Source organism: Athene noctua, chromosome 3 (genome assembly GCF_965140245.1).
Source record: "Athene noctua chromosome 3, bAthNoc1.hap1.1, whole genome shotgun sequence".
Taxonomy (NCBI): domain Eukaryota; kingdom Metazoa; phylum Chordata; class Aves; order Strigiformes; family Strigidae; genus Athene; species Athene noctua.
The window spans coordinates 36965958-37110136 of record NC_134039.1 but is presented as its reverse complement, the minus strand read 5'-3'; the positions used below and the strand labels follow the sequence as shown (position 1 = coordinate 37110136).

Here is a 144179-nt window from a genome sequence, read left to right as displayed (position 1 = left end):
TGGGTGGGTTCTATCTGTCCTGTTGAGTCTGTCTAGCCAGGTGGAAATTAGGTGTCCATTCTGACCAGCTGTGTAGGCACTGTACTACAGGAAGAAATTCTGAGACTTCAATGGGATAATTCTTCCTATCCCTAAATAGGCATCTAAGAGGAATGACACCTCTGGAGGGCAATTCAGCCCACCTAATTTACACTATTTCCTATAAAGGGAGCACTGACTTTTATCCTCTAAATGGCTAAAATTATTTGAGAAGTATCTCATCCTAAGCCTTTATGTTTAGAGCATAGATGATTCAGGGTCTCTTTCCTTAAACTTATTTTTGAAAATATTTGCTAAGCAAATATTGCTGTAACTAATCTCATTAACTCTTGGATTCAAGTAACTCATGGACCCAAATAAGGCCATGAAAATGAGTGCATTATTACCATGTCTAAGAAAAACAGTTAAGATGCAACTAGTTTCCTTTGCAAAAGCAACTTATAAATGTTCTGGCTCATAAACTCATGGCACATGATTGCTTTTGCATCTTATGCCTCATCAGGACACATGGATATTTCTAGTTCATTGTACCTTTAAGTATTCAATGTGAAAACTTCAACAGCCCATGGGGGTATTCTCAGAAATTCCTGTTATCTGATAAAACTCAATTCAGAAAACATGTTTAAGTGTAGAAGTGAGCAAGAGACTTTTCAATTTCATAAGATTACCTTAGCCAGTCAGTTTAAGCTATTAGTCATGTGCCTTCAACAGCTATTAAGTTTTTGGTTGACAGTTTTCAAAACTGTCCATTTAGCGCTTCCTTCCTGAACACAAGCATTTTCACTATTCCAAGGCAACAAATATTACAGCCAGATCTCTTTACAAAGTACATTGCTAGTGGCAAAAAATTCAATGAGTGCCACAGTCTTACAGTTAATAGCTTATTTTGCAGCAGTCACTGGTTCTATACAGGTACCTCAAAATTTCATTCCAATCTGCTGTTTCTAATCATTAATGTTAGTGATATTGCTTTGCTGATACATTCAAAACTTAGTTTCAGTCTTCACCTATTTTTATGCCATTGGAACTTGGACTTCCTTCCATAAAATTTCAGACATAAATAATCACATCAGCTATATTATTTCAAAATTATAGTAAAAGACTGTAACCACGGGAGAAGTCCATTCTGCTTGGTGCTATTATATATAGTCTAATAGGGCATGCCAACACTCCCAGCAAGGCATGACTGTATTGTATGAAGGTATACTTAAACAGGTAGACTGCAAGCAGTGTAGCACTGAAGCTACAGAACTTGGCACAGACTGCAAAGCCTGCCTAAAAAGCAAATTCAGAAAGTTAATTTGTGCTGAATTCTTTGCTGCTGAATCTATAGTGATAGCAGTATTTGACTGTTAATCAACTCAAGGCTAATTTAAGTATTTCTGTGTAAGATGGAGTCATAATGTGATTGATATGTAAATATATTTGTAGTAAGATATGGTACTTTCTTGTGGTTGCCAGAATTAAAGAAAGGTAATGTCATGAAGAATGGGGACACAGTGAAGCCAGGTGGCTTCCTTAATTTCCTGCTAAAAATGGCATCCACCTACTGATACAAACTGCCTGGCATGAACTACAATGAATGGGTACAGAAACAGATAATTTCTAAACTTCAGTCTCTACATATTTCAGAAGCAGCATCTGTGGTTAACACAGCACAACACACCTTAAGTTCCTTTATCAGCACAGTGTCAACTTCCTATCAAATTCTTGTCAACTTCACTTCCCTCGCATTTTCTCAATCTGAAAAACAATAATAGCAACTCAAAAGTTAGCAGACGCAAGGGTGACAACAGTATTAATGATGGATATTTACCATCTTATTGACTATATTCAAGAGCTACAAAAGCAAAGCAGTACACAGAAGAGTTATTTCTCTAAAAGTTCCACATTAATCTTTTCTGTCTACTGCCAATTACATATCTGCACTGCTGTTTGCATAACTCACTTGGAAGATGACATCAGACCTTCAGCATCAGAGAGCAGTGGCATTAAGCAATAGCTGACCACTAGGTTCAAACATATACAAGAAGTCTCTGTTATACAGCTGCTGTTACAGTCTTCTAAATTTCCTATTCCAAACACAGTCTTCTGATATAGTTAACATCAATATATAGTGGTTAGTTACTCATCTCGGTCTGGGGACTGAAAAAGAAAACAAAGATGACGAACTTGTGAATACACAGTCACTTAAAGAATGCAACTTTTGAGGCTCTTTTGCTTCTTGATTTTTTTGCCAAGTCTTTCAACTGACTCAAAAAGTAACAAGCACCAACGCTGTCATCAGGCTCTATAGCTGAAATACTAACACCCCATATTTGAAAAGAGAACCATGGAAAAGTAAAACTGAAAACATTTTTAAAGGACAGATTAAAAAGAACTATTTCGACATGAATTTCACAAACAGAACACAAAAGGAAAAGCAAGTAAAATACAACAGACAGGAAAAGACCAGAAAGTCATGTTATACAATGTTTTAACAGTAGGTTGGCTAAATCTAGCACATACAAATCTGAATCTTCCAAACTTTAAGATTTTAAAAAGCCACACTCTTTCCTTTTTGTCCTTTCCAATTAGTCCCTTCCTCACAGAAATAAATTGAAAATATGTTCTCATATGTATATCCCATGCTATTCTGTTAATGGAGGAACCCAGAAAAAGCAAGCAGAAGTATATAAAATTCATTTATTAGCCAGAATAGAGGAGTTCAAACAAGTATGTAGCAAACCCAGTATCCTAGTACTAGTGAGACTTTGTGCTGGTTCCTTGGTTCTCAAGGGTATGACAAACTCTTGGGCAAGTCCGATACAGTGAAACTTGATATTTAATGTCTAAATGTACAATTCTAATGTTTAGAACTAGAAACTAGATGTAAAGTTTCCATACACGGGAGATCAAATCTAGGAGTTCATACTTGGCTACTGTTTTCAAAATGCACATAGCAAAGTCCTTAAAAGTCTGTTATACAATCATATTGTAGAGACTACCCTGTACTGCCACAGTAACTCAGTAGGGTGGGTATTGGGAAGGAAAAAGCCTTATTTGGTCATTAAAGTTTCAAACTTGCTCCTACTGCCATAGCCCTAATTCCCACTGACTTCTGCCTGGAACTGGAACAGATTCAAAGCCTGTAAAACTCAGCTGTAATAAGGCTCAGCCATGAATGAAGTGGCTGTGTTCAACTCCCTCTCTGAAACTGCTGAAATAATCTAATACCACATGACCAAGTTATATAATTTCAAAATAAATATTGGGTGCTTTTAAGTTATTTTGTCATTTGAAGTTCTCAGTGGCAATGGAAAGGAAAAGAAGTGGGACAGAAGATAGTGATACTGTTAAGACTAACATTCCAAAACAATGAACTCACTCCAAAATCCCAAGTCTGTAGAGAAGTTAAGAGTTTTTCAAAATATTTTTATGGCTTTGTTGTCTTTTGGTTCAATCTTTCAGATTTGCACTTCATGTGCTTTAAACTTTCCATCTTAAATATTGGATCTAAGTCCAGGAGCCACAGCTTTAGAAATATACATAAGAGTCTGAGATCTGGCATAATGGACATTATTACAATTGTCATCACTGCATCTTCTTCCTGTGGGGAATTTCTGTGCCTCTACTGCTATCCAACAGTGGGTTTCTTCCCAAGTATATCCAGTCACTCCAGTGGAAACAAGTAGGTAGAATGACCACAAAAATGCATTCCACAGTATTTCAATTAATTTTGACACACGAGTCTTACAATGTCTGTTCTGCAATTGTAACAAAACTGCTAAGGACTTCTAGAGTTCAAGTGTGCAATATCCTGCAGAGTACCACAGAGCCTGATACCTTTCCACCAGCAGCTTGAAGAGATCCCTTCCTCTTCTAAGCTCCGTGAGACCAAGTTTCTACCTGACCCACATATCTTCTGCAGGAGTACTCACTGATGCTCTTTGAATCCACTGAAGAACTGACTATCGAGGTAAATGAAAAAGTATCAAAGTTATCCTACACTTGGTACTTCATCTAAAGAGTTGAAAGCTTGCTCAGGTGTAGACACAAGGAAATATATATACATATAACAATCTTACAGACATCATGGGTCCAACCAAAAACATTGATCCACTTTTCTGGGTACTGGTCAAACTTTATCAAAGGGTTTATCTTCACCACTGAGGCCACAAAACAATTCTGGTTTGGACACAATACCACAGTTTATCATTTGTTTTTATACTGCGTGCAGATGAGACCCACTTCACAGTAGCTAACAGCAGCCTAAAGGCTAAGCAGAATTTCCTGTGATGTGGAGGAATACAGGACTTTAAAATCTTAGACAACTTCCATAGCCACTACTCTATAATTGAAATGCCATCCCATACATGAAAATACTGAATCAGACACCTTCTGATTCAGTGGAAAACAGGCTTTTACAGGGTGGTCTTTGCAAGAGCATTATCAAAGATATGTGTTCTGTATCCTTGCCTGGAGATGACTGTTTTATGTATTACATAATAAAATTGATATGGGGAGACAAGGTATTTTGCAGCAGGACAATTAACAAGTATGCTACTGAAGTGAAAAGACACCTTTTCTTGACAGTCAAGACAAGGTTCTATTACAAGGTACTACTTGTACAAACGCACAACTAAACTGTTTTAAGAACGAGCACAGGGTAAATTTGTGACATGAAGTTATGCTTGTGATATAGTTCTTTGGTTTGTTTCACTGTGTTGCTCCAAAGAACATTTGGAAGTAGTCTTTATCACTGTTGACTGAGTTTGCTTGCACCCCTGTGCACCTTACAATGCCATTCTACTGTGCACCTGAAAGAACAAAGAAGAAATGTTTTTACCCAGTGTAAACAACCCAGATGGCTTGTTCTGGTTTCTGGTTTGTTCTTCTCCTTTCACCTCCCTCTATACATTGGAACTTTGGCTACAATAGAGCTAGGCAGTAGGCTTGGTCTTGCCAAAAGTTGAAACCAGGACAAAAGCTTCTCAAGCCCAATCTAGCAAATATTTTTGAGTTTCTGTGGAAGAGAACAATCTCATAACATGGAATCAGTTCATATTTTAAAGCTATCTGGGAATTTTATCTTAAAAGCTATACTTTGTTGAAAGGACACAGGACACTAATGATGTCCTTAATCTCTCCTACTTGCTCAGCGGTATATTGTAGTTGAGGAATTTTTTCTCTATTTTCAAAACTACGATCACAGATGGCACTGACATATTGTGCTTAATGATTACTGCAGAGTGTGCAATTGTAATCTCAGTACCAATGGGATATGTAACCAGTCATCATTGTATGGCAGTACTGTACCCTATGTATTTATTGACCAGGCCTCACTTGGGTCCTATTCCCAGCTATTCCTTGGCCAGTGACTTTAAACTTACGTGACACTCTTCAACTCAGTGCCTCAACTTCTGCATTTCACAGTTAATGCTCACTTCATGTAAAATGCTGATATTCACAAACTCCACAGAGTACAGACTCAAAGAAAATAAATTCAGCAGGTATATCTCGTAAGGAACAATAAGCAGGATTTGTTCCTTCCTTTTATGATGATATCCTTCTTCATAACTACATTTTTTCTCCTCCTGCATCCTGTCCATCTCATTTATCTGGTTTCACATATCCCCACCCTGTACAATAAAGTGAGTAGACCCCAAGAGTTTGACTCTCAGAAGACTACTTTCACCCATTCACCTGACTGTTTCCAAAACAGAAGTGAAGAGCTATCAGCACTTCTCTAAGAAAACACACAAGATGTATTCAAGAAGTGAAACCCAATGCTTCAGAAACTAAACAGGTCACAGTTTCGTTGTTCAAATCCTGGAAAGAGTGATAATCAGACAGTAGCATCTTCTCAAAAAATACCCACTGTGCATCTGACAGTGTGAAGTCTACTTTCCTAATAAGCTCAAAAAACTCTACCCAGGAAGACATGTTGAAACACAGAAAACTTTAGGCATGGACAAATTCAACACTTCATTCTGGAACAGTCATTAGACAATAAAGAACTCTTAACCAGGAAAAACAGCTTTCAGCCAGCACCAGTCTGTGTGCATTCCTGCTCCACTTCCAGTCCCCTGAAAACACCAGGAGCAAAAAGCTGGGAATGTTAAAACAGTTCCCCGAAGCAATGTAAATTTTCTCTTGGCCTGCTGCCATTACAAGCCAACCTTTTACAACCAGCTTTATTCAGCTACAGCACAGGCTTTTAGAGCTCAAAAAGTCATCTCAGGCCTCTTTTAAAATCAATAGAGAAAACAGGCATTTAACAAGTGATTCATTTGGTTTATTTTAGACAGTGACACTGGGAGAGATAAATTGTGCTGCAAAATTAAAAAATCAAGCCCTAGAAATGCCTATTTCCCTCCATACACAATAAATGAAGTCCAGATGAGGAATCATCTGTATTTGGTAAAATTAATCCCACCCAGTAAGCCTGTGGCATACATTCACTTCTCTTAGAGACCTTCTGTTATAGCTGTTACAGTTTCCATCATTTCCAGACTACTGGGTAAACTGGGTCCCTTCACAATGAGCTCTAGCTGAATAGTGGAATCACAGATATTCAAAGTTGTTCTAGGATTTCTAAGCTATTAGATTCTACTGTGTGTACTAACATGAACCTGGAGGGTACACCTTACCAAGTAGAATACATGTAGAATAATCTACATGGTAAATGGGAAAGAAATAGATCAGAGAAGCTCTCTCTTCTAAATTGGTAACAAACTCCCTCCTATTGCAGAGTCTTATAACAAAAACTGGAAGCCTGAAAACTGCATGAATACATGCTACAATTTTCAAAGAAAAGAATACTAAGCTGCATTCTTGATCAGAAAATCAAAATGCTAGCAACCTAGAATCCACAACACAGCATGAAAAATAATCCCCTTCCATTGAAGACCTACATCATCTTTCTCACTCTGTTTTATAGCAGTATTGAACATCAGTAGAGAGATCTGCTATGAATCTTCCTACTCAGAAACAGCTATAGATGCCAAGGCCAGTGCTTTGCACTGCCCATATTGTAAGTTAAGCTTGATAAAGGTCTATTTTCTGAAAATCCAGCTTTATGTTATTTTGTATTAGATGGAAAATCCCCCAAATAAATTGCTGAAAAAACTTCTGCGTGTGTGATAACACAAACAATCACTGTCTGGTTTAGTGCATACCATCACAATGCTCTCTTTTATGCTCACTCAAGCAACTGGTATATACAGCAGACAGAACTGGCATCTCTGACTTCAACAGTTAGTACAAACATCTTATTTCTCCACCTGAACAAGCCCACAAGGGACATGACAGTTGTAGTATACAACAGCTGGCATTCACCATCAGAACTTTTTCATCTGTAGAAAAACAGACTTCTCATTAGACGTTATTCCTTGGTGTTCACTCATTCTGGGCATCTTGGCTCTGCTTATAGAACTAAGTCTTGCCCATCCTACAACAGACAGGATCACTCCACCTATCAGTACAGCTTTGCTATTTTATAGATGGCCAAGTATCACGTTCAGTTTTGGGCTCCCCATCACAAGAAAAACATTGATGTGCCTCTGAATGAGTCCAACAGAAGGCTATCAAGTTGATTGAGAGCTGAAGCACACGATGTACATAGAGAGGATGGAATAACTGGGTTTGTCCTTTTCTTAGAAGACTCAGAGGAGACCTTATTGCTGTCTACAACTACCTCATCAGATGATACAAGGAAGATGGAGCCAGACTGCACAGCAACAGAACAAGAGGCAATAGACACAAGCCGAACAGGGGAAATTCCAAGTAGATATAAGTAGCCCAAAAAATGGTTACCCAGAGAGGCTGTAGAACTCATGTCCTTGGAGGTGGTCAAGACTCAAGCAGACAGGGCCCTGAGAAACCTGATCTTCTTGAACCTGCTTTGTGCAAGGGATTGAATTAGGTGACCTTCCAGAGGTCCCTTCCAATCTAAATAATTTTATGATTCTATGATGGGAATGGGAAAAGGTGTGGAGAATACCAAATACAGCCTTGAGAAATACATTTCTGTGGCTTTATTGCACAGTTGCCTCAGTTCTTAAAGGATACTCTCTCAGTATTCAACATCCAAAACCAGCCTAACCTAGTTGCATGCCAAATAACAGCACATTAATATAGTTGACTCTACACACAGACACCTCAGACTGCTCACAAATCCCATCACTCTTCACAGTAAGTGATGACACAGCTGTCCTAAGGACAAGGAACTATCTTATCTGCACAGACAACTGTATTAGCCAGGCACATAGCCTATCCACACAGCAACAAGGACACTCCTGAATGAGCTTTAAAACTCCAGCACTACCCAATATTTTTCCTACTGGACAATCAGCTGTTTTCATGTGTCCCCAGATTCAGTAATAATGACACCCTAACAAGTTCAGAATGAATAATTAGCACATTGGGTTCAAGATGAGTACTGTACAGCACTACAGACACAGTTATCAAGACCCTCTTACAAGCCACGTATATTTAGCCAATACCATCTGAAGCCATGAAGAAATAAACTGCCAACAGAAGCAGCCAAATGTGAACGTATTCTGCCAACAGAACTTGCTGGCTGCACTATGCCAACACACTGTTTGCCAGCTAGATCTCATGCAGAAAAGGCCACGGATTTCCGCTGTCTTTCAAAACTTCTGTCAGATTCCAGTATTAATGGATGGATTAACATTTTGCAACCAACAAAGTGAAACTGGTTATCTTCAAACCTGTTTTCAGTCACTAGACAATACTAGTCAACAGGTCAATTTACACCAACATCTGTACTGAACCATGTAAATACAAGGCTGCAAATATCTAGGACTGGCTAGTGAGATGATGCTAAACTCCATAAATGCAGATTTACTTGAGAAGTCTGTGAGGTTTTGTATGCTGCTACAGACATTACAGGCTTACTACTCCAGCACGTACACGCATCAAACACCATCCAGAAGTAGCTTTATAGGCTGTGCATTATTACAAATCAAAAGGAAAAATATAATGAACTACCAAAAATGGTAAGTCATTGTTTATGTTTTACACTAGGATTTTGCCTTTTGCAGTCCCAACAATAAAACTACCTTGCTGGAAAACTAAGTGGTGAATCAGGGAATCTGAAAGATCTCTGAAAAGACAGGTTTTGTTGCTGTTTACTAATCCAATGAAAAAGAAACTTTGTGGGAATGTACTGATTATGATTTAACTTTTTTGGAGGGTTCAGAAGTCTACCCAAAGAAAATTAAAAAGAATAGCCTAAACAAAATCTGGTGCTGAACCACATAAAAGATTCAGATGAGGCATCTGATTTCCCATTTCCTACTTTTAATATTCAACATTTAATTTATTGGAAATGTTTTGTCTTCAGCTTCTTCTATCTTAAAGAGAAAAGCTAAACACTAGAAAGTGCTTTAAATTTATAGTTTATTAAGAGAGACTTTATTAATGAAAAAGTATGGGAGAAAAGAAAATGTAACTGCTGTCAAAACAAGTTAGCACAAGGAAGCTACTGTTACCCTGGAATCCTCCCTATAGAAACTATAGTACTTTGATGAACCTGTAACAATTTTGGCCATGCCTTCTTTAATATATTCATAGCAAACCAAACCAACCAAACAAATGAAACACTTAGGCAGATCATCTTCACCTCCTCAGGACAAGATAAGAAAGATCAAGTAGAGGACAGATGTGTAGGCAGATTACCCAAAGGAATACAGGACAGCACTCAAATACAGTGATGATATACATAAACTAAAATGTGGACTCTGTTGAAATAACAGAAGAGCCAGTGCCTGCCTTAAGGTAGCAATGGGGTTTGTATGCAAAGAGAAATAAGAAACCAATCAATTATAGATCCCATTTCTTATGCCTATACTAGGATACAAGCAAAAATGCAAAAACTTCCACGATGTCCACTAGAAACATTCTAACAATCATAGAATGATAGATCACAGAATGGTTTGGGTTGGAAGGGACCTTAAAGATCATCTGGTTCCAACCCCCTGCCATGGGCAGGGACACCTTCCACTAGACCAGGTTGCTCAAAGCCCCGTCCAACCTGGCCTTGAACACTGCCAGGGAGGGGTCAGGCACAATTTCTATGGGCAACCTGTTCCAGTGTCACACTACCCTCACAGGAAAGAATTTCTTCCTTATACCTAATCTAAATCTACCCTCTTTCAGTTCAAAACCATTACCGCTCATCCTATCACTACACTCCCTGATAGAGTCCCTCCCCATCTTTCCTGTAGGCCCCCTTTAGGTACTGGAAGGCCTCTATAAGGTCTCCCCAAAGCCTTCTCATCTCCAGGCTTAACAACCCCAACTCTATCAACCTGTCCTCACAAGGGAGGTGCCCAGCCCTCTGATCATCTTTATAGACCTTCTCTGGAACTGCTCAAGCAGGTCCATGTCCTTCTTATGTTGGAGGCCCAGAGCTGGACACAGCACTGCAAAATAGGGTCTCACAAGAGTGGAGTAGAGGAGGAAAATCACCTCCCTCAATCTACTGGCCACACTTCTCTTGATGTAGCTCAGGATGCAATTGGCTTTCTGGGCTGCGAGTGCACGTTGCTGGCTCATATTCAGTTTTACATATGCCAATACCCCCAAGTCCTTCTCTGCAGGGCTGCTCTCAATCCACTCATCTTACAGCCTGTACTTGTGCTTGGGATTGCCTTGACCCATGTGCAGGACCCTGCACTTGGCCTTGTTGAACTTCATGAGGTTTGCACGGTCCCACCTCTCAAGCCTGTCCAGGTCCCTCTGGATGGCCCATCCCTTCCCTCCAGCGTGTCCGCTGCACCACACAGTTTGGTGTTGTCAGTGAACTTGCTGAGGGTGCACACCACAATGTCATAGAAAAGTTGACCTTGCAAGCCACATGAGCAAAACTAATCATTTGTTCTCTGTGGTAAACACCACAGTATTTACAATTAGCACTAATGCAGATTTATAATAATTACTGTTATCCTGTAATTTATACTGGACAGACATATTCAACGGTGAAATGGTTCCATCCAGCTGAGTTACAGTTTATGATCCCCACTGCAATGAACTCCCACAGAGATGTTCTCTGTTCAGGATTCTAAAGCTAGGAAAGCTCTCACCTTCCCAAATTAGTTCTGATTTAGATCCCATCAGTAACTGAATCAATTTGATCAAGATCATTAGGAGAAAAAAAGAGACATGAAAACAACTGCTGACTTAGAGAAACTAGTCTACCACCTATAAGGCAGCAAGATGTTTCAGGAATCCATTTTCATAAAGTGACAAAAAAAATTCTGCTCATTTTAGGAGAAAATCTGAAAGAACATATTTCCAAGATGCACTGGCTGAGGCTAAAAATGAGATGGATTTTCTACGGTAGCAAGATTGTCAAAAACTAGGGTAAGCTTCATGATTGCCTTGAAGCCATTCACTAACTGGTGAGGAAACATGAGGTGTCTATGATCAAACTGCCTAGAGAGACCCTTTACACATATTAAATTTTGAAAGGTAACAATATACTCTGCAGCCCTTAAAGATGAAGTGATTCCTGGAAAATCTATTCTAATTTTTAAAGGAATAAATCAAACTTAATAAGAAAATTTACCAAATACTGTTTGCCTTCTGCAGGTCTTAGTTCTCTGAGATGCATCAGAATAAGAAATCAAACTTTAAGTTTCTCTCCAAGTTTCAACTTGTAACAAGCTAGCATTTTGAAGAAAGCTTTCTATTTCTATTATTCAATATCCTTTAAAATTGTACAGATTTTTACACAAACACTTGCAAAGGTTCTAGGTAATTAGCAAACATGTTTATGAAAATATTATACTTAAAATGTAAATTGAATCATGTTTATCATTTAAAGCCTTCCAGAAATCCTCTTTAACCACCTAATTTTACAAGTTAGTGAGAGTTTTGGTTTCTAATTTAATGGTTACAGGATTGGCTAATTCTGACATGAGTTAAGACATCCATTTTTAAGGGATGTTAGAGATGCACACAAACTCAGTAATACTTGCACCTTCACTGAAATAATTTTCATTTAAAAAGCAGTTACCACACAGTTATATGGAGCACATAGAAATACCATCAAAATAAGTACAATGTAAGCTAGCCCTCTGACTCTTCAAATCTTTGAGCTTTGGTGTAGCTCTGGTAGGAAAATGTAGCTATTCAACTTTTTTGTTGTTTAGATCAATAGAGATGGATATTCTTCCCACCTATTTATTCTTCCCACATTAACACTGTTCTGAGGAGGTATTTCTGATATCCACCTACACTGGAGAGAATCTTGTCTACAGCCCTTTTAAATCTCAGCACTCCAAAAGACATTTTCAGGTTAATTGTTATAACCAAACCTTTTTTGCAGTACCTGCTGTTCATGGTTTTACCTATGTCCCACCAACAGGTCAGTACTGAAAATCACCACTCTCATCAGTATTTCTACGACACCTCAGATTTTAGGATAAATGCTAAGACCATGGTCCAGTCAGGTGTAGCTGTAGGCTAGCTGGGTAAAACATGAGTTCAGCTATGAATTCAGATGGTTTTGTTTATTGAGCTTACTGCTTTAAAACAGGTCATTCAAACTAAAGATTTAACAAAATGACTCAGTAGAGTAGAATTACATCAGATCAATTAAAAAATAGTATTCCTGTGGTACATAACACACACAAAATAAACATTTTATCACTTAAATGTTAGCAATGACTAGTATATTAAATTTAAGGTAACCTATAACTGTTCTTTTGTCTGCAGGAAGTAGTTTTCCCATTATGGCTTTATTAAACTCCAAATAGGAAATGCAGGATGGGTGGGAGAAGGATATTTTGAAGACTCCTTGGGGTTAGTTACTTTCAAGCTCCACCACCTCTGAAACATTATTTAGAGCATGTGTGTTTTCTGGCCTGGAGGGTGGGAGTATAGTGATGGCTTGAGCAAATATTGGTGGATCTTTCCTTGCTGAATAGTACATGCAGAAACTGTAAGTCCTATTAGCATTGCTTTGAGTAGACAGCTCTTGTTAGATAAACTCTGATAATCAACCTAAGCTTACCTTTTGGGTTTCTTTTTTTTTTTTTTTTTTCATCTCCCTTAATTAGAGGCATTTCCAGAATAGTGATGGCATGCTATCACCTCTCATTTGTGCATCTGGTGGCTTAGACAGGCTAAGGGCTAACTGTGGCCTAATGAATGTTTTACGTGCTGTTTTGTGAGCATAGCCTGCAAACCTTCCCAGAGTCTACAGTCTTCCCCTCTTGTTTTAAGTTTTGCAGGGAACAGGCATGTCATAATACATATCTGCACTGCTACTGCTGTCAGTTAAAAGCCTGTTTAGGCCTCAAGACATCAAGCTCAGGATGATATAATTTGAGCATCTGAACTAAATTTGTAAGCATTTTTTTCCTCTTCTTGGAAGGAGTATCTGAGACTGGCTTTTCTTCCAGCATTAAGTACCTCAGCTGGAAGGGACTATTTTTACTAAAGAATAGTCTGTAGGTCTGAGAATTAATAAAATTGTTTTCTAGCTTTAATAAGAGTTTTTATACAAATTTCACCAAAACTGCATGTGTTAAACACTTATAAAGCCATTTGAGAAGCTGTTCCTCTCAAAATATAATGCAGTAATCTTGAAACATTGTTCAAACTATACAGAAAACCTGTTTTAAAATGGCATACTGCATACAGCTGTGCTTCTTTTAATTTTGCTTTGGAAAGATGAACACCTGTTCATGCCTTGTAGTATGGCATTTGAAACTGGCAGCACTAGGTTCTCTAAAAAGCTAAGATCTATTCTGCTTTTTAATTAAAGTGCTTTGGTAAAACTTAAAGAAGTTTGCATCATCTACTAACTTTGATCCACATCATTTCTGATAGAAAAGGATGAAATATGTTTATTGCAGAATAACTACATTCTCTTTAATTAAGATACTGCTTTACTTGGTGTTCTCTTAGAATACTGTTATTATTGCTTCTTCACACAGGCATAAATGTATGCCTAAAGACTTAAACCTGGAAATCTGTCTTTAGGGTCATCAGTAGATCACAGGGCACTCATAATCCTAAGGTGTTTTTGAACTGCCTGCAGAATCAAATGTAACTCTGCATTATTATTCTACTCCCTTTGACCTCCCTACAATCATTCCCTCTTATCATGTGATTTCTTTTCCTGTAATTTAAATATCCAGGAATCCTGTTTCCAAAAGTCACCTTTATCCACTGGACAGACAGAGCATTCATTTAGGGTGCAAATGGCAGCATCGCCAGAATATAAAAAATAGCTATTAAAAGGGCACTGATTTTATATTTTTCACCATACTCAACTGCTGGAAACAGCCTAATACCGGTAACAGCAACCAACTTTTTGTATATACTAAAAGTAATTTGTTGTAACGGTAATACATAATTTTATTAATCAATTCTATTCTATATATTTCTATAGAAACAACTTTAGAGGCAACACCTGTTGGTGTACAAGCTGTTGTGCAAAGTACACTAGATCATTTGTGGAATCAGTCTGTTCAGTTCTTGCTCTGAAAAAAACATAAGGATCTTTACTTTTATCTTTACCAGGGTTTTATTTCTGGTCGCCACATCTCTCCTACCCTCACTACTTTCCTTATGTTACTCCAATTTGTCTAAGTGCTATTAACAGTCATTTCTTGGCAACTTATTGAAACCCTTTGCAATCTTTAGTAAGACCTTTGATACTGTGTCTGTTTAACATGCTCATAGACAAGCTGACAATGTACAGGTTAGATCAGTGGACAGTGAGGTGGATTGAAAACAAGAGTGGCCAGGCTGAGAGGGTTGTGAACAGTGGCACAAAGTCCAGCTGGAGGCAAGTCACTGATGGTGTACCCCAGGGGTCAATACCAGGGCCACTACTGTCTACCACTCTCATTAATGACTTATATGAAGGGACAGAGTACACCCTCAGCAAGTTCACGGATTAATACAAAGCTGGATGGAATGGCTAATACACTAGATGGGTGCCAGGGGGACCTCAGCAGGAAGGAGAAACAGGCCAAGAAAAACCTCATGAAGTTCAACAAAGGGAAATGCAAAGTCTTGCACCTGGGTATGAATAATCCCAGACTTCAGTACAGGCTGGGGGCCGTCCACCTGGAAAGCAGCTCTGCAGAGGACCTTGGTGTCTTTCCAACCAACCTGTCAACCATGAGCCAGCAATGTGCCCTTGCAGTAGGGAAGACAAAGAGCCTCCTGGGCTGCATTAGGAACAGCACTGCCAGCAGGTCAAGGCAGAAGATCCTTCCCCTCTATTCAGTCCTGATGATACATAGCTGGAGTTCTGAGTCCAGTGCTGGGCTTCCCAACACAAGGCAGAGACTTACTGGAGTAAGTCCAGCAAAGGGCAACTTAAATGATCAAGGGGCTGGAGCATCTGACATGAGAGGCTGAGAGAGCTGCAAGTGTTCAGCCTGGAGAAGAAAAGGCTCAGAGGGATCCTATTCATGTGTATAAATACCAGATAAGAAGCAACAAAGAAGAGGGAGCCCGACTCTTCTCAGCAGTGCCTAGTGACAGGTAAGAAGCAATGGACACAAATTAAAACACATAAAATTCCATCTGAAGACAAAACCATTTTTTACACTGTGAGGGTGAACAAACCACAGACCAGGTTACCAAGAGAGGTTATAAAGTCTCCATACTTGGATATATTCAAAACACAGCTGGATATGGCCCTAAGAAACCTGCTCTAGATGACCTTGTTTGAGCAAGAGTTGGGCTGGACGATCCCCAGAAGCTCCTTCCAACCTCAAGCATTCTGTGAATTCTAGAATAGAGTTACTGTTAACATTCGAGTTACCGTTTCTCCTTGTAAAAGCTACATGAGAAGAGGATGGAAAAGAATCAACCCAATCTTGTCATCTTCTCAGTGCTGAAGTGCTTTCTTAAAGTAATCGGTCCTAAACAACGTTAGGGCTCCCATTCTCACACCTCCTACTTGAAGGTTAGGTGGTTTTGAAAACCTTAGCCTAATTTATTTTAGCCTAGTTCACACCTACATGTTCTTATCCCCGCATTGTTTTTCAGCCTAAGCATATTTTCCCCTCACATGTATTTATAGAGATGTGGGCTTATTTAGTGCATGAAAACAAAGCTTTTATGGGCTCTTATAATATGTGGTACATTCCTGTAATCAACCTTATAGCACCTGTTCCGTTTTAATTCATCCTTCATGAACATGGAAGGGCAGAATGGTACACATTATTCCTCGAAAAAAATTTATATTAATGCCTTCCTCTCAGTTCTGTCTATTGTAAACATTTTCCTCACTCTTTGTAGGTAACAGATAATTTGATTACTCCTGTCAGACTAAATGGCAGAAATTAATACTACAGAAATCTAAGTGCTTACCTGCACTGTGCTTACAGTCAATACTGCTGTGGGTAACAGATGTGAGGCATCCTCATCACAATCATAGGACTATGTCATGCTGGCTGCAGTCATTTCATTAAGATCTTGCTTCCAGGCAAAAATCAGTTGAAGCCTTTCTATTATGGCTGTATTTCCACCCATGCACAATCTCTGATGCTGTGGACTGCTTTTCTCAGTAAATCTTCAGCAGCCTCTGTAAGGTGTCCTAAGAAGCAGAAAGATCTTAGCAACCACAGCATCTGATTCAGGTTAGTCCAGCACATACCAAACTACTCAGCAAAGTGTAGGTGAGTTTGGCTTTCTTTAAACAAACAGTAAATCTACATTTTAAATCATGCTTATGAGGAAAATTTTCAAACTTGTTCTCTGCTTCTACCTAGTTCTCTGTAAATACAAAAAAAAAGGTATGGGTTAAAATTTTCAAAAGTAGCAGAAGTGACTTAGGTTCATCAGTCACTTATGAAAATGGAACTGTGGGGTTTTGAAATGTCCATTCTAAGTTTCTAAATTAGAGAAGACACTGAAACAGAGCTTCAGCAGTAGAGTGGGCCATTTGATAAGCCAAAAATAGCCATTAGCAAAGCAAATATAACTCTAAAGAGATGTAATCTATTTAGAACTTTGGAAGGTAGAAGGTGATGGAAGGAGTGGAAAAGCTAATGCAGAGATCACTTATAACTTATGATGTAAATGAAATATGATCCCCTGGCATCTTGAAGCTTGGGATATATTTGTTCATGAGATACAAGCTCATCATCTTCTATGTAGAGTTAGAGCAGCCTTGTAATATTACATTTTTCTGCCCATACTCCCTAAAATTTTGAAGGAGAGTGAGGTAAGAGAGTTATAAAACAAAGTGGGAGAAATTACTCTCTTATACTGAGCAATCCACTGGCATTTTCGTGCTCTTTATTCCTATTTGCAGGTACACTGCTACAATAAGACTTCACTTCTGTCCTGACATTTATCGTGCCATTACAGCCATTAATATGTGAAAGCCTATTTTCAAACCCCTATCACCATCATTCCTCCTGTCTTCCATCTATTGAGCAAATACACGATGTGAAGAGTGGTGGGAGGTGATATGTTTTGTTTGCAAGTAATAAAGTCTACAGAACTAAAATAACCTGAAAAAATAATTCCTGTTTTCTGTTTTGTAACCACAATTCTACCCTCAAATAGTTTGCCACTTAAGAGTGATTACGTATGTTTATAGGAAGGAAGCAAATGGCAATCCAATATTAGGTAGACTTATTCTAGCTAAAACTACAGAGTAAATATCAGTTCACTGGGAACTTACCCTCAATTCATTAGTAAATCTTATTCTCGGTATCTTTATATATATACACTGCTACACATTCTGCTAGTTCTCAGCAAAATAGGTGTAAGTCCTTTCTCATGTATAATTTTTCATTGACACTCCATACAAATACAGTTACTCTAAAGAAAGGGACGCTTACCCTTTGCTTGAGTTTATATTTTTAGTGTGTCAGTTATAAAGATATACAAAAGCAGTAGCTCCCTTTTACTTGATAATAAACATAGTCCAACAGCTGAAAAGATATATTTACAATCTTCCACCAGAATCCTCTCAACCCCTTACTGCTAAGAAAAACAAGTAGGCCACTGCAGCATGTCCCAGAACTATTTTGGTACTGGGGGAAGTGCAAGTTCCAAAGCAGTGTGGAAAAATTCCCTGCCAGCTGCTCCCCTCTCGTACAAATGTAAGCTTGTCTTCTCTGATCAACAAGTAGATGAAATAACTTTCAGATAAGTTTCTTCTACATCATTAGTGTTACATCCACAGACATTTTTAGGTGTCTGAAAGCTCAAAGGTTCAAACAAATTGCTGGAAGCTAATCAAGTATCACACCTCAGCTGACCTACAGTAACTGGCTGTGCAAGTCAACAAAAAAATGCAGAGTAACTCACAGCAACTCAGCTCCCTTCACTATGGAGTACACTCACTCAAATTAGTTGTGCCTACCACATACTAAAAGCAGAGCATACAGACCTACTGAGGCACAGTAACTTGTTACTTCATACCAACTGGCCCTGCACTGAGTAACATTTGTATTTATAAATATAAACCTGCTTTCAGAACTCTGGCACCTGAAAAATCACTGGTGCTTTAACACCAGTGAAGTTAGCTGAGTGCTGGACATCCTGCTACTCCACATGCCAAGATCTTGGTTTAGCTGAGCATTTCAAGGGCCTGTCTCATGCCTACTGATCACAAGCTATGAGGTCTGCACTTTGTCTGCTGATCAGCCCAATGGACAGGCTTGTAGTACACAAGACCAGATTAAAACACTGGGTATAACATACACTTTCACTTAGAAGCACTATCAAAGAGAAGGTGGCATCCCCCACCTTTTATATGGTTGTCTAGAGGCTGGCATACTCAGGGAGGAAGTACTACTCAGCTGAGGAGGTTCAAAGAGTTTAAAAATGTGAATCTCAAGTGAGTCAAAACGTTGGGAAGCAAACAGAAGTCAGGTGCATGCGGATTTTTTCTAAATCTCATGAGCTCCTGGAACCCGATTCATATATGTGGCATTAATGACAATGAGTGCAATAATGACTGTAACAATAGCTGACACAAAGCATGCTGAAACTAGTTTAGTCTGGAGATGAAAAAGACAAAGAAAATAGTTGGATAGTCTATATGAACTGCATATAAACACAGCTTCTTTGTCAAGCTGAGACCAAAAGCCAGACAGACATGATCCGGCTGCTGACGCTGCTTCCCTGTCAAGAAAGCGGTTGTAAGATCAAGCAAGGAGTCACAAGATACAACATCACCTCTTTCATCTTGAATGGTTTGTTTCTTCAGATTAATCCTTCTCATTAGTATTAGCATCTCCTCTTTCTTCAGAATGAGTTTCAGGCTACTCAGAAGTTGCAGTCAAAAGTAGGACTGAAGCTGAATGCCAAAACCCATTAGCTATAAGCAAAGTAGCACCACAGAGGCTTCAGTTACCACACACTACAAGGATACTGCCCAGATCTGTACAGCTGAAGCCAAATTCAATCTTGTATTTCAGTGCTGTTGCCTAGACTACCTAGATCGGTATTTGCAGAGCAGTATCTATACATGTTGATGTCACAACTGCCTGTTCACTGTAATGTAGATACATTCACAGGTAGTTATTAATCCTCTTAACTCACATAAACACCTAAATTGGCAATCTGCCTTCTCAACTATTTGAGACACTAAATTCTTGTGTTGTGAGTAGGGTAGGTTTTATCAGAAAATACAGCTCACAGTTGGAAGAACACTGTAAATGAGTAAATGCCATGAAAAAGCAGAGAAACATCTTGGGAACTACATCTATCTCAGCATAAACTGTGCCAAACTTCCAAGACACCCTGAAGCCTGCTATTTCAAAATGAAGAGATGCTAGACATTCACTATACCACATTTTGATTGGCTAACCTAATGATCTTATGAAGTCAAATTATACTGATATTTGAGGGGAAGCAGTTCAGCCATGAGAAACTTCTATTAGTCTGCCAAGGTAAATTTTCCCTTTTGACCTTTTTCTGAAAGCAATATATTACGTCATAGCAATGTGTAATTTTTCTTTGCAGTGCAGGTATATATTTAAGGTAAACTATACCATGTTAGACACATAAGCAGCCCCACTGAGAAACTGTTTCCAAAAAAAAATACTTTGGTGACCCAAGCATCGAGAGAACCAAGGGTAACAAAATGCTAAAACTTTAAAATGTCTTAGAATTTCTGGGATTTTCATCCTCTACTCAGTTTCAGTTCTAATGCTTTTAGAAGCAATAATCAAGAGGCCATCCTGTAGATGGAGAGGGAAAAAGCTACAAAATAGCACAGCCACCTTCCTATCACCTAACACTGAGCGCACATCCCATGCAGAATGGCACTGTTGGAAGAGCTACTGCCTCTAATATCACTTTTCATACATCAATATCCATTACAATACAAATTTGGTTTAAATATATCCAGGCTGTTCTCAATGGTTTTGATTTTTTATCTGCCAATAAGCAAATTCTGTCTTCAGTTTCTACCTTAAGTTTGAAGGAAAAGGCTGGGAGCTTCTGCTACAACTTCCACCTGCAGAAACTCTTGCGTGGGCAGCACCACAAGAAACTCTTCAAGGCTCAGAAGACATTGATGGCTGTTTGCACAATGTAGTGACAGTAGATATAAATAATGAGTATGTTTTACATTAAATTTCACCTCACCTTTGCAACAACTATAGCTACAAAACATGCTACCACACAAATTCAGGATTAACTTTTTTTTAATAGGGAAGAGGGGACATTTAGATTTAATTGCACACAAACATAAAATAAACAAAACAACCCCCAAAAATAAGCAGCTTTCCAAAGTATGAAATCTTTCCCTTTCTTAAATACAAATGCAAAATGCATGCTACTGGTTGCAGAAAGGACTATCTTAAGTTAAAAAGTGAGAAACAACATATATCATCACAGAGACATCTGTGGCTGATGCAGGAATCAAAAGGACACATAGAAACTAAGGAGTCTGCTGTGGGCTACTGTCAATGGAAAACTCAAACTTGTCACAAAGAACAAGCTGTCAACAAACTCATCACTGATGGTGGTCCAAGGGCTGACTAGCACTGTTCAAACAATGGGTAGGACCAACATGAAGATGGAAGTGGAACCCAAAACGTGCTGGTTGATCCCATCCCATCCATGGCTCCTCCCAATAACATTGTTATGCAGCCTAGCCAGAAGTCAGACTCAAGTGCAAGTGCCCTTAAGCACCCAATTCCTATTGATTTCAATGGGAATCAGGCTCCTAAATTCATATGTCATTCTCAGTTTTACTGCCTTTGCCCTCCAACAGCAGTGAAAAGCTTTTGTACTACACTGTGTCTGCCTCAATACCTTTTCAGGAGAAAGGGGGGAAAATACATGCGTGTCTCAGGCATGACTCATGTTCATTTTGCAAGGACTAACCACATAGTCAGCACAAAAAGATATATCAAGAAGTATATCATTATGTATGGCTTTTAATAGCAAGTGACCACACTGGCTGGTTACCACTATATTATCATAACTCTTCAGAAATTCTGACAGCATAGCCCAATACTAAGGAAATCCCTATTCTCCCTCTCTTTCTTTCAGACATCTTTGAAAACTAGCTTTAAGACTCTACATTTGTGTTATGTTTAACACCTATTTTATATGCAAAATGTATTTGGATATAATTACCTTAGCTGTCAAGCAGTTTGATTGCATCAGTTTATAACAACGTAGTGGAATGTATTCAAGGTGACTCTCTTTAGAGTTATGTTCTGTTAGTATTCAACCCTTCTCATGAGAGGAGATGACTGAAGAAAGAAGAAAAATAGCATATGGCAGCTATTACCAAAATAAACACATACCACATCTTGTTCTGAAACCCTGCATGCTACTCAAGTTACTTTAAGAGTAAAAAGAGTTTAAAAAAAAAAATCCAACATCAATTCCATTTATTGCTTCCTAGGAATTTTTTTTTTTTTTTGCTTGGCAATGGGACATCCTTGCTGGCATTATGAAGATCTGATAGTCATTAAAAAAAAAAAAAAAAAGGAAAGAAAAGAAAAAAGCAACTGTGCTAGAAATCACGAATGTCAAAGAAAATTGAGAATGCTAGCACATGCTGAGTCTTGTTCTCAGCATATTAGCAGAAATACATTCCAAAACTAGGTTTTATACTAAGAAACCCTGATTCAGAGTAGAAATTCTTCTTGTATGGAGAGAAATGTGCAAAATGACAACCAGTACTTATATTATTCTTAATGCTTAAAGTCTTAAATGGTTTATGGACATAACACCATAGACACCATTTTTTTTTGCATGCCACAGTGTCATCACAGATCGTCAGCAGTGACAGCTGACGGACAATTTATCTCCTTTTGTATAAATGACACAGCTACTGGTCAGACTACCATGATGCCAAGGGCAAAGAATCAGGAAAAAAAAAAATCTTTCTTTCTATGACAAGGACTTGAAAAAGTAGAAATTAAAATGTCATCTGATCCATTCCTCTACTACAAGGCAGGACTGTTACGATATAAACTATATTTTAGCATTTTTGAGCCTGTATCTAGAATAGCCTATATCTGATAACTAGAAGATAGAAGTGATACCAAACCTCCCCCATCCTAGAAGAGGTTTCCACCCTGCAAACTAATTATGGAAAAAAAATATGAGGAGTGATACGCTAGGAGATGCACTTGAATTACATGGTTTGATCTGTGAGTGGTTATTGTAAGCTGTAGTGTTGTGCCTTGAAAGTGATGCTTCAGTATGAAAATTGCTGAACACAGGAATGCATAAGTCTACAAGCCTTGCCACTGGCTTATAACAACTTTGTATAGTGCAAGCACATCAGAACAGTTAACAATTGTTTGATAAAACAATACAGAAAAATACCTGCTTTATTTTCTGCATCTATTAGAAATGTTGTACCAAAGTACAGGTATCATTAGACACAAACTGACATGTCCAGCTTGCAGATAAGCAAATATTCCTTTCTCACCAATGAATAATGGGAATTAATGTTGTTTAATCTACCAGGTCATAGAAGTGTCATGTAAGTAACTGGATGCTTTGTGTTCCTCTTGAAGACAACATGATTTTAAATCTGTTTATGTACAGCATATGAAATGAACTTTTTTCCCCTTCTGAAAAGATTTATATTTTCTTACTGCAACTCTACAGGTTACTTCTCTGTAACAAAAATCCAAGGGCATAAAAAAACTAAAGCACATTTTCAGAGGTGTTCTGTTTAGTCATCACTATGAACAAAATGTCAGCTCTTTGTTAAGGAGGAAATATCACAATACCATATGCAATGAGGTTCCCAAAATGGTAGCTGGCAGCAGTAGCAAACATGCTTTCATTGATCTAAAGACCAAAATCTTAACTCAGATGGGCAAAGTTTTACTAGCTGCAGCTAGTATGCACCATAAAAGCATCTTTGTTTTGGGCTGGTTTTTTTGCCATTCATACCCACCTTTCCCTTTCATCATACCTGCCTTTTCTATCTGTTTCATTCTTTTTCTTGATACTCACTCTTGTTACTTTAGTTTTCAGGAATTCTTTCTACAGTTCCACTTCACCTTACTTTCAGATCAGCCTAGAACTCACTGCCTACCTGTTCCCCAATGACAATTTTATTCTAGAAAACAGCTGAGGAGCAACAGCGAGGGTCAGGGAGGGAGGTTAACTTCCAACTACTTCAGTCCTCTTCTGCACAGTAGCAGGCAATTTGAGATGTTTCCACTGCTGGAAGAGCTGAGGGTATACTATTTCAAAACAAAGTAAAAATGGTTAGTTTTACTTTACGATTGCAAAATAACTGTTTAGGATTTACACAGGCCAGTCTGGGCTGGGTTACTGTTTGAAAATATTCCTTATCAGTAAAATCAGTATCATGGCTCAGGTGAGTCTACATGATCTACTTAAGTCATTTTGTAGCTCATTTGTGCACAAGATTACCATTAAAGTTATAGAAATTATGCTACTAGATAAACTAGTGATCCTGTTGTTTCCATAAGCACTTGTAAAAAAAAAAAAAAAAAATCCTTCAAAGGAGGTTATAAGAAGTCCTGAAGTGACATGTTCTAAAACTGCTTGCCCATATGGGAATTTTATTTTTAATTACAGAATTTTTTTTTTTTTACATCAAATTCTCAGACTTCAGTTATTCCAGACCTCATCTACATCCATGAAGCAAGACATATTATCAAAGACAGATGTGAGAATGTTGAGAATGGAAAACTTAATTTTGCTTGAGCTTTTATATGATACCCACATTTATTTTACTAAGTAAAAGCTCTTCAAAAATACAGATATAAAAACAATTTGGGTAATATAAAACAGTACAAAAATGTGAGAAAACCACCATGGGCCTAATACTCCAGGTTTTCAATGATGACAATGAAAAATACAGAAATAGGACTGATTTATTTTGTAGTAGGAGGTGGGGAGGGGAAAAGTGCTACCAAATGTTAAACACTTTTAGGTGCAGAATGACACAAATTATGCTTACACAACATTTCTATCTACATACATTTAATTTTGTACTTCAAAGTCTTCTATTCCTTTAAAAATGCATTCAGAAAATACTACTGCACATATTAGCACAATACTATAAAAAAATATTTCATCCAGCAACAATAAAGGGTAAGTACAGCATGGTCATCAAATTATAAAGGTCATCAGTACATATAATAAGAGATGAAGGCAGAAAGTAGATCCTACTTCCAATCTCTAGACTGTACACAGTCAATAATTAGCCTTGCTCAAATTTTTAGTAGGAACAATTAAGAGCACAGACATATACTAAGCTATACAGCTCATCAAAATGAGCCACAGAAGGAAGAAAACAATCATCAGACCACTTCTGCCTTTTTCCATCTAAAATTCAACCTCCAGTTTTCCCTGCCAAGCTCTGCAACATACTTACACCATCCACTAAAAACTTGTATCTTGAAAGATCTCCTAAAGGGGAATGGACAGCATTTACACTGATCACCCACCCCTGGAGATGAGCTGTAGTTATTAGCATGCAATTGATGTGGCTTTCATAGATGACACTGTGCCATTCTGTATGCTCTTCTACAGTGGAGTAACTGAGACATAATATCATATTTCAAGAGAGCCGCTTAATGTTTGAAGACTGAGAACCTGTGTGAAGGAAAACAACTTGTATATCTTTTCCAAGCTGTGCATTTTTATAGGAATTGTTCAAAGATGCATGTGTGATGTATACCATAAGGATGAACACTCATTCAGGCTATTCAGAGAAGCTGTCTGGAACTGGAGGAAGAACAATGAAACATTAAATAAAATGTAAATAAAATGCAAATGAAACATTAAAATATAAATCAATTAGCAGCTTCCTGGGTTTTTTTTTTGTTGTTGTTACTGTTGTCCGTTGGAGCACAACCAACTATAATAAAAGTTAAAGTAATCTTTGAACAGACCAGCCCTTCTACACAGTAAAACAGAGATAACTGTCCTTATATTAGCAATGGTTACGCCTCATATAACTTCCTTACTGCCAGGATAACCTGATCACTGTAGAAAGAAGCAGGCATGAAGGAAAGAAAGGAAAAGCAGAAGGGAAAATGAGAAACACGAAATTTTTTAAAAGCAAGGTGACTCCATGTATATTCTATGTTTTCCCCCAGTCCCAAACTTTTTATATATTTATGTCCTGTACGAAGTAGCATTATTTTATTCCTTTTAAGAAATAAAGTTCCAAACTTCAACAGGTGTCAGGCCCCAACCAATGCTCAACACCCCAGGAGTCCTTCCTTGCCTGCAGACCTTGCTACAGGCCTGCTCTGTTCTCCAGCAGAGAACTCTCTTCTGTCCAGCTGTTGTGTCCCATTTTAGCTTTTGGGTGGTTAACTGTCTAGCTCAGCAGACATTGCCTTCATTGCACTCTTTGCTTTGATTCTGACCCTTGGATGAGTCTTTACCAGCTGCAGTTACCTCTCATTCTTAGCACCCCAGTGAGGACTCGCTCTTTGTTAGCACTATGTAGGGTAATTCAGCTACCCACTACTCCTCAAATTAAGTCTTTAACTTATTTTTCTGCTCTTACACAGTGACATTCATTCACAAAAATGCTAGTTACTCCTATGATGTAACATTCAACTTTGTCTCCCTCTGCCTTTAACAAATATGTATTACCCCTTCTGCATACTCAGTAAGACTCACTCAGTCCCTGACATAACCCTATGTACTTGTACACCCAGGCTGACTCTACACATTGCCTTACACACGCTGTTTGTGAGCACATTCTTCTCTCCACATTCACTCAATCGCATCCTCTTCTTCCCCTAGTACTGTTCAGCCTTTAAAAGCACAAGCATTTTACTCTCAAGGCTGGAGTTTCAAAGTTTTGTTAAATGTGAATGTTACCAAGTAAAAATGTGGAAGTTCAACGTGTTAAGAAGCTATCTTGTGGCTGCAGAAAGAAAAGGTAAAGTGGAGTGTGCATTAGTGAGCTGCCTATGAAGTAGAAGCAAGTTCACCTGAAAAGGGAAACATGAAAGAACATCCTGTTTGAGTTTATATTATATCCACATTTAACAGGTGCTCCACAGTGTTCTTACAATAAAATAACATTATCTAAGTAGCTGAATTCCCATCCAGCTTGAATCTTCAAGTGAAACACGCTTAGGAATTTATTTACTAGTTCATGTAAAAGATAATTTAAAGATGTGTCAGCCTTTTTTTTTTTTTTTTTTAGCCACACTATAAATTCAGTTTGCAGCACACTGGCTGTACAGTAGGGGAAGACTGCTGACCATGACACAAATTTTGCTCGTAGCTTAAAGAGTTGTCTTGATGTAGATCAAAATCTTATTTCTGTTGTCAGCTTATGCTGAACTTTGGCTGTTGAGTCATATCCTTCCATTCACTTTTCTCCTAAACATTTATTTCATAAAGCATTACTCAAAAAGAAAATACCAGAAAGGACAGTTTCTTTACATCATTTTACATTTGAAATTGCCTTTAGCATTTTAAGTCTATTCACTCAAATACAAGGAGGTAAGATACTGTACATCACATTAAAGCTCATGAGGTGGCAAATGCACAATAGCTATAGACATGAAAGATCTCTTCAAATATCTACCAGGAGAGTAATATTATGATTTCATCTGTAGATGCATACATTCCCTAACATAAGCATGAATTTTACAGTCCCTTTAGAAATGAGTCTACTGAAGCAGTTTCTCTGCATGAATCAAAATCATTGTAACAGGGAAGTTGGTAAAATAACGAATTCTACCTTAAAATAAACCGACATCTCTATAGTGTATGCACATCATATTTAAAACCTGTTTAGGATGGGTAGTGTCAGCATAAATTTTAAAATTGTATTGTAAAGTACCTGTCCTACATGTTCATTCTTTGTATTTTGGACTTTATTATGTAAAAGGCCTGTACATTGAGTTCAGCTGAGGACAAGTCGAGTGGCAGACATTAATTCATAGTTAAATAGGACTGCTACACTTGTTGAACCAGGACAGTGTACAACTGGAGTCCACGTAATACAATTAGTAGGCCATCCAGCAGTGTTCCAGAATGAAATGGCCTTATGATCTTAAATGCTGAGTCAATGCTTACAGATCAAACTCACCACACTCTTACCAAGCATGATCCCAATTCTACAATTGGATCTATTCAGGACAATTTTTGGACCTGAAGGTCCAAAAGACTTTAGCAGACCTTTGTGGAAGTCCATCTGGTAGCAGCCTAGACATAAATATGACACAAAATTTATACAAAGGGGATAACATTTCCTGAGAAAAAAAGATACAAGATGAAAGGAAACATCACTGGGATAATTGGAGAAAATCAGAAAAGGAAGGGGAAGTAAAAGCTAAAAAGCACACACAACATTATATATTTCAGAATTTTAATTCATGTGTTCAGTTTTCATTTATTTTACTGGACTCTGGTGTCATTTACAATGCATCTCCAGAAATAATCCTACTATCAGGAAAAACTAGTACCCTATTGCAAAATCCAAGTATCCAATTGCAAAAATCTGGTTCTAGCCACATTCCAAGGCAAGTATCTCGACTCTAACAGATCATTTCAAAAGACATTACCACCTTGAATAGCAACACATTTGCAGTTGGAAATACACCTGATCTTTTAGCATTTCCATGATCAGGATATGAATTGTGAAGTCTATGCCTTCTAACCATCTAAACATGAACCATCCTTAGTCAAATTCTAAATCCTGTTCCAAACTTAATTCAGTCCGTATCATCTTCATTTCTTTTATAACTCAAAATGACAAGATCTACAGCAAAGCACTGCCCTTGGTGGGTCATTCTTACAAGTTTCCTGCTAATAGTAGCAATTCACAGGATATGTTTAATCCATGGGTTCTGTAGTCTCTCCCCAGGATGAGTCTTCATTACTGAGGCAGAAGGGAGGTGTGACAAACAATGAACCACAGAAATCAGGTCCATAATTTCCATTAAAAAAAAAAAAAGGTTGTTTGTGACACGTTTTGTTTCCAGTAATGCATTGCTATTGTCAGAAATTTCTTTATTATATGCATATAAGAATGTTTTATCTAAACTCCAAAACCAGTAACAGTAAGGCTCAGGAAATAATATAAAAATCAAAAGACTCATCCTTTTAAAATTTTGGCCTTTTACATCCTGTGAGAAATGTTAAAACTGGCTACAGAAATAAAAGAAGAAATAAATGCAGATTACAGACCAAAATACATTGTTTTTTAAGAAATTTTATAGTTTTTTTTCACTTACCCACTGCCCAGAGCGAAAATATTAAAACCTCATTCAGAAGAATCAATTTTAATTTATTCAGAAACGTTACTAATTTATTGCTCAATTATCCTAGTAAAAGCAATATGAAAATATACATTAAATGAAAAATGAAACTTTTAAGACCACATTTTAGTACTGATAATATGCACAACAATGTTGAAACTTTGTAATTTCTCTACACTCCCACTTGATCTGTTGAATGAGATGGATTCAGCACCATCCCTGAAAAATCACACGCACGCTCACACAAATAAGGAAGCCTTAAGATAAAGCTGAAAACAGTATTTTAGGAAATCTTATGATAAATATAGAGCTACAATGCCATAAGGTAAGTCAACTAAGATTACATGACTAGTTGTATCTAATTTGGCCAGTGAGATAAAGTTATAAAGCTTGGACAAGCACAGTGGACATTTGGAATTTGTGTATTAATTATTTAATTTAATAAAACAACAAACGAAGTAATATAGCAAAAGAAAAAAAAAAAGCAGCCTTCAGGTGACTGAAGAGACAAGCTGAAGAGACATTTTAGTCTATCAATACTAGCAAGAGATAGACCAGAAAAAAAAACCTAAAATGATAACAAGACTTTCCTCTTCTTCCACTGAAAGGTTTAATCATTGCAGCACAGAACATTCTTTTCTGTGGAGGAGTGTGAAAGAGCTGGTTTTGTTCCCAAATTCAGGAAACAGTGAACTTTAATAAAACAATGGACAAACTAACTCCTACCGTGGTTCTACTTTACAAGCAGTAACAATGCAAAAGCTATTAATTTACAGCATATTTACACTAAACACCACTCCCATCAACATTTTAACAGTTGTCATCAATAGTAAAACCAGAGCCTCATTACACTGAAAGATGTGATGCTGTTAACACACATCTCAATAAGAAGTTGCATTTCAGAATCAAACACCCTCAGGCTCTGATTTGAAATAGCCCATATTTGTTGTCTCTCCCCACATAGTTCAGTAACCATTTAGGCAGCTTCTACTGGGAACGAGCAGTAGTTATGATAATGTAGTAACTAACGCCTAATTTACTAACTTTGGGAGGAACTCCAGGAGGCAAACTTGGTTTTATTCTGCATAACTGCATTGTTTCATCTTCCTAAAATCAGGGAGAGGTGTTTTAAATTACTATTTTAAAAACCTAATTAATGCATTCTCAAGACTACCTACACACATATACTGGACTCCTCTCATACTAATTGTATGAGGGAAAAACCCCCCAAATCTTTACCAAAAAGATAAACAGACAAGTTTCAATAGATATTTATCAAAACATGCAATTGAAATAATTTAAATTTAAATATTAAATAATAAATATGGATTGTGCCATAAAGAAAAACACGCACTCAGAGCACTGGTCAGAAAAACAACTAGAAGTTCCCTTCTTGGCTGTTCCTAACTTGGAGCTTACTGGGTCTCAATGCTCCAACCATCTGTCCATTCTGATGATTTTTCTCAAGTGCAAATTCTGTCTTGCAGGACCTGGAAAGTTTTCCAGAGACACTTTGTCAAAATAAATAAAATTCCTCAGTAAAACTTTCTTTTCTAAGGAAAAAAGAACTTGAAGGAGTCCTAGCTAGCTCTAATAACATATTTTTGTTTGACTCCATCCCCATTTCAAAGCCATTTTATTGTAACTATACACACAAAACATACTCCACCTGCTCAGAAGCTGAGCAACAGAACCCCAAGCATATGGAAAACACTAGACTAAAATCCAGAGCCACCATAGTGATTTCCTACTACTATCAACATGTAAGTTTACATGCAGATCTCATTTCCCACAAACTGTCCTTGCACAATTTGCTATGTGCAAAAACAAAACAGGCACACATCTGTGCCTCTGACCCCAGAGCCCTTATGCACAGCTTAAATGCTACCTTCTGCTGGCCCTCTTAGCACTAGGAGGTTCAACTGTTAAATTGCAAACAGCTTCGATGAATATAATTAGTAACAGTTGCTAAACCACAGTCTGAAACAAAAGCACTGAAATAAAAGTGATAATACCAGGCCCCACCGTAATTTGGCTCCAAAGCTGGTAACACATGCAGTCATCATATACCCTCCTTAAAAAACAGAGCAATGACGAGCTTTCGAGCTTGCATATCTAGGTGTTTTCAAGTAGCCCATAATCAATCTTACACTCTTGTAATGGGTCATAAAGATGATAATGACTACCTATGATTAAAACTGGTGGGGTACCCATGGTACCTACAAGGTCAATATGGGTGAGTCTACTCCACCCATATCGACCTGTAGATCTGATCTTTCTTAAAGGTTGCTTCATATAAGAAAGGTTAAGCCTGACTAAACACATCAGGGTCAAAAGCCAACATTTTGGAATGAAGCCTTCAGCTGAAAACAGTGAAGAGGAACATTCAGGGTTTTTTATTGCTTTCTCTGCCACCACACCTTTGCAGTAATCACTTTTTCCAGTAAGTTGGTTGAAGCTTGCAATGTAACAGCACTCAAAATATTGTTCAGATATTTAAGAAAGCACTATGCTCTACTACCAACATTTATCTTTTAAATTCAACCAGATACAAGAATAAAATTTAATCACTGTTTACTTCTCACCCGGCATTACCTTTAGTAATTATCTCAAGTATTTCCTGAACTAGCAGCCTCACAAAATAGCTTCCATTCCTATCTAGCACAGTTCCTCATAAAGCATAGTTTGGCCAAGCCTCCAATGTTTTTCTGCCACAGATTACTGTTTTTCTATGCAGTCAAAAAAGATGTGCATTATCAGACAAGCTCTTCTACTAGATTTATATAGTGTCATATCAGAAATAGACAGGCTCAAATAGTCAGTAACCTGGCTACACAAGCATACCAAAATAAACAAATTACCTATTCTGTGGGTTTTGAGTGCCAAGTCTAGCCAAGCAGACCTCTGTTAGATTAGGAAAGAAGATTACTTAAAGAGCAGTCTATCCTTCCATTTTTGATGCATCTGTTAATAACACAATGCAACTACCATTTTGTTACTAACCTGGCTTCTGAGAGATAGGCTCTGCCACAAAGAAGTGCATGGGTTTGAGGTAATCCCACTATCAACTCTTTCCTTCACCCCATTGCTGGAAAACACATTCCACAGTAGATTTAGCCAAACAGAACATGTGCCCATCTCTTGGCAACCCAGTTCACAGACCCATTTTATATGTACTTTAAACTAGGACTCTGGAGCAGTTGATATTTTGTATAGGCTTGCTGCTGCTGCTATGGAAGTGATAAAACTTAACCACAGGTAGATTTCCAAAACATTTCAAGTATTTTCTCAGCTTTGTGTCAGTGAAGTCCTATTTTCCCAAGAAGCCCAACTCCTCAAAAGCTAGACATATTTTACCCTATTTTATGCAGGAAACTGAACGTGAGGACCAATGAAAAGCCTACTCATACTACTACAATCTTCATGGAGCCACACTTACAATTTTAAATGTTTGCAAGTTAAAGCAGGATTTCACTGGAATCACTGCAAGGCATAACTTTATCACTGAACAAGCCTAGTAACTAAGTCACCAAAAATTGTCTACTACCAGAATTAAAACTTGAATAACAAGAGTATTATGGCAATGAATTCATAACTAAGGAGGAGAAAGCACTAAGGACCCAATTGTGAAATGCACTGTTCACGGGAAGAATATTTATGAACATAAAACTAAACAATAAGACATCTCACTAACAAAGCCCTACAGGCTAAAGAGTTTAAACCCAAGTTTAAGATTACATAATCTCACAGAGAATCTGAAATACACAACAATGATCTTAATTCATACTTATTTATTTAATGAAGTCTGACCAAATCCTCAGGGTTTTAGGTTGTCCCTGTGATAAAACTAAAAGAATTTTGCATCAGTTAAAAAAATTTTCTTCAGGTACTTTTACCAGTTAAGTATCATCAATCTAGCTTTATTGTAGAAGACCAATAAAATATGCTAAACAGTTCTGTAAAATACTACTTCTCCTATTTTGTTAAAAGAAGTTCAATTTTAAGCAAATCCAAACCAATCACAATTCACTAAACCCATAAAAGCACACAAAAGCATACAACACTCAATACATAAAAATAAACATGCTCAGATGAATACATTCAAATAAACATAGCTGTATTTAATTGATCTCCTCCTTTTCATTCACTGGTGACTATTATTAATCCCCATTTGTAAGCATTTAATGCAAAACCCTATCTTTACTGCGAAGGCCACTCTTACCAGGCATCAAAGCAATGCTAACTGGACTTTTTCATAAAATGCAAGATCATAAAGCTGGATTGGCACTCAGTGATAGCGTAATTGAATACAGTTCATACAGATTTTTCAACAATAACAAACCAAAGGAAAATATATTTGTTAGCAGATGTACCGGTGCTTTAGTTTCACATGAAAATAAGGGAGCCCTGTGGATGGGAATGCAACCCTAACCACTGTGAGCATGGACACGTATTATTCTCTTTAAAGTGCATTTTACAACGGATTCAGGGGAAGATCTAGCTCTAAGGGAAAAGACAATGTGGTACTTACTATATAAAAGCTGCTTTATGCAGAAGCATGATTTAGAAATAAGTAAGTGTCCCATGTCTCAAAGTTCTCTCTGTTCAGTGTTTACCAGAAGAGAGTCTGCATATGCACTGACAGGATTTTTGCATATTTTTGGGCACTTAAAAGTATTTTGACTAATGCTGGCATTTTTGTAACTGCTAAATCATTAGAAAGATGGCATTTTTGCAAGGAAGTTAGCTTGGCATTGCTCTCATTTCCTTCCTTGTAGCTAACCACAGAGTAGTATAAGATCTTAGAAGAATCACTGGCCCCTCCTATTGTATCTTGGGTGAGTAAATCACCTTAAATAAGAACTAACCTGGTGAATACTTACCCTTTCCGCATACCAAACCCTCTTATATTCAAATACATTTAAGAATTTTCTTTCTAGATTTGGGAAAGGTGCTAACCAGTCTGGTTGTCTGGTTAACCTCGCCAACCTCAACGCTACAGTTACTGTAATTTCTGCTGAAATGATGACTGGGCCTAGAGCTGCAGGCAGCCTTTCACCAGACAACAATGCAGCTGAATGAGGATTTACTGTTCCAAAAGCCTACACAATGCAGCACTAGAGGGATGCATTCTCAATACACTGTTTGCTCCTCAACTTTTGGATTTTAATGCTGGTTTAACTGTTGAATACCAAAGAAATATTACAACCATGACAGCAGAAATGATCATCTAGAATGATGATAACTAAAGACACTGGTTTCCCTAATATAAAGTAACTAATTTGATGTGCTATTTGCAGAGGTGAGGAAAAAAAAATATCTATCAATTTCTCTTCTGTGCAAACCTCGAGGAGACTGAAAGTACCTCCAAAGCAAAGATTTCATTTTTATTAACTATAATAAACTAAGAGCAGAAAAGAAAGTTACATAAAACTCACCAGAACATAGTTATTGAACACCACAGTTTCTAATCTTGGCAATAAATGTAGGTCAAGGGAACTGGAAAATCTAATTTACTCTGTAAATTTTTAAACCTGTTTCTTTCTTCCCAAGGAAAATAAAATTGTTCCCTTGCATTTAAGCAGACTTCACTCAAAGTGTAACTACAGCTAGGTGGAAAGTTACTTGTGTCTGAATGTAGAGGTTTTAGAACTTCCTTGAAAGTATCTTCGCATCCCACATTGTACACTCAGCTCTGGTTCACAATTGTAATCAAGGTATTATCAGTTACCTCACAATTACTATAGCTATAGTGCAAAATCCTGAGGCTCTCCACAAAAAAACAAACAAAAAACCCCACCTCACAATAAAATAGACCTCTGGTACCACACTATAGCAGTTTCTTTCAGTAACATATCGCATGTAATTATAATTTGATACCCTGTATTCATACACTGCATTAACAAAATACGAAGCAATGCATCGCTACAGAACTACTGCAAATATGAACGTGATAGCATTGTAAATCTTATTTACTGATGATTTGATTGTTTCACATACAGCTGTTGCTGACTTCTGTGTATAGACAGACCACATAATTTACTTACAAGAAGACTGAATACTTAAAATACAAAAAACCCTTGAAGATTCAGGCTTCTTGATGATTCTAAAAAGCAAGGTCCATTTAAGAATTACATTTCCAAACAAACAAACAATCTCAGGTATTTAATTCCTAGCACAATGAATCTCAGAAAAAAAGAGGCACAACCTCTCAAAACAAAATCCCTCAAGGTCCAAAAACCAAAATGTCCTACCACTTCACTTTTAAGGATTCATCTGTCATTATTTTTTAACATTTTTCCATATTCACAAAGTTGGGTTTCTTCTATTTTGTAAAATAAAGGCCTAATCACATATAGGCATAAATTGGGGTTTGTCACAAAAACAGAGAGCCCCAATGAATTGTTGTTATCATGTTTGAGGATATGTGGACTAGAAAACGTAGAAAGCCTACTGCCTGGCCAAACTCACAGAGATCTTTTTTCCGGCTCTTACCTCTATGATATGTGAAGAAGAAACCATTGAGTTTCACAACAGAGATAGGATTTGTGTGCTGTGTTCTGATTTGACAGTCAAATGTTTTGTTTGTTTTTTGGGGGTGGAAAGGGTGGGTTGTACAAAAGTGGAAAACCTGGCCTAAGCTCATCTGATCTTTGGACACTGCACTCGTTAAGTATAAATCCTACTTTTGAACCTCCTCCAATTGCGTGAGAGGTGAAGCCTCCCACACAACAACAAAAAAAGATAATTCAGAAAGAGCCATACTGAAGACCCTGAAACAGCAGCTCAAGGAACAACCCAAAACAAAATGAGTTCTCTAGTAACAGTCAATTGTAAAAAGCAGATTAATGGCAAGATTTTTTTCACTATATGCATCACATGAATGCACATCTATGCTGTTTGTAATGATGTATCTTTACACAGGAATACAGCAAAGGTAGCAAGGTCAAACAAGTAAAATCTAAGAAATGCTGATGGAACAACTAACTAAAAATCTTAAATTGCAGCCCTTGAGTTTCATTACAGCATACCACACTCTTTCCTGTATCATGGACAAGTTAATGAATACAAGCATCAGAAACATGTTTTTATTCCTCAGCATTCTCAAAAGTTTCAGATCTCAACCCTTTAAACTGTGAACTAAAAATTTCAGATACTAATTGGATAGTGGCCCCTCACAAAAAAGAATTTATTCTGACTGGGGAGCCACTAACTAACTACTAAAATTGTATGTAGCCTGAGGCCAGACTGGTGTCAGGTAGTAATAAGTGAGACCTGGATCTGTACTGAATGAGGAAAAAGAAGAAATCTAATCTGCCATTCCATCTGCTATGTGGCAAAAGCAGCAGAGGCCTTCTTAAGAAAAACATGTTTACACGAGTAATCAACGTGTAAAAGCAAATTAAATTTGGAGTCTCTTAATATCTGGGTACTTGACTTTACAGCTTATTATAACTTTACCAAAACAATACACTTCAATACAATTGTGCTTTCCTTCCTTCAGCTTCAATGGCTTTCAAACTCACTCACTGCCAATCTGAAGCTGACTCACTGCACTTAGTTCATTTTCTGAAGAACAGGAGGCCTAAATTTCACTAAGAACTAGAATGACCAGTGACAACGAACCAAACTCCATTCAATCCATGCCAGAAAAAGCAGATAAAATGCCTGACTTGTTATAGATCAACAAAATTGTTAAAAAAATAATCTTAGGATGAAAAAAAATAGGTGTTCTGGAACAAGAAAACAACCAGTAGGACAGAAGCACATTAGTCCACTCTAAAAGTAAAAAAGGAACATACTGAATCTCAGTAAGATTCAAATGAAGGAAAAAGTTTATGAAACAGTTTGGATGGGTGATTTCTCCAAGTACTTAGATAAGTGCACACTACTTTCCATCTGCAGACACGACTAATCAGTCTTTCATGCACAAACAGCAAGTGCTTTGCCGACTACGTGCAATCGACTGCAACCCAGGGGCAATGAAGAGCATTTCCTTGCTTTGCATCTGGGTTGGGTTTTGCAGGATTTTTTGATAATGAAAGCACCAAGGCTTTTGCCCTACCAGTGATAATAAAAATATGTGGGTAACAGACATTTTCCTGGCCCATCGGCAGCATTGCAAAGGCCTTTTGTTGTCCATCTTCAGCTCCAAAATGATGTTGTTATATAAAAACAAAAAAATCGCACGGGCTGCCGGCTTTCCCATCCCACATATATCAGTACCTTCTAAAAATAAGTTATGTGAAAGCTAGCTTAACTTAGATGGGCAAAGCTACGCTCTTACTACGGTACTTGGGCCACGGGAAGCCTCCACCCAGCCAGCCCCGCAGCATGGAAACCCGCCCGGCCTCGCACACCTCCGCCGGGCTCCCTGCCACGGCGCCTGCCAGCAGAGACCGCGTCCCTGCCGCGCTCCGAGGGCCGCCCTGGATAAAGGCCCAGCACCGCCGGCGGGACGGACGGACGGCGGGCCCGCTCCCGCCCCGCGGGGCCGCCGGGTGGCACAAGCCCGCGGCGCAGCCCTACCTCCACCACGCCCGCCCCACCCCCGGCTCAGCAGGGTAACCGCGGCCGGCGGGACACCGGGCGGGCCCCGAGCCGCCAGACAGCAGCGGCCCAGACCGGTTCCGGTCAGCCTGCGGCGCTGCGAAAGCAGGCGGGGAGGGACCAGCCTCACCCCAGCGCCCTCTCGGCCGCCTGCTACCCTCAGGGGCACGGACAGGGCCCGCCAGTGACTAAGCTCACCCCGGAGGAGCCGCCGCTGCCCCGTGACCGGCCCTTTACCTCCCCGGCCCCGCCCGCCGCCGCGGCCCCGCCTCCCCCCGCGCCCGCTGCCGCGCCCGGCGCCTGCGCGGTGCGGCGCGGCGCGCGCGGCGCAGGAATGTGCGTTACAGTTAAATAGTGGGCGCAGGGGCGGCCGCCGCGGCGCTTGGGGCCGGCGGCTCAGGGGCGAGCCGACTGGACCGGACCGAGCCCAGCGCAGCGCAGCGCAGCGCAGGCGGCAAGGGAGCCTCCATGGCGTGGCACGGCTTCTGGGGAGGCGGCAGCAGCGGCGGCGCGGCGCTGCTGTGACACGGGCTTGGCAGCTGGGACCGGTCTTCCTCCTGCCCTACTCCCGAGCGGGGGGCCCGCGCCGGCGTCCCGGGGACGCGGCGGCGCTCGGAGAACGGAGCCGTGGCGGCGGCGGCGGCCGGGGGCAGCCGGCGTGTCACCGCCTCTATGATGAAATTTAAGCCGAACCAGACGCGGACGTACGACCGGGAGGGCTACAAGAAGCGGGCGGCGTGTCTCTGCTTCCGCAGCGAGCGCGAGGATGAGGTGAGCCCGCCGAGCCGCCGCGCACGTGGGGCGGGGAGCGCCGGGCCCGGGCGGGGCTCCCGCTCCGCCGTCGCTCGCTGGGCCCGCCGGTGCCGCGTCCCTTTGTCAGGCTGCGGGAGGCGGCGCGGGCTCGAGTCGCGGCGGCGGCGGGCGCCCCCCTGCCGGGCCGGGCTGGGCCGAGGGCGGGCCGGGCGCGGCGGCTCCGCGCGCCTCTCGCCCACCATCTTGGGGCGGCGGGGCGCGGACCCACGTGCGCGGCGCCCTCCTTTGTGCGCGGCCGCGGCCCGGGCCCCGGGCGGTGCCGGGGTGGGGGCAGCTGCCGGGGCGGAACCGGGCACCGACCGAAACTCCCAGGTCGTCCTTTGTGTGCCCGTAACGCGCAGAAAATGGGTTAATGTGCAATGGCGCGTTGAGGGTAGGGCTGGTGCTGCTCTTAAGACAAGTCCCCTGCCATACTTAGGTGAGATAAAAAATCTTCTATTTGAAGAACCTGTTTTTTTTACCAAGAGAGCAAAATGGTGCTTACAAATATTTTGTGAAGGAGCTCGGGGGCGGGGGTGTGTTGCGGTTTTGGTTGGAGAGAATAGCGCTCAGCTGGGGTTTTATGTTGCAGCAGAGTCGGGAGGTGGCAACAAACTTGTCCTGTATTCGCAGCCAAGGTCAATTGCACTGGCCGTTATCTGAAAACTTTGCTGATGCTTTCATTGCACAATGCATTTATAGACTGTCTCGGGCTGGAAGCATACCCTTTCCTGATTTTCGTTTTCATTTTGTTGTTTAATAACTACAAAGTAACTACAAAGGGTAGGGCCTGGGAGCTTTATCTGTGTGCTGCAAGAAGCTAGCGTCCTATCCAAGTTGCCAATGTGGCAAATTTCTTGCTTAAATATATACAAAGCAGTATAACGCAGCAGGGAGAGGCTTGATCTCGATACGGACCCTTGGGTTTAGGCAAAAGATTCATACGGTCTTCTGGTATATGCCATTCCTTACGTGGTGTAAATACAGCCTTGGGATTGCACTGATCAGCTTTTCCTGGTATTATGAACGAGAAAGGTGCCCAGCAGAAGTCTTGCTAGTTCTTGCTATTGGTCTAGCTTTCCTTTGGTTTCAGCAGCACCTCTCATGCCAGGGTGCTTCTCCATCTGTGTGGCTTTGATATTTATTTTTGGATGCTACTTGTTCAAACACCTGAGCTACTGTTACAGCTTTCTTGCACCAACTGTAGTTGGAAGTTCATGGTTGGAGTTCTTTTTGTCAGTAATTTCCATTCATTCTTCACTTCCTGCTGTAACTTCTGATATTCTCTTGCATCCAAGTGAGACCACTGGCAGCTTCACAAAATCATTGGTGTGTAAGAACACCCTGTGAGGCCAAGAATGGTGCAGCTTTGCTGGGCTGTGTAACAAGAGTAGATGCTGACACTTGTTACGCTGGAGCGCTTCATGGTATTGTGGATAGGGCACCTGTATGACTGGTATGAGGTTGGGCCTTGTGCAAGCGAACAACACTTGAGGGTGAAATGAATGAGGTATCACCAAGTCAGATTTGGTATACAGATGAAGCATGTCAAAACAGTTAAAATCATTTTCTGGTAAGTTGTTTCCAGAAAAGCAATTTCTCTAACTTGCTTAGCTTTCTCCAGTGCCAGCTCCATCTGTATCAATACAGAACCTATTCCTTGGAAGTTTGATGCCTGCCTACAGTTTGTGATTAACTTGTATCACCAGCCATGTTCACCAAATTGGCTGTCTGAGGCTTGCTTCTGTTCTTGAACACTGTTGCCTTAGTAAGTTTCTGTGTAGGTCTACTTCAGACTCCATGGAAGTGTCTTAACTGTTTCTTTTCCAATTCTCTAGAGATTGTACCATTGATTTTTTTCAGACAATCTATGTGTCCAGGGATCTTTTAGTCCAGGGCAACTTCTGCTGTGAAGGAGCACAAAGGCAGTACCTGGGTGACTGGAGGGAGAACAGCAGACTCCTATAAAAGCTGTTGGGAGGGGAGAAATAATTTTCATAGTTATTTTAACCTACGGAGTTACTACCCCATAAGCAAAGAATTGCTAGACATGGGAGGAGAGATAATAGAGCAGGCAGCTGAAACCAGTCTTTAGCACTAAATTTCTTTGAAGGAGTCTTAAAGCAAGAAATCAGAATCTTAGCTTTTGTTTTTACTGGGGATTCTGTCTGCAAGACTCCCTCAATAGATCATGTTCTACTTTTCAGCTGGTTTGTTTCTGTCTGAAGGAATGAGTATCTGCAGCAATCTTCCGATACAAATCTTAAATTAACCTGTCTTCCTACTTCCATTCTGACTTTCTGAAAGGCCTACCCATATCCAGTTGTACCTGTGCTTTAGCTTTTTTGCTCCTTTCTTACACTTAGCTTCCTGACTTATCTGTAGACAGCAGTCATTCCTTAGCACTTTTTGATGGACTTGAAGTCTTAAAGCCTGGTCTCCTAAAACCATTTTTTTCTGTTTCTGATCATCATGGTAGCTCTTTCATCTCCTTCAGTTTGACAGGAATATTTTTTGAATGTGGGCAACAGTTGTGGTTGCTTTAGATGGAATCTCACTCTGTTGTGTAAAAGGTTACTAATACTTCCTGAGCTATACCAGAAAAAAGCACTGTGATAGGACTAATCTTTATCATGATTGTAAATCTTTTGTGTAGCCATCTTGTGATTAGTGGTGGTATCCAAAGTCTCTAACTTGTTCCCACCTTGTGAACTCTCAACTGGTACCAGAAATTCTTAAGTGTCCTGCACATTAGATTCACAGTATGTTGTTCTTAACCAAATGTGATCCTTATTCTGCAGCTTCAGCATGAGATCCCCTGTTAATATCATGACTTATGGACACTGCTTCTCACTTCGGAGACTTTAAAATTGTGCTCATCACCAATGAAAATTGGGCAAGTCACTAAAACATTTAATATCTCTGTTGTTAATCATCATCTAGCAAAATCTGCTTGTTATGATTTCTTGGTCTTTTTCTTACGTGTATTGCTACCTTTGTAGTCTTGCTGAAGTCTATGTTACAGCTGAGTTTTACAGACAGTGAAGCAACACAAACTGAAAAAGGCTGTGGCAACAAAACATGTTTTTGGTAAAACCATTTTGCATTTCCATTCGTGTTCACTTCTTTATTTCTTAATTCAAAACATGGGTGGGCTCCAGAATGCCACTGGGGCAAAATTCAGTCTTGTGGTCCCTGCAAACAATTTGAAATACAGCTGCTGACCTCCTACTCTCCAGCTACAGCACCATATCTGGTTAGATTTAGTGATAGTCTTTGCTGCCAGACTTAAAATTGTTGAGTCAGTTTTCTTGGGTGTTATGGGTGGAAAACTGGGCTTGCCGGCAGTCTTGCAACATGTCAAAAGTTTCTGCTTTGTCTTAAGAGCTGGTACTGCAGCTGAAAGTAGCTACTTGAGATGACTGATGATTGTCCAGATACCCCACTGCAAAAATCCTCCACTTACTGTGGCTGGTTCCTTCAAGTGACTCCATATATGCCAACTTAGTGCTGTGTAGCCCATTTTTAGATTTTGTGGCCTTCATGCAGTGATATTGTGTGCTTTAAAAAAAAAAAAAAAAATCCTGGGGGAAGCCCAGATAGCTAAGTAATGTGACCAGTGGCTTTGGGGCTTTTTTGAGTGTTTCAGAAGATCTCTTAGACTGCCGTCATTAGTGTTGCTTGTTTCCGTGTCTCAATGCTGTCGTTTGGGCTGAAGAGAGAGCAGGATGGTTGGATATGAGCTTAAGTGCTGTGGTGGAAATAAAGCAGTAATTGCAGGCACTGTCTGCCCTTTGAATGAAAAGTTGCTGGAAATGAAGCAAGAGAGATCTCATGAAAAATGAAAAAAGGCTATGTGGGCATGAAATGCGTGGGGGCTTCAGACTTTGCTTTGAACAAGCAAGAAGCTGTTAGGTGTGTGCAAAAAGCTGATGGTATTCAGTAGGCTAGAATGGGCTGGCAGATTTGTATATGAGAAAATGCAAGTCTCTTGAGCAACTAGGAAATACAGATAGCAACTTTAGGATAAGCCCACAGGAGAACCTCTCTCAGTACTGTGAGAACTGACTGCTTCCACGGGTTGGAATTGCTTATGCATTCATTATTCTGCAAACACTGGTTTTACATAAAATGCTGCTGTCTTAGGGTCTGTGTGAAGAGTAGACAAGGAAATGCTTACCTCTCAAAGCAGAGAACGTAGCAGGCCTTTAAAGCAGCAAGAGAAGTAGTAATTTTTTACTATTTTTTTCTGGTCATTTGGATAACTAAAACAATTTTAAAGCTAATTTCATTTTTATTCCATCACCTACATATTATACAAATAATGAGCAGTTATTTTTAAATATCATGAATATAAAACTTGAGTGTGTTCTAATTATTTGGTATCTGTAACACTGCTTTATGTAATTGAATATAGTATTAAAAGCCCTACTTTAGTCTTGAGCCAGCAGTTGCTAGTGGCAGATCTAAAAAAGTTTTGTATGCAAAAAAAGTGTTCAAGCTTTTAAATTTTTAATTTGGCCATTTTTGTTCAGCCTTGCACAAGAGATGAAAACAGATGGGAAGGGTTTTCTCTAATTATTGAGACAGCAGTGAGGATAACTGTATTGTCACATGCTTATGGGAAATGCAGATTATTTTTTTTTCCTGTAGCGGGGCATATTGCATGACAATAATTGCTTTTAACTTTGAGTTAAAAATGATAGGCTCCTAGTATTGTATCTCCTTTTTCATGTCATTTAGAGAATTTTATTTCTTGGTTTGTAGAATGTAAAGATTTGAGAAACCCTTGTTTATCTTGTTACGGTGGTCACTGTTTATTTTAAATAGTGTTCTTCAGTTTCATACAGCTGTTGCTTTGTATTAGCAGTTGTTTATAAAATCATAATAAAGGAAAAAGTAAAACATTATTTTTATTTGCATTGGTCTAAATCATCTGAAAACCAGAAAGACCTGTTGTAATGTAGCCTGATCTATAAAACCAGGCCCAGAAGTGTCCCCTGGCTACCCTGGCAAAATGGGGTGTTCTAGGAATTACTGTAAATCAACTTGAACAGTGGTGAAAGGTCTTCCACACTTGACTCAGAATTTGTCATTTAGGGTTTTTTTTCTTCAGTGTAAGCTCTCAGGTGTAAACATACAGATAGTGTGCTTTAAAATGTAACTTGGAGTATGACCATGGCACCATATTTAAGACTGGCATGCTTTCTAAAGCAATATATGGACTGATACAGGTTACCTAGCTTGCTCTATGATTGCCTAATATAGAATATAGGTGTATTTTTAAAGTGCCGGAGAATGCACATTGCAATATGCACTTCAGGCACACTCTATTTTACTTGTGCTGTCTCCTTTCCCTGCCCTGCTAATATACTGGAGGAATACTTGACATAGGGTAATTGCTGTCTTAGTTTTTCCTCAGCATTTTCTTCATATTTGGATGTCATCTGTGTGGTATTAAGAGGGGGTATAGCTCAAAAAAAATTAAGATCTATAAACAGCTTCCAGAATGGCTCTTTATGATGTGTCTACAGAGACGACGTCTGCTTATGGTGTATTACTGCAGGCTTGTATGGGGTTCTGCGGTGGCTTAAGCTTGTGTTAATGTTAAGAAAAGTAATTGAATGTTAGGTTGCTGTGGCAGGATTTATTATTGGGTAACCAACTTAGAAAACACGTGCCTTGTTATCCCTACATGTACAGAAAAACAGCTTTCTGCAGGTGTTGCACATGTACCTTGCTTTCAGTTGGGATGTCTTTTGACAAACTGCAACTGCTTGCCAGCAGTGGAAGTCTTAAGAGTTCAGTGAAGCTGTAGGAATTCAGCTGTCCACCACAGCAGGAAGCTTCAGTATTCACTTATGCCTCTTCAGATACTGAAATCAGTCAACCATGAGCTATTTTTTATTGTGAAACCTTGATTATCTTTTTCCAGTACCTCTGGTATACTGGCTTGTCTATGCCATATGAATGCCTTTAATGGGGTGGATAGTTGCTGAAAGGGGAAGGAAGTATGGCTGTACCTATCTAACATCAGGCTGAGGTGTCCTGCAACAAAATAGGCTGTGTGTTTTGCCCTGTTTAGAAGATGCTGTCTTTTTCAACTAGTAATATTTGTGTTTAGATACTTGAGAAAATATCCTTTATTGCTTACTTGCACCATCTTAAGTTTACTTTGAGGATTTAAACTGGTGGCTTAAGTTTCTGTTTGAATTGCCCCAGTTTGCTCAGTGAACTCCCCAGTGTTACCACTGTCACCAGCTTTTGTGAAATAAGAGTGGCAGACTTCTTCAGAAATATATACAAATCCTAGCTAGGGGGATATATATGCATATATAAACACATTTATGCATATATATCTCTAGCTAGGATTTGTAGCCATGTTTTCTTAAACATCTTTTGTAGATATGAGTTCAGACCACAGGTTGATGTTTATTTTTTTTCCAGCTGTTTGTAGAACAGTTAAAGCTTATTTTAATTAGGTGGCTTTCTGACTTGGTGCTTAAGCACTTGTATGGAACTAGTCCTATAAATATAAATAATTTTAAACAAGTTTTGTCTTCAAAAATGTATGCTTGTTTTTTTTCCCAAGTGTTTCGAAGACAAAAAAGGCTATCTTGACTGGTGTTTGTCAAGAAGTAACCTTGTCATGTGTTTACCTGCAGCTGAACATTCTCAGAAGACTTGGAGCTCTTGTTTCTGACAAGTGCTTGGAAGCTGATCCCATAGTCAAACAGATTATGTTGCTGAGTAACCAGTAAAGCCCAGTTCTACTCAAGATTAGGCTGTGGTTTCAAGTTAAAAAGGAACAGACAGCAATATGAGTTTTAGCTCTTCCCCCTACTACCTTATGTGTTTTCTCCCTTGGTTTGTATTGGCAAGCATAAGGGAAGAAGGATGCACTGTAAAGTGGATTGGGGAACTGACCCAGTGTGAGAAGTAAAACCTCTTTAATAGTTACTTGTGGGGAGTTTCTTGTTTTGCAGTCAGGAATTTCCTTTTGCTGTATGACTGAGTGCAAGATCTGCCCATGAGACCTGTCACATCTGATTCTCCAAAACATACTGAAGCTTAGGGGGTGATCTAATGTTACAGGTGACTTGAGCACTTGTTGATGTGAGGAAGTGTGTTCTGACTGGCAGTGCTGTAGTAGTATAGTGCTGTCTGTTCCTGATAGGAACACTTCAGCTGAAGAACAAAACAAAGTACTTTAGCCAGAAGAAGGTACTCAAATTCTGCATCACTATAACATGTTAGACAAATATGTAAATTTGATGTGAAATAAAATGTATAGAATAGTATAATTTTAATGGCAAGTTAAAGCAAAGCTTCTTCTGAAAAAGGCTGATGTTTTTCTACATGTTGCCACAGAGCCTTCAAATCGGAAGACGTCAACAGAAAAATAATTTAAAGATCTGATTTTGAAGTTTTATAAAAATATATGCATATATTTCTTTTATCATTCATCTTCAGAATGACAGTAAAGTTGCACTGGTTGATGTCCAAGCATTGTGCTGCTGCTTTGAAAATTTATCTTTACTTAAAGTTGGGAGGATATTTCAAACTTTATTTAATATATTGTATAGACAGAACCCAGTTTTCTAGGTTGCTTTCAGGATGCTGTGCTCAAGTTAATGAACGTTAGAATTAATGTACTGTCAGTTGTTATGCCATTTCTCTGCTGCTCTGCCAGTTCCTATTCATTGAGACTAAATTTCTAAGCTCTCTCATAACTGGGGACTGCTTTTCCATCTATTGTCTGTAAAGTACTTTGTTAGAGGCTCTTGAATTGGCTTAGGCTGATCTGAAATTGGGTAGCTGCAGACATGCCTTTCTGCCCCAGTTTGTGTGGTGCTGACCCTTGTGTGGCTCTGTACTGGTCAGTGTTAAGTGCGTGCAGACTGAAAACTAAGCTTTAATGGTACAAGCTAGTTTTCAGCCAGATGAGCTTCCTGAACTCATTGTGCTAGTATAAGAGAGAAAGTAAAGATCTTGCAGCTTTGACTTTAGCTAGCTTTTAAAATGCCATCAAGTCTGATCCCAAGGCTTTTCACTACTCTAACTTTGTGCACGTTACATCTCCAGGTTAAAAAAAGACATCTTGAGAATGGTTACAGTAAAGAATGAGGGGACCATAAGCAATTACTCTGCTGAGAATATTTTCAGAAATGCAAAAGTATGTTCCTTACTAACTACTACCAGTGTGGTATTGCTATGGCAAGTTGTAAAGCTCTATTAAAGTTTTCAACTTTCTGGAGTCCGAAAAGAGACAATGCCATTCTAGGACAAGGATAGCATGGTAACCTACAGGGGAACTGAGAAATTTTTTCAGAACTAGTGAAATGAGGCAATGATTCTTAAAATAGCAAACAGTGTTAGATAAAGGAAATCTCTAATTACAGTAGCAGGTTGACCTGTGCTCTCTAATTTGAGATGTATGCTTTTTGCCTAAAAATTCATACAGTGAATCCTGAAAATATGATCTGGGGTTTCCAAGAGGTGCTTTTCCTTGTTCCTCAATAATGTCTCTGTCTTGTGGCATTCAGAGTAGTTTCCCAGTACTTTTAAAGAAGCTCCTGAGCTGAAAACAATTGGAGGTTGGAAATATTAGGGAACAATAAAATATTTCCTGCTTGTATTCCTCCCTGAGCATCTGCTTACAGCCATTTCTAAACACATTGTAGGGCTTGACTGACACTTTCGGCTGTATCTTGATTAAACCATCTTTATGACTCTTTCAGGTGCTTGTAACTTTGGCAGATCAACCATGTAGGCTGAAATTTCCATAGTGAGTGTGCTAGGTTAGATTATATTAACCTCTGTCAAAGTGGGTCCTGGAGTTTTTTTCTCAGAACAGGGTTGGATTTTTTTTGCCCCCCTCTTAATGTTTCTGATGCCTGTGAGAACATGCAGTACATCTCCCTAACAGAATTTTGATACTTTGTTTTCTACCTGAGAGGTGCTTCTTGTAGCCTCTAGGATCTTTTCTGTACTCTGAGGAGTTTAAAGCTTCTGAAACAGTTCACATGTGCTCATCTTCATAGAGCTTGGGAGCTAAATCCTTCGTCTTCCATGCACTTGCCCTCTCCTTTTGTTCTCTGCGCAGTGTGTAGTCATGTACTTGAGCAATGTGATGTTCTTTGCAACTGAGCCACATGTACTCAGTGGTCTTTTGGAGGTGAGGGCTTGATTCCCTTCCTTCTGAAAGTTGTTACTTTTAACTGCCAGTTTTACTATTAAAAAGGCAAACTTCACTCTCTCCATAAAGTAATTCAAACAGCAGGTTGGATATAGCTAGTGAATTAGTGGGGGTGATGAGAGGGGAGAAAACAGGGTGTGTAGTGGGGAAGACAGGACTAGATGCAGTGAGGCTGGGAGGAGAGAGCTTACAAAGACATCTAATGACAAGGAAATAATTTATGTGGAATTGGAGTGGTACCTTTTCACCTGGAAAATCATTTTTCCTTGCAAGTGATACATCCGCTATAGAAGAATTATCATCTTGCAGTTGGTTTATAGTGCTTCTGCTGATATTACTTCAGTACTTCAAGTTGTGGATGACTCTGAAGTCAAGAGATTCCAGCTCTGGGAGCTTGTTCTATCTAGCAAGTTTCAGTCTTACCCTTGTCTTTTTTTTAATGTGAGCTGATTTTTATTATAATTATTTTTGTAAGCAATAGTGCCCTACAGTTAAGGAAGATAGCAATGATATTTTGTATAACCTTAGGTAATTTTCCACCTCTTTGTGTTCAATATGAAAAAAAAAAAGAGGAATAGCTTTTGGTTGTAATTTGTATTAGTCTGAGCTGTTGCCATTTTAGTCTTCAGGAATATATGGCTGCTAACTGTTTCACAAGTTCCCTTTGACTTGAGAGCACTAAACAGGCCAAAGCTTTGGCATCTTTCTTTAGAAATTTTCAGTTGTTTGTCTGCAGGCTTAGCATTTATAGTGAGCAAGTCCCATGATTCCACATGCTCTGTAATTACCTTTGGGTTTTTGGTTAACCATATCTTTGTTAAGCATATTGATGGGTGCTTATTACAAGCAGGCTGGCTAGCAGTTTCTCCTCCTCGCTGCACTCAAAAGGTCATTGCTATTCTTGGACTTGAAAACAAGGTAAAAACTTGGCTAGTAAGACTTAGTGGAAGAGGTTTTCTCCTCTTAACTGAATTTTGCAGCTTTACTTTCTCTCTTGACAGTATTATGGAAAAGAATAGCTTTCCCGTAGTCTTTGGAGTAAGATAAACTTAGCAGTATAGCTAGGCAAGCAGATTTGATGCCATTACTGTGTACTTCGGAAATCTTTTGAACGAGTCATCCAACAGGCTTTTTCAGAGGCATGGGAAAGGCAGTCATCACTAGCAAGTAATACAACACAATAAATCTCATTCCTTTCTCTGCATTCAAACGTATGGGATACAGATAGATTTCTCTGCATAGGAAGTAATTCTGAGGTTATGATGTAAAACTTGGTGTGCATAGGCCATAAAAAATGTAGCTCTGAGATTCTGCAGTCTTGTTTTTCAGTAGACCGCTGTAATCTGCATGAACATGAACCTCCTCAGAAAAGGCTGGATGTCTAGATGACCTAGATCTCTGTTCTCCTGGTTTGCTTATCTTAAGGGAAGGTGAATTGCTGGCTTTTTGCTGCTGGTTTTGCACCTCTTTTGGCATACGAGTTCATTGCCAACCAGCCACAGCTTTTTGGTTTCTTCACGTTTAAGTGATCTTTATATTTACAGCCTAGTCATTCATGTACTATGGTATGTGTGTTCTGACCACTTACAGATGGAAACAGCTGAAAACTACATTCTCTACATAAAGTAAAAACCAGCACACCGAAAACAATTATGTGGAAGTGAGTGCAAGATTGGTTGCTACTGTAACTGAAAGAATCAGTGTGGAGTGCTTATCACACGATCTTGTAATTGCTAGCTATTGGCTCTTGGTTGTTGTGAAAATTGATTACCACCAAGTACATTTTTGCTAGCAAAGCCTCATACCCTAGTGGCTTCAAATGTTACTGTTACTGGGTGGAAAAAACACTGCATCTGAAGGTCTCGGGAATATACTTTAGTGTGGTCCCTTGGATTCAGTTTGTAAAAGCAGTGGAGTCACAGGAGAATAAAGTATAGAGGGGAAAATGCTTCAGTTCCAGGGTTAGTGGAGACTTGGACAGTTGCCAAAATGAACTCCTGGTCTCTAACACTTGGTAGTTTATGTATGTATAGCTATAAAGTCTGTCTACCAGAGTTGTATTTTAATGTTGATTCCTTGCTAAATGTGTTTGTTTCTGATTTTTAAAAGGGTAATTTAAAGATAATAGACACAAACTCAGCTCAATGGACTATTGGTCAGGTTAGTGATAGTCAGCTACTATATATAAAGGCATAAAAAATTCCTGGCTTTAGGGTACACTGGCAGAACCAGCAACCTGATTTATCCCTTAGTAGTAATCAAGAATTTTATGTTTAGCCTTAACTAAACAATGAGTGCTGATTAAAACCATTCTACCAAGCTGGGAATGACAGAATGTGATATAATCATCCTTTTGTTGCTAGCTTCCACGTGACTGCAGTGAGTGCTAGTTTCATCAGCAGAAAATGATGTGTAATGCTTATGTCTGGGATCCCACAAGTGAATTCATAACTTGATTTTTACAACTGCTCTTTAAGCATTGCTGACATGGTTCTTTCTAGTGATAAAGATGCTCCACCTACATGATAAACTTTTACATTTAGTAGAGCTGTGCACCCTCTGGGAATCTTTTGTTAATATCAAAGGATCCTAGAAAACTAAAACCTTTGGTTGTAAAGATCAAATTGAGATGCATTTGTGTCTTAACCTTGCTGCCATTGCTGACTACTTCTAGGTTTTTAGATAGCTGAATAAAATATCTGAGTTGACTGAAAATGTGAACATTTAAATCGGATGCTAAGAATGATTCTGTACTAAATGAGGTCTCTGTGTTCCTTATTTAGCGTAGGAAAAATTGGGGGGGAAATTAGTACAGCGGAGAATCCTTCAGAGTAGGACAAATCTTGACTGCAAATGAAACAAGCAAACAACAAGAAATTATCTGTCACTTAAAGCCCTTCTAGGTGTACCTCATGGCACCTTGAATGCATTGTTGCATTCAGAGGTGTGCAGTCGCTTTAATTACACTCACCGGTTCCTGTAGGTGTATCTATACTGGATTTCCATGAGTGCCAAAGGGACATAATATAAGTGATAATAATTTCCCTGTTGCCCTTATCAGGGAATTGTTTTCCTGCTTAAATCCAACAGGAGATGAGTTTAATGACCATAAAGACAGTTGGTGAGGACTGGACTATCACTTCAGACATCTGGCACTAGTCAATACTTTAACCTTTAGACTGAGGTTATTGTTGCAAGTCTTTTAATTGCTTTTAAAGATTTGAGCACGGACCCTGTCCCTACAGTTGTCCTTTGACTTCAGGGTAGGGCTTATCTAAGTATTGCTTAGATCATGAAGCATGTTACTACACAGATGATTGTCTCATGTCTCAAATACAAGTTAAACTGTTTATTTCCATGTGGTCCTGAATCAAGGTCTTATTTTCATTAACTTTTACTGCAAATTACTCCAAATAAGAGGCATCCTAGTTTGTGGGACAGGTGGCTAAAATCTTATCAGATCTGAATATTGTGAAGGGCAGGCCCTATAGACAGTGAGGTTTAAATTGATATATACCAATGATATGACTAGGTAACAGGATCAATTTCAGTGAAATTAAAGTGTCTTGAAAAAAATTATTTAAAATTCAACATGTTGCAGTTTTTCCTCTTACAGACATGTTAGAAGAAACCAAATTGGACAAGGGCCAGTAAAGTACTACTTGTAATTTATTGTGCCATGCAAACGTAACATTTAAGTAACTGAAAAGAAACGTGTCCAAAACTGAGCAAAATTTTCAGAAGTCCAGTTTTTAGTCAAAAGATGCTATTCCAGAAGAATTAGTTTAACTTCTGTGTGATGAAAATGTCTTTAATTTTCATGCTTTACCATCTTATATGACCCTAAGCTTAGGCAGTCTTGGCAAATATCATTATATTTTTGTTGTACGTCTTCATTCCTGTGCGTATTGTATTGCGTATTTTTCACATTGTGTCTAAGCATCTGATGAAAGTGTGCAAGGAGATTACTGTGACGTTGTCTTGAATTAGTTGTATTAAAAAGACTGGATGTTAATAATTTCCCTTTTTTTTTACTTCTTACAACTCCTGGTTGCCTATTATGTATCATTTCTAAAGCCTATAATCCATTTGGCTAGGTGAATAAGTGCATTGCTGAAAAAGTAGATAGTGTCAAGATTCCCAACTTGAGCTATATTTAACAGTCATTTGCAATTATTTATAGGTGCTGTTGGTAAGCAGTAGCCGATACCCAGATCAGTGGATTGTACCAGGTGGAGGCATGGAACCAGAAGAAGAACCAGGGGGAGCAGCTGTCAGAGAGGTGTATGAAGAGGTAACAAAACAAAAAAATCCAGCTTTCCTCTACTGCTATCTTCAGATGAGAATCAAGACAAAAGGGAACTCTATTTCCTTTACCCAGGATTTGACTTCCGTGGTTGTGGAATTCAAAAGAACTGCAATTCTGTGTGTTAGAATTTTGAGTATAGTTTGGTGAACTAATAAGCTTGCTTCCCAGCACGCTTTCATTTCATAGCTAAATTTCTGTCTGCCTTTATAAACACTTCCAGTAAGTGCAACTGTGACTTTATGCCAAATGACATTATAGTAGTGTAGCATTTCTGTGTTTGTGCAGATAATGTTTTACTTGCAGCTCTTCTAGAACAAACTGAAGATGAACTAACCATTAATGTGTAGCTACATAAGAAAACTAAATAAACAGACCTTTGAGGAGATTCCAAACTAAACGTATTAGAAACTGATGGATCTGAGCAGTTGAGAATTCAACAATAAAAAGGCTTTATTAAGTACTTTTAAGGCTGTTTATCTATAAAGTAAGTACTGTAGGTATAGTCCATCCACCTTTCTATTTCTGCCCCTACCACTAGGCAAAACAGAGCTTGAAGTCTTGATGAATTAATGCCGTTTCCTACTCTTGCATGGGACTTAAATATCAAATTTAAAATTCTGATTTTAAACTTGTTATTTATTTTTCCTAGGCAAACTGTTCAAAATGTTACGTTACTTGAATATCTTAACAGCCAGGACTGTAAGCCAAATAAAACTTCAAGAAAAAAATCAGTCACTCTTTTATGCAGTTATGCAATGCATAAGTGACCACAGATCAACTCTTCATTCTTTATATCATACTTCTTAAATAGAAGATGTAAGGTTTTGCAGAAAGTAGATGCATCCTGGCAAGTGAGTGAGCTACAGATTTCTGCTAGTCTTAAACAGTTTTCTTGTCCCAATTTAACTACAAAATTCACAAAGTATGCTAATATTGTTGTTAACTAGTATGTACAGTGATTTTTTTTTTTATTAGTTGTGCTATCTAGTGGTTTAGCTTGCTTATCCTTAAGACTGGTTCTGCTAGGTCATAGAGGCTTGGGATGTAGATGCAACTTGCCCCAAATGCTGCCTGTTACTCATGTGAACTGTGATTCAGTGAGCCTCCTCCCCTCTTACATGGGGAGCAGAGTAGTTCAGTATTCGGTGCTCTTGGCAGCCTCCAGGCAGCAAGGTTCAAGCATAAATAAGCCTCACTGATATAAAGTTATTCCAGACTTTCTGTCTGTCCAGTTTTACTGGGGGAGCCAATTTGGAGCTGCACAAGACATACTCAGGTAATACTCAGTATGACATACTGAGGCAGCCACAAGGCAGTCTATTTGAAAGGAGCAAAGATGTAGGATTCTAGGAATGAGTCGGCAAAGATTTAGGCTTCTACACAGTAGTAGCGCTTTGGGGAAAGTCCTGGCTCTTCCCACTGTCATGAGTTGATGGGTGGGATTAAAAAGCGTCGGAGGACTACTGGCTCAGTGAACACTGGTAGTTTTAATTGCTGATCTGACCTAAGGCACAGTCCAAGATGAGGAATAGTCATTTCAAACTAGAGCTGGCTGAACTGTAGTCATGCTTGGTTTTTTCTTTGGTGATGAAGAATGGATCATCTTGGAGGGACCTGTCTGCAGTTAGTAAGTCATCAAAGTTGCTGTGGGGGTTTGACCAGCTATTGAAAGCTTACTGAGTGGTCTGGCTTCTCAGCTTGCAGGGAATGCGGTGCTAACACCACAAAGCTCTCAGAGTATATAGCAGCAGAAGTTGTGACCTGGGGGCTGATAAAAGCTGGCTGATAGCTAGTTTTCTACTACACATCTTTCTGCCCTGAGAATATTCTGAGGAGCACTTACAAGTCCTGGCTTTGCTTGGAGCTTTGCTTGCAAATTCCTGCTGTGGTGCAGTGCATGGGCCATGGAGTGGGAATAGAATATTACTGGATGATATGTTACATAGTATAAACTTAATACAAATTTCTCTGTTAATGTGAAAGCCCAGTCAGAGTGTGCACGCTGTCCCAACACTGAACTTCTCTGGTTCATATAGATACCAAATGTTAGTTACTTCTGAACAGTCTTTTTCCTTTTAGCTATACTTTCACATCAGCAGGTAAAAAACCAAAACAAACAAAAAAAAACCCCAAAAAACCCACCCAAATCAGAAAGCGAAAAATACAAGTACCTACCTGCTGTCATGATGTGAAGCAGTCTTTCCGTAGCTCAATTTTGTTCTTGCCTTCATTTTTTTTTTTTTTCAGGGCAAAGCAAAAGACTTTTTTGTAGATCATGGTTCTAGTCAAGAATTGCAGTACTCTACAACCCTAGGCTGTCCTGAATCCTGAAGACAGAGGTCAGCCTCCATCACTCATACACAGAGCTCTCTTCTGATCATGTTTTCTTCAAGTTCTGTCATACAAAGTGAATCTTAAAACCAACTACATGTAAACATGCGGTTTAGGCAAATGCTTTGGTTACCTTTCAGTGTATTGTATGTTAAGCTATTCTGTAGCTTCTTGTGATATATGTGCAGTCATCAAAATTTCGGTAGGAGGCTTCATGATAGAAAAGCTGCATGTTGTAAATGATTTGAAGAATGACAGTATCATCAGTGTTTATACACCACAAGAGAAAGATAAAGAAGAGAACCAACACAGCAGATATAAAGCGCTTGAGTGGTGCTAGCACAGGCATTTTGCTCAGAAGTTAAACCAATTTTTATTCACTTTTAGTACAGTGGCTGTGCTTTGGTTTTTTTATGATGTTCTGGAGTAAGACACAAACCACCAGCCATGTTCAGATCTGAGCTGTGCTTGCAAATGCATAACGATTTTTTTCAAAGGCTTTAATAAACAGGAAATAATTTGGTGACACTTGTTCTACAGCTTCAGAGTTTCTGGGGTTTGATAGCGTGTGTAGCTGATAAGCATTAAAAGCTCATGCCTTAAAGTAAAATGTTCTTAAACTACGGGCTGAATCTTGTGTGCTGCCACAAGGCTGCAAAGAGACATTTTTAAAGAAAAAAGAGTGGTATTCAGGGTTTTGACTTGAGCCATGGAAATTCATACTAACCTTTCTAGAGATGGATGACCTTTCTATTTTTATACTAAGGTCAATGTCACCTGGCAAGCTGGTTACAGTACAGTGAAGTAAACTGTTGAGAGTGTTGTGAATGAATAAACTTCAAAGGAGGCACACTGGCACTGGTCTGAACTGGGTTTTTTCAGTATTGGGTCATGCACAAACTAAGCATTGGTTTCCATTAATTTATTAAAATGAGAAATTGATTGGGGGTGGGGGATATAATGGCATTCCTTAATGGTAGGAGTGCTGATAGCTCACAATGTGTTAGCCCACTGGCTCTAGATATCCCTCACTTTCTCACCAACAGTAGTGTAGTTAAAATCTTTGTTTTAAAACACAAGCACAGAGCTTTGTAGTCAAACCTATATGCACTGCAGTTGTTCCAAAGTCTGCCTGTAGGTGTGACTCCATTTTTTTATCCTTAAGTTATGTTTATGTTAGTGATTTGGGTTTTTACTTTTAATAAATGTTTACTGTGAATTTCGTTTAAGTTTGGCTGCTGTTTCACAGGTTACAGTAATTAAGATAACCTGTCAAGTTCCTTAGGTGCAGTAATTTTTTTCAAACCTCAAAATAGAATAGCAAAATGAAGTCACAGTATAAACCAATCCCAGAAAGGTATTAAGCCTCCTCTAAATGAGGAGCTACTCTGTTAATGAATTTGGATCTTAATCTTGAATTGGGTAGTGTGAAAGGTGGAAATAAGAGTTGTTCGCACATGTCGTGTTCAAAGAAAGATATGATGCACATAATGACAAGCTGATGTCCAGCCTCTTAAATGGAAGGAGCACCCTCCCACTCCTTTTTCTTCCTCCATCTCAGCAAAAACTGAGACTCCTGCTTTGTTTGTACTTAGAAGTTTATTGAAATGCATACCAGAAAATATGCAATTCCTCCCAGACCTGTGTGAATAGTTTCTGAGAAGAGGCTGATCCTGAAGGTAAATCTGCTGCAACAGTGAACATGGCTGTATTATTATCTAAGACCTCTCTCACAAAATGGAGGAATCCACTTCAGTGAAAGTCTAATTTGTAAAATTACTGGTTGTTACAGACTAGGACTGGGTAGATACTTTTAAAAAAAAATCCCCACCCTTTCAGCTGAAAGATTGTGGCAGGTATGATGAAATGTTTTGGGTTTTATAAGAGTACGTGAGAAAGGGAAGGGATAGTCTTGCACTGTGCCTTTAGGAGCTTAGCCATTACCATTGAACAGATCCCACAGTTGAAAATAACTCTTTAATCTTTCAGATTTTAAGCAACTTTCTGCCCTGGTAGACTGTTAGCCTAGAAATTAAACTGCAGTGGGACTTTTGCTCCACCTACAGGAAGCAAAAGGCAAGTTTGATTGCACATCTGAGACTGCAGTGCATCTAGAGCTGCCAACAGTGAATGACCTCTAGGCCAGAAAGATTATGGGATGAAGTGTACAGCTTTCCCTCTTGTGGTTGGATTTAAACTAACACTAAAGTATATGTATAAATTCAGATTTGATACCTTACCTACCTAGAACTTGTAGACTTCCTTAGGGAATCATTCTAGAGGGGTGTAAGTACTTAATTCAACAGCTTGTCTGTCAAAAGAAACGCTGTTTTTTTCAGGCTTTTCTCCCAAAGTTTAGACTGTTTTACACACTTATGGTAATCTATAGGATTCTGTTTACTTAACCATATTTTAAGAGTCATGGGTACATAAAGGCCAAAGGAAGAAAGATCTTTTTATTGGAGATAAAAGGGTTCAAAGTCTAGAACTTAATCAGTGTATTGGATTAGAAGCTTACAGTGGGGAAGTGGGAACTTCATTTGATTTTCTGGGGAAAAAGCTGAAGCATTTCCTGGTCCTTTAGCACTTAGTTTTGACACATTTTGAAGGAACTACATTAAGAACTCGGAGGAAATATTTTTGTTAGCAAAATCACTGTAAAGTTAACAGTACTTTTTAAACTACAAAGATGATTCAGTTGGGTATATTACTTCCAGAGAAAAATCATGAGACTAATTACCACCCTTTTATACTTTTGGGTATAGAAGTTTTCAAAAGATGCTACTGTCTGCAGGAATGATGCTGTGTTTTGGAGGCACGTATCTTTGTCTAGAGAGTAACTAGACATCAGTGATAGTAATCACATCTACATAGCAACATCTGGTTGCAAAAAAGCTTCATTACAAGCTTTGGGGAATTTTTACACTTAATGTTATGGAGTGCTTCTAATTTTGTCATTCAGCATTACTCCGCTAAAAGCGTTTTTTTTTAACCACTGATTTGCTTGGAGGGAGAATAGAGAAGCTGTTAAATTCCGCTTAGAGTAACACTGATATTAAATTCACATTGTGACTGTGGGGTACTAATAAGCTGAAAAAACTTCTCTATGAAAGCTATTCAGTATTGGTAAACTTACCTGGTCATGGTGTTTGCTGTTTGGGTATCACTTCATTGTCAGGATCCCACTTAGCAGTTTAGAGAAGCCCTCCTGCATCTATTGATGGTGAGTTTTTGTCCTTCAACAGTACTGTTGCCATAGACTTGCCTTTAAGAAATCTTGGTAATGTAAATAAGGCCTTGGCTAGGACTTTTTATTAAAGGGTTAGAAAATCTTGATGGGGGGAGGTAATTATTTTCTTCCTTCTGGTAGAGCATAGTTCCCTTTAGATCAGTTCCTTGGTACCCAGAAATGCTTTTTTTAATGTTTGAGAAACCTGCAGTATCTGTACTGGGCGCTCTGTCATACCGTTAAGCCATAGCTTTAAGGATTTTAAACAGTCTTGTTCTTTGCTGCAACTTTAGGGAAGAAATTGTGAAACTTGTGTAGCTAAAACTGCATACTTGGACACCTGAAGTATTAAAAAAGACTAATCCCACAGAATCATGTTGTTACTTTTGATGGAATAGGATGATGGGAAGTTGTTTAATTATTCAGTTTGCCACAGAGTAGAAATCTTAAAGGATATAGTGATTCCTAGATAGTGCTGCATGCAAGGAAAGGCAAAAATTGGGGACAGAAGCATAAGTTTGTAGACTTTTAGGTTCTACTTCTCTTTTTTTGAAAAATACTCTAATGTTGAAAGAATTAGGATTGATAAGTAAACATTTCTTCAGCGTGTGTTCCTTTAGGCTAATAAATGTTTTTTCATTACCCAGCATAAAGCACAAGCAGTTTTTAGTTACTGTTGTGGCATAGCTGACCCTTGCAGAGTAAAATAAGGGGTCTGTCACTTTCATAATTAATGTGCTGCTTAATCACTTGTCTAGCAGGTTTAGTCATGTATTTCAGCTTCATGAACTCTAACAGGTATCTCTGTCATCACAGCAGACAACCAGAAGAATACTGTTGTAGTTTTGCATTAACTTTAAGTCTACCTCTTGCTTTAGATAAGCAAAATGCTTGCTGAGTTGCCTGGGCTGCAATCAGACTTCTTCATCAAAACTGCTTAATAAATAACACCAGCCATCTGCTTGCTTTAAAAAGAAAGACACAGAAAACATTCACTTGTAAGATCTTGATTAGACTTATTGCTAAAGCCTGCCCAGTTGTCTGTCAGAGTTACTCATTAAAATCTTATTAAGATCCATATGGTCCTTTTATATAAAGAATATAAAACATTAGTAACTTTCTTTTGGTTAAAGCTGGAAACAAGGACTGAAGGCTAGAAAATGTCATCTTCATGCTAAGAAGCCCTATTTTAAGTAGCAGTTATGCAGCAAGACCAAAAAAATCTAAATATGTCTTTGTCTAGACTACATAGGCTTTTATGTCTCAGGTGTATGGACTGAGATTTCTTTAGAATGAATGGATGATCATAAACTACTGTTGGCAGAGGCACTGAATACTACTTTTGGAAAAACAAACCTTAAGTCTTAGTAGAATATAATAACCACCTTAACAGTATTGATTAAAAAATACTAAGTACAGGCTGATACATGTAGGGATTGTTTTAAAAAGTTGGAGTAAATATCTGAATTTAAAGCCTATTGTAATATTGCTGACTAGAAGAATAATTCAAAACTGTAAAGAATTGGGGGTATAAATTTGGTTTTTAAGTTTACATGCTAAAAGCTACACTTCAATGAGAACTAGCATGCACGAAGTCATTATGCTGCAAGATCCACCCAGTAACCTACAGTTTAATTTGTTACTGTATTTTGAAGACTTGGACTTAAGTTTCTGTGTAAAACAGCAATGGAAGTTTTAGTGATTCCTTCTCTAGACTTATTATACTACTTGAAATAATCTCTTCTGTCTACTTCCCTGGATTATTTCAGTACTGGATGCCATTTATTTCTATAAAATACAGTACACAAAGAACATGGTAAGTAAACTGGTATTTTGATCTGGATGGAAAACTTGAAACATTTATGTGTTTTTTGATCCACCGATTAGGACAAGCTTTAGTGCTCTGATACTCTTTAAGTACTGTAAAACTAGAAATTAGATGCAGTGCAGCACTGTCTAATTTATGTTAAAACACTTGCTTAGATAACCCTAATAAGGAGAAGTATGCTGATATAGGAGGCTGGTACTGATATTTTAGTGTTTGAACTTCAAAAGCATATGTTAACGCTTTTTTCATGTTTGCTTTGTAGGCTGGAGTAAAGGGAAAGCTAGGCAGACTGCTTGGGATATTTGAGGTGAGCTATTTCTTTTACCTTTTAAAAACAATGTTGGATTTTTTGTGAGATTTGATAAACTGCAACTTAAGAACTTTTAAGTATTATTTGTCTATAATTTTGCAGTGCTACTGGAAATGCTGCATGGGACAGGTGATTTCCTGTAGTTACATGATATATGAAGATTTGAATAGGAAGATTTCAAAGTACTTGGACCTTTCCTGGAAAGATTAAATTAGCGAATTAGCACTTGAACAACATCTAGAAGTAAAACCAAAACCACACAACAAAACAAAACCACAAAAAAAAACCCCAACCAAACAAAAATGACAACCAAAAAATACAAACAAAAAAGCCCCCACCAAATAAACAAAACAAAACCCAAATAAAACTCCAGTGTTGATCTAGGATTTCTGAAATATCATACATGCCTTTTTTCAGAAACTACTTTGACTTTTCCTCTCCAATTAGATTTTGCTGAGGAAACGTCTCAACTTTCACACACCTAAATTGATAAGTCTGCATATGAAGTATCTCATTGCTTTAATTCACTAAAAAGGCTAAGGCTTTGGATAACAGATAAATCGAACCTTTAGCAATACTATGTAGTTCAGAACTTGTATTTTGTAGTGTAAACATCAGACTCTTGAACAACTGACAGCGCAAGGATGCATGCTAGATAAAACTCTGTGTTGACATTGCCCATTTCTGCTCAGGTTCTAGACAGGAGTAGACTGTAGAAATGTAGGTGTGTGTCTTCAGATCATACCACAGCTGGCATTGTGATGTTGTACTGTATGATAGGTGAGAGTGGAAGTCCCTTAATCTAATAGTTGTGAATCTTCACAATTTAATTATAAAAACAACTTTCAGAGGCAGTGTGTTTCTGATAGGGATTTCCTATGTGAAATATTACTTAGTCATGTATGACTAGTTGATACAGTGGTAAAGGTGTTCCCCTTGCGAAGTAGGGAAACCATGACAAAATTAGAGAAGTTGCTGTTTGCAGTTAGTAACACTTGCCCTTGACTTTTTTTGGGGGGGTTATGAGTACACCTGGATGAACCTACACATTAAAAACCTTGTCTGTGTTTTAACTCTGGTTATTCTACAGAATTATTCTGGATTTCCCACCTCAGACCAAAAAAAGAGGATACTTATCTTGTTGCCTTAAGGCTACAAGGGATGATGATTCTTTAGTTATTCAGCTGTATGTTCTTAAGCCATCTACCACCATTACACCAGAGGAGATAAGTCTGTGTTGAGTGGCACTTTTCTAGGTTACTTCAAACTTAAATCAAGGCCCTACTTCAGTTTCACAACACAGCCCCACATACAGTTGTTAGTACCATTGAGAGGTCCACATGTTGCAGCCTGGGGGTGGAACTAAGAAGATGGAAATTATATTGCTGTTGAGTCATAGAATCATCAAGGTTGGAAAAGACCTTGAAGATCACCTAGTCCAACCATTAACTTCACACTGACCATTCTTAACTACACCAGATCCCTCAGCACTATGTCGACCCGACTCTTAAACACCTCCAGGGATGGGGACTCCACCACCTCCCTGGGCAGCCTATTCCAATGCCCAACAACCCATTCTGTAAAGAAATACTTCCCAATATCCAGTCTAAACCTTCCCTGGTGCAACTTGAGGCCATTCCCTCTTGTCCTTTTGTTTGTTACTTGGTTAAAGAGACTCATCCCCAGCTCTCTGCAACCTCCTTTCAGGTAGCTGTAGAGGGTGATGAGGTCTCCCCTCAGCCTCCTCTTCTCCAGACTAAACACCCCCAGTTCCCTCAGCCGCTCCTCGTACAACCTGTGCTCCAGACCCTGCACCAGCTTCGTTGCCCTTCTCTGGACACGCTCGAGTCATTCAATGTCCTTTTTGTAGTGAGGGGCCCAAAACTGAACACAGGAATCGAGGGGCGGCCTCACCAGTGCTGAGTACAGGGGTCAGATCCCTTCCCTGTCCCTGCTGGCCACGCTATTGCTGACACAAGCCAGGATGCCTTTGGCCTTCTTGGGCTCCTGGGCACACTGCTGGCTCCTGTTCAGCCGGCTGTCAACCAACCCCCCCAGGTCCCTCTCTGACTGGCAGCTCTCCAGCCAGTCCTCCCCAAGCCTGTAGCGCTGCTGGGGGTTGTTGTGGCCCAAGGGCAGCCCCCGGCATTTGGCCTTAGTGAAGCTCCTCCATTTGGCCTCAGCCCATTGCTCCAGCCTGTCCAGAATCCTTGTATTCTAGAACTACAGCTGGAAAGGATACATGTTATAGATGTATTTACTCCATTTAATAGTGATATTGACGAAGAACTGTCTTGGAGTATTTTTATTTCCTGAAGCACAACAGTTTAAAACTATTAACCTTGTAGGGAGAGTGTTAAGTAGGAATGGTTATTGACACAAGGGTGAAACCATCTGTAAGGGGAGCTAGAGCATAACATCTTTTGGTTCTTAATATAGTTGTAATTGTAGATGGTCCTGGGTTTTCTAGGAGCTCAGTTCTTTTCCAAGGCGCTGTATGGTTTGGTTAGTCAGGTGGCACCTTTAACAGTGCACCTGCCACTAGCCTGCTTTGGAGCTAGCAGAGTGTAACGTCCACACAGACCTTGTGTGGACGGGCTGTGGCACAGCGACCCTGCCCTGAGCAGACTACCTCTGTCAGTCTCCATTACTTGACTTGCCATGTTCAAAAAGCATGTTCTTTCTAAATAGGTGGTTAGTGCTGCAAACATGGCAAACCTGTCGAGAGAGCAGATGGTAATGATTTTTGCATTTGTCATGATTGCAAATATAGGCTATTTAATTTGCCTCACTTACTGAGTGAAACTTTATAGCTAGCATTGCATAGATGATCTGGCCACATTATGCAGTGGTTCCATCTTGCAAAGGTGTTTTTAATAACCTTTCATCTAGGAACATGAGTTGTGGAAACAGTTTTAGCAAATGCACTCTACTGTGGTAACTTCCAACATCCATAAAAGATAAGTAATGGGCAGTTCTAGTGGACAACTGCTAATATTAAACTGGATGACCAAGAACGTAGTTTGGTCCCAACTTCGCAGTCTTCAAATTTGTTTAGGTTGTGGGTCGTTTTGTTGGGGGTTTTTTTGTAGCTAGTAAAATGGAATAGCTGCTGTTTGAAGTAAAACTTTGGGTTTTGCATGCTTAATTTGCATACTTGTTTCCATTCCACCAAGCCAGATTTTGCTGGCAAGTATCCTTCAGAGGTAAGCAATTTCTAATCTTACAGTTGTGGTAAGTCTAAGTTATTTTTTGCTGTGTATTAAAGTGTCCACTTCTAATATTCAAGCAGAACCAGGATCGGAAGCATAGGACGTATGTTTACGTTCTTACTGTGACGGAAATACTGGAAGACTGGGAGGATTCAGTTAATATAGGTAAACCCATTCTCTCTCCTCATGTGCTGCACTTAAAATGTATTAAGCAAACTTCATTTTCTGAAGCAATTAATCTAATTCTGAGGGGAATACTAATTCTGTTCTATAAACTGAGATTACTGGAAACTGATGCTGTTCTTCCACGCTTTTGTACACATAATTAGGGTTGCTTCTGACATACTGTGGTCCTCTTACATAATTAGGGTAGTCTAAGTATTACAGTGGAATAAACTTCATTATTAGTTGCTGATACAGCTCTTAATTTTAAGACCAAATATTATACTGAAGAATTTTTGTCCTTGAAGGAGAATGTTTTGCTGTTTGATACTCTAGGGTATTTTTGAAAGTGTCGTTGGGGAAAAAAACAAACCCAAAAAAGAACCCAAACAAAAAAACCCACACAACAAACCTTTGGAAAGTTTTGATGAGGTTCTTTTTCTTCTGATTCTTCTGGGGGAAAAAAAGATAACTAGTATTTACTTTAACCTTGGGCTAATTTTTCAGTAGTGATGGTGCTGACCTTAAGAGGTATCTATTCCTGTATATACATCTATGTCATACAGATACCACTGTCATTCAGTTCAGTTAGATTAACATGCTTTGTGATATTGTGTGGATCTTCCATTTTGAAATTAATTAAGTAAACATTACCTGGTTTTGTCCTTGTTTGCTTTTTTTAAAGAAAAAAGCTTAGTTAATTCAGTGTATTTGTCCAGCTGAAATTTTTGTTAACTAAGAATTGGTGTAAAAAATTACATCCTACCTTGATTGGTTATGCTTTGCCCTTTTCAGGAGGTGGTGCTTTAGGGGGTGTTAAACATTCATAAACTTAGCGCTATGGATCTGTGAGCAAATGGCATGTAACTGTAATGGTGGTTTCAAAACGGCTATTTTTCAGGTGCAGAGAACGTTTTGTTTCCAGTATTACTGATTTGTGGGGAGTGCACCCTCTTAATTGCATGTCAGGTTCCCTCTGTAGCAACACTGGTCAGTAGTCCCATTACATGGGAGGAACAGTATTGGCAGCTGTGGGATTTTTCAAGGGGGTTTTTTGTACCTGGAACTGGACAGGGCCTGTGAGGACAGTAATGGTCTGTTCCTGCTTAGTGCTAAGCTGTGGGATAGAGGGGAGCACCCAGCACTGGGGCTGCTGCCAGCTTCCTTCTGGGGAGCACTGCCGGCAGTGGATGAGCAGCCCTGGTGAGGCCACATACCTTGGTCTTTAACAAGCAGTTTATACAAGTCTTAATAATGTTCAAGCATAGTACCTGTAACACTGTAAAACCAAATGAAAAACAGAATTAATCCTATTTTTAACAATACTATCCCTGACCTTTTCTGTAAGTATTTTAAAGGACTGACTTGTATAAGAAAGATGGTCTTAGGACTGTCTTACTAAGATAACTCTTAGAACTTATCTAAACATATCTCTGACATAAGGTGTATTATTTTTAAAACTTATGCCTAACCTTAGTAACTCCACACATGGATATGTTTTGAGTACGGAATGCTGCTTTCTAAATCAGACTAAACCGTTACTCTTCTTCTGTAACTTTGTGCATGCATGTTCATTCTTCAGATTGGTTTTCTGCTAGACATGACGGTGTTAGAAGGCAGTATTAAGTAACTTAAATAATAATATCCTTTCCTGTAAGGACTAGTTATGTGTTTTGGAGTGTATGAACAGTCATGTAAGCTTCTGTCCAGTATTTGCTTCAGGAAGAGTTTCTGAAACACTTTATTATGAACTGCATTTCAGTAAGCTTGAGGGTAATCTCTTGTGTTCGTCAGTTCTTTCAAGGTCTTTTCACTCTGTATCTTTTGCCTGACAATTTGAATTTCTAAAGTAAAAGAAATGAGAAAACATGAATGATCAGATAGCAACAAATGGTGCTGCTAGAAATTTGTAACTCTGTTTTTCTTTGTGGATTCTACTCATTCAGGAAGGAAAAGAGAATGGTTTAAAGTAGAAGATGCAATCAAGGTCCTTCAGTGTCACAAGCCTGTTCATGCAGAGTACTTGGAAAAACTGAAACTGAGCTGTTCGCCCACTAATGGAAACTCTGTGGTTCCCCCTCTTCCAGATAATAATTCCTTGTATGTCACTTCTGCACAGACTTCTGGGTTGCCCTCTACTGTGAGATAAACATTTGGATTACCTTTTTATTCATGTCATCACAAGGGGAGACATCTGTGATCACATGTAGGAATCTGTATAACTGTCAGTTCTAAGTGAAATATGTGAATGTGTCATAATGTCGATTTTATTTGAACATTTTTCCTTTTTAACAATGTAAAATAGTATTTCAGCAAACCAAAGCCATATATGGATTTTTTTTAAATGCCTTAATAGGCCATTTTTAAAAAAAAAATATTACTTGAGTATATAGATTTCCATATCTGCTAAAATAAAATATGCATCTCAGTGGTGTTCAGCTTATTTAAGACATTATTGTCAGTTTTAGTCAGTAGTTCTGCAAGAGTACTTGCTTAGAAAAAAGTTTGAGCCAACAGTCTTATACTAAACTCTTATTAGGTATCCACAGATGAACTGCTAACATCTTAAGATGGTGGTATTTGGGTAAATGGGTATGTTAAAGGCAGAGATGCTTAAGTGTGACTGCAGTAAAGCACTAAACCACATTCAACCTGTCAAGAGCAAAGGATACCAACACTAAGCACTGCTTGCCTTGGTTACCCAAAAGGTTGCCTTGTCATATGCAATCTTGTAATGTATAACAAGAGCAAGAACAATAACTCTGTCTTGCAACTACCAAAACTATCCACTGTACTTCTGTTTCATCATTTGGTCAGCTGATGAACTGTCAGAGGACTTACATGAAAGGCATTGTAGATCCCTCTTCCCCCATTGTTTTCCTTTTAGCATTTTGATACATGTTTTGTTCATGGTGTAATTACACTGCAAGTTCCAAAACCTTCTAATCTTCAATGAGAAGCATCTTGGGTAGTGTTCCTGGAGTCAGTTGTAATCTTAAAATGTTTAAAGGAAAATAAGACTTACCCAACGGGGGCACCCTTATGTTACAGAGATCTGTTAGCAAGCATGTGTTGAGGTGTCTTGCCCAGCAGGAGGTAGTAGTGGTACCTCCTGGGCTTGGAGACAGGTGGATTGATACACTAGTGAAGAAATGATACTCCTTTGTCTTATTCAAAAGGTGTGCTGAGAACCTCAATTTTAAGTTAATTTTTAAATATTTCCCTTTCACTGATTTAACATAGATTGCTTTAGCTTCTTGAGTTAAAAGCTGGCCTCTTGATAAAAACTTAGTTGGAATAAATGAGGTACAGCTGACAACTTCCCTGTTCTTAATTATTCAATCCTCTTTTTCAGCTGGAAAAAAACTAAATCCACTGTTGGTCTTAATGTTTTTACCATAGGATTACCCTCTATGTACATGTGTGTGTATGGTTTCTTCTACAAGAACACAATCTAATTCATATAAACATCCTAATTCTGATTTTTTTTTTTTCTATGATCTAAACCCAACTGTACCTCCTCTCTAGCTAGCCAAAACAGAAGTTGAGGTAGACCATTACCTCACATGTGAAATTCTGGGTAAAGCTCATTCTCTTACACAACATTTGAACCCTTGTAAATAGTCCAACTAGTAAATAGTGAGTGTAAAATGGAAAATAAATGTAATTTAAACCTTTTGTTACTCAATACACAAATGGTTAACTTCTACTTTTTTAACACAAATTGTGTAAAATGCTGCTATGAATTTTTTTGTGCTGTTACACTTTTTTAGGAAAAAATGTTGTTGCCACAAGTTACTCCTTAGAAAATCAATCTTGTGCCATATGTAAATGTAGTGAAATTAGGGAGACAGATGAACTGCTCTTTTAATGCTGCTCTCTTTGAAGAGGCATAAATACTACTGACAAGAGGCATGAGCCACCAAACTGAAGACTTCTAAAGTGTTGAGTAGGATGCTGTTTTCCATCCCTGTATCTCCTATTCCAGGTCACTTCTGAACTAGAAAGAACACACAACTCTGTTCAGGTGTACCTAGAGGTGGAAGTATTGCCAACAGCTTATCCACCCTTGCAGTCATGAGGTGAGGGGGGTTCAGGGAAGGATTGTTAATATATTTCAGTAGCGCAGACAAGCGTATTCGTACTTTACACTGATTCTAATCTATATTTGGATGCCATTTGCTCAGCTCACTTCTTCAAACTGAATGGTCTATCAAAAGCACTGCTTTGCCAGGTGAAACAGAAGAAAGTGGAGTTGAGCATGTTGAAGAATGTCTGATTTTTTGCTAAAATCGTACCCACAGTGTGTAAGGGTACCTCTGGCTCTAAAGCTGCCTTTAAAAAGAGTTTAGCTCCCTTTTTTGATCACGTTGATGCTCACTTTTTGTTCAGTAGACATTTTAACACTTTAAATTGAGCAAACTTGTACAGGCTTTCTTTGTAACAAGATTACATAGAATCTGTGAAAGCTAAAACAAGAATCCAGAGTTTGAATTCTTCATAAAAAATGCTTGCCTCCATTTCAGATTCTTGGAATGAAACCAATCCAAGCTTGTATGAGATTTAGTGGTAATGCATGATCTTATTTTGTAACTCTTGAATTATGTATTTGATAATAATGTAAAAATGTACAGTATTGCTGTTGCTAACAAACTCAGAGTTGATTGCCTATAAATATTTTGGTTATTTTTTGGTCACACACATTTGAGCTGTTTGTAGTGCCAGACAGATTGCATTTTTTTTAAACAGCATTTGTTGTTTAAATCTCTTCAGTCTCTATGCAACCTTCAGAATGAAGCTCTGTTGCTTAGTTTTGACTTCTATTCCCTTTCAAAGATAAGCATTCTGTGAATTGTAAAGCTAAATTGAAAACACTTCGATTACGCTACAGGGAACCACTGTAATAAACAGGCAGCAGTATGGCTTCAGTCCTAATGAATTCTGACACTAAACTTCAACAGAAAGGGTCTGTGTAAAAAACAGAATAGAAAGGCTAAAGTTTTTCTACTACCTATCAATTTAAATGTAGAAGTATTTTGGTTTTGTATGTATTTGTTCCATAAAGTACAGAATTTGGATTTTTCTCATGCCATAAATTCTGTACAATGTATGCAGATTTGGTTCTCCAGAGAAAGGGAAGAGACAGGTTGTCATCTACAGTTTTCAGTCTAGTTTGTACTGCTGCTTTTTCCTGGCTGTTAGGTTTTAAATTATTATGAGTTAGATTATGGTGGTATCAAATAGAAATAGCCTTAAAGTTCAAAATCATGTGGAGCCAGAATTAAGTTAAATGGATGTGCTTTTAAACACAAGAAATACCGAGGTATTACAGAGAGGCTGTTAAAGTGAAAAATCTTATTTTGGTGCTTACTGCACCCCTGACTTAACCTAGCATTGGTCTGTTAATAATGTGCTGTGAAAAAAAAGTGAGAGGCAAACACTTGATTTACTTGCCAACATGGTTTGTGAAGTGAAAACTGAAAGGGGGGGGGGGATTGAAGTTGTAAACATTTTGACCTGCTTGCATGGATTTTCTTTAATGATTGATGTAAGAATTTTGACTTTTTATATTTGAGAAATACCAGAATAAAATCTAAATTAGTCCTGTGGATGATGTAGTTATTCCATCATAAATATGGCAAAAGTAATGTTTGTGTGTCTTTAATCCCATCTGAAATAGACTTAGTTTCATCTCATGTTTCCTACTTCTTGCCTCATCCTTTCACTCATCTTGCACAACTGCCGTAGCTCACGCTGCAGCTCTCCCATGTGTGACTGCTCACCCATCAATGACATTTCTCTCTACTTCATCTTCATGCCTGCCACTTGCAGCATAGACTTGGATTTAATATCTGTCTGTATAATACCAGCAAGAGCAGATGCATCAGATCAGACCAAAGGTCCATCCTAGTCCAGGGCCTCATTTTCAGCAGTGCTAGGAGCAATTAGTAACAGGCCAGTAAGTATTTGCCTCAAGTTGTCCTCCTGTCTACCACAATTTGTGGCTCAGGATCCTCCCCACAGCCAGCCATAGTTTCTTTGTGCTGTTACACAGAATGGATTTCTTTTCCTTGAACTTAACACTACCTGTTTGGAAAGCACTGCCAGAACTTGGACTGCTGCTGCAGACCCACCTACCCTTGCTTTGTTTTTCAAACTTGCTTCCACATTTTTCTGACAGCAAGCAGTTACTCTCTTCTGATAAGTAGTTACCACACATCCTTCTCCAGATTTGAGTGTCTGGTTCCTACTGGAGTATCTCCCATGCACTATGTGAAGTTAAAGCATACAAGTAAGAGTAGAGTGTGTCAAAGCACAACATAGAGAGAAAGGCAAAATGATTGACTTTTACAAGACAAAAGTTTGTAAGAATCTTCAAGCTTTAAGGTAAGTTGAATGTCTGGGGGTTTTTTATACTTTCTTACTTTCAACACTGTTCTGGCCTCAGTACTGCTGTGGCACTAAGCTGGGCACTGCACACTCTGCTCAAGTGATGAAGCCAGCACTGTGCCACATTAGCAGGACAATGCTCCACATGAGCAATGGTGTCACCTCTTTTTAACCTGCAAACTCAGAAGCCACAGGCATCTCACTGCTTGTAGCAATCTGAGTGCTATGGGCTATACAACACCCAGAACAATGCTTTCAGACCTTTTTCTGCCCCTAAATAAGCAGGAAATGCTGTTGAAAAAGCTAGATGAGGAAGGCTAGAGAACACGGAAGAGCCTACTGTTTCCTGATAGCCCATACAGAATTTTCAGCAGCTCTTAGTGGTAACACTGGTTCCCAATACTTTCCCTCATTATTTATTACCACCAATTCTGATGGATGGACAGTATAAAGTAGTGCATGCAGCAATGCATGCTGCTGGCCAAAGATCATCACCTCACGCCCTTACCCTTGTGCTACCTTTCCTGGGGCCTGTTACATCCAGACAGACCCTGTAACAAGGCCCTTGTCCTAAGGGACTTTTTGCTGCTATTCAACTGATTAATACTCAACACTTACTTCCTGGGTATACCACCAGCACAACCTGCCTTTGAATAAGGCAAACATCCACAGCAACTGAAGAAAGAAAAAATACCATTGGCATCACCTTACTGTGTCTTATTCAGAGATTAGCCCACCTGTAATAACTGTGCATGAGGCATAAGACCACAGACACCCCTCCATAAAAGTATCAGTACCCATCCTAAGGCTTCAGTGTTGCCTGTACTAATAATGAGCAGCTGATGGGAAAACTGCAGCAGCAGTATTTCTGAAGGCACAGCAGGTATTGAGGCTGAGATGAGCACACCTGCTACAGACAGCAAGCAATAACTGAACATTTCACATGAAATATTCCAGATTTATAATTGACCTTGCTAGCCTGTCTACAGTAATCATGGACATCTGAATTTGAGTACCCATCAGGCAAGTGCAGATTAGGCCTGATCCAAAAATGCCGCTTCACAGCAGCTCTGAAGACAAGAGCCCAGCCTACACCAGAGTAGCTGAAACACAATTTTACAACATGTACTCCAGAGATGAGTTTCCCCATGTGAATTGTATTTTCCTTTTTAAAAAGAAAAAAATAATACAAATCTTCCTGCTATACGCCACACTGGCATCAAGTCTCTATCTGGGAAGGCTCATGCAGAGCCTTCATACAGAAACCACCAGTACAGTTACCACCCAGTGCTCTCTACCCTAAGGAGATTTCTTGAGTATTCTGTCTCAGTGACAGGCTGATCAACAGTGACAACTCCCTAGCAACAACCTGAGCTATCCACATGAGTCATTATAGGGTATAATCCCCTTTTCTTAACACAGGTCAGTCAGTGGGTAGTGTTCAGCTGACAGCTTCCAACACCACCCCCCATTCAAATCAGAGCAGTTTTTATTCTTCATTTTCTGCCGTGCAAACACATTAGAGAATAGTCTACTTGCTCACACCTAACCCCTTACTGTAAGTGTTAAGGGTAGTTTACGAAAGCAAACACCACAGATAAAGCTGTTAGGCTGCTTGATGCCTCTTGAAATGCACTTCAGTGCAACTTAACAGTTAGATATTTTAAATCTTTCTGCACACTTTGACAGGAAAGGTTGGAATACACAGTACGGAATCCATCATAGCAGACATGTAATTATTAACTTCATACCATGCTCATAATGTAACATGGTTTAGCAAAGCTTTAATTAGTGCTTCATTGCACTAGGAATTGTCCAACCTGTGCACTTAAGTAGGAAAGTCTTGTACTAGAACAGGCAGATTTAAACACAGGCAGGAAAAAAAAAAAAAAAAAAAAAAAGCAGCACTGCATCATCTGAGCTTGTGCACCAGAGCAGTATTCTCTGATGGCTTTAGGACAGGTGTTGCTCTTCTCTCCCCGTAAGGGGGAGGGGGGGGGGGAAGAAGAGCCACAGCAATTGAAAACTGAGTTACCAGAGAAGTTATCAATGTTTATCTTCCCTCTTTTAAAAGATGTTAAGACCTGCTGGGAAACTACTGCACACTGATGGCAGCCCACTGCAGTTAAATGAAGATCAGTGTCTATGTAATGAATAGTAACTCTTCCTTTTATTTCAGCATCATATTACATTACAGTCAAGACATGTTACTGACAAAACCTACCAGACATTTTAAGAGTAACCCCTCCAAAAAAAGAAAAAAATCCCAAGAAGGAATGTACATAAATCGAGATGTCACAATTTCTGATGTTATTAGTCCATTAAGATGTTTCACAATAATCTCAATGTGTTGGAAATACACTTTCTTGAAAGCTACAGAAGCAACATTTCACTTGGTTTAAAGTCAGCTGAGATATAAAAAACCTGTTCCATCAGTTCCCACTGATAACACACTTCACACCCATGACAGAACATGGCTACATGTAAGAGACCACCACTAAACATGTTATGCAAAAGCAAAAGCCTTCCCAATGTTCCTCTTGATCTAAAGGAAACTACTGCAAATGGATTTTGAATATGTGGTTTTAGAGCCCATGTGATAACCCAGGCTCAACAGCTACAGTTACTATCCAGACACTAACATATAAAATGCAGTGTCACCCCTCTTGCTCAGGATTTCAGGGCATCTGACACATAGCCCCAGTAATGCTAGAGAAAACCTATTTATTTTAAATTTACTGTAAATTTATCCAATGGACATCCACTAAAAATGGAGATAAAACTAATGTTCCCTAAAAGATAGCTGCATTTGCTAACCAGCTGTAATGGTAGATTCAACAGAAGTAACTGAGTTTCACATACTGGCTGTGAATACACACCTGCTTACTGAGGAAAAAGTTTTTTCTCTCTGGCTTCCAAGAATTTAGCCTAAAAGTTTCACACATTCCTCAGCATAAGATAGAATGAAATTCCCAGCTTGGCTTTATACAGGGCTCTTAATATGTATTTGAGTTTTAAACCTGATTTATTTAATAACATCAACAACTTTAAAAGGATTAAAACATGCCTGAATAGGCCCCACAACAAACAAATCTTAGTTTTTAGGAAGCCCATTTAAAGTTTCCCCTCATAGAACTATCACTTGAAAACACTCTAAGAGAGTTTTAAGATATAGTATTTTACTTATCCTTTTACACTCTTTATTTCAGATATACCATTACTACGGACTCATGTGTTCAAACTCAGACAGCATGGACTTCTTTAATAAAATCTCAAATTTGTTGAAATAGTTAAAAAAGAACCCAGATGCATACTGGCTACTGTGTACTCAAACAGTTCTATAATCCACTTTATTCAGTCACTAGCAAATGGAGGCAGAGGATTTTTTTTCTATTAATATATTAATATATTCCATCAAGAACTACTAAGTTTTAATTACATCCTTGGCTTGGCTGCCAACTCTAGCTGAGTTTGAAGCCTTGAACGTACAAACACCTAGGCATCTGCTAAATGACCTTGGGTCTGGAGTCATCCCACCTTGTTTGAAGTTAAATTGTGTAAGTGCCAATTCAGATCCAGTTTCTCTACAGAAAAAAAGGGAGAGCCACTTTTAAAGGGGGTGCTTGGGTGGGTCTGACTGTCCTCGGGTGGTGCCACTCATCCTTGGACTAGAGACAGAGCTGAGAAAAAGCTGTATATGTAGTGTAAGGTGAAGCTTTAAGAGGTAGGTGAAGTGAATCCAGGGTCTATCACACAGCTCACATTCTCAGCTGCCTGCCACAAAAGTTGCCCGCGTTAATAGCACACACAGGATGTATGCCAGCTAAATGCAAACACATGCTCATTTGTAACAAGAAGGCAGGGTTAATGGCACTTACCCACTCTAGAGAACAAACGATTTGTTACAAGCCCTAAATGCATCTTTGTCTTACATTCAGAGAAACTACTTTTAAAACAGTTTTATTTTTTAACAGCTCAGTCTGGTGAAAAAGTTGAATTCTGAACCAAGCTTCAACCATGTTACAGAGTACCTTTAGGGACAATACCATTACTAACCACTGAAAGCACTGTCTGTTGGAAAACGTAGTTTTAATAGATATTCTTCATCTTACATAAGAGCACAATAAATACACCACATTCTATAGAAATTTCAGATGACACTAGAGTAAGAAGAGGTGAAAGAGAGAGAATACCAATAGACTACACAACCATACCCCTGAATTGCATGACAAAATACTTCCTACTTCAACCACTACAAGCTGTCATTTATACACTTCAAGTCAGCCTTGACAAAAGCTTTTGAGCTTTTTTTTTCTCCTTTTTTTTTTTTTTTTTTTTTTTTGTGAGGGAAAGGGCTTGGGAAAAGGAGAATAGAGATACAAGAAATTAACGGAAGCAATAACATGGGTTCCCAGAAAAGATGCTGGACTCCCAGACAAGATATTCTTCAATAAAGAAGCTTTGTTGCTATTTAAGCAGACTGGTTGCTCAAGCAAGCAGCTTAATGAGAGAAAACCAGCGGTATGAGGCGCTAGCTCTAAGTGGTTACGCAAACCAGTCGATACACAAGCTGGCTGTAACAGTGGTTCTACACACTGGTATTTCATGTTAATAGAGGGCAGGAATTAAAGAAGTTAGAAAACTGTGTAGCCTAACATCTGATGGCAATCAGCAAAGAGAAGTTACACAGATACTCATAATTAGTGCTGTCATTCGCTTTCAACCTCCTACTTGATTATGGTTATTTCCATGAAAATGCATATCAATGCACTACTGAACTTATGGTTACAATGGTTACATCAGAGACTTGTTTCTGAAAGTCACTCCAAATGCACTTTAACATTAAATTGTCCAGGTAAGGTCACCCACATAACAAAAGCTAATAAAATAAGTCAGCAAACAGAAGCAAAAAAAAAAATCTTGTGAATTCCACCTCTTTACCATTTAATCTGTCAGACTGGTAAAGGCAAATTGTCAATTCTTGTTTCAATTTTTTTAAATACGATTGTCACATTAGAGAAATGAAAACACAGCAAAATAAACTGTACAAAGGCAAAGTAGAATAACAAAAAATATTTTACTAAAACATAAGATTTACAGGAGATTTTCCAGACAAGCCATACAAAATGGTCACAAGCTTTTTCTTGGAGGGATTTTTCTACACTTGACAGCAGAATCACAATATTATTAGTGAAGGTGATGGATGTTTAATGTTCCCATTTTTTGTTCAAACAATGAAGCTTGTCCGTCTACAGCATCTAAGTTAGACTGGGCTAGAGGGTATATTCTAAAGTATAACTGGTTAGCTGCTTTTACCAATGGAATTAGCATCACCATCAAAAGGGAGGAGGAGCCCACAAAATTAAAACAAGAAGCCCCGCAGCTAACCCTGCCTACCTTCATTCACAGTGCTTATACTTAAACCATGACAGGAAAAATGATTAAAAGCAGAGATGTGCTGCTGCTTTCAAACAATTTCACAACAATCCAGATGATACTTCTAGCCTCTGCTCATGCGGTACAATAGTGAATTAGGACAAGACACAGATTTGCTAATGTGCATTTAATCACCAAAGGACTGAAGATGTCTGGGCTTTTATTCTGTAATGTTTCTAAGACTGTGTCCATTAAATGCAAACAAAAAAGGAAGAGGTCTTGGCAGAACAGGAGAAGTGATGCACACTTGATGTTCAAAGCGCATTTAAATATTATTCATGGCATATAGCCTAGTCCATGCTCTGGCTGTAAAGAAAGAGAAACACATTAAAGAAAGGATGTATTTTTCAAGCTTTATTAAAGTAACTTTAAATATTTATTTTTTAAATTAGCTTTTATACCACTGCTGCAAGTACACAAAATATAGCAATTCTGAGATTAAGTGCAATTTTGAACTCCAGCAAGAAGTAAACTTCTGTGTATTATAGAAGTGGCCTGACTACAGTGGATCCAAGAGTGAAGAAGCACAATGCAGCTATTCTTTCAACCCACTACAGCCTGCAGAAGCAGGTATGGAAGAGATGTGCTTTCTGAAACCAGATAATCTGCTGTTTTTCCTTTAAAGCTTAAGAAATAGTGTGTTCTTTTCATTCACCACAAATCAGTTTACCTCTAAATTAGACATGCATGCAATGCAGGAACATGAAAACTCAAGATAAAACAGATCAAGTGAGCTTTTCTTCTAGCAAGCCTCACAGACTTGAAAACAGACCACTGCAGGCACATTCAGGGTATTTGGACTATGACTGTATGCAACAATTGTTTCTGCAAGTTGCAGACATTAAAAAAAAAAAAAAAAAGAAAAAAGAAAAAAGAAAAAGAAGAGGTCAGGGTTCATATCCCCCAATCAATTAGTGATCAGCTACATCCTAAAACTGGAAAACAGAAGGGTAATATACATCACCTGTTTCTATGGCTTGGGCTTCATTGGTCTTCCATTGCTCAGCTACATCATTTGCTAGTGGATCATCTGGATTGGGAGCGCTTAACAAAGCCTGGATTGATAGCAGAACTGTACGAATCTGCAAAGCTGGGGACCATTTATCTGAAGAGACATTTACAGCAGTATGAAACACCAGATTCACCAGAGTCTACCGAAACAGCAAGTTTTCTTCTCCCAGATTAAAGAATAATGTATTCTTTAAACAAATTAAATCTCTTTTTAGGGTCAAGTTTCCATACTTAGAAAGATCAAAAGAAAGAAAACAAGGTAGCACTTACCTTTCAAAATATCTAAACATATTCTTCCCAGCTTGTCTACATTAGGATGATAAATTTTGGTCATGAAACGTACTTTAGGAGCTGCCATTGGATATTCTTCTGGAAGGAATAGTTCAAGTTTAAATGTCCCACCCTCAAAGGGGGAATCCTGTGGACCTGCAATGACCACATGAAAATAACGTGCGTTGCTTTCATCTGGCTCTGCTTTTATCCCAGGGACCGGCTCTGCCAGCAAGCGCTGGGTTTCCTAGAAGAAGAAAAGGCAATGTAACAAATACAATCCATTTAAAATAAAAACAACCCGTACAAATTATTTTAAAAACTACAAGTATTCATTACGAGCTATTTGCCTACATCTTCATAAACAATGTTAGACAGGTAACTTAAAGAACAACTGCAAAAAGATGATGAGGATGTGGTAAACTGGTATGCATCTCCTTTCAGATCCCTGAACTGCTGTAACAGTGTGTGCTTCTATAGTGCAAGGTAATAGATAACAATTAAGCTGTCTTCAAATTTCTTAATTTTCAATTAAACTACTGCCAAGCTGGTTTTTTTTTAAATATATATATACTTAAAAGCAATTTCAAGAATACCACCATGAAAATACCAAAAGCATTTCCCACTTTAAACAGAAAATCCCATAAGTGAAAAGTCAAAGGGGTTACTCACTCACAGAAACATTCAAAAGTTTACTCTAACTAGAGTGGACTGGTTTATTAAGATGAACATTTGTACTGGAAACAGATCCAACTTCAAAGAATTTAAAGTACTACTCTACTAAAACACTAAAGGCATTTTTAAGGATGTTTTATATATTTACACACACATATATATATATATATGCATAAATAGCTTTAGTGTGAGCACTTTCAGCCTATGTATAACCATGTTTAACAACACCCTAACAAACAGTAGGAGACAGGCAAGTTGTTCTGTAAGCAGCAAAATTAGGAAAGCCTGGTTTCCTACAGAGATTTGTATTCTCTGTTGCTCAACTCTTCTGCCTACAGCACCAACCCTACCTCAGGCACCACGCTGTGACCACAGCTAAGCACTGCCTACGTTCTGACCATCCATCCCACTAATGCACTGAGCACACAGACCAACCAAGTCTTGTACATCTTTCCCTCTTCTCTGCTGCCAGCCTTCACAAGTCTTACAGGCACCATTCTGTTCCTTCTTATAAAAAAGGACCCGAGGCCAAAACAGGCAAAAGGACATTAGGCAGGGACAAGAAGTCCTGCAGAAGCTTCCTTTCCTCAGGTAATTTTAGTGCCATTTCCTGCTTTTCCTCTTGCTTGTTTTTACTACGGACAGTGAAATTATTTAACACCCTTCTGTGTTGGCTTTCACAAAGAAAAATTATCTTGTTTATACTGACAAAAAATGGCAACTGGTAGGTGTAATATTAATTTATTATTCTAGTTTTATAGCATATTTATTCTGTGCATCTACAACAGCACTAATACAAGCATAAAATAGACAGATTACCTCTACTTGGCTTCATACATTCCTCAAACATAAATGGACTGTTACTGGCATTTTGTAGAAATAAATTTACACAGCATTTGAGTGATATAACTCTCCTGCTGCAGTTAAATAAAACCTCGATTTATATTATATTTTTGATTATTTTTTTCCGAAGAAGTTGTCATAGTAATTAATGCCAAAATCCAGCTTCTCACCTCAAAAATGTCAAGGTCCTACAAATCATAATATTGAAGTTATTACTATGTACATACACAAACATAAAAATAAATTTATCTGGTCTAATTCCTTGTTGTGACTATGTACTGCCTACTTATCTGCATAGGCATTAGCTGCCAATGCCACTTATACACCTTACCAGAAGGCCATCCAAGCTTCTTAGAGCCGTCTACACTCACTTATGCAAGTATATTTTAAGTGATACACATAAATTTATAACGTGCTCAGAAATTGTATTATCTGACTATTTTACAGTAATTCTTAGTTCAGTGGTATGAAAGTCAGTAAGAAACTACAGATTATCCCTGTAAATTCATAAAACATTCTCAGTTCTTTTCAGCAAGTTTTCACTATGAGTGCTGCTGCAGGTAAATGGGACAGTTTGGATTTCCACCTATGAAGGACCATATACTTATCACAGTTTGACAGTTTTGGCAGAGAAAACAGTGTTTTATGCCAAATACAAACTAATACAGCGAGCCAACTTGAAATTTAAAAAGAAAGAACTTAAAGACTCGATTTTTAAACTTCTTCGCAGCTGCTACTGCTTGGACTTTGCCAGATACGTGCTAGCAGGCAAACTGAGGTTTTGGTTCTTATGGGCATGCTCAAAAGTAACTTGTTTTTTGGGTTCTAGGGTGGGGTTTTTTTAATATTATGGGTAACACATTTTAATAGCTGGGCTGATCTCAGCAGTCCCTAGCCACCACTCAGTCACTCAGGTCCCCAGAGTGCCTCCCTAGTTATGCCAGTATGCTGACTGTAACCACACCAGGCAGCCAATCCTGGCTTAAAATAACCCAGAATCAGCGGTTCTCTGGCAGCAGCATCAGCACTTCTACCTGCCAGCATAACTGAGGGAGCAACGCCTGGCTGCAAGCTGCACATTCTGCCACTAAAAACCATTTGTCAGTAAACAATGAGATCACCCATGTATGAGAAAAATGATTCTTTTAATTGAGGTACCACATTATACTGAAGGGGCTATACCACTGCCAGCGTGTCATCATGTTCAGATACCCCTTCATGCCTCTACATTACACAGATGTGGTTAGCTTGCTATAAAATGCCACAGAAAAGGGGAGTGCAAAGGAAAGCATTTATGCTGCATACAGCTACAGTAGTGCTGCATCTACTCCAAACCCATACAGGCCCCCTGTGGAACATTAATATCAGTTGAAAAATGCTTTAAGCAAGCACACCTCACTTCCTGCACTGTACATGGAGCTCCACCACTATCTGCATAATTGAAGCTGTTCCCAGAGATGAGGAGGAATATTTGCAAGAAATGTGAGGGAATTGGTTGATACTCATCTTTCATACCCATCAGGCTCTGATGCAGCCATCATGCCAAAAAGAGGAAGCACTGGGCTAAACTCTGACATACACACAGAAAATGACAGGTGGTGACTGTGAACATACATCACTACCATTTCACGCAGAAGCCGAAAAGCATCTTCGGTTCAGAAAAGGCACCTTTTTAAAAAACAGTGTAACACAAGCAAGCTTCTTAAGACTATGAAACACACTAAAAAGATGTCATAAAAAACCCAATAAATGTTTGTACTTAAGTACATCAATACCACCTATTAAATGCTGACAGTAAATAAGGGGTTTGCCCTTTAATTATGAAGAAATTTATAACAATATCTTCAATATATTTGGGGGAAAATCATGGAAAAAAGAACAGAAAGGAGAAATGAATCAAAAAGTTACATTTTAAGGTCTAAGCATATAAAAAGCTCAAACATACAAGAAGGTCCAGTTCTAAGGTGGTTTCAGGGACTTGACTTCCACATTCTACAGTAAGATGGACAGTTAGACATGCTAATGCTAAAATCAATTTGATTTGCCACAAGACTTGCAGAAATAAATTATATTTGGAAAAAAAAAAAAGTTATCAGTAAACTGGGCAATACTATGCAGCAGGTCAGGAAACTTAACTGCTTAAAGATTATTTTAAAACAAACAAACCCAAACAACTCCAACCCGACTGAACAAAAAACCCCACCCTGTAAATCACCCACAATAGAGTCACAAGATGTTAAACATTTCCTTGTAGATTGAGTCCACTACATGCTCATTTTACTCTCTAATTTTGTATTCTTCTCCCCAGAGGATGGTTACCCAATGAAAAACGGTCTCTCAAACATGTTAATATAAATAAATTTCTAATTAAACCTTCATTTCCCACATTTTTAACTAATCAGAAAGATTAAACATATGCAATATGTTTCACTTTCCAGTATCTTTTCAGGCATAATCTAACAGTTTTTTAGCTGAGGAAGTGAGTTTTGTGCAATCTGTTACTTCCCCCTTTCTCCCCAAAACTGCCTCTGAACCCCTTGCCCTGTTCAATTTAAACTCTTCTGTACTTTTTGTAAGCTGTCAGTGGCTAAGACAGACACCAAGCTCAGTGCTACCAAAGCGAAACACATGAACTCTGACACTACATGCTGTTTGGCCACTTTATTCCAACCAAGTATGTACTATTCTTGCCTGGTAAAAAACCCTGCCAATAAGGATAAAAAGAGCTGGGATACCCAAATGTTAACATGCTAAAGAGGAAAAACAAATTCACAGAGAACTAGGTTTTACAGTTCTGCTGCTCACAATAAATGTTTTTACAATAGAGCAGTTAATTTTGTCTTCATAGGAATACAATTTTCCATCAAATAACATGTTCCAGAACAGAAGTTTACAGTGTTTATTAGCTTTCCTTCTGCACACTAAACTAAATTTCACAGAAGAAATTTCAGAACATATTTTGAGCTCTGTAGAACTTAATGAAGTATCCCATGCTGCCACAGGCAGTTATTTCTGTTCTTCATACTCTGCAATGTCTTTAGATAGAGATCTCTTCTCGCTCCTGCTTTTACTGCACTTTTTCCAATTCTAACAAAGTTGTTAATTTCCACTGACTAAAGAAAAATCAATAAACCCTAAAAGATACATGCCAATCAGTACTTCAAAAAAACAAACAACAAAACAAAACAAAAAACCCCCACTCCACACAACACTGTCATTCACAACTGGTTACACCTCACAAAATTCCATTTTTCTTAGTTTTAATTAAGTGGTTAAAAAACACAAATGCTGAAGCTGTTTTGACAAGCAAAAGTAAAGCTTTTCTTACTAACAGAGGTGGACTGAAGCAGAGTGACAGATGATATAGATGGGACAGATGGTGTAGCTAACATTCTTCATAGCTATTCTTCTATGAAGACATTAAATTGAAAACTAATTGTACCCCAGGGGGAAGAGAAACCTTCAACCTGTTTTTACAGTAACCTGTGAGGACAAGAACCCTCAGAAAGACAGCTTGCTGTGATCTTCAGAAGACACCAACAGATTAGGAGGTGGCTGTGATGGTTTTTCGGGTTGCCAAGACTGAGAGAAGCCACACAAACACAAGAGATCAATTTGCAGGGGGTAATGTTTTATTCTTTAAGCTTTTGCTTGGTTATCCTGCTTCCAGTGGAAAGGGGAAAGAAAAAAAAAAAAAAAAAAGACAAAGAGCGAGCCCTTCTTTAAGAAAGCAAATGGAACAACCCAGAAGATGCTTCCATACAGACAAGCACGAAAATCAATCGTTAGAGCACTTAGGAATATGAATAAGTGTACAATAAGGAATCCATTAGAAATATACTATTATTTTAATCACTTTGTCTTGCAGAAGTGTTTATAAAAGCCTCAAGCTGCCAAGGCCTCAGTCAAAACAACCAAAAAAAAGATTTCTGCATGCTACTTCTTTGGAAAACAAAAAGCTACTTCAGAAGTCTTGCTATCAACAGACTAAGGCAGGATCAAACAGTGGCATACTGGCAAATAACAATCTGAAAACCCATGTATGCAAGTATTTGGAAAAACAAAAAAACAAAACAAAAAAAAACCACACAAAAAAACAACAATAACAAAAAAAAAACACCCCACACCCAAACACAAACACCCCCCCCAACATGATTTCTTACATAGCAGAGCCACTGCAGCTGAACTGAAATTTCTAACACTTCACCTCTCTGACAGACCATTCCAGTAGTGAAGGAAGAAACTGTAGCATGGGATTAGACAATTTTTAAAGTTTCCTTTTTTAGAAAGGAGTACTATATTATTTGCTTAGAAAAGTAATTGCAATTCCATTCCCTGTACTATGGCAATAATTTATCACCACAAATTTCACACTGCCTGCCAAGGGATGTGGCTAAAAAACCTTAAGAACAAATCAGTATCTCGCACTACAAAATAGGGGAACTTTAAGGCTATCGTTATGAAGGCCATCAGAATTTAAGAAAGAAGCTTGCTTGCAAAGTCAGCATGAACTAGCACAAAGAAGAAATCCAAGCTCCACATCTTCAGCTGAATTTGCTTTGCTTAGTAATTCAGCTGTCTGCATGCTCAGTTTCCTAACATCCCAGTTTTCTTATTTCATATTCAATATTACTGCTATACAGTTACCTTAAGTAAAAAATTCTGCATATTAACCCACAAGTTAAACACAGTAGTTTTTAGTGAGATGTTATCATTGAAGGAATACACTTCTTGACAGAATCCAACATGGTCTTTTGCTCTACACAGTCCTTTAATTCAGCTGTAAGATCACCTGGTGAAACTCAAAAAAATCCATTAGAACAAAAGGAGTTTGGAGAAATCTCAACACCTTACAAAGCCTTGACATTTTAAACTGATAAATGAGCAGCCACTGGGGAAAGGAAGAAAAAAAGCTGTGCTGTGTTTTTACTTCAGCCTAGTATGCACCTTCACTTTTGCCTGTATAGCTGTCTCTCAACCTCATGGTGAAACATAGCATGTAGCCAATCTGGAAGAAAAAAATATGGGAGAAGAGTTCTGATGCAGTTCAACACATGTCCACACAGACAGCTGTGCCAACAAAAAGAAGGGTACAAACACATGCTGTCTGAAAGTTGGGAGAACAGACTGCTCCTTTTGGTGATAGGGCTGATTTAAATAATTGAGACTACAGTGTTAATCACACCGAGATACTAGCATAACAGATTACCATTCCATAACCAACCTGAAAAGGAAATTAAGGAACTACCTCCTCATTCCAAAGAAAGATGCTCAACTACCAACAGGGCTAATTTCAGTAACAGATAGTAAACTGCTAAATTAAAGTCTTCATCCATCCATAAAAGCCTTTAACACCAAAGACTCTATGTATCTTCTTACTTGTTATGAACAGTTATCTAGCAACCTTTTATAGTGTTGAGACTACAGAAAAGCATCCTTATGACTAGTAGTTTTATGCTAGTACCTTAAAAAGACAGAACATCATTAAGACTTTCAGAGGTCAACATAGCTATGATAAAATTATTCTGAAACTTCAAAACAGAAAACATTAATAAGGCCTCTTACACAAAAAGAAAATATTGCAGGTCTTAGAGCTGTTAAAATATTTTAAACGGCACAACTCCACATCTTTATGCAAAGCCTCAGGGCAATGACTCTTCCCTTGTATTTTCAGCAGCACATTTACTCGCTCAATTCTCTATGTAGTAGTCAAGTAATTTACCTTCAGCATCACCTACTAAGATGGAGGTTACACCCCTACAAATTTGTCAGGCAAGACAAGGTACAAGCCCTCTCCAATCTACTTTAGACAGTGAAAAACTGTAGGTAATATCCACCTTTACCTGTAGGTTCAACTAACTCTAGGTGGCCTTATTCTGAACAGATCTGGGAAGACAGATGATGAATATCTTTGTCTTAGTAAGATTTAATCTGTAACAGTAATTGTATCTTACAGCTCAACTCCCAGTGCTTACTGCTGTCCACTTACCAGAAATCACCATCCTGCAAATCTACTGAGAAAGTAAATACTGTCAGCATTCCCAATTCAACACAGGAAAAGTGAGCTGGGTTCTCTTAACTAGATCTTTAACCTAAAAAATGTTGACTGACAGCATAGAAACTCTGCTATCTAGTCATCTAGCAGAGGACAGTAACTTCCAACAGAAACTAATGAACAGTTGGCACTGGCTGGGTAAAATCATCTTCCACCAGTACAAATGAATGAAATCTGCACATCTCTTGATATGTTTCTTCCATAGGTGCTATAAACAAGAGTCTCCAAATAGCTGGCTACAAAACAAGCTTCTTCAGTAGCCTTGGCCATTTATAAAAGGAAAAATAGGATGCAACACTGAATGAATAGTCCCAAAATGGCCTAAAAGAAAATTACTGGCAATATTCAAAGAGGCACCCAGATTGAAAGAAATACACATCACCTTGATTCACTTCTTTGGGACATAAAACTTGTACTTGGCATGATTTAATTTAACTGCATAACAGACTAGGCATAGGTACAGGGTGTAAGTGTCAAGGTGTTGGCAGTAGGGGAGCTCCAGGGGGGACCTCTGAGAGAAGAGGCCAGGGGCTGTGCCATGCCAGACACAGCCAGCTCCGACAGACCTGCCACAGGGCACAGCTGAGCCCATCAGCCAAGCTGCTGGAACATGTGGGAAAATGTATTTAAGAAAGGATAGAAAACATCACACAGAAGAGTGAGAAGGGGCAGGAGAGTGGAAGTGAGGTAAGCAAAACTAGAGTGAACACCAAGGTCAGATAAGGAGGGTGAGGAGGTGCTCCAGGCACCAGAGCAGAGATTCCCTGTAGCCCATGGAGGACAGAGTGGAGCAGACATTCACTGCAGCAGCCCATGGAGAGAACCATGCTGGAGCATGGGAAAAGCATGAGGAGGAGGAAACAACAGAGAGGAGCTGTTACACACTTACCACAAACCTCCAATCCCCATCCCCCTGCAACCACCAGGGAAAGGAGAGGTAGAGAAGTCGGGAATGAAGTTGAGTGTGGGAAAAGGGGGGCAAAGGTGTTTTAATTCTGTCTTCGTTTCTCACCATCCAACTCCATTTTACTTGGCAATAAATGAATTAATTTTCCCCAAGTCCAGTCTGTTTTGCCTGTGATGGTAATCAGTAAGTGATCTCCCTGTCTTTGTCTCAACCCATGAGCTTTTTCCATCTTATTTTCTCCCCCTGCCTGATTGAGGCGGGGAGAGTGAGAGAGTGGCTGGGACGGCAGCTGGCCAAGGTCAACCCACTACAGCATAAATCACAAGGTAAATTTCAATCTGAAACATGTTTGAACTGTTGTATTCAAAAGCACCTTTAGAGAGGATGTGGCAGACAGTTGTAGACTCCGCAGATGATACTGCAAATTAGTTTTTGAAAAAGATATGACGGACTTAAAATGAAAGCCACTAGCTCCATTTTCTGCTATAGTTGAAATGGTAACACATCACTTGGATGCTACCACACATAGCAATTTATGTGGGAGAAGATGTGATGAGGAACAGGAGATATTTTTCAGTTTAATTGATTACTCAGTCTCTTCAATATTTGCTTCCTAGGGGAGATCAGACACTCGCTGCCAAGTCCTCTGAGAAGATTTCTAAAGCAGATGAAAAGTCACTACCAATCGCAAAAAGCTAAAAGATTTTTAAAAAACCCAAACACATATTACACCTAAGTTCCACTCTCAATGACTAAAAATTAGTGCAAGTCCTTTATCTCATTCTTCACTGGCTTCAGTTGTTCGAGTTCACAATTGAATCAAATCACTTTTCCCCCCACCATTGCAGCCCAATTCTATCTTTCTTGATCAACTTAACTCACATCTGTAACTACTTCCATCTTTTCCTTTCCCTTCCACACAAAATGCAAGGGTTTGCCTGAATGGGAAGCCCTAACTTCTCAGCAGCAGTGCTAATTTGTACAGACACTGTTCCATGCACCTCTTTCATCAGCCCAAGTATTTGCAAAGTCACAACAACAAATGAGATCACAGAACTAATTTGGCTTAAGAAATAACTTCTTAACTTGTAGACTTCTGAGCCAAATCAGTCCCTTGGTCCAAGTTTACCGCAGCAGCACAAAACATTTTTGTGCCAGCAAAGGCCAGGCTAAATCTGTTTATACAGTAAGGCTGCTCACACAGGCTAATCACTTTTAGAACTTCTGGTTAATCTAACTTAACTAGGTGGTAACTCTTATGCCTTGTGCTGGCTCAGTACAACACCAACTTTAGCATTTCAATTCAGACTACATACAGCATACATTTGTTTCATACTTTTATTCTGATTGCAGGAAATCCTTGCCAGCTACCAGTGCTGTTATCTGCCAACTACATCCAGTAGTTTGCATTAATTTGGGGGTATGAAATAAAAACTAAAGGTTTTAGCTGCATAGGGCAAATCTTAAAGCAGCATACTGGCACACAGATAAGCTATTACTTGTCAAATGGCAATTTTTTTCCTGTTCTGTCAGACTGGGATAAGAGGGAAGATCACACTGATTTCCTTCACCAAGAACTGATGAGTTGCACACATGAAAGTAAACCACATACATGTTTTTGATTTTTTGAGGGGGAGTCAGTAGGAGAAAGTGAAACATATCAGTCAAAACTGTCTTCTACATAAAGGGATAAGGCTGCCTCAGAAAACCACAAAGAGTTAACTCAAAAACTTTTTATAACAGTACACCACATTTTGGCACGGGGTCTACAATTCATTAGCCACAATTGTGTAAAGAACTGGCTATTACCAGCATTACTGAAAACAAATTGGTTACCTAAGATGTCATATTGGCAGAGAGATTTCAATCACTGTAAAACAACTACACTGGAGAAAGTCTTCTGAAAATAATGTCTGCCTTTTAGGAAAAAAAGAGTTAGCAATAAAGCCCATTAAACTGTAAAGCAAAGGTCAAACATCATAAATAGAAGGTTGCACTTGTAGTTTCCAGTAGCTGGCCTCCACATGAATTCTTCTCTTCCTTGCCATATAATCTCTTGAGTGTCAGCATCTCACACGCCTCCATTTCCTGGACTCATTACACTAATGCTTACACTACGCTGCAGGTTACCAGACCCCATCACCAGCCTCAACTGAACCTAGCAACCTGCTACCCCACCCCACCCCCCCCCCCCAAAAAAAGGCAAGAAAATGTTCTGAGTGTCAACATATCAAAGGCATCGGCTGTAAAAAAGAACAGAACAGTAGATTTAGAAACCATTAACTAGTACTCAATCTATGGACAACCATCCAGCAACCTGAAACCACAACTCTGCTAAGCAAGCAGCGTGAATTCTGGATCACTCACAATCTTCTCTCACTCACTTGTGGTTCTCCCGTTCCCAACACGGCACGATTTTAACCACTGCAAAGTCACTTACAGTGAGATGAAGACAAATGTACTCCAGGTAAAAGCACCTTCCCAGAAAAAAAAAAAAATCTAGAATCTACCCATTCTTGGCAGATGACCTTGTTGCCAAACAAAAGTAATGCGAAAAGGGGCATTTTTAAGGTCAGAATCATTCTCCCCTGAGAACGACCTTTCTCTCAAATTTTCCACAGCAGATTACAGGATTTTGGAACTGTGAAGCCAAGGTCCTATGCAAATTTCTAGAGGATTATCTATGTACTAGCACAGATCAAGCTTTTCATGGTACATCTCCAGCTATAGTAAAGTGAGGCTAAACTAAATTCACTAAGCTGTGTAAACCATTCCTGCAGTTATCCTGATGAAGCACATTTGCATTAGTCTTGCTTAATATACAGTGCAGAGTCAACTATCAAAACACAGTTAAAGCAAACAGTAATTCATACAGAACTTCTGGCCAAATGCCATCCGGATGGGGTTTACATGGCAAGATTTTGGTAGCAGCAGAGCTACAGGGGTGGTTTCTATGAGCAGATGCTGGAAGCTTCCCCTATGTCTGACAGGGCCAATGTCAGCTGGCTCAAAGAGAGATACATCACTGGCCAAGCTAATCAGCAAGAGTGGTAGCCCCTCTGTGATAACCTATTTAAGAAAGAGGCAGGGGGGATGATGTGGGAGAGCAATTGCAGCTAGAGACAGAGGAAAATATGCAAGAGGAACAACTCTGCAGACAACAAGGTCTGTGAAGAAAGAGAAGGAGGAGAAGGTGCTCGGGTGCTGGAGCAGGGATTCCCCCTGCAGCCTGTGGTGGAGACCCTGGTGAGGCAGGCTGTGCCCTGCAGCTCATGGAGGTTAACAGTGAAGCAGGTATCCACCTGCAGCCTGTGGAGGAGCCCATGTCAAGACCAGGTGGATGTGTCTGAAGGAGGCTGTGACCCTGTGGGAAACCCATGCTGGAGCAGGCTCCTGGCAGGACTTGTGAGCCCACAGGGGACCCACACTGGAAATCTGTTCCTGAAGAGCTGCAGCCCATGGAAGGGACCCACACTGGAGCAGTTCATGAAAAACTGCAATCGATGGGAAGGACTCAGGTTGGAGAAGTTTGTGGAGGACTGTCTCCCATGGGAGGGGCCCCACACTGGAACAGGGGAAGAGTGTGAGGAGTTCTCCCCCCAAGGAAGAAGGAGCAGCAGAAACAACAGGTGACCAACTGACCATAACCCCCACTCCCTGTCCCTCTGTGCCACAGGTAGGGAGGAGGTAAAGAAATTGGGTGTGAAACTGAGCCTGGGAAGAAGGGAAGGGTAAGGAGAAGGTGTTTTAAGGTTTAGTTTTTATTTTCTCATCATCTTACTCTGATTTTGATTGATAATAAATTAAACTGACTTCAAGTTGAGTCTGTTTTGCCATGACAGTAACTGCTGAGTGATTTCCCTGTCCTTATCTGTGCAAAGCATTTGACACTGCCCCACATGACATCCTTGTCTCTAAATTGGAGAGACATGAATTTGATGGATGGACCACATACTGGATAAGGAATTGGCTGGGTGGTTGCACTCAGAGAGTTGTGGTCAATGGCTCAATGTCCAAGAGGAGAACAATGACGAGTGGCATTCCTCAGGGGTCAGTGTTGGGACCAGCACTGTTCAACATCTTTGTTGGTGACACGGACAGTGGGATTGAGTGGGATCCTCGGCAAGTTCACTGACAACACCAAGTTGTGTGGTGCAGCTGACACGCTGGAGGGAAGGGATGGGCCATCCAGAGGGACCTGGACAGACTTGAGAGACAGGCCCATGCAAACCTCACAAAGTTCAGCAAGGCCAAGTGCAAGGTCCTGCACATGGGTCGAGGCAGCCCCAAGCACAAACACAGTCTGGGAGATGAGTGGATTGAGAGCAGCCCTGCAGAGAAGGACTTGAGGGTGTTGGTGGATGAAAAACTGACTATGAGACAGAAATGTGTACTTGCAGTCCAGAAAGTCAACCATACCCTGGGCTACATCAAGAGAAGTGTGGCCAGCAGGTCGAGGGATATGATTCTCCCCATCTACTCCACTCTTGTGAGACCCCACCAAGAGTACTGCATTCAGCTGTAGGCCCCCAACATAAGAAGGACATGGACCTGCTAGAGCGGGTCCAGAGAAAGGTCATGAAGATGATCAGGGGGCTGGAGCACCTCCCTTATGAGGACAGGCTGAGAGAGTTGGGATTGTTAAGCCTGGAAAATGCTCCAGGGAGACCTTATAGAGGCCTTCCAGTACCTGAAGGGGGCCTACAGGAAAGATAGGGAGGGACTCTATCAGGGAATGTAGCGATAGGAAGAGTGGTAACAGTTTTAAACTGAAATAGGGTAATTTAGATTAGCTATAAGGAAGAAATTCTTTACTGAGAGGGTGGTGAGACACCAGAACAGGTTACCCAGAGATATTGTAGATGTCCCCTCCCTGGAAGTGTTCAAGGCCAGGCTGGACAAGGCTTTGAGCAACCTGGTCTAGTGGAAGGTGTCCCTGACCATAGCAGTGAGTTTGGAACTAGAGGATCTTTAAGGTCCCTTCCAACCCAAACCATTCTGTGATTCTGTGTTCTCAACCCACAAGCCTTTTGTCGTATTTTTCTCTCCCCTCTCCAGCTGAGGAGAGGAGGGATAGAGCAGCCATCTCTGCCACTTGCTTCTCACTGTTAACCCACCAGTCACATATAACTATGAAAATGTGGTGGGTTTTCGTATTATTATACAAAACTAATTTTGATGACATACTGAAAGCTGTGTAAACATAACAGACAAGTACAGCATAAAACAACTGCATGCAAAGCAAGAAAAAAAGGTTAGCATCAATACTTAGAAAGCTTAGTGTACCTTAGGTTTGTACCTCAAAGTTGCTCAAGTATTATACAATAAAGTGGTCCAAACAAGATTTTTGCCTCTAGTTGGATTATGAGGTTTTTTCTACAGTTTTTATTCTCTACTGTTTATCAAAAGCTTCTGAAAGGAAAAGGCTGTGAAAAGTTATCAAGTGTCCTCTTGAAGATCTTTTATTAAGACCCCATGTTTTCCTTTTAAAACTGTTAACTTGGTCTAACTTGAAAGTCGTCTTATCCCCTGGGCCTGAGCCATCTCTCTTCTCAAAGGATCTGTCCCGACAAACTTCAGGCTTCCAACAGCTTCCTGTACAACCCTCCTATACTCCCCTTCCACTACCACAGCCAGCCTTTGCTATACTAGTCACCTGGCAAGAAGACTCAATGAGGGTCACAATTTAACATAGGTATTACCTTCCTACATTTGTTGGGTGGTGGTGGAAGGTGGTTTTAAGAAAAACAGTACAAAAAACCCCTATGAAAATCCCCAACATTTTCACCCTTCTGTCAAATTTGAAGTTAGCCACAAGATTCAAACACCATACAAGGGACAAAAAGACATTACAAAGACCAAAGATACAGCTTCTCTGACAAATACCAAGGAAGAGCACTGTCCAGAAGTATTGTTTTCTATGTCTAACCATGACCCAAACAAGTGCAAAATAGCACGCAAAGGTATTAAGTTTAATTCCAGTCTTTTTTATTTAAATTTTTTATCCAAGCAATTAAATAATGGCCAGAAATATCAGAGAAAACAAGAAGTAACCGTGACTTAAATTTTCACAGAGACAGATATCCATCCCTCAGAAGCCCACAGCTTCCAAGACAAAGTGACAAACTTCAACTTGGCTGCCAGTAATACTGTTTAAGAACTTCTAGAAAGTTTCAGAAGTTGCAGACTGAATACCTGATTTATATTTTTAAAAAATATATAAAGCATCTAGGTGCCTATCACCACACACATGAGAATCTCCATAAAACCTCCCAGAAATTTTACATTTTAAGGTAGCATTTTAGAACTCAGCAATCCAAGTGTTATCCAGATTCTCAAAAAATACTGCAAGCAGGAACAGTGTGGAAATAGCTTCTCACAGTAAACAGCAAGGAAAGAATATCTCAGACAGCACCACAGTACCATGCAGGGGAGGAGAGCAAAGCCTCAGTAATCTAACACTCATAAATTAACCAATAATAAAAATTTGAGGGAGTCTCTAATACTGCTTCAGGTGGTTTACTTTATGAGTAGCTGCAGCGATTGTAAAAGAAGCACTGCTAACAACTGGCTACACAGTCAACACATAGACCTAGACATCAAATCATGAATGATGAGATCACTGCAGAAGTGAAAACAGCAGAGAAAAACATTGGAAAAGATGACAAAAAGCAGTATTGCCCATCCCATTCAGATATACCAACTGCACTCAACACAGCAATAAGGTGGTTTGAATGTCAGCCAAAAAAAAAACCAAACAACCCCACAGATGCAATTCAATTCCTTACTCGACTGGAGCTACGTGACTTTGCAACACTGGAGAGAACTGGTGTAATAAGTGCTTAAAAGTAAAAATCACTGTGCTTATTTGTTGTGTATATTGCCAAGGCTCTCTTTTTAATACTGTGCAGTAGAAAAAAGTTTACAGCAAAAACACACATCTATGTAAGAAAGGACCCTTGGTTTTGGACTATTGAAGAAAACAAAAATACCTCTTCTCTATTCACAAGATAGGAAGTTTTCCAATTATATCTTTGAAGATTCAAAATTATATCATTTTCTACTCACCATTTGTGATGAACTAACATTGTCATAACTGTAAAGCAAGCCATCTCTTGAGCTTACAGATCATTCCCCTCACTTGTTTAAAGTCTGTTTCTAAGTAATCTGAGGACAATAAACAGGAGTAATTCTGTATCTTCCGTAACAACTGCTTTGCAACATCTGTACTGTCACCTTTTCATTGAATTAGGGAAAGTATGTGAAATATAGAGTGCTCTGCTGAGACGAGGAAAGCTACTGGGCTAGATGATGGCCTAGATGATGGCCTGCACATAGAAAAGCAGCAAGCTGAGTACAGGGCCACTAGTCAACCTGAGAGCCAGCCCATCTGCCAGCAGTCAGTCAAGACAGGGAATGCCAACTGCATTTTGAGCGGTTAGCTACATTCTGCACTTCATTACAGTCCAAATATGCACTCCTATCCCCAATCAGCCACCAACGGTCTCCCTCGGATGACAAGACAAAGGGTGCATGTGGATCAAAGGAAGGTCTTTTCCTAAAAGTAACATGCCATTTCTTTATCATAAAACATTACTGTGCATAAAATATTGGATCTTCTTGTTACTGGAATCATTTCACCTTTCTTCAGTTCTTTCTTTTCCTATCTCTCTCTCTTCCATTTCCTTTCCTGATCTCACTAGCAGCAGAGTTCACTCCTCCCCCTGCCCCCTCTAAAGCAACCAGCAATAGGAAATGTAACTTTAACGTCAAGATTGGAAGGATAGAAAAGGTCAAAACAATTCTCACTCGAGACTCCTGAAGACTCAAGCAGGCATATTTCTAGGTCTGCACCTCTGCAGCTGCAATATTTCAAAATATGACTTTGCACATTTTTGAGGCTATAGTAACCAGTCAGATTCAAGTCCTGGACCATACGCACATCTGGCAACCTAACACATGCACAGCACAGGATCTAAAGAACTGGTCATCTAACACAGCCAATCCAAGATTTAAAAGTTCTAGACTAGCTGAACACAACTTATAACACATACGTGGAAATACATGACCCACTGCACACACCACCCTACAATAGATAATAATGCAAAAAAGTCTAAGGGGGATCCTCCAGAGGAAATCTGGAGTTTATAGGTCTCTCTTCTGCTGTCCTCTACCTCCCCTCTCCAGGAGAAGAAACATTCCCATGCAATCATACATCTTTTAAATGACTTGTCCAGGTTTTTTCAAGCAAAGCATGAAAAAACCCCAAAAGCATCAAGGAGTGTACTTCTTGGTCATATTCAGGGGAACTGTCAAGAGCTGTTAAAAAAATTTAACAGAGACACCAGCTTCATGACTGAGCTCTTACCACAACTCTGTGATGAATACCAGTTAGTTCCACTGTATTATGAATCAGTGTTTCCTCTCACACCTGACATATATTCATGCATGCTGTGCACTAAGCAGCTGGATAAGTGTCAGACTCATTCTGTAAGATTTGCTTTTGTTATTTTTACTGCTTACAGTTCTGAGCAGTAATCATAGTTTAGTCTGTTTCACACAAGACAAAAGCTACCCCTGCCTTATTTTTACCTCATATCCTCTTATCACCTATTAGATAACTTGACTTTTTTGAGAAAAAATGTTACTTTTTTATTCGGTATTTAACATATTCTACACTCAGGTGTTTTACAATGGTTGCTAACATTGCATGCTCAACCAAAAGAGCTTCACAGCATTATAAATGATTCGTGACATTTGTTCACTTCAACAAATAACAACGGTGCTGTTATTTCTTATAAGGGCTAACAAAACTTATTGGAATTACTTAATAATTTTTGTAAAGGGAGTGATCACCAATTTGGGGGTTTCAATTCACACCACTGCAAATCGAGCGGGAGATAGCAGCCCACCACAAATATCCATGCTAGCTACAGGACTAAGCTATCTTCTGATAGCTTGCAGTGCAGCTACCTGTAACTCTGTTGAGTAACTCCAAATCATTCAAGTCTTAAGCTGAAATTGCACTCAGAGGATCAGTTGAAAGTACCCCGAAGTTAAGAGCCCTTACAAAGCTTGGGAAATTAAAGTCGAGGCAAGACACTGATCCACCAGCACGAACACGCTAATACCGTAAGGGCCAACAGCTCAGCGCACACGTAGTAGTAACCGGGATGCACCCGACGTACAGCTCAAGCCCAGGCTTAACTACTCGCTGTGTTTCGTCGCTCCTCGAGCAAGAGTGAGGAGAAACGCGAGCACCGCGCCACCGCCGCGCGCCCCCGGCCCAAACACGGCGAGAGCTGTGCTAAGGAGCCGGGCCCAGGCCGGGCGCCGCGCTGCCCGTCTGCGGAGTGTCCCCGGCGAGGAGCTGCTCCGCCGGCGGAGAAGGCGGGGGGTGCGCCCAGTGCCTTCCAAGCTCCGGGCCCCGAGAGGGGCGCGCAGGCACCCACCGGACGGCAGCGCCGGAGGCCACGAGGCGCCTTCGCCGCCCCGGTGGTTACCGTGATAGGCGACAACCCGCTCCCGCCCCCAGCCCGCCAGGAGGGCCCCGCCGCTCCCCACCGCCCGCACGCGTCACCGCCAAGCCCAGGAGCCCCCGCGGGCGGCTAAACACCGGGAGGGGGGGGAGAACACCGGGAGCGGGGGGAGAACACCAGGCCCGGCGCGGCTCCGCCACCCCACTCGCTCCCGTGGCGGCCGGGCCCGGCGGTGGGCCGCCCCCCACCCGGCAAGAGGAGGCCCAGGAGCGGCCCTGCCCCCGCGCGGCCCTGCTCCCGGGCACCGGAAGCGGCGCCCGGTCCGGCCCTGCCCTGCCCTGCCCTGCCCGCCGCGCAGGACCCGGCCCGGCCGCCCCTCGGGCCCCCCCGCGGAGCGCGGTGCGGCGGCGTAGGAGGGGGAGGGGGGAGTACCTTGATGATCCTGCGGGGCAGCCCGGCCATCTTGTCTCGTCGGGGTGCAGGCTCGCGGGCTCGCCTCCGCTCCGGGCTCGCGCACAGCCGGAAGTGGTACGCGCCGCGCTTCCGGTGGCGCCGCCCTCGGTGCGGGACGCCGGGCAACGTAGGCCGCGCCGCCCGCGGGAAGGCCGCTCGGCCGCAGCCGCTCCCCTCGCCGCGGGGCCCTTCGGGAGCCGGGCCCTGCCCCCGCGGCTGAAAGGGGATCTCTGGAATTCCGCTGCCCCTGGGCACGAGCGCGGCGGAGGGGGTGCCGCGGGGGGACCCGGCTGGGAGTCCCTGAGGCGGCAGGAGGGCTGAGGCGCGCCGCCGCCCGCCCCGGCTTCTGCCTAGTGCCGCGCCTCCCCGGCCGCGGGTGACGGGACGAACCCTCTGTCTCCCTTCACGGCCCGGCGGGCTGCCCCAAACTAAAACGGGCCAGGGCAGCTAGGCTGCCGGCCCGAGAGGGGCGTTTGCTCTCCCGGGTCCTGCGGGAGAAGCGGGCAAGGCCCCGGGGGCAGCGGCCTCCTCGGTCCCCCCGGTACGAGCTGGCAGAGGTTAACCGTCCTGCCGGTTTACCCACTCCGCGATGCGCAGTGGTTATCTGCAGAAGTAGGAGAAGCCTGATTGTAATAATTGTGTGGGAGGTCATCACTCAACACTGACAGAATTAAGACTTGGTCAGTGTGTCCCATGCACCTTAATGGTACATGTGTACTGTTTCCTGACTTAGGCAGCGTATCACTGTCACAAAGATACTGTAGAACATCGTTGTCTTAATAACACCTGGTTAGTGAACCTCCTTTTTTAGCAGAAAGAGAAATAGTGTAGGAGTTAGAGTATAATTATCTCACAAGCATCCTAGACACTACTACAGCTGCACGGTGATAGTAACACCTAGCACTGTGCATCATTATTGATGGGAAGTAAAAGCACAGAAAGATGAAGTAATTTGCCACAGGTTAACAAGCAGTTTCACAGCACAGCCAGGAATTGGACCCTGTGTACATAAGATTCCCTGTCAAGTGTTTTCTCCTGGTTTGAGAATGGGTCTTCTAGATTACGTAACTTCTGTACACGCTGGTGGAATAAAAAGTTCTCTGACACTGGCAAATCTGGATGGTGTAATTGCTGAAACACCTCTATCACAGGTACTACAAACATGTTCTATATCTTCAAATTTAAGCATTTATATTATTACACAATGTTTACAATAACTTGAAGCATGTGTCAGAGGAGTGGTGTGCCTCTCTCCTTCACCCTCCCCACAATCCTTCCTAAAAACTTATGTAGTTATCCTTCTCACTAAGTCATTGGTACTAGAGAAGGCAACTAACAAGTACAGGGTTGTTCTATGCTATTTGATATCCTCATCTGTTGAATACTCTGGTAATTCCAAATTTAATGTAAATCCACAAAAAACCATCATCTCTGTGAACTCTCGCGTACATCCTCAGCCCTTTAAGCGCTTAGTTGCTCTCCTAATGTTCCAGATACAACTTTCTCTGAAGTCAGATAAATCAAAAATGAAGTGACATGCGCCAAGAGAAGTGCATTTGCAGAATTGGGGCGTAAAGCAATGATCAATAACACCCCCTCATTCTGCAGTGGAGATGTGTGAGTTCATTTGCATGCATTAACATGTGAAATGGCCATCTTTAGATGTGGTCCTTCAGCAAAATCGGATCTTGCTAGTCACACACAGAACTATTCTTCAGTTGTAGATTTTTTACTTTTACTAAATTATTATAGTCTGTTGCTACTACTAAGCTAGACTGCGTAGATACCTTTGTATACTCAGCACCTTCACAGTATTTACAATCTAACCTAAAAAGGTGAAATGCTAATCTCTAGAAAAAAAAGCTATAAGGAAGAGAAAAAATAATAAGATACTGTGTTTTATCAGCTGGATGTTAGCCTGTTTTTTTCCTAGCTTCACAGATATTGAAGTATCTATAGCACATCTCATGCCTTAGAATAAACAATTATAATCTGGGCTGCTAGGGCTCCCTTCCTGAGGATGCACAGTATCTTATTACCTGATTCTGGTGGCAGCAGTCTTGGTGATTTTCTGCTTGGCTAATTTGGGGTTTGGGGTTTGGTTTTTTTTTCTGCTAGGTGAGATCACACACAGACATGTGAAACCTCTTCCAAAATGACTATAGAACAGCTTCCCACCTCTCTGCAGGAACAAATAGGCCATATAGAAAGTACAGTATTCAAGATGTTCTTTGTGTGGGCTAATGTAAACCTCAGGCCTGGGCTCATATGGGGGGTTTAGAAGCCGTGTGGTACTAAAATTGGTCTCAAGCAATCCTTGTTCAACTGTAAGAATTTTGAGCCTGTATTTAATGCCCATTTCTAGTGCTCAGATCTTCATAAATGAAGGCTTACTTTGCAGTAAATTTTACAAGGTGTAAATACAATAGTGCCTTCTCAAATCTGTCACTTGGGAGAGGCATGAGGTTGATATAAATGAATTAACAACATTTAGTGACGACCACAATGCAGCACTGACCTGCATATAAATAATTGTTTACCACTGAGCAGCTTTCATGTGGGGTAGAGAATCTAACTGCTTTTGAGGAATAGCATTACAGTGAACTTTGCTTAGGGTCAGGAGGAAAAAATTAGGACAGTGAAAAGAGGAAATATAATCTTGAAACTTTGTGAATAACTGAAATATTTGTAACCCTGTTACTATGACATCTAGTTATAACTAGGAGCCTCCATTTTGAGTGAGCAGGTATACTGACATATGTAGAAGGAACACAAATATTTAGGTTATTTTTTAAATTGTTCTCTCCAAGTTGTGTAAATTTCACATAATACAATAGGTAGTTTAGGGACCGAGATCAGAAATGGTACCTAAATCAAATGATGTCTTTTCACCTGCTAGTAACCCTTGTATGCACTTGTCAGCATCAAACAAATATGAAGATACAGCTGGAGAGGTGAAGCAATTCATTGTGAAAGATAGCAATTCCTTGTGAATTTTATGAACATAGGAAGACAGAAGAAAAAAAAATGTTGCTGGTAAACTAGGAGAAAGACTCCATGACTCCAACACTTTATTAGACATCAAAGAATTCTCACTCAGCCATATCCTCAAGACCAAAGTAATTGAAAACCGATGTATTTTGTTACACTGATTGAAGAATTACTATGTTTTCTTTGTTTCTGCCTTCTCCTACTCTTTCTTGTTTTGGTTTTTCTTCACCCTGAATACTGACCATTAAAGGACTGGCATAAGTGAAAGAAAACATGGGCCAAAAGATGCCTTTAGGCTTAATGTGAGTAAAATGCCACTCAGTTTCTTGAAAGTACTGAAACTTCTGCTCTGTGAACCTTGCCCTATGTCTGTGAGATGCAACAGAGTGAAGCATAGTTAGCTCAAGCAAATGCTTATGAATGTTGCATTGTGTTCCCTTTCAAGACCAGGAATCTTGCTTCAGTCTGAAGTTGCAGCAAGTCAGTTTGGCAAGCTATTATGCTTTGATAGTTTTTGTTGCTCAACAAGTGGCCCGCCACATCTTGGGAAAGTTGCAGTTTTCATGACACCTCTCTTTCCGGCTCCTCTTAGGAAGAGGATTTTGAAGTCCGCTTGCTCAGGAGATGGCAGTGAACAAAACCATTGTTCTCTGTTGTCATATCTACAAAGATTTAGGTTGTTCCCCTAAGTTATTCTAGCTCCTACAAGGACAGCTGTAGAGATCCCCGAGTACACATATAAATGCTGGAAAAGCCATCCAAACTGGCTACTCCAGAATACTGACTCTAGACTTTGCTTCTCTGCACTCCATCTGTACCAAGAGATATCTTCCAGGAGAAGCTACAGTAAAAATTGTCCTTCTTTTATAGCATTCTCAAATTCCCAAAGGAGGCAACTTAATCCCCTGAATCAGAGCTGGAATAAAAAAGACACCTAAATGCCAGGGGAGCTTTGTCTCCTCAATCTAGCCACACCTCGTGGAGGTTCTTGTATCTTCTAGGTGCTTTCACAACCAAATGACTTTGCAGTGTCCACCCTCGTCCTTCAGGATAATCCACTGAGCCATTATTGCCACTGTAACTGCATTCTGGACTGCAGCCTGCACCACTCTGTGTGCACATCCTCCATTTGGCATGTGTCTTGGAAGACATCCTTGGAGAAGCACCATGGGTGACCCAGGCTAACATGCTTTTGCTTTCTGCTTCCCTGGGTAGAATAGTACTTCAGCACTCTTGCTTTGGAGTTCAAGGTTGTTGCTAAAATGTATTTATTCTTCTCTACCAGAATATTTCTTTTGAGCAGTGTGGCACAGGGATTCTTTATCCATACAGTTTTTCAAAGCCACACATATCATTAAACAAATCACAATACCATGAAACATATGACAATGACATTAAAACCACTTAAAAAATGTAAAAGTTTCTTGGAGGTCATGGGAGAGGGGACAGAGACAAGAGAAGGAGAGAAGTGGATCCAATAAACTATCTTTCCATAGTGCCAAGTGTGTAGTTTGTCAAAACTTGCAGAGTGTTTCAGCAATCTCTTTTTTTTGCTTGTAAAATAAAGGTTCAATGGGAAAAAAAAAAAGCTTTCATCCTGAGTGTTGTAATTAATGAAGTAATGCATCCTCATTTAGACAGCTGCCCTCTCTGATTCAACCTTTGCTAATCTTTTGCTAAGATGAAAGATTAAAATGTTATGTGTTTGGAAGTCATTTAGATTGCTTTTTTGTTTAAATGAAGTTTAAATTTTTCAGTAGACTCATTTCCTGGAGTTCTGTTTGATGCTCTCTTAGCACTGGCGATTGCTGTTTGCTCCCTTAATATCCCAAAATAAACCCTGCACCTCAGGCAGAATGTGATGAAATCTGGACATATTATATGCCTGTATTTTGTCAGATACATGCTGGCAAACAGTTCAAGGATATCAGACAGGACTCTTGGTGATTGTACTGCCCTTAGATCAGTAGAGGCTTAGTTAGATGCTGTTTTGACTCCACAGCTTTGTGTCAGGGCACTGAGTGCAAAAATAGACCTTAATTGCTGTGTTGGCCTCAACAGGAGCCTCCACCCTCACCCTCTGATGGGTCTGGGTTTCCTTCCTGAGCTACATCTCAGCTGTGCCTACCTGGCTGTTGGGGGCTCCTGGACCAGCCTCAGACCAGGCCTGTTACCATGTCCTTCCCAGTGATGCTGGACCACTGGTAGGCCCCACTGCAGTAACGAACCTGCTCTGCTCACTGCCTCTGGCACAGTGGGACTGCGCTCCGTTGGTGGGGTTACCACTCAGCTCACCTTGGGGTACCCTTGGCTCCCGGCTCACCCACCCTGAGGGAGCAGTGCCACCCTTGCTGCTCCCTGATGCTCTGCTTCTGAGTTCAGAGCACCTGAAAATGCAGTTTCATTTTAGAAAAGAGATCTTGTCATGCTACAGTTGCTGCTGATTGGTTTTTATAAAGCAACACTTTTATTTACATTTCAGAGAAAATTTATGTACAGTGTTCAGTAAGACTAGTATCACCTGTAGTCCCCGTTTAAATGAGAGTTCATTTGTATAGCCTGGCTTCACCAAAACGTGCCTCCATGGTGGTTATTTAGGGTGTAGTTTCATGTCAGGGTTACACCACTTTGTATTTGCATTGCTGCTAAAGAGGGCTCCTGCCCTCCTCTTCTGCCACACACTGCTGCTCCCTCAACTCACATCATGATCTCCCGGAAGACAAGCTGATCAAAAGTGCGAATAGTTCCTTCATCAGCAGTGAACTGATGTGAACCAGAGGCTGTCACACAGCTGTGTAGGTCTGGCATGAGAAAGGGGACAGGAACCCATATCTGAGGGTGTGAGAAGCGGACTGTCTGTAGTTCACTGCATCAGGGATAGTGTGAAACCACATATTTGATGTCAAGTTGTACCTGACAGCTGAGCCAATCTGTCAAAAAGAGGACTTGTTACTTCCCCTCCCCATCTCACTCCTACTCTCCTTCCTCACACACAGTGTTTCCCCCACTGCTCATTCCTGGGGCTTGTCAGATTCTGCTGAGCTGGTCCAATGCACGAACTTGGCAGAAAAACAGCCATTTAGTTTGGTCTTCTACCTGGACTGGTGGATTGATTTGGCTTACAGTGGGGTCTAGCAAGCACCAGAGACAACAAAAGGTAAGCAACACAAGTGGGAGAGAAACTGCTCCTTATAGTATCCATGAGTTATTAACCCAACTTTGAATGCCTCTTATACTTTTGGTCCTACTGCACCGATGTGAAGGCCAGGATGGAGAGCACGATCGTCCTCCACCAAATCCATGACCATCACATCATCACCAGAATTACAGTGGTTCTGAGAACAAAGTTAAGCAACCACCTTATTCAACAACAAAGTGCTCTATAATGTCACTGTAGGCAGAAAAGGTAAAGAAATAATAGCAATTATGCAATTAATACTCCCAGAACAATTCAACACAGCTGTTGCCCGTCTTCCTATGACAGTTTTCACTGTCATTAAGTTACTCACTGAGTGGGTGCATCCAGGCCAACTGAGCCTGTGGCTGACTAATCTTCCTGCTCCTATCCTGCTTTGCAATCTTATAAAAGTCTTACTGCAATTACAACACTAAACAATTACAATTTATTACAATTACAAATAATTACAAACCCCAGGTTCTTTATTTTGCATAAAAGCATTTTTTATATTTTTGACAAGTATTGTAGAAAGTCTGTTCAGCAACAAAAAACAGACATATGTATGTGTATGTACACATACAGAATGAATTCTCACAGTAATATCTGGATTTTGTATTAAACACATTCTTCAGTAAATCTCAGAGTAGTTTACAAGAGTTGTTATGATCCCTATGTACAAATGGGGAAACCGGGGCACAGAAGTGTAGTGTTTTTCACTTAGCACTAATTGTAAGAGTCACTGGACAATTTCTGAATGATCTTAACTGACAGTTCTGGGTGAAACTGTACTGAGAGGAGACAAAAACCCCACCAGTTATTTGTTTTGCCAATTTAAGACATCAAAATGGGATGCTGTGAGTAGGAGCCCTCACTGTACCAAAGAACTTTTGATTTTTTTTCCTTAAGTTGCTGCTTGAATAGCGGCATAATATTGCTTACTTCACCTACAGTAATCAATGGGAGCACAAATTATTTAGGCTGCATATGACTACTATAGGTACCTTAGTTTTGTCTTCTGTTACAGTTGCAGCTTGACTTCTTACCAGTAACTGGATGGACCAGTAACCAGATGGCATGAGATCTGCTAAAGAACGAATATTGACATAAGCATTGGCATTTACTCTAGGCGTTTACAGATTGGCTTAAAACATCTAAATCTGTCTGGCTACAGCATAACTTGAGAAGATTTGACAATTAAGACCATAACTAAACTACAATGTCTCATTAGGAATTTGTATCCCAAATTTATAGAATAACCTCACAAAGATTATGATATGTTATTTTGGAGTGAAGGCTCATCCATCTCCATCGTTAAGACACCAACTTTGCAATAAAAGAAACCCATCCATTCACAAATTCAGATATGATTGTATAGTACTGTTTCTCGTCCAGATTTAAAGGAAGCAAAGGAATCCAAATGCTTATTTCTGGAAGATTTTGAAACATTGGTCTCCATGAAAAAATAAATATTTATTATATTCAGTTTGCTAATGAGCAGCCTGAATGACTGTACTATGAAACAATTTCCTAAATATGCCGCTGCAGCAAAAGAGTTAGAACAGCCAAGTCCCAATCTTCCATTTCCCACAAGAGGTATGGGTATGTATGTGTGTGTGTGTGTGCAACTGCTTACACAAAGCCCACGCCAGTCCAGATGCCAGCTCTGATTTATAAATTTGTTCTTCTAAAACAGAACAAACCAACACAGTCCTTCCCTGATTACTACACAGCATTTGTTGCCTAACTATAGGGCAACTGCTTTATCGGTTAGGATATTTCCTGGAGAAGTTTTTAACTGACTGTTTGAGTAAGAACAGCTGAGGTTTTTCTTCAGCCAGAGAGCAACCTGGAAACAAAACTTTCCAGGTTTACAAAGACATGAAGTCTTAGAGGTCTGTAACTCATTACCATTAGAGCTGCCACAGTATCCCTGCAGTTCATGGAGAGAACAACCTCCTTTCTCTTGAGATAATACAAAGTGAGCAGCTCCTCTCCTCTTTGCTGTCTACCACTTGCTGAAGCAAGCAAGGCTGCTGGCAGTTATTAATATCCCCATCTCCAGACATGCTGGAGAAGTGTGTAATCACGCTTCTGAGCTGTCCTTAAGCAGTTCCCATCTCCTTACCAGAAAGTTGTAATCCATCAGAACATGCTTCTAAGAATAAACTCACAGAACACTATGTGTCAGGGAGGGGGTAGACCTCATCTACTGTCTCCTAAAAAATCTTTTTATAGAAACCATCTGAAAATAGCCTGGAAGCTTAACAGGGAATGTGGTTTCCTTTTTGAAAAACAAAGTTCTGCAGTACCTTCAATTGCAACCTTTTAGAACCAGGATTTAAGTTACACGATTTGCCATTGCAGTGATATTTTAAAGGCACACATTTCCAGAATAAAATCATTACAGAAATACCCACAGGTTACCTCTAATATGAAACTAATTATATAATGAGGGTATAAAATCAGGGAATCTGAAAAGTCTAGTGAAGACTATTTTGTGAATCAAGACTCCAGGGGGCTGTCAAGTGTTCCCAATCAGTTCACTCAAGGGTTACAAGATGGCTAACAGTTTCTCATGAACCTTGCAAGGGATACTCCATTGCAGTGATGTGAAAGAGAAGACTAAAGATGTGGTAGCACTAAGCAACAGATACTAATAATCCTCCCAGTAGCTGCCCTCCTGTCTGGAATCAGAAATTCCCCCCCAAGAACTATGTAGCATTCACTATGTGGAAAAAAAATACGTTAATTGAAAACAAAAGTACAGACTGGCATGTGGTGCAACAATTATTCAAAAAAAAAAGATAAAAAAAAGAAAAAAACACTTCAAATTCAAGATCTTTTGCTGTTCTTTACAATCTCATTCATGAATTAACTGCTTAGCTATTAACAACTGAATACCCCCAGCCTATAAAATCCCACCAACAGATGACTTGTTGGTCACATTCATTAGTAACTTTTTCAAATTTGTGTCTGAGAAGAGAGAAAGAGCACATACCTGTGAGTATGTGTCTGTATGCAGTCCTCAGAAAATACATACGGCACTGAAGCGTAAAAAAATTGTCTTGATAAAAGTAAATACATTGATATAGGAAACAGTAACGTAGGAGCGCCATATAAGGCTTATGTTACCATGATGACTAATATACTGGAGCATATCAAGATATAGTATTTTTTATGGAGAGGGAATATTCTAAGGGACTAGTGAGAGGTTTTTAAAAATTATTTTTTCTAACAAATGCTGCTCAATATAGAGAATATAAGTTTAAAATAGTGTCTTACACTGGAGAAAGAAAGAGGTTCAATTTGCAGTGGTCTCCAGCTGTGAAGGGAATTAATTTCAAGGTTTCCATTGGACAACAAAGGATTTTTGTCTCCTGAGTGGATGAATAATATCCTTTTGAGAAAGCATCTAAGAATCAGAGGTGTCAACCACAGTCATCATCATCACTGAGTTTAGGCAATCTTTTAAAGAAGCTGTGACAACTAAGTCATGAACACCTTCAAGATAAGTCACAGAAGCCTTAATTTTACTTAATATTTCCTAGGAAACTAGAACAAGGCCTAATGTGCTTGTGTCACAGGTTCACACACAAACACACACACGCAGCACACGTGACTGTTCTGTGCTAAAGGACAGTAGCGAGGTGCATTTGCGCAGCTGTGTTGCAACGAGGCCATCCAGGAGAAAGGCAAGAATCCTAAGCAGCAGTTCCCCCATTGTCACAATCTGGTCGTGGTCATAAACTTGGATAGAGTCACTTCGAAGTAAGTCTGTTTATCCTCACTATGCTTATGGACAAGATATTCCTGAAGTTCACTCCATAAATGCAGTTTCACTCCTTTCTTTGAATTTCCAGACCACACTCGTTTCAGACAGTTTATAACCATTTATTTAGTCAACACTGTCCTTGAGCTTAAAATCCTCAACATGTTTTCTTTGTCCATCAATAAAACCACTATTTAGCTTGTATTCAGCTTAGCTGTTGTTGTTAGCCCTTCATCCAAGGGTTAGCCCTTCATTCAAGTTAGCCCTTCATCCAAGGGCTGGCCTTATCCTAGTACAAGGATTTCCTTGTGGGAATAATGAGCTGGTACACAGCAGAAGATACACAAAACTGTGCTGCTTCTGTTTGGTGCCTGAGTCCAGATCAGATCCCTCTGTAGCTACACACTGAAACTTGATGGCAATGATGGAGAGGCCTGATCTCTACAAACGTGGAGTTGTCTTGTAGTGGAGATGTGATCTCCCACCTTGGTTGCATCTCTCCAAGTAGCATGTAAAACATTTTGGCCCATCTGTTCTCCCTCTCTCTATGACTTCCTGAATCTAATACTGCAAGAAGGCCCAGAACGGATGTCTTCCATCTTCCACTGTCAGGAAAAAACATTCAAAAAGAAACCTTTGCCACTGCTAATGGGAACAATCTGCTCTTGACTAGTGATTTCTGCTTATACTTCTGCTACACTTCTGGAAGTTGTCAGTGTAACTACAACTCTCGCAGCTATGGATGAAGTTAGACATTGCTGAAATTGTGAGGCTTCCAACAACAACTGCATGAAATTCCTGTACCACAGCCAATGACCAGAAAAGATGCAATGGTTTGAAGGTATCTGGAAGAGGTTGCAGCCTTTTTAGAAGGCATTATCTAAGACTCTCCAAAAAGGTAATTCTGTGAAGGGAACAGACACAGTCAGCTTATGTGATTTAGAGATGTTTCATGGGCATGTAAAAGCTTACAGTGCTGAAGCCATTTCAGATACTAAAGCAGCAGGTCAGATAATTGATTTTTATTTCTACTTCTTGTCTTTTATCAAATGTTGTGTAAATATAACATTATCTTTGAAAGGGTTTGTGACTCAGGTCTCTGAAAGAAGCAAAGGAAGAAGCCCCAGAGCAGCAGTGTTTCCTGAAGCATCCAGGTGAGTTTTCTGCACGTCTTAAATATCCAAAATGTGCTATTTCATGTACATAAAACCCAGGCTTTCCCTGTGAAAAAGCTATTACAGGTACTGCAGAGGTTTGGCAGGCTGAACAGAGAGAGCTGCTGCAGCCACTGTGTGATTTGACCTGGAAAGCAAACAGGCTACGCTCAAGAACTCGTGAAATAGCCAATAATGTTAGAGATGTCACTTCAAATCATAGGATTAGAGGAGGTTATTTTGCAGCTAGCATAACACGATGACGTGTCCCCGGGACAGGCAGGTGCGCTACTGCCTGCTGCGGGGACTTGGCGCCCTCCCTCCCGGTTAACAGCTGCTGCCGACGCCGGGGTGCCCCAACGCCCCCCGCTGCAGCGGTCTGAGCATCGCGCTGCTCCCCGAAGCACACTCGGCACAGGGACCCCAGGGCGCGCCGGGGGCGGGGACAACCGGTGGGTGTTCGCCCGCTCCCCGCATGGCCCGGCCCGGCCCGGCCCGGCCCCTCGCCACCAGTGGCCGTTCCCGCCGCCGCCGTATTTTGAGGCGCCTCAGGGGTTGTTACTGGGGTTGGGGCGGCGCTGGGCAGGCAAGGAGGGAAAGGGAGAAGGTGGTGATGGCGGCGGCGTGCCCTGCCGGGGGAGGCCCCACGCTCCCGCCCGTACTACGTCTCCCGGCGTGCCGCGCCGCTGCCGGAACTGGAAGTGACCTTCGCCGCCGCTCCGGTGCTGGGGCGGCCGGTGACTGCTGAGCGGACGCGGCGGCTTTCACACAGGTAATCGCCGCGCCGCCGCGGCGGGCGGGTAGGCGGCAGGCAGGCAGGCGGGCGGCGAGCGCCGCTGGGCGCCGCCGGGCGCCGCCGGGCTGCGGTTGCCGGAGCCGGCTGTTGCGCTCTGCGCTGGAAAAGCGCTTGTGTCCCTGGGCCGGGCCTGGCCGGGCCGCTGGGGGCAGGGCCGCTGGGGGCAGGGCCGCTTCGTCTGAGGGTCGCGCTGTGCAACGCCCCCTCCCCCGCCAGTTTTGTAGTTGATGACAACGCGTATCCGCTGGTGCAGTGCAGCTAACAAACCAAGCCTCCGAAATGGGCCAGAGGAAGAGAGTTTATATACTTTTAGAAAGATTAAATCTCTGTGTTTCGCACTCACGTTTTTCTTAATAGCCTGCAGATCCGTTTTTATATTGGATAGTCTTCTCCTTGCTTTGACGGATTAACGACTTTTTCTTTTTTAAGCTAAATATTTTCTTTAATAATAGAAGTGTCAGGTTTCATATACCTGCTTGTTGCTGACAGACCTTTAAATGAGTTTTCTGTATGCTGTCTCAGGGATAGGAATGCCCCGATTTAAACCTCGAGGTGAGGCCGAGAATGGTACTTGAACGCTTTCCTTGACAGGGTTGTCCAGATCTGCCGTATTCCTCACACCTTTTTTGCTAATGAGCTTTTAAAGGCAAGTTATGAGCAGTTTTGTAGATGCTGTGTTAGTGTTCTCTAACTTCAGCAGTACTTGTCACAGGTGAAGAAAAGGATGAATAATTATTTGTCAAAATTGGAAAATGCACACTTTGGTGATGTTCTGAAGTGTGAAATATGAAGTGGTTTTAAAGAGGTCTTGTTTATTTTTCTTTGTGAGTATGTCTCTAAACTGTCTCCACTTATAATGATCCTTAAAAGTACATAAGTTTGTCTTTGAAGTAATTTTTTTTTTCCTGTAGACATTGAAAACTTAAGATGTTTGTGTGTGTCCTTCTGCTTCTGTGAAATTTGTAGTAATGTTTCAGGTATTCTAAATGGTGTTTTGTACCTTTTAGGTGTATTGCTTTTGAGATAGATGAAACAAACTGCATCTAGACAGTTTGTTACAGCAAATGTTTTTTATAAGTACTTCTGTTTTTATACTGGGCTATGATATTTACATCATGAACAAGAAAAACATGTTTCAGGAATAATTCAATAGAGTGCACAGAAGGAAGGGTGCAAAACTTATGTGGGTGAATGCCAGTAGAAAAACTATGAGAAGACTCAAGCTTGGAAACTTAGTTAATGATGTACCTTCAAAGACTACCTTTCAGTAAATAAAGCCTTGTACCACATATGGCTATTAAGGAGGTAGGTGCCAGTATGTTAAATAATAAAGACTTCTAAACAACTGACAAATAATGAAGAGTATACTGCACAAATTTTAGTTATCCTTAAGGTGTTCAAGAAATTAAGTTGTCAGTCTTTTATACCCTGACCAGTTATGAAACCGGTTTCTTTCAGAGTGTGTTCTGCAGAAAAAAAGGATACGGTGTCTGTTTGAGTTCCATCTTGTCCAGGACTGGTTTCCTCTCTGCTGTCATCATGGCACCATCACTTAGGACTGTGTGGTCCAGCTTCTTTTGGATGCGTTCAGTAGCAACCTGTAAGCAGGCCCTGCTGCAGAGTAAGTAGTGATGGAATTGTAGAGGTCCTGTATTAAAATCTGTTCTTTGAGAGCCTCTTTCCTGTGATATTTGAAGTAATGTGAAGCATGGAAGTGAATTTTTATTTGAACAGGGTGAGGTTTGATATTCCGTGTTCTCTGCTAATAACTAAACGATAGCTCAATTTGGGGTTTTTTTATTCTTTTAAAGCTTCTCTGGTTCACATATGATGTTCCTCTATTATTTAGGTTGTAAATACTACCCCTGTTACCACCAATTATATTTGAAGATTTGAATTTATTTTTTCAGACTTACAAAGAGTGGTGAGAAAAAGGTACAGTAAAATCACATTACTTGATTACTTCATTACAAATGAAAACAGGCAATATTATTTCTTAAACTTTTGTCCATGTTTTAGATGTCAGTAGAAAGATGTAGAGGAGGTAGTAAAGGTGGTATAAAAGACAGGAATTGAGAAAATATAATGGACATGTTACATCTTAGAGGTTAATGGGCCAGGAGAAAGAAATATGAACTATCTGCAGTAATATTTTATGAGAACTCAACTTGTTAATAACAAGAATGGTTTAACTGGAAGAACTGAAGCATGGAAGTGCTAACAAATTATAAATTTTAAAATTGTATATCTAAAATATTTCTGAGAGGAAAATAGCTACACAAAAGTTTCTTCTTGCTTTTTTAAGCTTTCCCAGTTTTGACACACTGAATATTCTCCCCCTCCATTATAAACAGCAGTGAAGAATCCTATTTGTTTTAAAACTAAAGATGGTCTACATGAAAGAACATGTCAGAAAAAAGTTGAAAACCTTTTATGGCTTATTTGAAAACAGAGGGCTCAGAACATGCTAAGACTTCGTTCTTGTGATTGTAATTCAGTTCTTAAAGTGTAGTGGTAGAAGCTTCACAGAAATCAAACCTACATGTTGATTTGTGTCATGTTCCAGTCATAAAGGAAGAGGTTTGCCAGTAAAAGTCAGGTACAGGGCTCATCTTAGGCACGCATGCCTAGACACTTGTGGAAGACAAGATGCCCATGGTATGGCTCCTACATTTTAACACCTTATGTTAGGTTTACAGTTGGACTTGATGATCTTAAAGGTCTTTTCCAACCTAAATGATTCTGTGAAAAAATGCAAATGGAATAATGGGAAAACTCAGTTGGAAGGGACTTTGGGTGGTCTGTGGTCCAACCTCGTGCTCAAAGCAGGCTCAGCTCTGCAGTTACACCAGGTCACTTGGGGCTTTGTTCTGCTGGGTCTTTGAAATCTCCGAGGACAAACCTGCCTGGGCCCAGTCCTGCTGCTTGGCTGTCCCCATGAGGAAAACATTTCTCTACATATCCAGTCAGAGCCTCTCATTTCAACTTATGGGTGTTGTTTCATGTCCTCCCACCATGCATCACTGTGACTGGACTGGCTTCCTCTCTGATAATCCCAGTCCTCAGTCACTGGGGGCTGCTGTTAGGTCTCCTCAAAGGTGTCCCTGCTCCAGGCTGAGCCACAGCCCCATTCCCTCAGCCTCTCACCACAGGGCAGGTGCTGCAGCCCCTGACTATCTTGGCAGGCCTTCACTGAACTCATTCAAGTTTATCTTTTATTAAAGGGCCCCAAACTGGCCATAGTATCTAGATGTGGTCTAACAGATGCTGAATAGAGAGATATAATCTCTTCTCTCAGTCCAGTTAGTACATTAGTCCCAGATGCTGTTGGCCGCCTTTACTACTTGCAGTTCATGTGATTGCTTTCCTTGCAGCAACAGGAACCTGGGGAAAGGGTTAAAGTTCTTTAGTGTTATAGCAGCCAAGATGTTATAGTTTTGTGTTTTGTATAGCATACAGAGCAGTCGCTGGCAAAGTAAAAATTTGATTTTTATAATAATTACTGCTATGAATGAAATTATGGTCTTTCCTCTAAGTCATAAGGTAATGTTCTTTGCATATATAAAGAATATGCTCTGTGGTGAAATCTATAGGTATTTTGTTCATGCTGTGATTTTTCTTAGGAACACAATACAGTTGGAAAGGTAAATGTAGGCCATAGCTACCTAGCTACCTTTAATTGCACTAGTAATCTCTGTAGTAAAGTGAACTTCTATTCAGACAGTGTTTGTTGGTTTTTTTTTTAATCTAAATCTATGTGATTATAATCCCCAATTAAGAAGGAATGTAATAAAAAAGTAAACATTCTTAAATTTGGCGCAGCTCTGTTTTTACATTAGTGTTCTTTACATGTGTGTTTTGCAGATGGAGCCGTGGATCGTGTTTGCCATAAATCCACATTCTCAGTCCTCCCTGAAGACTATAATTGGTATTTAAACATGCTTTCTTTCTCTTTTGTGAAGTTGTTATATAATGGTATCAAATACATCTGCCAGTTTTGGATATATGCACTAATTTTAACTAAAGTACTGTTTCCGATCATAACAATTGTGAAGTTAGTATTTAAAACAATGAATATAATGAAAAGACAGACAGGAATCCTTATAAATGTGGTGATGACCCCAGAACCCCTGCAGTTTTGTTTGTGGAAGAGCAGAAGTAGCTAAGAGCAGTCATTTTCATTGGTGCTTATTGTTAAGACAAACTCCAGGTATTTTTGTGCTGCTGCATGGGGAACTTGAGTAGAAACTGGAAAAGATGATACAAATATAGTGAGAAATGCAGCATCCACGTCATTTATATAAGGTTTAGGAAGCCAATGTGTCATGGAAGTTAATAAGGAAGAAAGGTGAGAAGAGTCATACTCCCTCAAGGAGACTCTCAGTAGGACTTTTTGTTCATCATGTCCATAATCTTTTACCAAATATAAAAGCTGGAACCCCGAACAGAGCTTTGTTTCCTACTCTTTCTTTTGTAGGTGCAGTACTACTTATAAAGGCATGTTGTCCTAGAGATCATTATCCCCATCTGTTGCTACAGATTTATGTGCAATTATTCAAAGTGTTAAAAGATTTTTTCCAACCCGTATTTCCAGCTATCTTTAGTACTTTCTTTTAGCACTTTTTTCCTCTCCATCCAAAAAAACCCCATGAAGATGGCTGGGAAAAAAAAAAAAAAAAGGTTCAGGTGAAGTATTTGTGGCCCTTATTTTATAAGGGTTTATTTTATAGAAGATTCTTAAGAATTCATAAATGCAGGGTCAAATCTGATTTTCTCTGGTACTCAGGCTGCTCAGTTAAAATTTGCAGAAATGCTGAGCAAGGGATATGTTTAAGAGTGTAAGTTTTTATTTTTATAGCAAAGTGGAACTTGCAGTGACATCAGATTTGAAGACAATTGTCTGCTACCACCCTTCGCTTGAGATTCCATACGAGCATACAAAAGTATGTCCAAATGTACACATTTTTATTTCTTACTTTTGTAAAGGCATAAGTAGTCCATAAAAGATGCCCTAAAGACTCAAAATTAATTTGAAATACTGAGGTACTTTTTAGTATGTGCTCACCATGTCTGTGAATTAAGAGAATGATAAATATAGCTGCTGCTGTGAGGAGGACCTTCTTAGTTGAATTGAGGGAAAGCTGCAGAGTAGATGCTCAGATATCGCAGCATATAGTGACTCAAATAGAATTAAATGAGGCACTCAAATACTTGTGCGCTACAGAGAAAACTACTGTCTGTCTATGAGCGTACTCAGGTTGTTTGAAGCGCTGGTTATAGTTCACATGTACTGCTGTGTACAGATGCAGCAGTGTGGGCAAGAGGGTATAAAGAAATGCTGCTCCTGCTGTTTTCAACTCAAGCTTTAAATTACATTCAGTGCTTTGGGTTCATAAATGATGCAAAAGACTTTAAATATGGAATTTTTATCTATCTGTAGTATTTTCAATGTGTTCTTTATACTGATGAAATTAAGTCTAGATGAAACACAAGTGTACACTAGAAAAGTTAAGTTTCACATGCTAGTAAAATTCTGCAAATGGTAGCTATGTTGCTGAAGTAACCAATGTGAAAATTCTGCATTGAAAATTTAAAACATTTTAGCACTCTTTGCCTGCAAATTACCTTTTGTTATTTTTAAATTTATCAGTTGCGTGTCTCAGGATGTAAAAGACTAAGGAAAAATATTTGTAACGCTGCTAGTAGTTAGGTTTCAGGTTGAGAGCAAATGTCTAAGTTTTAGCAGATGCACAAACAATTAGGAAGTGACATTCTTCTCCAAGGTACAGATCATCTAAAAGCTTTTTTAGTGATTATGTTTGTCACTGTGAATGAATCTGTAAATAGGAATAATACTAGTACTTTTGTATTGGTAGAACTGAAGCTTATGATTCAGCTAGTTAACTGTAAGGATGAGATCAGCAGTAATGATGACAGCAGTGCTGATTTTAGGGGAAGGGTAATCAGCTGTCACACCTGGGGTAATTAGAGGTTTCTAGAGGTCTGCTTCACAGAGGTGTGGGTTTCTTGGGGGTGGGGATGGAGGGGTGTATGTGATAAACAGCCTTTACAATTACAGGTATTCTTTTGTATTCTTTTGGTTCCAGCCTGATAAGAATAAATTGTAATGCTATCTATGTAGATTTTTTTGATTCTCTCAAAAAAAGGAGAAAAAAGAAATACATACACTACTGTTTTTATAGCCCATACCACGGCCAGATCCAGTGAATAATAAAGAAGAAACCCTTGACCAAGTTTTGAAATCCAGACTGAATGAAAAAGAGCTAAAGAACACTAGCGATCCCACAATTGAAGAGCTCAGCAAAATGTTTTACACAACAAAACATCGTTGGTATCCTGTGGGACAGTAAGTCTTTTCCTTTCAATACTTGTTCCTTTTGGAGGTAAAGAGAAATACTGGAATAATTCAATGACCAGATCGAACCTAGGGTAGGTCATGTGAGACAAGGTAGTATTAGCACTTAGGCTACTACATAAAATCTTAAATGCAATGTTGTGTAAGTGGAAGACTGTATTTCATAAGGGTTTTTAACACTGCCCCTTTGGTAGCCTTTGCGACTTTTTTTGGGGGTAAAATATGTCACAGTGTAGAACTTTCTCATCTAGTTAGCTACTGGTTCAGGTGATTCATTAAGGTTACATAAGAGAATCTAGTGTGTAAAACACCCTCAATGGACATAACCAAATGAGCTTGGAAACGTGCATTGTCTATTCCTTAATAACTTTTCAGAAAAATGGGAAGATTCTCAGGCTTAAGAATAGTAGAAGATTTTTATTTCAAATGGTGAGAAGTGCACCTTGGTGTGCCTTGTACTCAGAAAGCTAGGAGGAGGAGAGGTGCAAATATGCGTGACCAAGATTAAAGAGGAACTACATACATTCAGATATTTGCACTGGAAACTACACCTGTTGCTAGCTACTAATGGAGACTTTATACAGGCAGATTTTTTTTTTCTTCCACAGAAAACTTCTTAATTATTGTGTTTTGGGAGTAGGTAAAAGGAATGAAATGGTAGAACTTTCTATGGCCAAAGGGTAGCTGTCACTTTAATGAGCACCAAACAGGATCTTCATTGTTTTAGCGTGGGCAATTAAGAGGAAAGTAGGGATCATTTTTGTTGTAAAGAGTTTGTTAGTTTGTCTGCAAAATATTACACTATTGAATGTACAGTCTGGCATAACTCCTTTAAACATCAACTCTCTTCGTTCTGTAGCAATCATTTTAGCCAAAGGAAAAGCTGACCATGTAATAAAATTAACTTCACACAAAGGATTAAGAATAAACAGCAGCCCTTGTACTTATTCAGCTGTAGAACGGATTGGATTATTGCATGCTTGTAGCAGATGTAGCAATAGAAATGAGTAGGGTTATGTAACTCCATGAACAACAGCAATGACATCTAATGAGTGGTGATGGGTTGTGCTTGTGTATCTTGTATTTTGCTTACTTGTGTAACCTCCAGAGCAGTCACTGGGGGGAAAAAATATCAGGAGAATCAAAGACTCTCCAAAGCTTGCATTCATCGCAGTCTTTTTTCTTCTAGGTATCATAGAAGACGCAAGAATCCTAATCCTCCCAAAGACAGATAATTAAGATAACTTGTTGTTCATCAGCACTTTTCTATTAATCTTTACTAGAAATAAAAATTACAGAAAGTAAGATGTTTGGCAATTCTATGTGAGTACTATAACTAAAAGATGCTTAAGTAAACTTGACTGTTATTTTCTACTTCAACTAGTTGACAGAAAAATAACAAAACTGCCCAGCTGAAACAAGGATCCAGTGAAGGCTGTTACACATGCACGATCAGTGAATGTGCCAGTCTCAAGACTGGATGTAGCAGGCGATGGGAGTGCTCCAATTGAACTTGATCAGGGGCTTATCGTTGGTAAACTGAATGCATAGAAGTCTTATGTCAAAATGGGAAGTCTAGAATAGGGCATGTTGGGGTCTGGTGTTATTTGGGGGGATTTTTTATTTTTTTTTTTTTTTTTAGAAATCCAGTAATGGAAATGCAGGTGAGCTTGAATACTGAGGTATTTATGAAATAGTACTGATTAAAAATATTATGAGGTATTTACGAAAACAATGAAATAGTTGTGCTTCTTCTGTTACACTTGTAAAATTTGATTCCATGTTTAATTCTACATCAGCCAAGTGGTTGTATTTAAGGCTATTGTCATGTACTGAGAACTGGCCAACCTGGTTAAATTTTAGCTTCCAAAGCATAATAACTCACCCATCTAAATAACCCAGCATTTCCAAATAGCTGAGAACTTCTGTGTGCATTTGTTGTTTGTGGGGTTTGTTGTTTTGGGTTTTTTTAACCCCACCCCAGCTACCATTTAGTGAGGATGGTATGCCTGTATATAAATTGGAATAGCTGTAGCTCAGGGGAGGAGAGTTCTCTGCTGCTGCAGGGCAATTGGTGAAGACTTCCAGCTCTTTCTAGCTTACCCAGCGGAAGGATTGGCCCTTTATATAATAAAATGCTTTGAAGACATTTGGTTTGTTTCTACTTCATAGCTTTAGTGCTTTATAGAGCTTAAATGTTTCTGCTCTTATAATATTCTATGTCACATAGCATTTTTTTCCTCAGGAAAAGGAGATTATTTAGTCTGTAGTTTTAGTCATCAGCCTTCTGATAGAAAAATCTAGCTTAGAACATTGTGCCTCTGAAGAGATCCCAGTGACTTCATTAAGAAGTCTTAGCAGATCCTTATAAATAATCAGAAAATAATTACCTTGTGTCATACATTTTGATTGTATTTCCTTTCCAAAGCAACTTGGATAAGATGGGAAGGTTCATGTTTCTTGTTAAGTCTAGTGTCATCTTGACAGCATGTGTTATCTACGGATTTTGGTACAAGTGGAGTACCATGTGAAGTCTCTAATCCTGGTCACCATTAGTATAAAGGACACTTATTTTTCTATAGTTATTACTAAATAAACTTTTTTCCTTGAATTTCCTTTAATTGTGAAAACATTAATGTTGGAGGCATGTAAAAAGACTGCCTTTAAATACTTCTAGAAAATTTTACATAAAGTTAGTCTTAAGAATTTATCTTGGTATTAATTTTTTTTAAAATGCATTTTTAAATCCGAATGCCAGTTAGCCCATAATAGTTTATCATGGCAGAGCATGAAATCATTTTGCTTATTCTCTCTGTTACACTGTTAAGATATGAGTCCATGGTTAAGCCTACAGCAACCAAATGATTTTGGCTCCATATTATATGATGTGTTGCTTGCGTGATAACAAACATGCTGTCATGAAGGAATGTCTTGTGTCTGTGAAAAGGATTGCTGCTTGCTCTGCAAGTTCAATCACATGAAAATAATTCTTTTCTGCCTAGAATATAACTTTTAAAATTGTTTTTAGTAATTTGTAGTACAACAGATTTTAGTATTTTCAGTGATTCATGGTGTCTGGTACTGACACTGGTCCATAAGCAAGAAGCTTGGATCTCATGTGTAGTGTTTTATGTTCTGCTGCAGAAAATCGAGCCTCCTTTATTTTTGGAAAGCTGAGACCTAATTTGTCACAGTTTGATTGTACACCAGTGTAAGAAAAGATATCACAGGATTAATTTAAACTTTCTATTAATTTCCCCCCTTCTTCTCCTTGATAACTTTGCTAATTCCTGCCTAATACTGTTAAGACATTCTGCTTTACAGAAACCTTCTGTTCTTGCCTGTCAAACCCTGTTTATGGTCAAACATTCACAATCACTGTAGAAATGTTGGATTTTTCAATGTTTCCCGAACATTTCTGGATGCTTTTCAGGCATTTTGAGGGCTAAAAAAGAAAATCTATGATGTGCTGGACTGCTGTCTTTACAGTACTTCCTCTTCTGACCAGTTACTGGAAACTGAGTCTAAAACACATGTTCACTACATGTACCCTCTGCCATTTTGTTACTATGTTAGTTAATGAAGTATTTAAAAATCGCTCCCTGCATTATACTGCCACCCTCAATCTTGCTATTTTCTCTTCTACTAAATCTTTCTCCTGGGTCATCTGAAGCATGACTTAATTAAAATACTACTATCAGTAATTCCAAGCTGTCCTGATTTTCTAGGTCTTGAACAACTACATAAAGCTGTCTTTATCTGCTTCTCTTCACTTGAGAACCTGGAATTAGAAATCCATCTATTTGATTCTTGTCCCAGTTCTATGCAAGAGAATAATCCATCTGAAAGTTAGTTTGGGATTTCTGTTTTCTGTTGCTCTCGTTTGTAATTGAAAACTTTAGTTGCATAGAATTCATGGTATGTTAAGTCTGCTCTGGTGTCTTTGTATCCAATTTCAGGCACTTGGCCATTTGCTTTATATCTAGTAGTTATTAAGTGCTTCAGACCTGATTAAGCTCATTGCTGTGGATACTGTACAGCTGGGTGCATCTTACTGGGTTTTTTAAATGTCTCACTAAAAGTCTTCTTAGGCTTTGCTTGCTAGCATGCTGTTGAGAAAACTCCAGTTCAGTTAAGTATCAAAAGATTTGTCCTCCATTCAGACCAATAAAATCGCAGTTCAATTTATCCTGATGTCCTAGAGAAAATAAAGTTCTTTGAATTCCTCTAGTTATACCTGAATTTAAAAAAGGTAGCATGCTTTTAAAACATGTTTTTGTCTTTTCTATGTGCTAATAGGTTGTTCTGCAGATTCTTGGTGCTACCACCAGGAGGCAATCTTGCACAATAACTCAACTGGATTTGTTTGCAACCATAGAGGCTTTAGCTGTATCATCAAATTTTAACACTGAGACACACATGCGTCAGCTGCTTTTTCATTAAATGGGGAAGTACTTAAGAAAAAGGAACTCCCCAGCAGGTCTGAAAGTGGTTGGGTTCAAAGGGCCAAAGGTTCTTTTTCAGGACTTGCCTCTTTGCATTGACTGATTTGTCTTTTGTGTATTTTGTAATGTGTAGTAGAAATGTATGTTGACACTTAAACAAAAAAGCCCCGCCCTCCCGATTTTGAAATAGTGGAGCAGTAATGGGACCCAACTGCCAAATATGTCCATGTGACAAGTTTCATGTCTTTGTGCTTCTGTTCTTCATGACTATAACGGAGGGAGCAGTTATCCATCCATCCATCCCCTCCTGCCCCCCCCACTTTTTCAGTCCTATAGGAAAGTGCGCTTCTTGTCCGTTCACTGTTGCAGTAGGTCTGAATGTCAGCTGCCATGGTGAAATTCTGCTGTACCAGAGTAGATCACTGCTGCAGCTCTGTTTTAAGGCACAGTGATGATTGCTGTTTAAAGCCAACACTGCATTTCTCAGTTATTTCAGTCTTCATGAATTTTAGTAGCTGCTTTGCTGTAATTTCTCACATGCTCGTTCCATCCTCAAAACCAGTACAGACTTAGATAATGAAGAGAACAAATAGATGTAGACTGCATTCCTCTTCTGTAAGAGGATGTAGATTTCATTTTAATGCTACAATATAAAATTGACTGAGATCCCACCAGTCACTAGAATAAATAATACATAAAAGTTGGATTCCTGTCTAAGATTGAGACAGCTACCAATTAGACATCTAAGCCTGAGTTAATCTTTGCAGGCTTTCCTTATAGTCAGCTGACACAAAAAAGTACCTACACAAGGCAGATGATCTTATTTTAAGATCTTATTGTCTAGAATGTGTCACACATTGTTCTCTGGAAGTGCCTTTTCCCTTCTCGTCTATGAAGGGAGGATGAATTTTAGCTGAGATTCAGATGCCTGTATCAAAGCAAATGAGCATTCTTTTAATTTGAGAACATATATGTAAAAGAAAAATACTCCACTCTAAGATAAAAACATGGTTGCTGTTTCTGCTAGCCTTCAATAGCATGTAGTCCATTTGCAGGAACTCTTTGTTTTCTGTAATTTGCACACATTTAACTTGTAATTTTGCATAAATTGGTATAGAACTTTAATCGCACCTATTATATCCAATGCTAAAAGACTATATTTAAGATGATATTTTTCTTTCATTCGGTGTGTAGTCACCGAATAAATAAGACAGTTATTTTATGTATCTTTATAGCACCTCCTCTAATGAGCTCCCTCTAGGTACCTCTAGAAAAATGAACACAAAAAATAATTTACTGAGTAATTTGCACAGAATTATCTGAAAATTTAAATACCATTTACATAGCATGTTCATTCCACTGTATATAACTACAGCTGTTAGGACACTGCACATCAGAAGGTGGGAGCTATGTGGAAGCTGCATGAACCAAATGGCATCTTTGGTCAGCAATTTTGCACTGCACTGCTTCTAGAGAAGTAAAAGTTTATGGCCCAGAATACCACTTTGTAAAGTGTCATGGTGTTAGGTGAGAAACAATAATCAGTGTATCACAAAGGTTTTTCATCACCTAGAGGCATCACAGGAGGCTGGAATGGCCAATAGAACAGAGAAACTTGGCCAACTAGTCATTATGAAAAGTCAGGTAAGTAATAAATGCAGAAAACAGTTGTGCTTATATTCGGCTTTACTGCTTGTCAAGATGCAAAACAATCTTGGGTCAGAAGCAGTTTACCATTTGAACTAAGGTTCTGACTACTACCAAAGTTTACAATTCCTCAGCAAAGAATCTCCCTACCAGCAAAATATGAGATATCACAGGAAAAAAAAAAAATCTGGAAGAGCTGTTCTTAGCATGTTTTCTGCCAAAACTAATAAAAGTTTAACCACATAAGTATCACAGAAAATTTAAATAAACAGTGAAAAGTGACTGTTAAATTAGGCTACTGCATTAAGCCATTATCATGTAGAATAAAAATTAACTGAGGTAAAAGATTAAACAATTAAAGCATGATGCTACTGTGCAAACATGTATTTCCTACTCACTAATGCTAACAAAACAGAGCTTTCTATTTTCATGTAAAGATTAGTGTTTCTTAAACACTAGTTTAAGAACTAGTCTTTCTCATTATTCAAATCTGTTGTATTTGTTTAAAGAAATAATAACCTAAGTAGCATCTTTCTGAAGTCAACATCTGTCGGAGTTCTACTGGATTGGAGCTGTGCAGCAGCACTCATCTTCACCTTCTGCTTCACTTAAGACACACTGAGGATTTCAACTGAATAATACAGTAATGGCAGGAAAAAATTTTCCTTGACCCCTCATTAATTAACAGTTGATTGCTGTACGTCAGTATAAGGCTTCACCTCCCTTTTTATAATTTGTTGCTATTTTGTAATTTTTAATCCTGACTTGTTTTAAGTAGGGGTTCCCTTGTATTTTTCAAGAATACATAATTCATATCTTTATAAATAAACTCCCTTTTCCCCATGCTGTTTTCCATACAGTTAAAATGCTGGCATTAGTGATAGGGAAACAGGGTGGCAGTGAGTTCCACAAATTTTAGAATTAGATTAAGAAAAAGGATTTTCTATCTGGAGTAGAGACGCAGTGTAAACAAAATTTGTGGTAAGTTCACTGTAAGCAGAGATAAGAAAGACGGCAGAGAAAATTCCCTTTCTAGAGCATGTATTTATATGTTCAAATCTACTAAAAGAAACATGCTGCATGGGTTAACAATTCATTGATTTCATATGGCTGTATTTGTTGAAGAAAAAATTTGAAATGAGCCCAAAAAGGCCACTGGTAAGGCTGAAAGGTAACCCAATGGCCTGTGAAGAGAAGAGCAGAGCAGTGGTGGTACCTGCACAGTGCTTAGCCAGTCCTTGTCCAGAGAGAGGACAAAACCTTGGATCACTGGAACTGGGTGTTTTGCTTCAATATGACCAAGGTTTTAACTCATAACTTTGTGGAAATGACACATAAGAGGCCTTATATTTCTGTGTGATGTGTTTAGCCTGCAGTCAAAATACCCGTGTCTACACTTTACCTCAGGCAGGCGCTCCCCAGGAGCAGACTGATAACTCGGCTCCCCCTGAGCACTGCCGCAGGCCAGGGAGCAAGCTCCAGCTCTGGCTGCTGGTCCCCACACCTCTTCACTACTTCTTCCCCTGAGCCCTCTTCAGAGCAATGGCTGCCCACCCCTTCAGGGAGAGGTGATCTCGGAGCGGTGCTTGGTGTGACATCTTGTCTGATTTCACCCTGTGTGATCTTCTAAGCTGCTCAAGCTGATTGTACACCTTCAAGCATTACTGCATCCCAAAACATGTAACACATGCCCTCACTTTCATGCTAGAAGAGCACCGTTCTCGCAGGCTGCAGTCCAGTTCCACGTAATTTCAGATACTTCAAACTGAAAGATACAGAAAAAAATCAGAATTACAGGTTGGGTCTATAGGGGTACCAGAAAGAGTCCAAGGAACACTGTGGGATGTGAATGTAGGAGTTTGCTCTGGAGAAGGAAACTGGCCTCAGCTAGTGTGAATGTAAGTCAAACCTTGGCATCAGGGACTTCTTTTTATTTAGAAACAGAAGCATGCCCTCTGGAATCAGGTAGTTAGGACCCACATCATTTTTACAGATAACTGGAGCTCAGATTGTCTTTGTGTGGACTACTGAGTCTGGATGAGCCTGGTACAGGCTTATCGAGACATGCTAAACCAGCAGCTCACACGCGTAATCACTGTTCTCTAAACAACCTGAGTCATCAAGATTGTCCCATCCAGTGCTGAGATGCCCCAGTTGAGACTCCTGTAAAAATAAAAGGATTTTTCTTCTGGATAAACAAAATTGAATATGTAGAAAAGAAAGCGCGTTTCTGTAACTTCAAACAAAATCTGGATTTAGGAGCAAGTGTCTTCAACAGTCCATGTCCGAGTAAATGAACTGTACCAAAGGTCACTAGATGTCAATGTTCTGTAATTCCTAGCCTTCAGAGGACCAAAGAAATCTAAAGAAATGGTTCAAGCTGAAGCATTTGGCAAAATAATGAGGTGAAAGGTTTTCAAAGTTTTCTGGAGAAAAAAAAACAGTAATTGGACATAATTCTTAAAATCTTCATTTAGGCATTACTAAATAAAAATGCTGTATTTCCATTTCTGGGCTATGAAATGTCAACAAAAGAAAATAGTGGTATAAAAACCAAAGAGCTGTTTTTCAGTTCTTCTCAGGACATAAGAGGTTTATTTATTTTAAAATCTGTGACACTGGCAAATAAGCTGTTCACTTTAAATAGCTTGCCAGGAGTCGTTTTGGTTGCTGGGTTGGGTTTTTTTCAGCTGTACTCATAGGTTAAATCAATATTGCTAGAAATACACTACCAGTTCAGCACAGATTTTTTTTAACAGTCCATCTCCTTACCTGGCATATTCTCACCCCATTAGAACAGCTCAAGGAACTGCTCCTGAAAATGCCCAAGGAGACTAAAAGATAGGCTTCAACTGATTGTTGAGGTATAAATGTCAGAAGCATAACTGATCTGTCGTTTTGGGAGTTTCATTGTTGTTGCTGCATCTTTTCCATCAGCCATTCCAAAGGGATTTCATTAACATCTCACTAGTACCTCTGACTAAGTAGGAATTTTGACTAGATTGTGAAAGCTTCTAGCAATAATCTGTTTTGGTGTGCTACTTACATAAATGCAAATTAAGTGGAAATAGCTGTTATTTACATTCTCTGGATGCAAGATTCCACTCCCTGATGGACAGGGAAAAAAAATGCCATTGAAAGAACATAAAGAGATTGGGAAAATGTGGATCTAGTAAAAATATATGCAGTGGACCACATTGTCAGGTGGTATAAATTGGTACAGCTTCATAGGTTTGCCCCATAACAATATAAAGGCCACCTGCCAGGAGGACTTGAAGAGCTTCATGTATTTCTTGGAGAAAGGGGTGGAGGGGGAGGAGTGAATGAACACACTGAAAACAAAAGCATATAAAAAATTGCATGTTTCAGCCTTTCATGCAATGGCTAAGAGAGGCAGGCGTTTTCAGAAAGAGTCTCATAGAACAAAGCCCCCATTCACAACAAGATTTTGCTATGGGCTCCTGTTAGTTTGAGATTATGTCTGGAAAAATTACAAAAGCTCTTGAAAAATGTAAGTAGCATATTCTAGACCAGCGTGCCTGAAAGTGGAGGACAGTGCTGGAGGAAAAAAAGCTTAGTGTGAAAGCTAACTCCTTCGGTGAACACAAGCTTTACCTTTTTATTAGCCTGGCAGAGGCTCTCCTGCATGTCCTCTGTACATGGTGCCCTTCACTTACCTGGAGCAGATCCCCGCTGTCACATGTTCCACCGGAAAGCTCACGCTCCCTCCTGACATGCCTGCTTCTATCTGTAACATCGCTGGCACCCACCTAGAGTAAAATGAACAGTAAGAGACTGCCTTCAGAAAAGGTTAGGCATGTTTAAAAATGTACACAAAACATGGCTGGTAATTTCATTTGGACCAAACCCAGTCAGGAACCTGGGCTAGGGCATTAAAGGTGAGATTGTTTTGGTGGGTTCTACCTTATAGAAGGGAAAAGGATATGATACAACCAGCACAGCTAAAGCTCAAGCACCACAGAAACACTCGATTCTTGGAGCCCACAGAGTGATTCCCTCCAGGATTAGTTCTGTTTGATTTGGGATTGCTTTGTGCCTGCCAGCACACAAGACCTCTCATAACACAGGCAAAGGTGGGACAGAAATTTCATTCTTATTCCATTTTAGATATAGACTCTTGCCTGCTGTTCTGTCTTATGCAAACAATGCACCCTATGGCTAAATGCATCCTTTAGTTCCTTCCCAGGACAGAGACTGATCCACAGCAGCAGGTTTTGCAGCTTCCTTCCCTCTAGCATGATGTGGCCTGAAATGCTGGGGAAAAATTCTGCTGTGCCTCAGGCATCTTTTTGGATCAAATTTCTTCCCAGAGGGATAATTTATCAGAGACACGATCTTTGAAGAGAATGCTAAAAGTAGTGTTAAAATTTTGAAATACAGGGCAATGGCACTGAAAGAAAAGATGTCTAGCCCAAACTCACACTTTATAAAAGGCTTTGCATATTTTGTAATAATTATGGATATTATTTCCCCTCCCCCATTCATTTGCAAAGACAGACAGATAATAACAAACTTCAGCAAGTCTGAATTTGGTTACACAGAGCCATCTGTTAATTCTGGTATATGGCAGCAGAGGGCATCTAAGGACTTCAAGTCGCATATGGTGAGGGATTAAAATCAGATGGCTGAAGGAGTCTCATCCCCAGCCATTCACCCCACCCCGTGACAGAATTTGCCACCTCACGACCAAACAGCTCATGAAGCTGCTCCTGAACGGCTGCAGTTCTGAGCCACTCTGAAACGGGGGTTGATCTTACACACCAGGCTGAATGCTGGAGTTGTTTAGGAGGAGATGTGCAAGTTAATATCCCTGCTGCAGGCGACACTGTCAGATCCACGGGAAGGACAGGTTCAGGTGCCCAATAAGGGACCATAGTAACTGTCTCAAGCAGCCTATCCAATTTTGTCTACTGCTGTTTGAGCTTTAATTGCCACACACCTGGCAAAACTGCATACAGGAGGGGAAAGCAATCCTGGAAATGGACAGGCAGTGCCAAGAAAAGGCGAGCTATGGACCGATGTTCTTTCCTTAACCAGGAAGAGTAGCCCTGTGTCTGTTTCCTCTGTTGAGCCCAAAAAATGCGAGTCTGTCTGCCTGGCCTATATTTCAGTTTACATCCTCCTAACATGACAATCAGTTACAGGATAATGCCTTGAGCCTTTTCTTGACAAAAAAACCCCAATCACTAATCATGACAAATAAAGAGAGAGAAGCTAGTTGGCAGCTAGCACTCATTTCTTGCCGTCTGTTCGGGTTTGTATGACATTCCATGTCCAGCCTCTCCTTATACTGAAGCCATGCCTGTCTTGAGCCAAAAGAAGCCAACATGTCAGGGGCAGGTTAAGCTCATTACCTGACACTAACACTTAATGCACTGATCTGAAAAACATATTTGATCCAAGCAGCATATACACATACCATGGGCAGCATATTTTCAATTAACGGTAAGAAGTTTTATATTATATAAACACATTAGTACATTTTGATTATCCTGTTATTCAAACTCCTAAATACAGCAACATGTCAGGCCTTATGCTGAAGTCTATTATAGACTTAGTCTGAAATTTAAAAGTGTCTCATGCCAAGGAAAAGGTTCTACAACTCATTTAATGATTCACAGTACTCCTGAAATTATATTCATCTGTCTGCTTTCCATGGCAGCACTTTCAATCATAAACACTTAATTGTAGGAATTTATCCTCAAGGCCAAATAGCTCTGGGTGAATTAAACCATCTTTAATGTAAGAACTAGAATGGTGATTTAAAATTAATCTTTCTCTGATGGGAGACCATTTATTCAGAAACACACTTTGCACTCAAAACTCTCTCCTTTGGAGATAGCCACTGCATCACCTGTTTTGACTTTCCTTATTTGTTTCGGAGCTGACTCCTTGCCAGTAAAGGAACTTTAATTACTTATGGATTGGCAGAGCACAGAAGAGCTGCCTGCATGCCGTCCGTCAGGAAAACTTTTTTCACAGACATTTCTTGCTCTCTTTTACTTTGAGAAGTAGGACTCGCAACTGGCAAGAAAACATCTCAAGCCTCCTCAAGCATAAAAGACTTGTTTTTTCTGGCAGCATCTAGGACGAGAATGCAAGATTTCACAGTGCTTTCAGCTGTGCTATCTCTAGGATTTTTCTAAAACAAAGACAAGAGTCTACATTTCTCCAAAAATCCAGAACTTCAAAAAGCGTGGTTGTGAACATGTGTATGTATAGGTGTATATGTATACATACACCTATACACTCTTTCTCAGGCATATACACACTTTCCTGGCAAAAAAAAACCCAAGATAAATATTAGTCACCAAATCTTATACTATAATCTGAATATTGAAATCCATAGCAAATATTCTCCTAGTAGTTGTTTAAAATGACTGCTATCAAAACAATTCTTGCCAGCAGTCTTTTTTTTCCTATGGTATTCAGAAGGAGGACGCATCATAGGGAAGAAAACACCATCAAAGCGTGTATATTCCCAAATGATCCTCAGGTAACTTTCAGCAATATTTTAACTAGTTCTAGTCAGACTGAAGTTGGGTAACTCATGAAATAACAAAGTGACAGACCGGAACTCAGCTGTTTATAAAGAAGCCTAACATAATATAAGGTGAAAACTGCTGTGTAAATTATCTTTTTTTTTTTTTTTATCCTTAGTGCCCTGTACTGCCACGTGCCACTTTTCCTTAACAAGTCCAGCCAAATTTTATGTTATTTTGGTTTTACTTTAAATTGTAAGTAGTAAATTAGAAAAACTATAAAAGCACTACATTTAATTTTTTTAAATTAAAGGTCCTAAGTGTGTCAAGACAACCTCTTACTCAATGCAGTTGAGGCCTTTAGATGCTACCGTAAATTTTAAACAGTATAAACAACATGATGAGAAGAGAGGATTTAAATGCCACATTTTTAGGGTCAGAGTTTCATGTTTGCCGGGGATTATCAGTCTACCTATCCACTAACTAAAGAAAATTATAATTCTTTTTCTCAACTTTCTCTGAAAGAAAATAATCTGGATGTTATTTCAGAGTACCGCTCTCTTAGTGCTATTTCTTGATGGTTTGCTTTTAAATTACAAGTGCTGTTTTCTTTTAGAACAGCACTGATTCATAGAAATTATTCACTGAATTTTTGATTATTCTCCTTTATCAAACGTATATTCTCAAGAAAGATAAAGCATTCACATCTGAATAGACAAAAAATGGCTGGAAATAAGGTGGCAGCTGGTTGAAATTGTTCTGTATACATCATTATTTATTTCATCAAAACATTCTGTTCCTCGGGCAGCTGGAAAGAGCAGACTGATCCCATTTACGAAAATACTTGTTTTCTCTCTGCTGTATTTATTATGTTTTAGGATCTCTTTGTGAAGTAAGCAAACCTTCCTCCTGACTGCTGAGTGAGAAATTATCTAAGAGCTCATGTTGCAGACCTTGTTCATGGTGTGGAGCTACTATTAACTTGTTCTAATTTGCTTGAGATAAAGGCTCAATATGCATATTTCTCTGCTCGAGAACCAGGCTGCCTGACCACTGTAATCACAGGATAGGGAGGAACCATGGCAGTTATACACTGCTATTTAGATCACTTTAGGTAAACAGTTGTCAAAATATGGTCAATACATGGACATATGTGACAAGCAATAGCTGGCCTTCTAACTAAAGCGGATTTTATCTGACCAAATGGTATGTCATGGATAATGGATATTCTGTGCTGCATCTTCAGGAAGTAAGGATGCAAACAGCAAGGAAAGGCCCCTTGTATTCTTCTAGGTAGCCATATAAATCTAGCTAAACAGATGAGTAAACCTTTCCAGCAAATCAAAGAAAATTTAGCAAAATCAGCTGGGCCAAAATGCATTACCCCCTCCTCCACTCATGTCATATTATATAAATAAATCAGCGTGCTAGCTCTCCAGTAAATTTGGCATACTTTTCAGGAACAAAGTGAAAATAATTTGTAGCAACAGGCACTTCACACTATTGTAAAAACGTTGTTGCCTCCTTCCTTGGTCATGAAGGAGATTTTTGCCTGAAGGAAAAATAAAAAATAAATCCGCTTACTGCTCCCCTTCTCTTTTTGAGCACATACATTTGAAAACAAGTCAGAAACATAATATATTCTGCTTGTGATTTTCTAGAACTCTTAAGGTTCATGTTTTCACTACTCATATAAATCTCAATTTAAAATATTTACTATATGGATGATATACTGCCCAAACCAAAATTTTCATGCACAGTAAAAAGTATCTGGAAAATAAATCAGAGATTCCTTAAATTTGTACCTTTCATCTCCAGTCAGATGATACAGCTCTAAAACTCACTCAGAAGCATACATAACTGGATAGATATAGGCAACATTTGTCCTAGAATTGCTACCCCAAAACACACAGACTAAAAATGAATAAAGCACTTGGTTTGAATTGTACTTACAAATTTTAAATCCCCATTTGTATAAGATAGTTTTCTCTTCATATTAGTGACTCTGTTTAGAAGAATTACTGTTTGTTACATGGCAGATTAGAAAACTTACTGTTTACATGATAGAAAACTAAATTTTCAGAGTCTGCTGCTTCTTTTCTTTCTCCATTTCACATCCTTCTCCTACTCCATTCTGATTTTTTTATATAGTAAAACACTTAAGGCAGACCAAGCATGTATGAAACATCCTAATGCCAAAGTAGCTAAAAAAGTAGCACTAAGTAGTTTCATGTACCACATGTGGCCCGTAATCCCAGAAGTAATTTAATTTAATCACCTTTTCTTACCCTTATTTTTTTTTTTTTCCTCCCCCGTGACTGTGTGAAAGACTCACGCAGAGGAGAAAACCAGCTAACTAAGATTGTTGAAAGAAACAGTGAAATAGTAACTTATTCCACCGAGCCTGTAGTACTGGTGGAAGTCTCATACCAGAGAATAAATGTAACTGTGAACCGAAGTACTCTTATGAGGTGCCAAAAGTGTCATTTAAAGATCGATTTGCAGTTTTAAAGTTTGAATTTCATTACTCTTGTAAATTTATCAGATCTTTACTACTATTTTTAAAAGACATTAACTTGTAATGAAAAAAAAATTAACAGCACTCTTGTTTAGGAAAGATCCTGCTGATATACTGCCTATTTAATTTTTATGCTACCTTTTTTATAACAATATCTGAAGTTTTAAGTAACAAATATTTACTACATTTTTCTGTTCTTGTTTCTCATTCACCACATAAATCATGGTCTTCCTCTCTCTGCCTTTAGAGCAGCCAGCTGTGCTTTTAGAAACAAATTATGATGACTTCAAGTGATGAATAAACAGCAGAAGCAAAGAAGTCTTGAGATACTATCCACATAAAAATGCCACTAATAAATAACATAGGGAAAGACAACAATGCTGTGAAAAAGCAGCTTTGAACCTAGACAAGATACATGTCATTAAGATGAATTAGTGAACTTTAAAGGAATAGCCCTAATCTGAACACTATCATACCAAAATAACGTATTTTTGAGCAAAAGCTCTGTGTCAGCATATACATTTACAGAAATATTTTAGTAATAAAATTAGATCTGTATTCCTTCTTTTGTTGTTGTTGTTCTTATGAACATAGTGAAGCCAGAGCAATTCTGAAAAAGGAAATTAGATTTTATGCAAGATCTCACATCATCGGTAGCAGAGCTGTCAACTAAATTTCAAAGGACACAGACATATTCTCTCCCCTCTTCACATCTATCCAATGAAAAGTTAGTGGGGATTGCACAAGAACCTCTGGAGGCTGGATCTGAGGCTATCTAAACTGCATGGACGAAAACAGGAACAAGAATGACCTTCAAGACCTAAATTGTTTTAAACCATTTCTGAGAATGCTTAAGTAAGAAAGCCCATGTTTGTTCCTCAGACCTTATTTTCAAACTGCAGTGCTGTCAGTGATTAAAACCACCTTTTTTCATAAACTGAATAAATTAAAAGCACCCAGGCATCATAAACAGATGAAACCATACTGACCAACTCACTTAACAAAGTATTTTTTTTTCCTCCGATGAATCTGCTTAATCACTAAATACAAAACTTATTTTTTATGAGAACTATTAACTCTAATACTCTTCACTCATCCCCTGATGTTTAAAAATTGTTAAGTAATATCTATTACAAAAGCATTCAGGGACTGTCCTCCACGGTCCTTTTTTTTTTTTTTTTTTTTCCCCCCCCTTTAAAGAAACGTTGAATTTCAGGAGTTCCTGGGGAGTATAACCCAAGGCAGGAGTGTCCCTGTGGAAGCTTTCTCTGTGCAGGGAAGCTGGCGTGCCGCTGCTGCCCCGCTCCCTCAACTAGACCAGCCTAATGCATACTAATTTATCTCTTTGGTAACAAAGGCTCACCCCCGATTTTTAAACAGATTCTTTTATATTATTCTTTTTCCTGAGGGTTTTAAAATGACACCCCTTAATCCTTTTCCCGTCAAACCCGAAAAATCCTCCTTCCCAAACACCGCCGTGCAATTTGCAGGGAGCCCTGACTTGCAGCCAGGTGCAGGGGCGAGACTAATACGGCTACTTTTGCTTTATTTCCCCTCTTTTCTTTCCTTTTTTTTTTTTTTTTTTTTTTTTTTTTTTTTTTTGTGTGTGTGTGTCTTTCTAAAGTCGGCTCGAGGCCGCCCGCACAGCGGCGGAAGGTGGCTGGTTACCGAGCAGCACCCGCGGCGCAATCAATCATCTTTTCGCCGAAAAACAGCTTCGGGTTTATTTAAAAAAAAAAAAAAAAAAAAAAAAAAAAAAAAAAAAAAAAAATCGCGGAGGGGGGGGGGAAAGGAGCGGCGCGCGCATCGGCGGGTAATGGCTGTTTGTAGCAACGAGGTATTTAGCGCCGGAGGGTGAAGGGGGGTGGAGACCAGGGTGGGGTGTCCCAGGAGCTTCGGCCGCCACAAGTCCCTGGCACAGAGCTGCTGGCACCGGCTCCTGACGCGCTCCCGGCCCTGAGGGCGGGCCCCGCTGCCGCGCTCAGGTGCCCGCGGCTGCTGGCGCCGGGCAGGCCGGGCACCCCTCACCACCCCCCCCCCCCCCCCCTCTCCCTTCAACACCACCACCACCACCACCCCCCCCCCCCACCACCACGGCCGCCGCGGAGCGGCTGGGAGGGCCGCGCTCTCCCGGTTACCTCGGGAGCTACCGGCGCGCGGGCGGCCGTTGGAGCCCGCCGGCGGGGCCGTGCCTCGCGGGGCGGCGCGCGCCGCCCCGCGAGGCACGGCCCCGCCGGCGGGCTCCAACGGCCGCCCGCGCGCCGGTACCTCAGCGGCCCCCGCCACTGACCTGCTCGCCGCGCGTCTCCCGCGGCTCTGCGGGCGGAGGCGGCGCGGGGTCGAGGAGGGGAGGGGAACGTACGGGGACGCGCGGGGCGGGTTAGGCGACCGCTGCCCCGGCGTGACAGGGGCGGCGGCTCGGTGAGGCGGCCCCGGCTGGCCGCGATCGCGGTGGAGGCGCCGGAGCGGGTCCTGTCACATGATGCGGTTCCTGGAAAGTTCCTGGAAAGCAGCCTTTGTATGTAGCCATCCCGGGAGGGGGGAGCGCGGGGGCAGGATGCCCTCGCCTCGCAATCAAAGGCGAACAGACCGCCCGCGCCGGGGAGAGGGGGGGAGAGGAGGGTGTTGTTTCCCCGGGAGCACCATCCTCCTCCGGCAGCGGCAGCCTGTCTGTCTACCCCAGCACAGCCCCGACGCTTCTCCCCGGCGGCGGGTGCTGTGCACCCCCCGGCCCCTCCACGCCGGCGGGAGCGAGAACGACCTGACCGCCCCACCTCCAGGCGGCGGCAGCGGCGGCTCCAGCCCCGTCCCGCCGAGCCCGGGTGAGTCCCGTCGTCGGTGCCGGCGCCGTCCCCCGTCCGTCCGTCCGTTCCCCCCCCCCCCCCCCGCGCCCGGTGCCCTGCCGCTCCTCGAGAGCGGGGAGCCTGCCGCCCTGCTCCCGGGACGGAGCTGCCGCGACGGGCGGGATGAAAGCTTCCTTCCCCTCCTCGTCCCTGCCGGGGGACGCCCCGCTGCAGCTAGCTGCCGCCGCCTCGCAAACCCTCCGTCCCCGCCAAGCTCCCGCGGCCGGGCGGGCGGCACTTCGCGGCCGGGCGCTCTCGGCGCTTCTCCTTCACAAGGGGTCACGCCCGGGTACCCCCGGCAACGCTGATCCCACCTGCGCTCGGGGCTTTGCGGCCGGCGGCCCCGCAGCCGCTCCGGTGACGGGCGCACCTGCGTCCGGCCCCCGAGACGGCGCCGGGAGATCCTGCGCGGGGAAAAGGGAACGGGGGTGGGCTTTGCCGCGGGGGTGCCGCCTTGGTGCCTGCATATGTTGCGGTAGATACCCAGCACAGCAACCTATCCGCTGCCACTGAAGTTTTAATTTGGAAAAGTTTCTGAGCTCCGCCGCGGAACTCGTGACGGGAGGAGCCACCTCGGCATAACCCCTCACCTGGAGGCTGCTGCGCTCACGGAGGCAGAGATTCTGCCCGGTTCGCAAGCACCGGCGTGGGTCCCGGTCCCCACCGTGAACCCCCTCCCCGCACCCGGCCAAGCCGGCGACGCTCCCCCGCGCTGGCGCCGCTCGGCTTCGTGTCGTTCCCGGCGTGTCGGTGGGAGAGCGAGGGGTTCTTTTTGTCCCTCCCGTTCGCTTCAGTTGAGCGGAAAGTTAATTTTTAAAAAATAGTATCAGCATTTAATGGAACGGGAAAAGCACGTTTCCTGCCCCAAGCTAAATATATCGCACCCTCCACCGCGCTGCCCCTTCCTCCCGTAGCTAAGCGGCCACCCAGTCCCGGGAGCCGGCGCTGCCCTCGCACCCGTCCCGCAGCCCCTCGGGCGGCCCGGGAGAGGCTCGCAGCCCCCCCCCGCCCGAGCACGCCGGGTTCCCCGTTCCTAGAGGTACGACTCAGCGTATGACCTTACTGAAAGGCGGCCCGGACCGTTCCGTTCCCCCGCACCGCGGCTGCCACCGGGCAGCGCCGGGGGCTGGGACCTGCCCCGCTGCTTCGTTACCCTCCCCACTCGTGCCTTGTGCTCGGCTCTCCCCCCACGACCTCCTCCCTCCCCAAACACCCCACCACCACCACTACCACCTCGCGCGAGCCCGCCTACCCCGGCCGAGGGAGCGGCACATCCGCGGGTTTGCCCTTGCCGGAAGGCTAGACCACCTTCCCGGGCCGCCGCCTCCGTCTCGTCCCGGGCGGAGGGGAGCCGGGGACAGGCCGGGCGGTGGCGGGGGGAGGAGATGTCCCTCCCCCGCTCCGCCGGGAGGTGATCTCGCCTCGGGTCCCTCCTCTGGATGCTGGGAAGTTCCGAAGCGGGAGCGCCTCTCGCCGGGCTCGTCGCTAACCACGCTCTCTCTCCGCTCGCAGGCGGCGACCGGGCCGGCGGCCGGGGCCATGCACCCGGCGCGGCGCTGAGCGCCCCGGCGGCGAAGCGGAGCCCCCTCCCCGCGGGCAGCCCCCGACCTGTGCGCCAGCGGGGCCGCGCCCGCCGCCGCCCTCCATGACCCTGCGCTCCGCCGGGTCCCTGGAGAGCGCGGAAGGCTCCGGGGCACGCTGGGGACACCCCGGGGCGGCGGCGCCTGTTGCCGACGAGTCCCGTGAGGCGGCGCAGCTGGCCGCGGCTATGGAGGAGCTGCAGCGGGCAGGTAAGCCCGGCTGACCGGCCGGGAACCGGGGTGGGGGGGGGGGTGGTGCGGCAGCGCCCGGGGAGGCCGGCGCTCGCCGGGGCGCCTGGCTCGCCGCCGCCCCGCGGTCCCGGGGGAGGCGGAGCGGCGCGGAGGGGAGCCCCGCCGGACCGAGAGGGGAAGCGGGCGGCGGGGCGACGCTTGTCGTCGCCACCCGGCGCTGCGAGGTTGCGACGGCGAGGGGCGGCGGCGGCTCCGACCTTCCGTGGACTGCGGCGGCCGAAGCGAAAGCGCCGGCAGCGCCGCGCCCCGGCGGCGGTCCGGGATCGGCGGCCGGGCGGTGCCGCCGGCCGGGCCAGCCGCGGCGTGGGGAGCGGGCGGCGGCGGCGCATCCCAGCGTACCTGCGCTCCGCTGGCCGGCGTGGCAGCGGCTCGCCCGGCCCCGCAAGATGCGGAGCTTGGCCGCGGGCGGGGGGAAGGGCTTTTGTCATCGTCGCCTCCCGGCTAGGACCGCAGCCACAGCGCCGAAGTTGTTTTCTTACCCCTCTCCGTTTCTGATTGCTAGACAAAGCTCACTTCAACAGCAGCCTGCCGAGAGTTACCAAAAGCGGGCTTTTTGCGGGCTGCCAGCGCGTACCGTGCGGACACAGCCCTCGCCCCGGCGTGTGCGCGGCGCGGAGCTGCGGGACGCATCCCTGCTACCTTACGGGCGGCCCGTGGGGTCGGCGGCTTCGGCATTAGTCTCGCAGGACGCTGGAGGAAAGTTTGTGCGTTTATACGCATAGATATGAAAATAAACAGTGACCTGGAAGGCTCTGTCAAAACGAGACGCATTGTAAAGCAAATGAATGTAAACAGCAAATGAAAATTTACAATGCCTGCAGGACTTTTGCTCTCAAACAACAAAGGAAATGGCTTATTACAAGTATACCAGCCAAAGAGGAGCTTTTAAAACAAACAAACAAGACTAAACAAAACCCTTCTTTCTCTCCTCTTTTAACAGGTTGGTACTGGGGCAACATGACTGTTGCTGAAGCCAAAGAGAGATTACAGGATGCCCCCGAAGGGACCTTCTTGGTTAGGGATAGTTCACATTCAGAGTATCTACTGACTATTTCAGTAAAAACATCAGCGGGACCGACCAATCTACGTATAGAATACCAAGATGGCAAGTTTAGACTGGACTCTATCACTTGTGTCAGATCTAGACTTAAACAGTTCAACAGTGTTGTGCATTTGATTGAGTACTATGTTCTTATGTGCAAGGACAGAACCGAAACACCTTCAAATGGAACAGTTCATCTTTACTTGAACAAACCTCTCTATACATCCGCTCCATCTCTGCAACACCGCTGCAGAATAGCTATAAACAAATGCACAAATCAGATCTGGGAGCTGCCATTGCCAACAAGACTAAAAGAGTACTTGAAAGAGTACCAATACCAGGTATAAATATCTTTTCTAAATGCCTGTAATGTAGAGTAACTTTTAAATGCAATTCTTAAAATCAGCCAAAGAACTGAGTAACTAGTTCAACTCAGCATGGAATTCACTATCAAAACAGTGGCAGTTCTGGGGGAAAGGTTTTTTATTTCAGATGCCACAGAGGGAGACTTTATGTAGAATAATCCCAGTTTTCATCCTCGGGGGTTTGACAAGGTGGCATGCTATTCTTGCGAGCAGAGAGAAGCCAGGAATCTGTCCAGATTATGTTGCTTTGTCAATGGCATAAAGTACTGCGCTAACTATCAAATGCTAACTGAAGCAGTGGGACGGTGAGAGACTGCAGAGTGGTCAGAGACATATGAGAGTGCACAAATATCTCACGTGTCTGATTGAAAGATTAATTTGGTGCTAGTGTTTGTATAATCCTCAAATTTTAACTGGATCACATTGTGATAATCTTGCCAAAGTTATGCAACTAATCAAATCCAGTCAAAAAGTGATCATATATTCCGTTTTTATTGAACTATAATTCTTGTGCTTTTCTGCAAGCAAAGGAGTACTGTAAGTAATCGGTTTAAAATACTGTTTTTCAAAGTTCTCTAAAAGCTGACCTTAAGGAGAAATGCCACATCTTTCATAGGAACCCAGTATGTTGCTGATTATACCAGATTGGTATCCCAGAATCTTTAACATGTCAACATCTTCCCAGTGGTGATATATCCATGTTATTACTATTAAGCCTCTTTTGGTTGAGGGTTTAGGACTGTATGCTGCAGACTTGCAGTTGCTCAGTTCCAATGTCAAAACATGGATATCAGCAGTTAGAGCTGTCTTCTACAGTGTAGAATGTTCTCTTCAGCTTGTTTCCCAAAATGTGGGGAAATATGATTTGGGGGCTTTTTTTGGAGAGGGTTTTGGTTTTTTTCTTTTTTCTTTTTTTTTTTCCTTCTAATTCACCACTGTAGCTATGAGACTATTACTCAATAAAGTAAATCAAATTGCACAACAATCTCCCAATCTTTGTATGTATAGATCTGCTACTCTTCAGGAAATGGTGATCTTATGAACCTATACAATTTCCCAGCTAATACTCAAATTAATGCGTATGTATAGGTGAGGATGAATACCCCTGCTTTGCCTTTGTGGTGCTGCTCAAAGGTATAACTGGATTATGTTCAGATTAGTGGTTTAGAGGCTGCCTGCTGAATTCCTGTAGGTAGGTATTAGCATAGGACGTTACTTTTTCTGCTACACCGATCCTCCAAATGGGAAGAAGGGACTAAGACCTTCTGTACCTGTTCCTTAGCCTAAATGTATTTAATAGGAGAAATACCCAGGATGAGAGTAACAAGAGAGCAGTAAAGAGAGAAACAACAACATAGATTCATCCTCAGTCAAGAATTTCACAGTTTTAACTCTTCACCTAGCTGACTTTTTAATTAAGGCAAATAGACCTGTGTTTGAACAAGGTGGGTTGTCAAGACTTGCTGTAATCTAGCCCTGCCCAGGCTGAAATAGAAACAACATAAAATAATCTTGTTTTCCTTGTGAATTAACTGCTCTGTAGTACTGTCAAGATGCTCTGCCCCTTCTCATAAACTCTGGGCCACTGACCATCTTATTTTGTTGCATCTAAACTCCCAGTGTTATGCACTTCATTTTGTTGTTAACATGCTGGCAGAAATGAGTAGCACAGCCACTGGGACAAGGAAGACACCAAGAACCCGAGGCAGAGAGGGATGGTCCCTTGGTATGACAAATACTGGATATGTTGCTATTCTCTTTGTGAAAAAGGTGGCTTTTCTCACTCCTCCTCCTCCATGGCTTCAATCCTCTCTCCCCATTTTTAATGCAAGCTTTAGAATAGAAATGGGGGGAAGTTTTCTCCTGAAAAACAAAACAAAAGCTTTTGTTATGTAAAATTTTTCCCCATGCCCTGCCAAAATGTAGCAGATTGTTGGAAGTTTTTCACCTAACACTGCGACCACCCTCTGGTTCTCATCCCAGAAGAGCTCTTGTATTCCAGGTATGTGTTGTAATCACACAGTTCTTCCGTGTTTGTCATCTGTCTTGCTAGGATCTGCCACCCTGAAGCTGAGGAGCTTTTCCTGTGAGCAGTGACTCTGAAAGAACCGCACTCCTGGGAACACTTTTCATTCTGACAAATCTGTTTTCTTACAGTTCTTGCCTAGCTCTACCTTGAGATGAGATAGCTGCTATACGGAATAACTTTTGTTACAGTAAGAAACATTCTAATTTGCTGCTACATTTTTTTAACCAAGTTGATACTTGGCTGTGATACACTTGGGATCTCAGTGGTGAACACATTATACTAAGATACTTTAAAATAAGTTCCCTCCAGGCTAGTCACTGGCCTGGGCATTTAATATCACAAACACCAATGTTGGAACAAGTAGACTGAGAAGGTAAGAGCTTTGGGGTGTAATAACACAGTTGCATTGTACATATAAGAAATGATTTATGGCCTATGGCTGGCAGCCTACTGTAAGCAGTCACCGGCCAGGTATACCCCATGGCAGAGCCAAGCTCGGAGGAACAACATGGGGCAGATGCAGGGCAGATCGCTGGGCTTTTTGTTAGCAATTCTCCAAAGGACAAGGGCAAACAGCAGGCTTAAGGAGTGCTAGTAAAGTGAAAGGTGGTGATTCTTTTAATAATCAAGAGTAGTTACTGTGATGTGGAATTAAGTCACCAAATGTTGAGTATACTGACTCATACTTTCTATCATTTGTGTTAGTTACTGTGAGGAAAAGTAGGGTCTGCAGCTGTGATGTGCTCAAAGCAGAGAACAATATTTTGAACAGACTGGAGGGGGAACTAGTCCGCTTTGTATGAAAGCACAGTTCTTGTCCTCATTAGGATGCCAGCCCTAGGGTTGATGCATTGCACTAGTAAAACTAAACCACACTATAGCTTGCTGAAAGCTCAGTTTCATTCTAACACAACACAGAGGAATGACTTGTTCTGGTACAAAAAATCCAAGGATAGCACATGATTAGATTACAGTGGTGCAAAAATCTTCCACGTAGACCTTGTGAATTTTCAAGCACAATCATGTTGTCCAAACATTTTTTTTAAAGTTCCAGTGCTCTTTTTTTTTTTTTTTTTTTTTACTTTATGGATCTTGTTGTGGCTTGTTTGCAGCACTAGCTTTTAAATTGCTGGCCCTTCAGATTCCAAAAATTACTTCTAACTGATATATGTCATCTTGAATTGCTAGTACAGAGTGTTCAGTGAAGCCAGTTTCACAGGTTCAATGCCCATGAGTCAACCAAAAATCATGATAAGGACTTTAATCCTAAGCCTTTTTTTTTCAGCCTATGTGTTGGTTTGGTTTTTCATTTTTGAGTCTTGATGTTTCTTATTTTCCATCTTATACCTGGAATGTTAGTTGCTGAAAACCTCTTCATTTTAATTAAAGGAAAGCTGAGAATCCCACAATCCTAAAAGCTGTTGCTTGAAAAAAAAAATAAAATTGCAAGATGAATTATGAAAATGGAATTGGTGACTGTATTTAGTTTAGCACTAAACCTAGCAGAAGTGTGAACTACGGCTCCATTTTAGTTGTACGGGCATTTTCCTGCTGCTAGTATTATCACCAGAAACAGAAAATGGTTCAAGTACAAGATGGGTGGGTAGAGTGGGAATGTAACCAAGCAGCTGCACCCATTGCATTAGAAGTAATTTTATTTTAATCTGATCTAGTCAGTATTGTCCTAATTATATTTTATGTAACCACATTCTAGATAAACAATATATAATTATTAGCAAGAGGGAAAAATTGTTCACTAGATTGTTCACTATGGGGGCAGAGGCATTTATTTTTATATCTTAAAACAATCTAGAACTTACTCCTCATTAAAAACTGTGGAGCTTTAGAGTCTGAGACTCTTATTCAGTCTCATCACCTTATGAAAACAGAGTCTACATACAATGGGAAGGAAAGGGTTCTGTAGTTGCATGATTTCCTGTATCTTAGTCACCTCTCGTGTCTTAGCAAAGTGTTCCTGTAGGTAAATTACCTTGTTAAAGAACATAGAAAAACTTTATTTATTTACATGCTCTATTCAAGAGCTTTTTCTTGTATACCTGATAAAATTCCTACGGATTTTTCCTTTGGCTATAAGCTTAGGATCTAGCAGAAAGTAAGCTGAGTTGCATCAGGGCTTTGTTGTTCTTAAGCCAAAACACATGATGGAAATGGAAAGAAATACCTTTAGATGTGGGGGTTGTGTCTAACAGTCATTTAAAATAAAGTAAAATAAAATGTTTGATGACTTGGCTGTCATTAAAATAAATCTTAAGTATCATATTGACTGCTAGCGGAAATAAGAGGAACTTTTAAAGTTGTGTTACTGCTTCTCAATATTTATAAGAAACTCTTCTGTCGAAGTTTTATTTTTTAAAAACTGTAGAAATAAAGGAAACTTTTAGTATATAAACCATGAAATTTCCAAATAGAATAACTAGAAATTACTTGAAAGGTCTGAGCTGGGTAGTGCTGTACACTCAAAGGAAGTGGGGATGACAAGCTACTTTGGTATCTCAGCCTAGCTACTGGAAACCACTTCTTTATTGGTGTTAACTTCGGCAGGTCTCCGTATTTTACTAAGCCCTTAGCATGAGTGAAAATGCCTGGAAACAACATTGCACCGACACATAACTTCAGTCACCAAGGTCTGAGCTCACTTTACAACATGGCATTTGCCACAGTATTACTGAAATCGGGTAATTTCTACAACGGGCTGAAATCAGTCAAAGAAACTGGGAGGCAGAGTTGGTGCTGCCAGGGGCTGTGAAGGGCATCGGTGCCGACCATCGCTGGTGCTTATCTGCTGTCTTGGACAGAGGTCATGCTACAAGCTAGGTAAAACACAGCTGCTGGGAAACCAGATGAGAAGCTGTTCTGCTTGCTGAGGAATTATTTGTCTGGCTTTTGGTGTTTGAGGAGGGACTGAAGGGAAAGAACATAGAAAAGCCAGCAGCTCCTATGAGAGGTGGCACTTCTCATGAGGTATATCAAATAACTAACCATCAGGACTAGTACAATGCTGAAAGGTGCGTTAGTAGAGCTGAAAGGTCCAGGGGAGTAACTAGTGTCAGCAGAGTTTGAAACCACATATAAGCAAAGTCTGGCTAGATAACTGAGTTTCAGGGGAAAAAAAAAAAAAAAAAAAAAGCAGCTTATGGCAAAATCAGTTGGTCCTGGTCCCAGGGTTGCCAAGAGGGGAAGGGATTAACTGTTTATTAATTAGGTTACCTACAGGGCTTTGAAGTAGCCAGTGCCTCTGAGAAAGTCTAGGGAAACATAAAAGCATATCACCATAATTATGGTGTTTAATCTGCCCAATAAACTGTGGATTTATTCCACTTAAATTCTATTTTTAAAAAGGACTGCACCTGTGATTTGGTTTGGTTTGTTTTCTTCCATAGTTGGAGCCATTAACCCTCCAGAAACTGAAATATCAAAATAATACCATTACCTTCTATGGCATTAAGGAGGAATAAAATGCAGGAGCAAAAGCTGTTTATATTAGCATAAGGAATAAGCTGGCATTTAGTAGGAAAAAGTTCAAACAGGTAATACTCAGGAAAGGTTTAGTGCTGAGTGCCGCAAAGAACAAAATACATTTAAAGAAACCCCGATTCAGTGTTCCTGCCTTAATTTTTCTTTCACTGGCAGGCAGGGTTTATGTAAGTAAATCCTTTTGTTTTCAGTCAAATTGTTCCATAATTGATGTTTTATAGCTGAGCATTGCAATTTGGTGCACTGTCCGTTAACAAATAGTAAATGCAGAGCTATGTTAAATGTGGAAAAGATGCAAAGCTCAGTGGAAATTCTTTTGGCTTTATTGAGGCTATTTGGATCAGGCTTGCTAACAAGAATTATATAAAAACCAGTTGTAAGACTGATAGTTGAAAGCTGTTAAATTCAGTTTCAAAATGATTGGTTACAATTTAATTGTATCTCTTTAGGTTGCAGCTCTGAAATCGGATCTGTTCAGCTGAATCTCTGTACCGACACTCTGTCTCAGGGGGAATCTCCAAATTTGGGGGATCATTCTGGACACCTGTATTAAACACATCATGCATTTGCTTTTTTCTTACCTGGTGTGCTGCTTGACACAGTCTGGAAGGGCAGAATAAGTTGTGGATCAACTGTTAGTGTTTATAGGATTTTTAGATGGTTCATTTTCTTTTAGAAGGAACTGTATTAAACAAGACTGAGCCTATATTAGCTGCAATTTACGCATCTGTAAAGCGGGCAGTGGACTTAACATTTTGTAATTTATCAGCGTGAGGTGAAAAGTCACTTATATTTCAATTAACATTGGTAGGAATTTAAGCTGCAATGATGGCAGTATCTTTGACTGGCTGCATTGCTAGGAAGAGAAAAAATGTTAGGAAAGTGAGATTCTTGTCTAACTAGATTGCAGTGGAAGTGGCATCGCAGATCCTTCGTGAGCTGCAGCGCTTCAGATGCATGTTGTCTGTGAGGGAAACTGCCAGTGAGAAGATAACTGTTTTCTGGAAATTCATGTTTAACTCCCCTGATGGAGGATGCAGTGCCTACTGCAGGCTGCTTAACTAGCCCACTGTAACGATGCATGCAGACAGGTTTCATTTTGAAAAGGAACAAAATACAGTAAGTGAATTTTTAATCAAAAGGCATTTTTTGTTTGAAAACAGGACATATGGAAAAAGTACAAGCAGTGGCAAATCCTTTGCTAGACTACCTGTAAAAACTTTCCATGAATCATTACTAGCTCCTGAAAAGCTTAACCTGAAAGTAAGAAACTTAAAAAATATAGGTACTATATATTTGTCCAGCTCAAAGCCTTTGAAGATTGCAAAACCCACTAATTCTCCTCCTAAATAAAACCAACCTTCCAGTCTTTTATCTAAAATGCTAGACAACAATTTCATATGCTTTAATTTGCAAACAAAAGATGAAAAGGTTTCAGACTTGAATATTAAATTCCCTTTACTTATTTGTCAATGTTTGATTTTCAGGCTAATTTGTGAATTTTCTTTGTTCTCACATTATTTAAAACGGTTGCTTTACATTTAAAAAATAGTTTCATAGGTCTGGAAAATATTTAGAGGCTTGCAATATTTCATCTGTCTCCGCAAAGCATCTTTAAATTGAACTTCAAAAACAAACAGAGAACTACCTTAATTCATATATTTAAAGAAAATGGACTAAAAATTCTGAGAAATACTGAGTCACATTTTGCAAATATTAATTGCAGGTTTTTTATTACAATCGTTGCAGAGATTCTTTTCTTCTTCTGTAATGAATAAGAAAGTTTCACATTTGATGACTGCTTCTTTTCTTACAAGTATTCTGCATTCAACTTTTGACTAGAGATTATTTGTATCAAAGTAAACAGCATTAAGAATTAGTTCACTGCAGTACTGCTAATAAACACATTTTTATTACTGAAGCAAATCTGAATGTATAGACACTACTCGGTCACTTCAAACCCCGTGCTTTAACACATTTTGAAACTTTCTGTACTATATTTCATATATTTCACCTATATGCTGGTCATGCCTTTTAATAAAATAATACTTTTAAGGAAGTTCACAACACATCAGATACATTCTATATTCATTGCTGTCTTCAAACTGCATTTAATCTAAAGCTTTTATTATTTCAGTGAATGGGAAGTTATGAAGTATTAGAATAAGCAGCAGCGCAGGGACCGAATCCCTTCAGTGATTCACTTCAGTCCTGCCTGTCACCTTTTCTCTGGAGCGGCAAGGAATCACTTTTGGAGTAGCACATGCCACCTGAAGAGTGACACCCCCTTGCAACCCACAATACAGTGCCCTAAGCCCAGTCTACAAATTGAGCAAACCTTCCCTTCCGTGGCATCAGCCTGGTTTTTGGTGGCTGGAGCAGGAGACCTGGATGTTGGCATTAGGCAGGGCCACGCTTGCAAAGGGAAATGCAACAGGGACCAGTGTGAGGAGGGAAAGGGAAAGGGAGGAAGGGAAGGGATTTTTGCCTGGAACGGCAGTGGATGGCAATGGCTTGCAAGAACCTAATCTGGTCTTCAGGCCATGGAGTTTGGGCCACCTTGACTCACATTTTAACTGTTTTTGAGATACATCAAGTTCAGAAATGTTTTCTGTGCTCTTCTTTCTAAAAATCACAGGCAACCATATATGTTGCATTTTTTTCCATCTTCATTTCAGAGGTTTTGTGAGAGATTTAACCAATTAGATGTTTTTAATAAACAAATCTAGAGGCTCATATTTCTTTTCTTTTGTCCTTAAAGTTGGAATGCTGTCCTACAGACAATTGAAAACAGCCTAGCCCTAATAGATTAAATCTGCTTGCACTAGTTTTAAAAAGACATTTTGGCTCTTGTTATCAGCAGAAACAAATTAGTCTGTAGAAAACAAAGCAAATATGTACATGCTAGGATACAGCTTGACTCTGACTAGCATAAAGGATCCTCTCAAAAGCATTTTTTCTAAAAGAAAATCTCATTATACTTGTACAGTTTCTAAAAAGACTTGAGACTTTTAAGTGAGCTTTAAAAAAAGTATGATAAATTTTAAAATCTGGTATTCTGACACTTAAAGAGAAAAGCATTGTCAGAAGAGATGCTGTTTAGCTTGGTTCCCACAGGTTTGGACTTTGCGAGCCCGAATTCAGCAGTTCTCAGAAGTGTGGCCTGATGACCATCGGTGATTCCCCAATCCACAGAACCAGAGAGAACAAGGTTTATAGTCTAAAAGTCTGATGATACCGATGTGCAGGATTGACTGTGGTCCATTCATCTACAAAGTCTAGGAAATACTTCTTTAATCTAGATGGTTAGTTTTCAGATTTGAGTCGAGTCAGTGGGGAGCTGAGCTGAACCCAAACTGGCTCAAATATATATGTGTGTGTGTACAGATATATATATATATATATATATATATTTGTTTGTCCCTAAAACTGGAATAGAACTGAACCACCCTTCTGAAGTTTTGTTGAACTCAGACCAGAACTGAACTGGAAGAACTTTAGTCAGGTCTAAACCCAAAAGTTTTAAGGGATTCTCTCCTTGGACTTCCCTGTGCACATCCTTATTCTGTAACTCATCCTTATTCTGTAAATCAACACCTGGGGTGCATGGCTAAAGATGAACCTGAAACACCAGGAGCGTATTACACTTTCCACTAGTGAATTTGCAGCTCTAGTTACAAACTAGTGGAAGGAAAAGGAAACATCAGATTTTCCCTTTAACCAGATTTGGACTTCTGCTGTCACCCTCTTCCTTCCTAAGCTTATCTGTTTCCTTTCACTGCTTTCCTTCTTTGCAACTCTGTTTAGACTGTAAGCAAAGACGTGACTAAATGCTGGCTGTACGACTGCTACCATTTACTTGAGCAGGAACTGGAGTTGCTCCACGTATATCCATGTTTTGCTAACTTTGTAAGATATTCTTGGACAGTATAAAATAAATAATGCTAATTGCCTCATCTGGCAAAAAGATACAGTAAATGTAATGGCTTGTCTTAATTTTTGATTTAAAAATGTAGGCACGTAATCTGCCATTAAATGCAGCTGTCAGGATTACAATTATGTGATATTTTAGTCTCCCAAGTTTGGTCACTCCAATTCCAGATATAATACAGTTCCTTAGATTTTGACTGGAAAAAAAAAAAAAAAAAAGCTGGCAATTGGAAATACAAGAAGCTAAGAAAGGAAACTTTCAGTACCCGTACAGAGCTGCGCTGAGGAACGATCATATAGGTGGTTTGTGATGTTCTCTGCTCCCTGGTGCCGGTTTGTGTTGTTTACAAATGTATTTTCTCAGAACCGGTATTACAGACTATCCATGACATGAAAATTTAAAACCACCTCAGCTGTACTTTGGCTACACAGCAGCATACTTCTTGTCTTAAAGTCAGTGATGATGACTTACTTGTGTGGTTTCCAGTGTTGTCAAGGTCAGAGTAAATATGTTAAAGCATCACTCTGAAACAACCCACAGGAGCATTTACATTTTTTATGTCTGTGTTCCTAGAAGACTAACACGTGTGCCTGAGACCAAAAACATTTACTTTGGTTTAATAGATGTATTGGAATAAGATATTATTTATCAGTTATTTAAAAGCAATTTAAACCCCTTTTATCAAATTTATTCTCTGGAAGCAATCCTAGATAAAAACATTATGTCAATTAAACCAAAATATTGCTTTAAAATTGCCAAATAGGTAGCATCTCTGCAGAAGCTGGCCACATAATAAATGTATATTTTTTTAAACATTTAAGTCCAGCCTGTAAACTTTCCTTTTAAGACTGTTTTACATTCTGTGTCCATATAAATTCTCAACTTTGCTGTCAGCCACAGGAAAATCAAAGGAAAAAAGATCTAAGCTTTCTGAATGTGACTGTGTATCATTATGCAAAATCTTGTAGATAAATACCATGTAAGCATATGCAGCACATGAGCTCTACCAATAATACTTTCAGTTACATTTTCCCATTTTCCATGTACAATATCTAGGAAAGGCATGTAAAGGTTTCCATAACTAACTT

General features: G+C 40.3%; 4 protein-coding genes and 1 long non-coding RNA gene across 8 annotated transcripts; 3 read left to right on the top strand and 2 right to left on the bottom strand.

Annotated features, from left to right (window-relative positions):
* The first annotated feature begins 37656 nt into the window (after positions 1 to 37656).
* On the top strand, positions 37657 to 68269 carry NUDT4 (nudix hydrolase 4). 2 transcript variants are annotated; one of them, XM_074902749.1, is made up of 5 exons: positions 37657 to 38057; positions 51461 to 51571; positions 59237 to 59281; positions 62574 to 62661; positions 64605 to 68269. In XM_074902749.1, exons 1-5 carry the CDS (start codon positions 37959 to 37961, stop codon positions 64805 to 64807), a joined length of 546 nt encoding a protein of 181 aa, XP_074758850.1. In that variant the 5' UTR covers positions 37657 to 37958; the 3' UTR covers positions 64808 to 68269. The 2 variants fall into 2 exon arrangements, with proteins under 2 accessions (XP_074758850.1, XP_074758851.1); XM_074902750.1 differs by having other exon boundaries at positions 37658 to 38057; positions 62577 to 62661.
* A 4849-nt stretch (positions 68270 to 73118) lies between these two features.
* On the bottom strand, positions 73119 to 94380 carry UBE2N (ubiquitin conjugating enzyme E2 N). The gene is made up of 4 exons (XM_074902748.1): positions 94157 to 94380; positions 75766 to 76012; positions 75449 to 75589; positions 73119 to 74790 (listed from the first exon to the last, which is right to left on the bottom strand). Exons 1-4 carry the CDS (start codon positions 94184 to 94186, stop codon positions 74750 to 74752), a joined length of 459 nt encoding a protein of 152 aa, XP_074758849.1. The 5' UTR covers positions 94187 to 94380; the 3' UTR covers positions 73119 to 74749.
* Positions 94381 to 105925: 11545 nt separating this feature from the next.
* On the top strand, positions 105926 to 116772 carry MRPL42 (mitochondrial ribosomal protein L42). Its single transcript, XM_074902747.1, has 6 exons — positions 105926 to 106041; positions 107524 to 107686; positions 109930 to 109993; positions 110924 to 111008; positions 112269 to 112432; positions 113631 to 116772. The coding sequence occupies exons 2-6, from the start codon at positions 107605 to 107607 to the stop codon at positions 113674 to 113676; spliced, it is 441 nt and encodes a 146-aa protein (XP_074758848.1). The 5' UTR covers positions 105926 to 106041; positions 107524 to 107604; the 3' UTR covers positions 113677 to 116772.
* Positions 116773 to 118554: 1782 nt separating this feature from the next.
* On the bottom strand, positions 118555 to 130814 carry LOC141959188 (uncharacterized). Of its 3 annotated transcripts, none has more exons than XR_012633403.1 (3): positions 130712 to 130814; positions 122211 to 122303; positions 118555 to 120298 (listed from the first exon to the last, which is right to left on the bottom strand). It is a non-coding gene; the product is annotated as an uncharacterized LOC141959188 (long non-coding RNA). The 3 variants fall into 3 exon arrangements; XR_012633401.1 differs by lacking the exon at positions 130712 to 130814 and adding an exon at positions 129845 to 129978; XR_012633402.1 differs by lacking the exon at positions 130712 to 130814 and adding an exon at positions 129693 to 129755.
* SOCS2 (suppressor of cytokine signaling 2) lies at positions 130328 to 137206 on the top strand. Its single transcript, XM_074902744.1, has 3 exons — positions 130328 to 130376; positions 131910 to 132187; positions 133170 to 137206. The coding sequence occupies exons 2-3, from the start codon at positions 132043 to 132045 to the stop codon at positions 133616 to 133618; spliced, it is 594 nt and encodes a 197-aa protein (XP_074758845.1). The 5' UTR covers positions 130328 to 130376; positions 131910 to 132042; the 3' UTR covers positions 133619 to 137206.
* Positions 137207 to 144179: the final 6973 nt, after the last annotated feature.

Excerpts from the sequence above, each read along its gene's own strand:
- NUDT4 (XM_074902749.1), top strand. The coding sequence starts at position 37,959 with ATGATGAAATTTAAGCCGAACCAGACGCGGACGTACGACCGGGAGGGC. Across the intron at positions 51,572-59,236 it reads TCAGAGAGGTGTATGAAGAG|GCTGGAGTAAAGGGAAAGCT; the intron begins GTAACAAAACAA and ends TTTGCTTTGTAG. Across the intron at positions 62,662-64,604 it reads GGAGGATTCAGTTAATATAG|GAAGGAAAAGAGAATGGTTT; the intron begins GTAAACCCATTC and ends CTACTCATTCAG.
- UBE2N (XM_074902748.1), bottom strand. The coding sequence starts at position 94,186 with ATGGCCGGGCTGCCCCGCAGGATCATCAAG. Across the intron at positions 76,013-94,156 it reads TGCCCCGCAGGATCATCAAG|GAAACCCAGCGCTTGCTGGC; the intron begins GTACTCCCCCCT and ends TTCTTCTTCTAG. Across the intron at positions 75,590-75,765 it reads ATGTTTAGATATTTTGAAAG|ATAAATGGTCCCCAGCTTTG; the intron begins GTAAGTGCTACC and ends ATGTCTCTTCAG.
- MRPL42 (XM_074902747.1), top strand. The coding sequence starts at position 107,605 with ATGGCACCATCACTTAGGACTGTGTGGTCCAGCTTCTTTTGGATGCGT. Across the intron at positions 109,994-110,923 it reads CTCCCTGAAGACTATAATTG|CAAAGTGGAACTTGCAGTGA; the intron begins GTATTTAAACAT and ends TTATTTTTATAG. Across the intron at positions 112,433-113,630 it reads CGTTGGTATCCTGTGGGACA|GTATCATAGAAGACGCAAGA; the intron begins GTAAGTCTTTTC and ends TTTTTCTTCTAG.
- SOCS2 (XM_074902744.1), top strand. The coding sequence starts at position 132,043 with ATGACCCTGCGCTCCGCCGGGTCCCTGGAGAGCGCGGAAGGCTCCGGG. Across the intron at positions 132,188-133,169 it reads GGAGGAGCTGCAGCGGGCAG|GTTGGTACTGGGGCAACATG; the intron begins GTAAGCCCGGCT and ends CTCTTTTAACAG.